At 44.0% G+C, this 127859-nt stretch overlaps 2 protein-coding genes across 3 annotated transcripts in view; both read right to left on the bottom strand.

Annotated features, from left to right (window-relative positions):
• Positions 1 to 17320: 17320 nt before the first annotated feature.
• Positions 17321 to 107035, bottom strand: ppp5c (protein phosphatase 5, catalytic subunit). Its single transcript, XM_072270145.1, has 13 exons — positions 106936 to 107035; positions 93935 to 94176; positions 67167 to 67314; positions 64769 to 64890; positions 58938 to 59003; positions 57637 to 57735; positions 55860 to 55965; positions 50123 to 50265; positions 34299 to 34386; positions 32673 to 32713; positions 30887 to 31065; positions 29418 to 29499; positions 17321 to 23031 (listed from the first exon to the last, which is right to left on the bottom strand). The coding sequence occupies exons 1-13, from the start codon at positions 107018 to 107020 to the stop codon at positions 22969 to 22971; spliced, it is 1464 nt and encodes a 487-aa protein (XP_072126246.1). The 5' UTR covers positions 107021 to 107035; the 3' UTR covers positions 17321 to 22968.
• Positions 107036 to 115012: 7977 nt separating this feature from the next.
• Positions 115013 to 127859, bottom strand: part of LOC140203949 (potassium channel subfamily K member 6-like) — a 39189-nt gene continuing 26342 nt past the window's right edge. The window contains exons 3-4 of one of the 2 annotated variants that reach the window (XR_011887459.1): positions 125728 to 127859; positions 115013 to 116847 (exon numbers count right to left, since the gene is read on the bottom strand). The exon at positions 125728 to 127859 is cut by the window's right edge and continues 3329 nt beyond it. The gene's annotated coding sequence lies outside the window, so the exon portion shown is untranslated. Of the gene's footprint in view, positions 116848 to 125263 lie in introns of those variants that run through there. The other variant, XM_072270144.1, reaches the window with a different exon arrangement.

The following is a 127859-nucleotide window of genomic DNA, read 5'->3' as shown; positions in this document are numbered from 1 at the left end:
AGCAACAGCTTCTTCCTCTCCACCATCAGATTTCTGAATGGTCCCTGAAACCACTCTTCTTCTAGTTATTTATTTATTTATTGTAACTTAGAGTAGCTTTTTTTATGTCTTGCTCTATGCTGCTGCCATTAAACCACACACTTCATGACATATGTCAGATTCAAATTCAGTTATTTCAACGTTCAAAGTATATTTATTACTAAAGAATGGACACTATATACAACCTTGAGATTTGTCTCCTTGCAGGTAGCCACAAAATAAAGAAACCCAATAGAACCCATTAAAAAAAAGACCGTCAAACACTCAACGTGCAGAGAAAAAAAAACAAAATGTGCAAACAATAAAAATAAGCAAATAACATTCAGAATTGAAGTTCCACGAAGTCAGTCCAGGCCACAGCCTCAGATCAGCGCAGAGATGAGTAGACCATGCTGAGCAGTGAGTTGAACAGCACCCATCCCTCTCCTCCCGCCCCAAAACCCTGACCTTTGCAATCGGGGCTTAAATTGGCCAAACAATGGGTCATCCCTTGCTCTGGGACCTGGGCCCTGCTGTTCCAATATGCTCTCAGACCCAGGACCTCCCCCTGGATTCGGCCATATCCAACCTTTCCAATCTGGTCCGGTGCTTAAATTTATTACCTGATATTGAAACACATTGTTTACATTAACAACCAACACAGCCTAACAATAGGGTGCAAAATGAACATAACAGTAAATTCTGATCAGAAAGGAAAATGTTTTGGCATGGATACCACAGTATACTTAGTGGCAGACGAACATTCTTCTGGTTGAGCAAACCCATGAGTTATAAACAGAACTAAATGAAGTTGCAGTTTATTAAAACATCAGAACCGGGGTCACATTACGAGATGCTCCTCACATCAGCATTACTGTCTGGCTTGGTGCAGATACTGTAATCAGAATATTCACAATATTCAGAATCTACAGTGAACTGTAGGAAAAAGGTCATCAGCTGCAGTCTACCATCACTGCAGGACTGGCAAGTGTCCAGGACAAAGAAGTGGGCAGGGAATAGCTTTGCAGGCATCCCCTCCCCTCACCCAACACACTACCTGTTACACCCATCGCTGCTCTGCACTGCAAACTCTTTGCATCACTTTTTATAAGCATTGTAAATACATCCTGGTATTTCTGCACATTTTATTCCATATCCATATTCCTGACTTTGTTTTTATGTAATTATTCATTTGTTATAATTGTTGAATGCTGTTTTTTGTTACATCGCACCCAAACCAGCACTCCACAGCAAAGTCATAATACACAAAGTTGATCCTTGATCCCTGTTTGGGCAATGTGTCTTATCGTTCTGAAGCCAGCGCATGGTGAGTTACACACAGTTCGTTAATGCATCAGTGAGCTGAGTCATCTCATAACCCGCCGGCTGATAAGAGAGACAACATCCTTGTGTCTGCACAATGTCCAGTGTTGTGCAATCCCGCAGTGGAATGCTGCCCGCACAGTTCGGAACGTGGAAACTGAAGTGAGGGATAGAAGGTGTCTCAAGCTGCTGTAGGGGAAAATAGAGAGGGCTAATAACTACGCCCAGTGGACACTGGATTCAAATAAAGTTACCACCAAGTGTACTTCTGTACATTCATGGTGTTCTGCTGCTGAAACCCATCCAAGTTCAGAGATGCTTTTCTGCACACCATTATTGTAATGCATGGTTATTTGAGTTACTGTCAGCTTGAACCAGTCTGGCCATCCTCCTATGACCTCTGCCATGAAGAGGACATTTTTGCCCACAGAACTGCCACTTACTGGCTATTTTTGCTTTTTGCACTATTCACTGTGAACTTGAGACTGTTGTGTGTGAAAATCCCCAGAGGTCAGCAGTTTCTGAGATACTCAAACCACCCCGTCCGCCACCAATAATCATTCCACAGTCAAAGTCACTTGGCTCACATTTCTTCCCCATTCTGATCTTCGGTCCTAACAATGGCACCTCTACATGCTTTTATGCATTGAGTTGCTGCCACATGATTGATTAGATATGTGCATTATCAAGCAGGCGTACAGATGTACCTAATAAAGCGGCCACTGAGTGTTGCAAATAGGGACGTGGGTTGTGCTAATGTGGTAACAGGGAATCACAGTCAGACACGACAAGTCGAGCTATGGAATGAGGCAGTAATGACACTCAAGTTCCAGGGACCTTTATGTTGGCACTTGAGGGCTCATTCCCAGCACATTCCCTCAGCCTGAAATGTCAACTGTTTACTCTTTTCCCATAGATTCTGCCTGGCCTGCTGAGTTCCTCCAGCATTTTGTGGGTGCTGCTTGGATTTCCGGCGTCTGCAGACTCTCGTGTTCACAATCCCTGCTGATTTGATTTAACAGTAATGTCATATTTACATATGACAAATAAAACTAATCATCACGATTAACGGGTCCCTTTTGGAATGGCAGGCGGTGACCAGTGGGGTACCGCAGGGGTCAGTGCTGGGACCACAGCTGTTTACAATATACATTAATGATTTATACTTATACTTTATTGTCGCCAAGCAATTGATACTAGAACGTACAATCATCACAGCGATATTTGATTCGGTACTTCCCGCTCCCTGGATTTAGATGAAGGGATTAGAAGTAACATTAGCAAATTTTCAGATGACACAAAGCTGGGTGGCAGTGTGAAATGTGAGGAGGATGTTATGAGAATGCAGGGCGACTTGGACAGGATGGGTGAGTGGGCGAGTGGGCAGATGCAGTTTAATGTGGATAAATGTGAGGTTATCCACTTCGGTGGTAAGAACGGGAAGGCAGGTTATTATCAAAATGGAGTCAAGTTAGGAAAAGGGGAAGTACAACGAGATCTAGGTGTTCTTGTACATCAGTCACTGAAAGCAAGCATGCAAGTACAGCAGGCAGTGAAGAAAGCTAATGGCATGTTGGCCTTCATATCAAGGGGAGTTGAGTATAGGAGCAAAGAGGTCCTTCTGCAGCTGTACAGGGCCCTGGTGAGACTACACCTGGAGTACTGTGTGCAGTTTTGGTCTCCAAATTTGAGGAAGGACATCCTTGCTATTGAGGGAGTGCAGCGTAGGTTCACAAGGTTAATTCCCGGGATGGCAGGACTGTCATATGTTGAAAGATTGGAGTGTCTGGGCTTGTATACTCTGGAATTTAGAAGGCTGAGAGGGGATCTGATTGAAACATATAAGATTATTAAGGGATTGGATACGCTGGAGGCAGGAAGCATGTTCCCGCTGATGGATGAGTCCAGAACCAGAGGCCACAGTTTAAGAATTAGGGGTAGGCCATCTAGAATGGAGTTGAGGAAAAACTTTTTCACCCAGAGAGTGGTGGATATGTGGAATGCTCTGTCTCAGAAGGCTGTGGAGGCCAAGTCCCTGGATGTTTTCAAGAAAGAGATGGACAGAGCTCTTAAAGATAGCAGAATCAAAGGTTATGGGGATAAGGCAGGAACTGGATACTGATAGTGGATGATCAGCCATGATCACAGTGAATGGCGGTGCTGGCTCAAAGGGCCGAATGGCCTACTCCTGCACCTATTGTCTATCGCATAATCTTCATAAATTATGAAAGCATGCACCCATTGTTGTACTAGAAAACTGGAATTACTTTTCGACCTGTATATAATCATCTTATTCTACAATCAGGACCTAATCTGTTGCTTAATTAAGTCTTTCTGTAACCACAACTGTGATCACGATGTATTTTTATTGGTAGTCTCATCAACTGAGAATGTAAAACCTGTACCATATTCATGCTCAGGTAGATCAGCTTGCTCTATATGGTAATCTCTTCTGAAAGAGGTTCATGCCGGGAGGGATGTTTGACAACCTCCATGCCACAACCATTTTAGTTTCTTTACTTTTTCCTAGCTCCTGGCACTTGGGTTGATGTTTTGTCCTCGATGCTCCAAGTCATTTTGATATTTCAACTTGGGAGGTCAGAGCATCCTAACACAGAAAATACTGTAAATTACCACAATAGATATTCCGTTTTTTTAAAGTAGTGCAAAAAGAGTGTGTGTTCATGCACTGCTCAGAAATCTGACGGCTCCTGAAATGTTAAGTGTGTACCTTCATGCTCCTACAACCCCTCCCTAGTGGTTCCTAAGGTTGTCATACCTGGGGGTGGTAGTGTGGATAAGCTCCCCCTACCTATAAGGTACTCCAAATGGCGTGCAACTCCAGCAGCTTCTGACAACCAAGTCCAACTCTTGGCCTTCACGTGTGACTTAGCTACTAGGCCTGACGGAACTGTTTCTACTGACAAGAGCAGGGGCAAAGGCAGACCACTGACACCTCAGAACCAGTTGTTTCAGGCAGGTGGGGCTCATCGGCCTTGGACAGCAGCCCGCCTAGAGAAGGAAAACTGATTTTAAACCTCTGCTGCCTTGCAGCTGTATCCACCCATGGGAAAGGCTTCTGGATTAAACCCTGAGGAAGCAATCCGGAGCCGGGGTCCCTAAGGCAACTTCACTCTGGCAACCTCTGCGACGACACTGGTGCCAACCTGTATCGGCGCTTGCTCTGCCCTTGGACTACACCAGTGACATGGAGAGAGGGAATCCACTGCATGGGTGACAGTCGGTTCTTCAAATCTTCCCACCCAGGAGAGGACACAGTCCACCAGAGGCGCAAACCCGTGATCTCCTGGGATCAACGGCTGCCTACTGATGGTAGTAATGAGATGAGAGCAAGTCCTGCATGGTGATATATGCTGCCTTTTTGAGGCACCACATTTTGAAGATGTTCTCAATGGTGGGGACACTAGTGCCTCTGGTAGAGCTGGCTGAGTTTACAACACTGCAGCTTTTTTCAATCCTCTACATTGGTGCCTCCATACCAAACTGGAGCCCTCAGTGACATATCCTAAAACTCCGATAGAAATATAGCCTTGTTTGTAATTGCATCAACGTGTTGGACCCAGGATAGCTCTTCAGAGAGGAGAACATACAGGAACTTGAAGCTGCTCACCTTTCACACAGCTGCCCCCTCAACAATGACTGGCGTGTGTTCCCTCTCCCCTTCCTGGTGTGCACAATCAGTTCCTGGGCCTTGCTGAAGTTGAGGGAATCAGCCAATCAGTTCATGGGGGTATAAAACTGCTCTATATCAATCGCAGGCAAAGGTAGTTTTTGTATTTACCTTGCACCTTTGTGACAAAGTTCCAGAAAGCTTGCATACCAGACTGATGTTGTCACCCATCACATGGTCACAGGCGCATTTGCTCTGTAAACAGTTGGGATATGTGTTATCAGAGGATCAGTCCTCTGGGTGTCTGGGTTCTCTCTCGACAGTTTTATACTCTACACATTACTTCACGACAGGAGATGTGTTTGAACAGAGATGTTTCCCATTGTAGATGTGGATCATGCCCCACACCTCCTCATTACCATTACCACTAAGAGCATACTCACCAACTGCATCTCAGTGTGGTACGGCAATTGTCCTGTATCGGACCGCAAAGCACTCTAGCGTGTGGTGAAAACTGCCCAGCAGATTATCAGCATCCAATTGCCCACCATTGAGAACATCTACCATAAACGCTGCCTGGGCAGGGCGAAAAGCATCATCAGGGATGCATCTCACCCTAACCATGGACTTTTTACTCTCCTCCCATCCGGTAGGCGCTACAGGAGCCTCCGCTCCCACACCAGCAGGCACAGGAAGAGCTTCTTCCCTGAGGCTGGGACACTGCTGAACCCCTCATCACAGCACTAAGCAGTACTGCATCCATATTGTACTGTCTCAGTACTTTTATATTTGTGTGCTGTAGCACTTTTTTTTACTCACAGTTATTTTGTAAATAGCACTGTCCTTTGCATTTCTGATCAGATGCTAACTGCATTTCATTGGCTTTGTATCTGTACTTGGCACAATGACAATAAAGTTGAATCTAATCTAATCTAATTAGACCACTGGGGAAACAGGTATAGGAGCCTGAAAACATATTCACTGATTTTAGCACAGCATCTTCCCTTCAGGCATCAGATTTCTGAACAGTTCATGAAATCATGAGCACTCTTTTGCACTAGTTACTTCATTTTTATTGTAATTTATAGTAAGCTTTTGTAGGCCTTGCACTGTAGTGTTACCACAAAACAGCAACTTTCATTACATACATCAGTGATAATAAACCCAATGCTGAAACACTGACAGACTCAAAATATTCTGAAGCTTTATCTCTCCTCTCCACTTCTCTTTTCCTACTCCCATTCTGGTCACCATCTAACCACTTCTCTTGTCTGCCCATCACCCCCCTCTGGTTCCCCCTTCTCCCATGGTCTACTGTCGTCTTTCTTCAGGCCTGTACCTCTTCCACCTGTCCCCTTCCGGCTTCTCACTTCATTCCCCTCACCCCGGTCTCACTGATCACCTGCCAGCCTCTACTACTCACTGTTCCCCCGCCACCTTATTCTGGCTTCCCTTCCAGTCCCGATGAAGGGACTCAGCCCGAAACATTGAGTTTACTCCCTTCCATAGATGCTGCCGAGCCTACTGAGTTTTTTGTGGGTCATTCAAGATTTCCAGCATCTGCAGAATCTCCTGTGTTTGACATAATTAGTGCACCTAATCAAGGAGCAACTAAACAGGTTCACAAGACTGTGTCTTATTTCCTTTAATGCCAGGTTTGTAGTCCGAGGGTGGGTCACAGCATATAGTTGCCACTCATTCATTGTAACCCTATCCAACATGGGGGGGAGGGGTGTCTTCACCACAGCATAACCCAATCCAATGATCAAACTGGATTTATTAAAAATAGGTATTCACATTTTAATATTCAAAGATTATTAAACATTATTCACTGTTCTCCATCTAAAGAATCTGAATGTGTTGTTTTTCTTGATGTGGAGAAAGCTTTTGATAGGGTGGAGTAGTTTTACTTATTTGAGGTTTTGGAGAGATTTAATTTTGCTACGAGATTTATTTCCTGGATCAAATTGATCTATCAAGCTCCTATGGCTGCGGTTATAACTATCAATCAAAAATCTCCTTACTTTAGACTATACAGAGGTACCCGGCAGGGCTGTCCTCTTAGCCCTTTATTATTTAACTTGGCTTTAGAACCCCTTGCTATTGCTCTTAGAGATTCCAATACTGTTCAGGGTATTACGAGAGGGGACAAAGTACACAAGGTTCATTGTATGCAGATGACCTGTGAGTTTATAATTCAGATCCTAGGAAATCTATTCCTTCTATGCTATCTATATTTTCTGAACTTAGTAGTTTTTCTGGATATAAATTAAATTTATATAAAAGTGACTTATTTCTCATTAATAATTGCTCGGATCAATATCATCAAGTACCTTTTAGTATTGCTAAAAATTACTTACCCTGGTATTAAAATTACTAAACATTTTAAGGACCTATATAATTTCCTTCCATTAATTGACTACACCCAACAAATGCTTTCTAAATGGTCACCTATGATGTTATCATTAATAGGTCAAATTAATGCTATTAAAATGATAGTTTTACCGAAATTCTTATATACATTTCAGGCTGTTCCTAACTTTGTTCCTAAAACGTTTTTTGATAGAATAGATTCTATAATCTTATCTTATATTTGGAATAATAAAAATCCTACATTGAGTAAACCTTTATCACAGAAATTAATAAGGGATGGTGGTATGGCTTTGCCAAATTTTAGAATGTATTATTGGGCAATTAATATTCGATATATTACTTTTTGGATTCATTACTCAGACATACATGAATGTCCTTCATGGTTGGATTTGAAGGAAAACTCGGTGAAGGGGTTCTCTTTGGCCTCTTTACTGGGAGCTCCTCTTCCCTTTTTGTTTTCTAAGATTAGTAGACAAGACTTTAATCCTATTATTAAACATACTTTAAGAATTTGGTTTCAGTTTCGAAGATTTTTTGAGTTAAATAATTTTATTCTTTCAAGTAATATCCATTTTAATTATTTTTTTAAACCATCAATTTTGGATAAGACCTTTTTAATTTGGAAAACCAAGGGAATAACAACTTATTCAGATTTATTTTTACGGGACTGTTTAATGTGTTTTTCTCAGTTAGTGGATAAATATGATTTACCTAATGTACATTTCCTTTGATATTTACAAATTAGGAATTTTTTATGTGGTTTGCTGCCAAATTACCCTTATGCTTATCCACCTAATATGACGGATGTTCTTTTTCAGCTTAAACCACTTCAAAAAGGGTTGATAGTTATAATTTATAAACAGATATTGCATTTACATAGAACATAGAATAGTACAGCACAGTACAGGCCCTTTGGCCCACAATGTTGTGCCAACCCTCAAACCCTGCCTCCCATATAAGCCCCCACCTTAGATTCCTCCATATACCTGTCCAGTAGTCTCTTAAACTTCACTAGTGTACCTGCCTCCACCACTGACTCAGGCAGTGCATTCCATGCACCAACCACTCTCTTAGTAAAAAACCTTCCTCTAATATCCCCCTTGAACTTCCCACACCTTACCTTAAAGCCATGTCCTCTTGTATTGAGCAGTGGTGCCCTGGGGAAGAGGCGCTGGCTATCCACTCTATCTATTCCTCTTATTATCTTGTACACCTCTATCATGTCTCCTCTCATCCTCCTTCTCTCCAAAGAGTAAAGCCCTAGCTCCCTTAATCTCTGATCATAATGCATACTTTCTAAACCAGGCAGCATCCTGGTAAATCTCCTCTGTACCCTTTCCAATGCTTCCACATCCTTCCTATAGTGAGGTGACCAGAACTGGACACAGTACTCCAAGTGTGGCCTAACCAGAGTTTTATAGAGCTGCATCATTACATCACGACTCTTAAACTCTATCCCTCGACTTATGAAAGCTAACACCCCATAAGCTTTCTTAACTACCCTATCCACCTGTGAGGCAACTTTCAGGGATCTGTGAACATGTACCCCGAAATCCCTCTGCTCCTCCACACTACCAAGTATCCTGCCATTTACTTTGTACTCTGCCTTGGAGTCTGTCCTTCCAAAGTGTACCACCTCACACTTCTCCGGGTTGAACTCCATCTGCCACTTCTCAGCCCACTTCTGCATCCTATCAATGTCTCTCTGCAATCTTTGACAATCCTCTACACTATCTGCAACACCACCAACCTTTGTGTCATCTGCAAACTTGCCAACCCACCCTTCTACCCCCACATCCAGGTCATTAATAAAAATCACGAAAAGTAGAGGTCCCAGAACAGATCCTTGTGGGACACCACTAGTCACAATCCTCCAATCTGAATCCCTCCACCACCACCCTCTGCCTTCTGCAGGCAAGCCAATTCTGAATCCACCTGGCCAAACTTCCCTGGATCCAATGCCTTCTAACTTTCTGAATAAGCCTACCGTGTGGAACCTTGTCAAATGCCTTACTAAAATCCATATAGATCACATCCACTGCACTACCCTCATCTATATGCCTGGTCACCTCCTCAAAGAACTCTATCAGGCTTGTTAGACACAATCTGCCCTTCATAAAGCCATGCTGACTGTCGCTGATCAGACCATGATTCTCTAAATGCCTATAGATCCTATCTCTACGAATCTTTTCCAACAGCTTTCCCACCACAGACGTAAGGCTCACTGGTCTATAATTACCCGGACTATCCCTACTACCTTTTTTGAACAAGGGAACAACATTCGCCTCCCTCCAATCCTCCGGTACCATTCCCGTAGACAACGAGGATATAAAGATCCTAGCCAGAGGCTCAGCAATCTCTTCTCTCACCTCGTGGAGCAGCCTGGGGAATATTCTGTCAGGCCCCGGGGACTTATCTGTCCTAATGTATTTTAACAACTCCAACACCTCCTCTCCCTTAATATCAACATGCTCCAGAACATCAACCTCATTCATATTGTCCTCACCATCATCAAGTTCCCTCTCATTGGTGAATACCGAAGAGAAGTATTCATTGAGGACCTCGCTCACTTCCACGGCCTCCAGGCACATCTTCCCACCTTTATCTCTAATCGGTCCTACCTTCACTCCTGTCATCCTTTTTTAATTCACATAATTGAAGAATGCCTTGGAGTTTTCCTTTACCCTACTTGCCAAGGCCTTCTCATGCCCCCTTCTTGCTCTTCTCAGCCCCTTCTTAAGCTCCTTTCTTGCTTCCCTATATTCCTCAATAGACCCATCTGATCCTTGCTTCCTAAACCTCATGTATGCTGCCTTCTTCCACCTGACTAGATTTTCCACCTCACTTGTCACCCATGGTTCCTTCACCCTACTATTCTTTATCTTCCTCACCGGGACAAATTTATCCCTTACATCCCGCAAGAGATCTCTAAACATCAACCACATGTCCATAGTACATTTCCCTGCAAAAACATCATCCCAATTCACACCCGCAAGTTCTAGCCTTATAGCCTCATAATTTGCCTTTCCCCAATTAAAAATTTTCCTGTCCTCTTTGATTCTATCCTTTTCCATGATAATTATAAAGGCCAGGGAGCCGTGGTCACTGTCCCCCAGATGCTCACCCACTGAGAGATCTGTGACCTGACCTGGTTCATTACCTAGTACTAGGTCTAGTATGGCATTCCCCCGGTTGGCTTGTCCACATACTGTGACAGGAATCCATCCTGGACACACTTAACAAATTCTGCCCCATCTAAACCCTTGGAACTAATCAGGTGCCAATCAATATTAGGGAAGTTAAAGTCACCCATGATAACAACCCTGTTATTTTTGCACCTTTCCAAAATCTGCCTCTCAATCTGCTCCTCCGTATCTCTGTTGCTACCAGGGGGCCTATAGAATACCCCGAGTAGAGTAACTGCTCCCTTCCTGTTCCTGACTTCCACCCATATTGACTCAAAACAGGATCCTGCTACATTACCCACTCTTTCTGTAGCTGTAACAGTATCCCTGACCAGTAATGCCACCCCTCCTCCCCTTTTTCCACCCTCACTATCCCTTTTAAAGCACTGAAATCCAGGAATATTGAGAATCCATTTCTGCCCTGGCGCCAGCCAAGTCTCCGTAATGGCCACTACATCATAATTCCATGTATGTATCCAAGCTCTCAGTTCATCACCTTTGTTCCTGATGCTTCTTGCATTGAGGTACACACATTTCAGCCCTTCTACCTCACTGTCTTTACACCGTTTATTCTGCTTCTCTTTCCTCAAAGTCTCTCTGTATGTTAGATCTGGCTTTACTCCATGCACTTCTTTCACTGCTCTATCGCTCTGAGTCCCATCCCCCTTGCAAATTAGTTTAAACGCTCCTGAACCATGCTAGCAAACCTACCTGCAAGGATATTGCTCCCCCTTGAATTCAGGTGCAACCCATCCAATCTGTACAGGTCCCACCTTCCCCAGAAGAGATCCCAATGATCTCAAAATCTAAATCCCTACTCCCTGCACCAACTCCTCAGCCACGCATTCAACTGCCATCTCCTCCAATTCTTTCCATCTCTGTCACGTAGCACTGGCAGCAATCCTGAGAACGCCACCCTTGAGGTCCTGTTCTTCAGCTTCCTGCCTAATTCCCGGAACTCACACTTCAGGACCTTATCCCTCTTCCTGCCTATGTCGTTGGTCCCAACATGTATCACGATTTCTGGTTGCTTTCCCTCTCGTACCAGGATGTCATGCACCCGGTCAGAGACATCCCGGACCCTGGCAACCGGGAGGCAACAAACCATGTGGGTGTCCTTCTCACATCCACAAAATCTCCTGTCTGCTCCCCTGACTATACAGTCTCCAATGACGACAGCTCTCCTCTTCTCCATCCCACCCTTCTGCACCACAGGGTCAGACTCAGTGCCGGAGGCCCTGCCACCGTGGCTCACACCTGGTCGGTCGTCCCCGCCGACAGTATCCAGGACGGTAAACTTATTATTCAGGGGAATGGCTACAGGGGTGCTCTGCACTACCTGTCTGCTCACCTTCGCTTTCCCCCCTCTGACTGTCAGCCAGCGACCTGCTTCCGACTACCTGTGACTACCTCCCTGTAGCTCTCATCTATGACTGCCTCATTCTCCCTTATGAGTCGAAGGCCATTCAGCTGCTGCTCCAGATTCCTTACACGGTCTTCCAGATCGCCCAGCCGTATGCACTTCTGGCAGATGTGACTCTGCGGGAGAGGGGCGTTCCCCCAAGACTGCCACATCTCATATGAGAGGCACATCACCATCTCAGGAGACATTGTAAAATCTAACTGCGAGCTAGCTTGTCCTCCGCCTCTCCTCGTCGAAGCCTCTTGAGTCAAAGCCTCAAGGCTCCACTCCTTCGCTGGCCCACTGACTACGAATGATATCTAACGATAAAATTAAACGTGCCTGGGAACTGGAAGATCAAGAGTCAGTTTCAAATAATCAATGGAGTAAAATTCTTCATTTGGTTAATAACTCATCTATTTGTGCCCATCATTCCTTGATACAGTTCAAAGTAGTGCATCGGGGCCATATGTCAAAGGATAAACTAGCATGTATTTTTTCCAATATCCATCCTATTTGTGACAGATCTAATAGTGAGGTGGCCACTTTAACTTGAATGTTTTGGTCTTGTATAAAGCTGGTCTGGAGAGATGTTTTTAAAATATTATCAAAAGTCCTGGATCTGGACCTACAACCTAATTTACTTACAGCAATATTTGGGATTACCCCATCAAAATCAGGAAATATTCCTATTTCTGTTCAATGTATGATAGCCTTTTCAACTTTATTGGCTAGGAGAGCCATTTTACTGAAGTGGAAGGATTCTAATCCACCTACGGTCTTTTATTGGCTCTCCTCCATTATATCCTGTTTAAGTTTAGAGAAAATAAGAAGTCAGACATTTGATACACACTTTAAATTTGAGCAAATCTTGTGACCTTTTATTCAATATTTTCATTTGATTTGATTTATTACTCTTCCAATTTTTTTTGAAGTTTTAGATTTGATCAGGAATTCTTTCTTTTTCTTTTCTAGTCATATCCTCAGAATGGAGTGCCCAGTCCCTTTTTTTTCGTATAGTGTAGTAGGGTTTTTCTTCTCATTTAAAATTTAAAGTTTTTTTTTCTTTCCTCTTCATGAACTGATAAGAGGAGAATTGCTGTTTTCATTTTTATTATATATTATACACCAGCTTAACACTATGTATGATTTTGATAATGTCTATTTTAATCTCTGTTTGTACAGTTATTGATACACATATTTGAGATAATTCTCCTCGTTTGTATTTATGTTCCTTTTAAATCAATAAAAAGATTATTAACGAAAGAAAGAACCCTGTCCGACATGGGGGGGGGTCTTCACCACACCACAACCCTGTCCGACATTGGGGGGGGGGGGAATCTTCACCATACCACAACCCTGTCCGACATTGGGGGGGGGGGGTCTTCACCACACCACAACCCTGTCCGACATGGGGGGGGGGGTCTTCACCACACCACAACCCTGTCCGACATGGGGGGGGGGTCTTCACCACACCACAACCCTGTCCGACATTGGGGGGGGGGGGGGGAATCTTCACCATACCACAACCCTGTCCAACATGGGGGGGGGGGCGGGGAGAGGTGGATCTTCACACCACAACCCTGTCTGACATGGGGGGCATCTTCACCACACCACAACCCTGTCCGACATGGGGGGGGGGGGAGGTGGATCTTCACACCACAACCCTGTCTGACATGGGGGGCATCTTCACCACACCACAACCCTGTCCGACATGGGGGGGGGGGGGTCATCTTCACCACACCACAACCCTGTCCGACATGGGGGGGGCGTGTCTTCACCACACCATAACTATCCAGGATGTGGCTCAACACCTTTCACACAATGTTAATTAGGCCTGAGGTACAAATGCTAACGTCACCAGTGACATGAATAGAAAGCCACCAGCTTGCCGTAGGGTTAATAGAAGGTAAAGAGGAGTGATTAAACAAAAACCTGACTCAGTGAGACCAAGGAACTGATTGTGCACTTCAGGAAGGGGAAGTCAGGAGAACATACTCCAGTTCTCATTGAGGGGACAGCAGTGGAAAGGGTGAGCACTTTCCCCTCTCCTTTCTTCATCTCTCTGACCACATGGGTTTGTAAGGTCTATTACAAACCCATGGACTCTTGTAGCTAACTGGACTAGACTTCCTCCCACCCCAGTACTTGCAAAAACACCATCCCCTTTCTCTCAATTCCTCTGTCTCTGCCACATCTGCTCTCAGGATGGGGCTTTTCATTCTAGAACGAAGGGCATGTCCTCCTTTTTCAAAGAAAGGGACTTCCCTTTCTCTACCATCGCTACCCTCAACCACATCTCTTCCATTTCACTCACATTTGCTCTTACCCCATCATCCCGCCACCCTATCAGGGATAGGGGTCCTCTTGTCCTCACCTACCACCCCACCAGCCTCTGCATCCAGCACACAATTCTCTGCAACTTCCACCATCTCCAGCGGGATCCTACCACCAAACATCTTTCCCCCACCACCCCAACTTCCTGCTTTCCACAGGAATCACCTCCTCTGTGGCACCCCTGTCCATTTGTCCCTCCCTACTGATCTCCCTCCTGGAACTTATCCTTGCAAGGAGAACAAGTGCTACACCTACCCCTACACTTCCTCCTCACTAATATTCAGGCCCCAAACAGTCCTTCCAGGTGAGGGGACACTTCTTCTGAGTCTGTTGGGGTCTATACTGTGTCTGGTGCTCCCAGTGTGGCCTCCTGTATATCAGTGACACCTAATGTAGATTGAAAGACAATTTCACTGAGCACCTACGCCCGTCAACTAGAAAAAGTGGGATCTCCCAGTGGCCACCCATTTTAATTCCACTTCCCATTCCCATATGTCCATCCGTGGCCTCCTCCACTGTCATGATGAGGCCACACTCATGCTGGAGGAACAGCACCATATATTTTTGGGTAGCCCCCAACCTGATGGCATGAACATCAATTTCTCAAACTTCTGGTAATGTACCCCGCCCCCTCACCACTTCCCATCTCCCTTTTCCTCTCTCACTTTATCTCCTTGCCTGCCCATTGCCTCTCCCTTTTTCTTTTCCATGGTCTTCTGTCCTCTTCTATCAGACTCACCCTTCTCCAGCCCTGTATCTTTTTCAGCAATCAACCCCAACTCTTACCACCCCTCCCCCTCAGTTTCAGCTATCACCTTGTGTTTCTCCCTCCCCTCTTCCTCCCCCCCCCACCTTATAAATGTACCCCTCATCTTTTTTTCCTCCAGGCCTGCTGAAGGGTTTCGGCCTGAAATGTCAACTGTGCTCCACCCCCCCCCCCCCCATTGATGCCTGGCCTGAGTTCCTCCAGCAATTTGTGTTGATTGGATTTCCAGCATCTGCAGATTTCCTCTTGTTAGCAGTTTTAATATCATGGGTGTCAACATTCTTGGCATCAGATGTCTCACAAGCAAGAAGCATGAGGGTTCGTGGGGCCAGAGCTCAAGCCTGGAGTTTGGGGGTCCGTCGTCAGGGGGCAATTTATCCTGAGCCCAATATATTGATGTAATTCAAGTTTAACCATCATTCAACTTTACGTGGTTACAGCCAAGTGAGGCAGCGTTATTCTGGAGCGAAGGTATTACAAAGAGAGCATGCCATGGCTGTACTTCATTATGAGCTTGAGGAGATTAGGCCGGTCAAAGACTCTAGCAAATTTCTAAAGATGTACTGTGGACAACATTCTAACTGATTGCATCACCATCTAATATCGGTGCACCAATGCAGAGGATCAGAGAGAGGTTGTAAACTCAGCCAGGTCCATCATGGGTACTAGCTTCAAACATGATGCCTCAAGTCCTTTGCAACTTTGATTTCTGAATTTGTTCCCCATTTAGAAAACAGATTCAGAATCAGGTTCAATACCACCAGGATACATTGACAGATTTGTTAAATTAGCAGCAGCAGTACAAAGCAATCCATGATCAATATAGAAAAAATAAATTAATCAAAGCATATGATTTAAATATTGGTAGAAGCAATTTGAGACAGAAAAGCTTTCACGCAGAATAAGGAAGGAATCTGGAACCTATTGTCCAAAAGAGCAGTAGAAGCAGGGACCGGGACTCAGTGCTGGGAGATGGGCTTAAGCTGGGTAACTGTGATCTGGCAGGAACACGATGGGCTGTAAAGGACACAGTTCTGATTTTAAAGTTGAAAAAGATTAGCTTTAATTCTCAAAGTACATTGAAACATACAATGAAATGCACCATCCACGTCAACAACTGACATAGCTGGAGGACGGGGACAGCTCGGAAGTATCACCAAAAAAAGCACGCCCACAACTTACTAACACAAACCTATGCGCCTTTGGACTATGGGAGGAACCCAGAGCATCCGGAGGAAACCCAGTCACAGGGTGAACACACAAATACCTCAGAGACAGCAGTAGGAATTGACCCTTGATCTTCTGATCTCTTGGGCTGTAAGGCATTACACTAAATGCTACGATAGGGTGGTTCACAGCTCTATAAAACCCTAGTTAGCCTATGCTTAGGTTATTACTCTCACTTCTGGTCGCCTCATAACATTAAGGACGAGCAAGCTTTAGAGAGGGTACAGAGATTTACCAGCATGCTACTGCGATTACAGGGCACATCTTATGAGGATCGGTTGAGTGAGTTAGGGCTTTTCTCTTTGGAGCAGAGATGATAGGTGACTTGGAGGAGTACAAGATGGTAAGTGGCATAACGAACAACCAGTGACTTTTTCTCAGGGAGGAGTGGCAAATACAACAGGGCATAATTTTAAAATGATTGGAAGAAAGAATAAGGGAGATGCCAGAGTTTTTACTTTATTTATTTAACACAGTAGTGGCTGCATGGAACACATTGCCACGGGTGGTGGTAGAGGCAGATACACAAGACACTCTTATAAGGGATATGGATTAAAGAAAACCAGAGGCCTATGTAATATTGACCTTGGAGCAGTCGGTACACCACCAGGGGAGGAAGGGTTTGCTCCAAACATAGGACCTTGAAGTTGAGTGTGGAGGGCTGCTTGTGGCACTCTGCTGTTCATGTTTTGCACAGTCAAGTGCAACTAACTGATGACTCCTGGTGTGGAGCACAACTTCTCTCCCGCTTCATGTCACAATCTCTACACTCTCTTCAACACCCTTTCAGCAGAACCATTTGGTGAAATGAGGCAACAAGCATTCTACTAGAAGCAGTGAATAACTGTAACATGAAACATTCTGCAGATGCTGGAAATCCACAGAAATGTTCAAAATGCTGGAGGAACTCAGCAGGTCAGGCAGCATCTATGGAGAGATTCAAACTAACAGTTGATACTTCAAACCAAGACCCTTCATCAGCAGTTAATGTGATCCAGCAGCAGTCCACTACATTTCCCTTCCACATCCCTCCCACCAAAGGTTTCACCAGCCACATGCTCCTTGCAATCTTTTTATTTAACATACTGTTGCCTGTTGGCAAATACAATCTTTAGGTAGTTGCAAGTCTTGAAACACCACAATGCACATTGTCATTAAATATAATTCAGAATTCTAACATTTGAATAAAATTTTATTTGACAGTGACATTATGATGGCAAACACATACAATTATAAAACTCTTGTGCCTAAACTGAGCACCAGGTCGTCAAGTCTTCCCCCACCCTTTGCCCAACTCTCCCTTCTATTTCAAAATCCTCGCTGGTTGAAACCTTTGATCTCCAAAGCCCAAGGTACTTTTACCTGTAAATCAAAATGGATTCCACAGCAAAGGAAGAACTCAATGCCACCATGCCATTGTGGAGGAACCCACGGGTGAACATGGCTGTGGGCTTGTGACACACAGATGAATCTTCACAGAAAATGAAAAGATGTCTGGGAAGAAACCTGTCACTTTTTCCATCCCCCTGCAACCTTGCAGGGCTTTCCAGAGGCTCCGTTTGATTGTCACACAAGCTTACTCTTGTACAGAAGTCCACAAGACACGGACACTATCCCTGGGAGATCAACTGTGTCTAGAAGGAACATTGACAGCAGGCAGGAAAAACTAGAGGGTTTTTATGTGATAAGTGAGTTAGGAGGCAACAAAAAGTAGGGAATATTGGATGTTAATTGAAGGTATTTTCACTCAAGGTCTTGGCCTCTTGCCCTCAACAGACGTACATCCCATTCCATACAAGATTAGGACTTTTCCCCATAGAAAAACCCAGGACAGTGTACTGTTCTCCAGTGAGATGAGATCCCATATTGCCACTTCTTCCAAGATTTAACATTTTTGAATACAAATCCTACCTCTACTCAGTTAGATGATAGTGAAGCTTGCCACATGCTCCAGTGTTACCAGTGGGAACTGAGCCTCCCAGTCGATGACACTGAACAAACAGCAACAGGCTACATATGAAGGGGCAATCACAAAACAACTCTTGTGCTGGTCACAGTACTCTTCATTTCTTTCCTAGAGGAACATCACTGTCTATCACCAAGCAAACAGGCAACACAAGCATCTCAACAACTGTCAAATTGCAGGAACCTTGAAAGATGCACACTAAGAAATTTTCATTTTAATAATGACTTTCTCAGCATTGGGAAGCTTCAAGGTGTGTCCAAGTAATGAGGAGCTGTTGAATAATACAAGAATCAAGATCCTGAAGCAGCATGAAAGGATAGAGGCTGTTGGGGGTGAAGTGATGAACACTGGATAGGACACCAGGAAGAACACTCAGTTCTTTAGGGGAACCAGTATGTTCAGCTGGCTGGCGGTTTAACTCTGCAACTAGGGAGCAGGATTTTAAAGGGATTGTAGTTAATGATTGCTGGCCTTAGCACAAGAGATTCTGCAGATGCTGGGAATCCAGAGCAACACACACAAAATGCTGGAGGACCTTGGCAGGTCAAGCAGCAATCTATGGAAAGGAATAAACAGTTGACGTTTTGGGCAGAGACCCTTCTTCAGGACTGGAAAGGAAGGGAAAGACACCAGAATAAAAAAGGTTAGGGGGAGAGGAAGGAGTACAGTGTAGAATTGATAGGTGAAGCCAGGCAGGTGGGAAAGGTAAAATGCTGGATAAGGAATCTGATAGGAGAGGAGAGTGGACCATGGGAGAAAGGGAAGGAGAAACACCAGGAGTAAGTGATAGGCAGGTGAGAAGAGGTAAGAGGCCGGAGTGGGGAATAGAGGAAGAGGGAAGAGGAGAGGAAAAGGAAAAAAGAAAAAGGGTCACTGGAAGGAGAAATCAATGTAAATTAGGGGACTGCTTTGTCAAGCACCTCTGCTTTATCTGCCCAAAGAGGCCAATCCCCCATTCTCATTCCAACATGTCGGTCCACGGTACCCTTGTTTGCCATGATGAGGCCTCTCTCAGGATGGGGAGTAATACCTCATTCAATCTAGCTATCCTCCAACGTGATGGCATGAACAATGATTTCTGAATTTCTTCCCCCCCCTCCTCCCCAACCTTCCCTCTTCTTCTATTCCCCACTCTGGCCTCTTACCTATTCTCCTCGCCTGCCTACTACATCCCTCTGCTGTCCGTCCTTCTCCCCCTTCTCTCACGAACCACTCTGCTCTCCTATCTGTTTCCTCTTCTCCAGCCCTTTACCTTTCCCACCTGGCTTCACCTATCAACTTCTAGCCTGTCCCCACCCCCCCAGCTTTTTATTCTGGTGCCTTCCCCAATCCTTTCCAGTCCTGATGAATGATCTCAGCTCCTCCAGCGTTTTGTAAGGATAGCCTGTTTGTTCAGAGATATGTGTGGCCCCCAAAACTAGCTTAACCACAGATCACAAAAGAGAAAATTAATCAGGGTCACACTAAGGCAGAACATAGAGAAGCCAAAGTACATATCTGTAGCCTCCTCTGAAAACATTCTTTACATTTTAATGACAGGATCCTTTCTACCAGTTGGTAGGTGGACACTAGAAATCTTCACAGTGTTGGAGAACCGGTTTGGGGTAGTGAAGGGAGCAGAAACATTTCTTTCGCAGCCTTTGATGTGTAGAGACTGGAAAACATATTAGCCACTTTGTGTGCAGCAAGCTATGAAAAGCAGCACTGTAACCAATGTTCCCCTGATTCTTTTCACAGCTGTGCAGACCAACCATTGCTCTGAGCAGGAAAAATGGCGTGGCACTTTAATAAAACATTAAGCGGTATAAAAGGTTCGAGCTGCATGGCAACAAAGGCCATGTACGGGCGCGTTTCAGTTACTGCCTGGCTATGCACTCACGCAGCTTAGAGGGAACAGTGGTTGTAAAAACCAAGCTATTTGTTTTTTAGTCTGAAAATGTAACAAAAGGACTGATGTTGGAAAATCTGAAATAAAATGAAAAAATATTGGATACACTCAACATCCACACAGAAAGGAACAATTCATCAGATCATTTGAGCTAACATATTAACCCTGTTTCTTTCTCCGCAGATGCTGCCCAACCCTGTTGAGTGTTTCCAGCATTTTTTCTGGTTTTATTATAGCTTTTTTGTGGCATTAGCTGATGGACAAATGTTGGCTCAGGAGACTGGGGGCAGCTCCTCTGTTCCTCCTCAAATTATAGCCCAGGGAATTGCCTACAGGCAGAGTGCAGACTAGACCTTTGTTTAACATCTCGTAAAACGCTGCAACACCAACAGTGCCAGACAGGGAATCTCAGGCTGAAGTTTGCTGGCTGTCTGTTGGGAATGGATGGATGGATTTGAACCTCCAACTTCCTGACCTGGAGGTAGAGTGGTACACAAACCATAAGTGTCACCATGACGTTGGAAAGGAAAGGCTTACAGAGTAAAACTGAGATCTGAACAGACATTTCTCCCGATTATAACTTATCAATTCTATACCAAAACCTGAGTTATTCTCAATCTAGGGGAATTAATCATGATAAGAACAATTAGTACAACTCCAAACAGAACAATCAGTGGGAGTGGCGAGAGTACTAACTTGGGGCCAGTGTTGGTACATTCTAAAGTCATGGAGCAGGTGGAACATTTTAGGCCACACGAAGCAGATTGTGTTGAAAAATGCAGCTCCTTTTACCACTGCCGAGTGAAGAAGAATGGATATGATATACAGTGCCCTGGTCTCTGCTCTGTAAATTTCTCCTTCCCTCACCCTCTGGTTAGCCATGCTTACCACACTCACCTACTCCTTCAGGTGAGTCTCGTCGTTACAATGGAAATGTTTGACTGAGCTCCTCAAGCCAGGGAAGAAAGTAATGGGGGGACCCAACAGTAAAGGAGTTTCCTGCTGGTTGGATTGGGGTTAAGAGGCTCCCTCCGCAATGGCAAAGCTGGACTGTACAGACCAGATGTTATGGAGTTGTAGATGCCAGGAAAAGTATCTGATTTGTATCTGTCTTCCTACCCTGGTCATTGGTTTTGATTTGAACCCATCGATTTAATCTCCTAATTCAGGCATGTGTGAGAAACTCTAATGAGCTTGTGGGCAGTATGCAAAGTAAAATTCTTTCATTGGAGATGGAAACAAAGCAATGACATGATACACAAAACCAGACTAAAGCAAATTAAGAACATGGACACATCTCTATGGACAGCGTGCATCAATGACAAGGGACCCACCACTGTAGACAGAGAAAGGATGCATCAGCATGAATGACCAAAGAACACTCTTAGCCACCCCATCTGTCCTTTCAGTTCAGTAACTAACATATTTTCCCACTGCCCTGGTACCTTCCTGCAAAAACACACTGCCCAAGCTAACCACTCAGAGTTTAACTGGCCACCATTATGTTACTTTCTGTGGGAGCTTGCTCTGCACAAATAGGCAAGTGTGTTTCCTGAAGTTGTGACTCCATGTTACAGTTTACTTTTCTGTCTAGGAAGCATTTTATAACTCCAAGGATGTGAAAGTTGCTATAGAAGCGCAAGATTGATTGATTGATTTATTTATTTAAAAAGGTCTGCCACCATGGAAGCTACCACAGCTCTTAATCTACAAGGGTGAGTCAGTGGTCAAAGTTACTTCCAGAACCTTCCCTCTCAATGATGGTTCTGTCAGCCCAGGGAACACAATGCTGAGACCCATCTTTCATTGCTTGCTCAAGATCAAAAGGTAATGAAACACCTAGATTAGATTTAATGTAATCTAATACTCCCACATTGGTGGATTTCAGGCTTTATCTCCAAGCACAAAAAACGTACTTCCCATGAATTTAGAGAAAACAGGTTGCCAATTATAGGTTAAGAGCTTTGGTATTCATCCATTCATCATTCAGAAGTGACAGGCGTAACCCTGCTTGCAATACACCAGCCAGACAAAAACCCTAACCAGATGAAACAAGTGAGCATGGAATCAGAAGGCAGTTGAGACATCAACAGCCAATGCTTGAAAGGTTCTGACTGGGATTTGCAGGCAGGAGTCTAGTGGCGCAGAGATAAATGGCTGAAGACAAGAGTTACAATCTGAAGTAGCAAACCATATACCACTGCCAACTAGATATTCCTGCCTATAAAACTACCAAGCATCACAATTTTAATTATATATATACTTTTGGATTTTGCTGATGAAACGTTTGTGATAGTTGAGTTTGGGGGAAGGTGAAGATCAGAACTGAGAAATAGAGTGGAAAACATAGTGGAGGGATTCAGTACCTCATGACTGTTCAAATAAAGCTGGCAATCAGATGACGAACCAGCCACACCTCTTTCCTCCTCTGGCAGTGAAGCAGAGGTCAAGATCAACCACTGGGCTGGTTGAGCAGAAGGGAGGCAGATGAAAGGTGTACGGCAGAAGGGAGGTGGATGAAAGGTGGTTGGCAACAACTAGGATATTAAATTGTTTTATTCAGCAGAGTCTGACTGGTGCAGTGATTCAGGATTTGATTTGAAACCAAACGCTGAAGGGCAAGGATGTATGTCTAAACACAGGCCGTGCATGAGCCATGTGTCTGACAGCTGACTTACACTCCATAACTTAGCACAGCATGGGGCAGGTCACATCATCAAGGGCTGTGGTGCTAGAAAGGTAGAAGACTTGGTTCAGAGATGGCAGATCTAGTGAGGAAGATTAAATTAAACCCTGATGCCATCCCTCCCCACCTGTGGGAGGGATTACTGTCCAAACCAGATGCTCCGATGCTACATCATTCCCAGCTGCAGTAGCGAATTTGCATATGCCATCGGTTTAACATTCGGGTGAGGCTGCAAAAGAAAACATGGGCGTTACCCAGTAAAAATCACTGCCACTCTTTATTGTAATCAGGACACACTGCATCGTCCTTGACTCAACCAGCCTTTTGCAGCGGTTGAAACCAAGGAACCTCCCAACTCTGGTCATAGAATTGGAAAAAGACCCTTCTGCTCATGTGACCATGCTTACCAAGACGTGTACATTCAAGCTAATCCCACTTGATCCATATCCCTCTAAATTCTTGTCATCTACATACCTGACAACATACTTCTAATGTGCAGTACTTGCCTCAACTACTTCCTAGGTAGCACAAAGACCAGAAGCACTGCAGATACTGGAAATCTAAGCAGCACACACAAAATGCTGGAGGAACTCAGCAGGCCAGAAGAAGGGTCTCAGCCCGAAATGTCGACTGTTACTATCTTAGACCATAAAATACAGGAGAAGTAGGCCACTCAGCCCATTGCGTCTGCTCCATCATTCAATCATGGGCTGATCCAATTCTCCAGTCATCCCTACTCCCCTGGCTTCTCCCCATACCCTTTGAAGCCCTGGCTAATCAAGAACCTATTCATCTCTGCCTTAAATGCACCCAATGGCTTGGCCTCCACAGCCACTCGTGGCAACAAATTCCACAGATTTACCACTCTCTGACTAAAGTAATTTCTCCGCATCTCAGTTTTAAAAGGACATCCTTCAATCCTGAAGTCGTGCCCTCTTGTCCTAGACTCCCTTACCATGGGAAATAACTTTGCCATAACTGATCTGTTCAGGCCTTTTAACATTCGGAATGTTTCTATGAGATCGCCCTCATTCTGCTGAACTGCAGGGAATACAGCCCAAGAGCTGCCAGACATTCCTCATACGGTCACCCTTTCATTCCTGGAATCATTCTCGTGAATCTTCTCTGAACCCTCTCCAATGTCAGTATATCCTATAAGGAGCACAAAGGGAGAGAACGCCCAAAACTGCACACGATACTCCAAGTGTGGTATCACAAGCGCCTTATAGAGCCTCAACATCACATCTCTGCTCTTATATTCCATACCTCTAGAAATGAAAGCCAACATTGCATTTGCCTTCTTCACCACCGACTCAACCTGGAGGTTAACCTTTAGGGTACCTTGTCCAAGGATTTATTCAAATACAACACTTTCAGTCCAGTATTTGTTGCTTTCTGTTTTAACTGCACCACACCTCTATTGCCCTGTAACTATGCCTCATCTCCTGCTTGTCCTATCATCTCTGTTGCACGTGTAAGGGGGTTTCGATTTTTATGTTACTGCGGAGGCTAATTAAAATGGCGTTTTTGTTATTGTTAATCTGGGGAGTGCGGCTTTGTTGTGCTTTAACGCTGAGAAAGTTTGCGCTAGCAGCTTATTGTGGTTTAGAGGGTGCTAAGAGGGTGCTATTAACCAATTGGGATAGTTGTTATGGTTTTGGTGTATTTGAAGATACTGTATGCGCGGGGTTTTGGGGGAGAAGGCGGGAGAGCGAGACAGAGGATGGACCAGGTGCTGTGAGTCCGCTAACGGGGTCGGACCCCGAGCGGGACGTTCGGCAAGGAGACGGAGACGGACTCGTGTGGAGCGTCTGGTCGACCACCGTTGTTGGTCCCAGGCGGCCGGTCGAGGTGGTCCGAGGGGTCACAGGGTGAAGAAGAAGGTCCTTGAGCTCCAACGGTTTTTGTGCACGAAAAGATTGAATTTTGATAAGTGTGGCGCCTTTTATTTTCCTTTTATATTTTATTCTCTTTTAATTATATAGTTCCAGTAATATCTATAAACTGTAAATCATTTAATTGCATCTGGTGTAAAGTCTGTTATTTGGGCGGGGTGGGGTACCTCACACAGCATCCACACAAACGAATTACCCAGTTTGGCGGGGCCGAGGCTGTTTCCCTAGACGACAGCGAGCCGAGCGACCCTGAGGGTGGCCAGGGGGGCTACATTGTGGGGGCTTTGTCCGGGATGCTTGAGTCTGTTGGTATGCTGTGTGGGTGCCCTGATTAAATCTGTAATGTGTGTCTCTGTGGGTTATTTGCTGTTGATTGCTGTATGCATTGTGGGTGCGGTCTTTGTTCGAGTTCAGACTAGCATTGACGAGTTAGAGGTGGCACTCGGGGCTGTCCATGCAGTTGGGAGAGAGAGGAAAGAGTGGTCTGATTTGGAGGTAGAGTCTGCGAATAAATGTTCTAGCTCTGGCAGGCTCCGCCTGGCACTGGGGATAGTGTCCACCCCAGGAGGGGCGGAGACGTGCGAGACGTGGGCGGAGCGGATCTCTCAGTTGTTAGATGAGTGGCAGTGCTTGGTTGAGGGAGAGCGACAGGGATTGGTTGAAAGTTTGAGTAGGCGGGCTGGTGACGGTGTGAGAGCTGTCAGGTTCACTTACACCGTAGTGACAGCTGTCAGTTATTTGAAAGAGGGGGGAAAGTTTTCAGTGGGTCTTCTCTGGCGAGGAGGGCGGCTAAATTGCTTGTAGTGCCAGGGGGATCATTTCAGGGGATCAGTTGTTCAGCTGATCAGAGAGGTGTCGGGAAACTTAGTGGAGGCCCAGTGGGGGTACGGCCTGCGGTCTCTGGGGAAACACGTTCCTAGCAATGTACCACTGAACTTCCGCAAGGAAAAGACCCTATTCCTGAAGGCTTGGAGGGGCCACGCCCCAGGGTGTCGCTATGGATAGAGAGAAGCGATGCTAATGCTATCCTCCACCCCGGCGCACAGATCAAGTTGTTGGACAGTTCGTTTTACAACCGGTGTCTGAAGCATTTACCCTTGACAACCGCAAGGGCACCGGAGACTTTGGGTACTAGTGGTAGTAGTTATCCAGAAGACAATGATTGGTTAATGACCCTGGAGTTCATGGAGGCATTTTCTGGGCACCCAGCGTGTCGAGTTGCTTCTGAGAACGTGTGTAGCAGCCTTGAGCTGGTACCGAATTTAAACGAGACCCAGCGGTGGTACGGCTTGGGGAAAGTAGCTGAGGGTGAGACCCTCTTAGTAGATGCTCCGAACCACCACGAGGGAGGGGAGTTGACCGCTGAAGACACCTCAGTGAGAGAGAGGTCGCGGCAACTGGACCCTGGCGGCATGGAAGATGAAGGCAGCGTGTGTGTGGATGATGTGACATGGTTTAATGTGCTGCATCTGAGGGGTGGATGTTGCCAGATCCTGAAGAGTGCGGCTGTTGAGCCGAAGATGGCCTTTATTAGTTCCCTAGGATTCTTCCGATCCGAAAAGATGCCCAAGGGCATATCCGGAGCCCCTGCATCCTTCCCGCGGGGCATGAGGAAAACCGTGGGGGAAGTGAAGGTGTGTGGAGTTTTGACGTATGTGGATGACCGCCTGGAGCTTGGATTCGCCTTGGGGGACTATGAGGCGAGACGAGTGGCTGAGCCCGGGCGACCGAAGCGAACTGTCAAATGTGGAGGAGTTTTTGGCCGGAGGAGTTTGGTGCAATGTGAGGAAAATGACCCGACATACCAGTTGAACTTCCTGGTGTTGGGACAGACGGTGGTGGACCAGGGGATGGAAACCCAGGTCGTCAATCTGAATGAGACACAGGGAAGAGAGGGGATTTGCACCGCACTGCGGTCATATACTGACGAATTAATCCAGCGAGAAGAAACAATGACCCACCTTCGAAGGCATCAGCAGAAACTCAAGACGTCCATTCAGAACAGATTGGAAGATTTACAAGTTGGGGAAGATCAAGGAAGTGTTCTGACTAAGGTCAACAGAAAACCGAGAGCCCAGGGAGGGGAGTTTGACTACACTCCCGAGGAGGTAAAGAAATGGAGGACCGATCTCGGAAAAGGGAGGCGGACGCTTGAAAGCAACCTGAAGATGACTATCGCGAGTTTAAATGAAGTGGAAAAACTGAAAGTTGACCTGGAAGACGCCCTCAGGAAGAAACAACCGGAGGCTGAACATCCTTTAACTGCTGCTTTTCAAGTCAGGGTGGAAGAAGCTGGTGGGGTAACTGCGTCCCAGATTGAGATGGCCAGGAACCCTGAGTCAGAACTGCTGAGGCTGTGGCGAGAGTTGAAGGAGTCCCCGAAGAAGCTGACGTCTCGACTGCAGGAGGCTGAAGGGGTAGCCCCAGCTAAATGTTTCAGTTTGGAGAAATTCAAACAGCAGCTACCGATTGAAGGAATGAGGAAGAATACGGATTCGAAGGATGATGTGCTGCACATGTGGAACATGCCGCCTTTCGCTAACTTCCCCGTGATTGAGGAAGAGACCTTTGGCCCTTCTCCCACTGAGTCAGGTGTAGTGGGGAGGGCTAGCTGTGGGCAGTCTGAGTTACGGCAGGATCAGGAAGATGGAGAGGCGGGGCCCCGGCCACGGGACAGGGGGCTCCGAGCTGTAGTGGTGGCCTGAGTGAGAGAGGAGTTGGCAAGCAGGCCCGAGGTATCCCTAGTAGTGTCTGAGCCTTGTGGGTTTAGGTGAGGGGGTACGGAGGTCTCAGAGGGTTAAGAAGCTCCCAGATAGGTTGGCCTATTTAGTGCCCGTGGGACGGGAGTAAGGTCCACTGTTTGGGGAGCACTGTCACTGTGTGTATCTGTGTATGTGTGTGTTGTGTGTCTGTAGGACTGGGTGGCGAGTTATTTAGAAGTCATGAGGACATGACTTTATTTGGTGGGGGGAGAGTGTAAGGGGGTTTCGATTTTTATGTTACTGCGGAGGCTAATTAAAATGGCGTTTTTGTTATTGTTAATCTGGGGAATGCGGCTTTGTTGTGCTTTAACGCTGAGAAAGTTTGCGCTAGCAGTTTATTGTGGTTTAGAGGGTGATAAGAGGGTGCTATTAACCAATTGGGATAGTTGTTATGGTTTTGGTGTATTTGAAGATACTGTATGCGCGGGGTTTTGGGGGAGAAGGCGGGAGAGCGAGACAGAGGATGGACGAGGTGCTGTGAGTCCGCTAATGGGGTCGGACCCCGAGCGGGACGTTCGGCGAGGAGACGGAGACGGACTCGTGTGGAGCGTCTGGTCGACCACCGTTGTTGGTCCCAGGCGGCTGGTCGAGGTGGTCCGAGGGGTCACAGGGTGAAGAAGAAGGTCCTTGAGCTCCAACAGTTTTTGTGCACGAAGAGATTGAACTTTGATAAGTGTGGCGCCTTTTATTTTCCTTTATATTTTATTCTCTTTTAATTATATAGTTCCAGTAATATCTATAAACTGTAAATCATTTAATTGCATCTGGTGTAAAGTCTGTTATTTGGGCGGGGTGGGGTACCTCACACAGCATCCACACAAACGAATTACCCAGTTTGGCGGGGCTGAGGTTGTTTCCCTAGACCACAGCGAGCCGAGCGACCCTGAGGGTGGCCAGGGGGGCTACACACGCTATCTTTGATTTATTTCTGTTTTCCTCTTCCTCAGCCCTATCACTTCGGTTCCCAACCCCCTGCCAAATTAGTTTAAATCCCCACTAACAGCTCTATTAAACCTGCCTGCTAGGATATTGAACCCCTTCGGGTTCAGGTGTAACCCATCCTTTTCGTACAGGTCATACCTCCCCCAGGAGAGGCCCCAATGATCCAGGAATCTAAAGCCCTGCACCAGAATCTCACACACGCATTAATATGCCTGATCATATTATTCTTGTGCTCGTTAGCACGTGGCACAGGCAGCAACCCTGAGATTACTACTTTTGCTGTCCGGTTTTCAGCTTCCTACCCAACTCCCTTAATTCTTTCTCAGAACCTCCTCCTTTTTTTCTACCCATGTCATTGGTACCAACGTGTACCAAGACTTCTGGCTGTTCACCCCTAGATTTTCCATAGATGCTGCCCAACCTGCTGAGTTCCTCCAGGATTTTGTGTGTGTTATTTCCTCTGGTAGCTGGTTCCATCACCCACTGTGTAAAATCAGGTTTTCATTAAACTTTTCACCTTTAACCTTAAATTTATGTACTCTAGTTTTTGATCGCCCAACCTTGGAAACAAGACAATTTATCTTTGCCCCACGATTCTTCTATGCTGCAAGTAGTAAAGATTCAGATTGTCTAACCACCCCCCTATAACCCAGAGCCTCAAGTCTTGGCAGCATCTTTGTGCATCTTTGCACTTTTTCCAGTGTAATCAAATAGTTTGTACAAGTGGGTGAACAAAACCAAACACAAACACCAATTTCCTGCACTGTACAACATAATCTCCCAACTTCCATAGTAAATGAAGTGTGCCAAATGCCTTCCATCCCGTGGTAAATCAAAACCCAAGCTTGGTGTCACTGAGTCTCAATGCCTTACAGCTCCTTTCCACGATACCTTCCACTTTTCCTCCCGCCTTGAACACTTCCTCATCACCATTCCTTTCCTTATCTCCATGTTCACACCCCTTCCCCTCCACCCCCCCCAACACCCCACCGTTCATTTTGGATGACTTAACTCACCACAGTTTTAAATTGATGAAAGGATGGTTTTAGATCCGAGCCCCTGAGGTGAATGTATGCCCCTTGGTTTCCCATTTGATCACTGGAACAGAAAGAGCATTTGTTAAACAATATACCAAACACAGGTTCAGACAGCTAGCGTGCTGTGGCGCACACTGTGCACCGATGGCCTAACGAGTGCAACGAAACTGCTATCGTCACCACGGCAGGTCTGGGAAAGGGAGATGTGCCACTGTGCTCAGTCTATCTTGAGCAGGAGGCAAAGTCGATATACATGTACCTTGGATATTTCAAGTTTAAGTTTGTTATCAATCAGATACTTCACTCTGCGCGTTCCCCAAAACACATCTTGATGTTGTTTATTTATTATTTATAGCACGGTTAGCAGACCCTTTTCTCCACCCTCCCAGCCCAGTGAGATCCTGCCACCCAATTACATGCATATGACTAATTAACTTAATAATTACTTGCATCTTTGGGAGAAAACCAGAGCACCCAAAGGAAACCACGTGGTCACAGGGAGAACATACAAACTCTTTACAAACAGGGGTGGAACTGAACTTGGGTCACTGGTGCTGTAATAACATTACACTAACCACTGAGCTCTCATTCATTCTCCAATTAAGTTTATTTCCTTTTGAAAGCTGCGACTGAATATGCTTGTATAACTTGATGACAGTTCACACAGTAAAACTAATCTTTGATCTGCAATCTGGATCTTTTATCCCTCTACTTTCTTCCTTATCTATGCCTTCAGTTTATTGACCCACAAGTAAAAACAGTCCCATCTTGTTTACAGTACCAAAAAAAAAAATGGAATCATTCCACACTAGGAAACCTTCCTTTTCGTGAAATTTGTACGGCAAAATAGGAGATTATACTGGACTGTTGGATTAGTTCTGCATTTCACAAGGCTAGAACTGGTAACAGGATATCACACTGAGTGAAAACAGAAAATGCAAGAACTGTTCCACAGACCAGGCCATATTGATTAACATTTCATGCTGACAATGGCAGCGTTTGCAGAGGAGATTTACCAGGATGCTGCCTGGATTAGACAGCATGTTTTATAAGGATAGGTTGAGCAACATGGACTTTTCTCTTTGGACTGAAGGTGATTTGATAGAGGCACAGATCGAGTGGACATCATCCAGATATAGGGTGGAAATGGCTTATACAACGAGACACAATTTTGAGGTGAGAGCAGATGTCAGAGTCGGTGTGTGGGTTGAACTGCCAGGAGTAGTGGTAAAGGCAGGTACATTAGACATAGGCACATGGATGAAAGAAATGGAGGGTTACGTGGGAGGGAAGGGTCCGATTGATCTTAGATCAAGTTACAGGTCAGCAGACCATTGTGGGCCGAAGGGCTTGGACTGTTCTATATGCTTGTTGTTTTTTAAAAATACTGAAGGCCATCTCCTGCAAACTCCCTGGAGGTGATCAATGCAAGAGACAGGAACACTCACCAATAGTTTGGCGCAGAGAACACAGTGATACATTTGCCATTATGCGTAACCTCGTAACCCTCTGGCTTCACCTCGTGGCTCCTGATTATGTAATCCAGCTTGTTCTCCTCCAGGAATCGCTTGGTGACATCTGGCCCAAACTGGCAGCTGACACCACGCTTGCTGACCGATCGCCCATTCTGGTAAAAGACAAGAAGAACATACACGTACTCATTCTGGGCATTGGACAGCATCCACCACAATACACAGGAGTCACTTATTTTCAGTCTGAACATGGAACAACTTTTTCATATAACAGATGGAGACACACTGATTAGAAAACTGCTTGATATGACAGGCCACACCTCCTGGGATCTGTGGCAGCACAGTAGTGTAGTGATTAACATTGCACTTTACAGCATCAATCAGGGTTAACTTCCTGTGACTGTAAGGAGTTTGTACATTCTCCCCACGGTGATGTGGGTTTCCTTTGGAAGCTCCAGTTTCCTCCCACATTCCAAAGACTTACAGGGTTAGAGTTAGCAAGCAGTGGATATTCTATGTAGGCACCAGAAGTGTAGCAACACTTTCAGGCTGCCTCGGATGCAAACATTATTTCACTTCACATTTTGATGTAATTGTGACAAATAAATCTAATCTCTATCTGAGCTCATAATTTAACACTGGTGAGTAGGCAAGATTGGAGACCATAAGTCTAGACATGTGACAATGAGGTGTGTGAACCAATAGTATTTCATGGTAATCATCTTGTCGCGGTTTGGAGGCTTGCATGCCTTATGACCCGGAGAGCTATGTTGGCTGGAGTCAGGGCTTTATGCTTTAGCTCTTGGTAGGGTCACTCATGGCAAACAGGTTAAAGGGTAGGGGACAGACTAAGAGTGGTCCTCTGGGTTCAGGGGTTCACCTCAGGACCAACAACCCCAACTGGTCAAACAAAACTGTTACAGAAACAACAATGAAGAATCCTTCTACATCTGAGTGTGACAGTATTCCTGAGTCTCAACCTTGCACTGACAGTAGTGAAAACTAAGAGGAAGCAACTGGCATGATGAAGGAAGCCCTGAACGCTGCCAGAGATGGAGGATCTTCATTGTGGTCCTTAGTGCCAGCGGCGTAATGGGCAGTAAGTAGCAGTGTTAAAAGTACGTTGGAGGAGTTTCTCAGACATCCAATTGGAAGGGTGTATTCCTCAATACAAAACTCAGTCCCATTGACCAGGTGACATTATTTGACCCCTGTTTGGATACAAATGAAGGTACTGCAGTGGATCATGGAATTTCATGGAAGGAATGGGTTGGGGAGGGAAAAGCTCTTAATATACCCAGTTCTAAAGGGGTCACTCAAGGAGCCTGGATCAGGACTGGGCTTGGTTCGAAATCCCCATTGATTAAACTGCAGGCCTGTACCCAGGCAACAAGTCACTATTTTAAAAGTACAAATTTTAAAATTAAATTTCATTACCTGCACACATTTCAGAAGTATTTTTTTGAAAATACATTTACTGAAGTGATGTGGGGCTTGCAGATTGAGCGGTATTTGATTGTCCCTTTCCTTGAGAAAGTAGTGGCAAGTCTCCTTCAACTACTGCTTAGATTTTGGATCTAACCATGGAGTGTGACAGCATCATGCAAGCCACTAAACAGTAAAGCACATCATGATATTGTACGGACATCAATCATGAATTATTTAGGGTCCCGGTTACATGGGAGACAGGAGACATTTCTAATTTCCCCTCACTGATGTTACTCAGATTTGAGCGCAACATGTACAGGCTTTGGTCCCTTACCTGAGGCTGTGGATCTGACCAGAGCAAGTCACACATTGGACCTGTTACAAAACAAATTAAACCATGAGAACTGGTTTAAAAAAAAGGAAACAGAAATCTGAGTTGAGAAAGGGAAGGTGTGGCTGGACAGGTAGAGAAAACTGTACTAAATATGGCAGGGAGAAACAATAAGACTGATCAGTTGATGTTTCTTTGCATGTTTAAAGAATAAAATTCAAAAGTCAAAGTTAGAAATAAATTATCAAAGTACATACATTTCACCATATACAACCCTGAAATTAGTTTTGCTTGTGAGCATATCCAATAAATCCAATCACCATAATAGAATCAATGAAAGATCACACCAACAGGGTGTGTAACCAGTATGCAAAAGACAACAAATGGTGCAAATACTAAAAGGAAATTAATAAATAATAAGCAATAAATGTCAAGAACGCAAGATTAAGAGTCATTAAAAGTGAGTCCATAGGTTGCAGGAACATGTCAATCATGGGGTTAGTGAAGTTGAGTGAAGTATCCACTTTGGTTCAAGAGCCTGATGGTTGAGAGGTAATTACTATTTCTGAACCTGGTGGTTCACAATAAGAAATAAGAATCCCTCTTATAGGGAAATCTAGACATCTCTTTAGTGGCTGATGGAAAGCCAGATTCACTGAGTGACTGGAATGGATTACATACTATTACTTAATTTGCAGGTGTACAGATATTCAAGCTACAAATTCTGCCCATTTGGTATAGGGTTTAAAGTTTCTTCAGAATAGTACAGCTGAAGTTTTAACATTCTTGTTCCCTGTCAAGTTGTACATCTGTGTTTGCTGATCTTTATCACGCCTGCAGTAACAGTAACATTTTACCTTTATTTCCAACCCCCCCCCATAGCTTCAACTCTCCAGCTCTCTCTCAGCTCCCTCAGGAAGTGCACTTACCTTGATCAGATCTAAACTCTATTTGATGCTTCCTAATGGTAGTGCCTCCTACTGACGAGGTTCTTGAAGGACATTCTCAGCTGATGAATTTCCTCCTGAAACCTCACTGCATTTCCGTCCTTTAAAATTATCATTAAAGCTAACCTCTCAGTCATCCCTCCTTGTATCTAATTACATGGTGGTCTCAGAAAATATTTTCTGACATTTAACTAGAGAAATGGAGGTCACCTTGGGACACCTCACTTTCTTTAATTTCATGCCATAAGCAGTTATATTTATTTCACTGATTCACTTCAAGAGGAATTGAGGCCTCCTATTAACTTCACCTCACATTGGCCGTATCGCTTTACAGCTGTAAGATAGGGGTTCAATTTCTGCCATTGTCTGTAAGGAGTTTGCACATTCTCCCTGTGACTGTGTGTGTTTTCTCTGGGTGCTCCTGTTTCATCCCATATTCCAAACACATCTGGGCTAGGGTTAGCAAGTTGTGGGCATGTTATTTTGACACTTGCAGGCTGCTTAGCACAATCCTCGTTGATTCGATTTGATGCAAACAATGTATTTTAGTGTACTCTTCAATGTATGTGTGATAAATTAAGCTAATCTTTTAATCAATGCCCTGTTCTTTTGGCCAAGGCATATGCTACAGACATCTTTAGGTATCACAGTCACAGTGAGAGCACCAGTTAGAATGTCATACCTGAATCTGGAGGTTGCCGATTTCGATCAATCTTCTTGATATCTTCGAGGGTGATACCATCTTCACTGAAGAGTCCTCCATGCATTATCTATATGGAAGATGATGTTGAATCCATCAGGAACTTGCTATCATTCAGATAACACTATTATTTAAACTAGGCTTTGATCCTTCCTGACACAGCATCACAATAGGAAAACATTGCAAACTAAGTACTCAACAACAAATAAAAAGATGAACACAAGAGATTCTGCAGATGCTGAAAATCCAGAGCAACATACAGAAAATGCTGGAGCAACTCAGCAGGTTAGGCAGCATTCACAGTGAGGAATAAACAGTCGACATTTAGGGCCAAGACCCTTCTTCAGAGCCACTGAAATTCATATTACTGCAAGGTTGTAAAAGGTGGTCTTACTTCCAATACCCTCCTTGCATTAACCAGAGCTCATTTAGGATACACAGCAGACTCAGATCATTCGGCCCATTCAAGCTGTTCTGGCATTTACGCTCCATTCCAAGGTCCTGTCTTTCCTCATCAGTGCAGCCTTCTTTTCCTTTCTTCTTCATACAGTTCCCTTAAATGCAGCTGCAACCATTCCTTGTGGTAGATTCTCGAGTAAAAGCCATTTCTACTGAAGTCTCGTTAGATTTCTTGGTGACAGCTTCTGTCACTGTTCTTCTCCGCAAAAGAATTCTTTCTGTATCTATTCTTCTAAAACCTTCCATAATTTGAAAAACTCCTATAAGATCACCCGTCATTTTTTCCCCTCAAGAAATGAGAGACGTAGTCTGTTTATCACATTTTTTTGGACCGTTCTTGTGAGGTTTCACCGCACTCTCTCCACTGACTGTTTTCTTTAGACGCCCTCCCCCGATTACGGCAAGGTTTCACCCAAGAACTGTCCCCATACTGAAGGGGCAACATTATCATTGTGCTAACCACTCCACTCTTTACAACGCTGGTTGCAAGATCCACGTTCAATTCCTCCCACTGTCTGTAAGAAGTTTGTACATTCTGCCCATGACTGAGAGTTTCCTGTTTACTCTGGTTTCTTCCCACAAGTTAGGGTTAGGGTTAGTAAGTTATGGACGTGCAATGGTAGCCTGAGACACTTGTAGGCTGCCTCCAGCACGATTCTCACTGATTTGTATTGGTGCAAATGACACACTTCCCCATATGTTTTGATGTGCTACTGATAAATAAACCTCAACACCAACTCCATAGCAAAGAAAGCCCAGCAGCGTCTCTACTTTCTGCGAAGGCTGAGAAAAGTCCATCTCCCAACCCCCATCTTCACCACATTCTACAGAGGTTGTATGGACAGCATCCTGAGCAGCTGCATCACTGCCTGGTTCGGAAATTGCACCATCTTGGATCGCAAGACCCTGTAGCGGATAGTGAGGTCAGCTGAGAAGATCATCGGGGTCTCTCTTCCCACCATCACAGATATTTACACCACACGCTGCATCCGCAAAGCAAACAGCATTATGAAGGACCCCATGCACCCCTCATACAAACTCTTCTCCCTCCTACCATCTAGAAAAAGGCACCGAAGCATTCGGGCTCTCATGACCAGACCGTGCAACAGTTTCTTCCCCCAAACCATTAGACACCTCAATACTCAGAGCTTGGCTTGACACCAACCTACTATACCCTCTACTGTGCCTGTCTTGTTTATTATTTATTGTAGTGCTTGCACTGTTTTGTGCACTTTATGTAGTCCTGGATAGGTCTGTAGTCTAGTGTAGTTTTTGTATTGTTTCATGTAGCACCATGATCCTGGAAAACGTTGTCTCATTTTTACTATGTTCTGTACCAGCAGTTATGGTTGAAATGACAATAAAAAGTGAGTTGACTTGACTTGACTTGACTAATCTTTAAAGTATGCAAGTTGGAAATATGGCAAAGAGATTCTCATGTGGCAGATGTCTCTTGCCACACAGCAGCTGACAAATCCTGCCCACTGGTCTCCCAAACACTTGTTGGTCTGTACAGGTTGTAGTTAAGTCAAAAGCCTGGGAGGACCTACATGTCATATGGTTTTCCAAGTGTGGTCAAACCAGATGTCATACAGGTTAGGACAAATCCTTACTTTTCAGTGTTAACCTTCTAGAAATAAATTACAATGCTTGGTTTGCCTTTTGTTTTACAATGATAAGAATGACCTCACTAGTCTATGGCATACCTTTTAATGATACTAAACTCTATTCCTCTCATGCATTCAGAAGTTAATCACTCACTTACTAAATGGCCTCCCTATTCTATTAACCAATGGAATGTTTTCATTAATTTCTTATTCCACAGGTTTAATGTGTTCTTGTGTTCAGCCTCAAGCAGTCTATCATAACCATAAAAAATTCCTGAGGAGGCAAGCACTTTAAAAAATTGCTGTTCTGTGTATTATTAATTCCTGTATTATATGTAATTGGTGATTGATTATGCAAATAAATTTGAGCATCCACAAGGTTGCAAACTGGTCAATTTGAATATCCAATTGATCAATTTCTGCAGAAAAATTACATTTTTGTTCAAACTTCAGGACAGTTTTGTGACAGGGACCAGCCTTTTCCCCTTAAGGTGTGATTGAGAAATGAGTGTAAGTTTTCAGGGTTCAGTTCATTGTTGACAACAGTTACACGGAGGGTCCGCCAAGATGGCTAACCCCTGACTTTGTTAAAAAGGAGAATATGGGCGATCAGTCCTAGAACCTAGCAAATCTAATATCCAAGCCAAGGATTGTGCTAGCTGCTGAAATACAAATTTTCTCCTGTGGTGTATGCCAACATTTTGGTCATCGATTGCAGCAACAGAGGAGAATGCCTTGGCTATGGGTGGGTCTTGCGAGTGATGGCACTTGGAATGACTGCTGCTCAAACTAAACTCGCCAACCTGACATGGAATCAGTCTGTTTCATTTCACACTATGTACATAATACATTTAAGGTAGCAGAAACCAGTAGCACTTAGTCAAATGTGCAGTCTCCTGGACTAAACTCTCCCTATGTCAATCAGTGCCAAAGTTTGTCTGATAAGTCTAAGGAGAGAAGGCTGAGGGAATAATCTCCAAGGAAACAGACAGAACTGGAGGAAGTTTTGGGGTTTAAACAGTTGAAGGGTGGGAAAGGGTGCTTCACAACTGTGATGTGCAAGTGGTTAGAAATTCAAAGGTTTGGAGATCTAAAGCAGGCAGAGATGGGAGTAAATGAGGTCATGGAGGAATTTGAAGAAGAGGATCAAAAGAAGAATTTTAAGAAAATCAAAATTTAGAAATGACCAGACCAGACGCATAAACAAGTAGACACAAGGGTGAATGGTACCCTGTGCTAGCTGGGCTACAGGCACCAGGTCATGCTCTCTTCTCATTACTGCCATCGGGCAGGAGCTTCAAGTACCACATCACCAACTTCAGGAACAGTAATTATCAGCAACAGTTGGGTGTATAAATGGAGGACAGGAGGATGAATACAGGGCCCTGGTGGTGGACTTTGTCAAATGATGCAAGCTGAATTATTTGCAGCTCAACATCAGTAAGACAAAGGAAATGGTGAAGGACTTCAGAAAGACTAAGCCTGCACTGCTCCCTGTTACTATTAATGGTGAGGACCTACAAGTACCTGGGGGTGCACCTGGATGACAGACTTGAGCGCAGCACCAACAGATACTGTGTACAAGAAGGGCTAGTCACCTCTACTTCCTCAGGAGACTGAGGTCCTTTGGAGTATGCAGGTCTCTCCCTCACATGTTCTACCAGACTGTTGTCACCAGTACAATCTTCTATGGGATGGCATGCTGGAGCAATGTCATCAACATGGGTGATGCCAACCGGCTTAATAAACTGATTAGAAAGGCCGGATCTGTTACAGGAGTCACACTGGACACACTGGAGGCTGTGGTAGAAAAAAAAAGAACCCTACAAAAAAATCCTGGCAATTCTGGGCAATGTTTCCCACCCTCTGCATGCCATCTTGGTTGAACAGAGGAGCACTTTCATGATGACCCCCCCCCCCCCACCCGTTCAAGGTAACTTAATTTTTTATTCTTTCTTAATTCTCTTCTAATATTTGTATATCTGTGCACTTGTAATGCTATCGTGACATCGTAATTTCCTTGTGGATCAATAAAGTCTCTCTCTCTATCACATTGTCTGTCCCCCTCTCGTTTCTCATCAATGCTATTGTATTTATTTTTTTGTACATGCCTGCAAGAATTTGGATCTCAAGGTAGTATATGTACTTTGATAACGAATTTACTTTGAACTTTGGTAGTAGAGGGCAGCTACTTACATTGGGAAAGGTGAGTAATGATCAGAAGGACTTGAGTTGGCACCACAACTTTTAAAATCAAAAACATATTTGCAAACAATACTAAACCCGCTGGATAGATCATAGAATGAGGAAGTGGGAGTGAAGAGTTCAAGGTGGATTAAAAAATATAAGAACACATTGATGGTATCCAGCCGCCCTAATACCATTTCTCCACGACCTGTCTTTGAGATTGAAGTGTATACTCGACACAAAATAACAAAGTATTGTGGCTGTTACAACATTGGCCAGACAGTTTGCTGTCACGGATACTCCTGAAAATACAATTACTTTATTCTGAGTACACATATTTTACTGTGTGCGTAGAGCACACGCATCAAAGTGACCATGAACCGATATAACTGTAAATGCAGTTCGTGGAATGGGGACTGCATGATGATTTATAGCCTTCTGAAACCTATCCTACCATGCAGCATCCACCTGACTAAGCATGCCTGGACAAGATTGAAACCTTCAGCTTACACTGTGGGCAACATTTTTGTTTTAAATTATTGGGATATTGCCCTGTCAACCCTTCAAGCCGCGCCACCCAGCATCCCATTTAACCCTAGCCTAATCACAGGACAGTTTACAATGACCAATTAACCTATCAATTGGTATGCCCATCCTTGGACTGTGGCAGAAAACCAAAGCACCCATGGGGTCACGGGAGAACATACAAACTCCTTACAGGTAGCAGCGGGAATTGAACCCAGTTCGCTGGGACTGTAAAGCGTTGTGCCAACTACTGTTCCGACCCAATCTTATTGACAAACTGAAATAACAAATATAGGCGATTTTTAAAAAATAGTGCTTGATAGGGAAATTTCATGGTGATTATTATAATCAGCAGACCAAAATCCACAAGGTGTACCCAAAAGTATTAAGGAAGCAAACTCTTGTCCAGTGTCATACTTCAGAATTAGTAAAATATTATCCAATAATAAATGTCACCCTAGAATCCTTCGTTTGCATCTTTATCTTTTCTGGAATTTCTTGGAACTAAAAATAGTCCAAAAAAAAAAAAAAAAAAAGAAAAAAGATAGAATACGAAGGTAGGCCAGGCAATAACATTAAAGAGGATACCAAATATTTCCTCGGAGAGAGTATATATCATAAAAGAGGTGAGAGTAGATATTCAGACCGCTGGAAAATTATGCTGGAGAGGTAATAATGGGGACAAGAAAATGGCAGATGAACCGAATACGAAATTTGCATTAGTCTTCACTGAAGACACGAGCAGCATGCCAGAGGTTCAAGACTGTCAGAAGGCAGATGTGTGAAGCTTGAGAGGTGGTACTTGAGAAATTGAAAGGTCTGAAGGTGGATAAGTCACCTGGTTCAGATGGTCTACACCTCAGGGTTCTGAAAGAGATGGCTGAAAAGATTGTGGAGGTATTAGTAATGATCTTTCAAGAATCCATTGATTCTGGCATGGCTCTGGAGGAATGGAAAATTGCAAATATCACTCCACTCTTCAAGAAAGGAGAAAGGCAGAAGAAAGGAAATTATAGGTCAGTTAGTCTGACCTCAGTGGTTGGGAAGACACTGGAATCTATTGATAAAGATGTGGTTTCGGGGTACTTGGAGGCACATGATAAAATAGTCCGTAGTCAGCACAGTTTCCTTAAGGGAAAATCTTGCCTAATAAACCTGTTCGAATTTTTTAAAGAAACAACAAGTAGAATAGACAAAGAAGAATCAGTTGATGTTGTGTACTTGGTTTTTCAGAAGGCATGTGACAAGATGCCACGTGAGGCTGCTTAACAAGTCAAGAGTCCATGGAATACAGGAAAGATACTAGCGCGGACAAACCCATTGACTGATTGGCAGAAGGCAGAGTGGAAATAAAGGGAGCCTTTTCTGGTTGACTGGCGGTGAATAGTGGTGTTCCACAGTGGAGTGTTGGGACCAATTCTTTTTACATTATATGTCAAAGGCTTAGATGATGGAATTGATGGTTTTGTGGCCAAGTTTGCAGATGATACAAAGATAGATGAAGAGGCAGACAGTTTTGAGGAAGCAGAGAGGCTACAGAAGGACCGACCTATTAGGAGAATAGACAAAGAGCAGATAGAATAGAGTGTCTGGAAGTGTATGGTCATGCACTATGATAGAAGTAGTAAAAGGGTACACTATTTTGTAAACGGACAGAAAGTTTAAAAACCTGAGGTGGAGACTTGGGAGTCCTCGTGCAGGTTGAGTCAGTGTTGAGGAATGCAAATGCAATGGTCAGGTTCATTTTGAGAGGACTAGAATATAAAAGCAAGGCTGTAATGTTGAGGTTTTATAAAAGACTGGTGAAACCTCACTTGGAGTAGTGTGCGCAGTTTTGTGCCCCCTTATCTGTGAAAGGACATGCTGACATTGGAGACGATTCAAAGGAGGCTCAGGAAAATGATTCTGGGATTGAAAGGCCTGTCTTATGAGGAGTGTTTGATAGCTCCAGGCCTCGACTCACTGGAATTCAGAATGAGGGGTGACCACATTGAAACCCAACGAACATTTAAAAGGCTTTGATAGTGTGGATGTGGAGAGGATGTTTCCTATGGTTGGGGGGGGGGGGCGCGGGGAGGGAGTCTAAGATATGAAGACACAGCCTTGGAATGGAGGAGCGTCCTTTTAGAACGAAAATTAGGAGAAATTTCTTTGGCCAGAGAGTGGTGAATCTGTGGAATTAGTGGTGAATCAGGCAGCTGTGGAGGCCAAGTCATTGGGTACACAGTGGGATGCAAAAGTTTGGGCACCCTGGTCAAAATTTCTGTTACTGTGATTAGCTGAGTAAAAGATGAACTGATTTCCAAAAGGCATAAAGTTAAAGATGACACATTTCTTTAATATTTTAAGCAAGATTACTTTTTATTTCCATCTTTTACAGTTTCAAAATAAAAAGGAAAAGGGCCCAAACTTTTGCATGCCACTGTATTTAAGACAGAAGTTGATAGATTCATGATTAGTCAGGTTATGAAGGGATATGGAGAGAAAGCAAGAGGGTGGGACTGAGAGGGAGGGAAAATGGATCAGCCATGATGATATGGTGGAGCAGACTCAATGGACCAAATGGCCTAATTTTGCTCCCACATCTTATGGTCTGGTCTTGGCATGGCATATGACACCAGTCCCTAGCTGTGCAAAAGGAAGCTATGCTCTTGAAAGACCTTTCTCGCCTGGGCTAGTCTGCACACTGACTGTAAACTATTCCTGCCCTACATGTTATCTTAATCCTCAGCTTGCTACAACTTTCACACCACACCTATGCACACAATTTGTCTCAGCTCCAGTATCCCTGATTCCACTCCCCTCCCACCTTAAAACACACACGACCTTCCACCCCAGTTCCCTGCAGTTGTTGGAAAGCCTGTTAAAGTTCATAGTTCAGCTTCACCCATGAAAATTCACTTGGACTAGGGGTCAGCAAGGCCCCAGACTGCAAAAGTAATAGATCCCAAAATGATGGGCATCAAGAAGAATGACCAGAAACTCCACAACAGTGCAAAGTCTAAGCTGACATTCCCAGAGCAAAACTGAATGGACTTGCACCAGTGATGTTACTTTTGGAAGATGATACAGCCCTGTCCACTTTCTTCAGCAAAGATCCCATGACATCCTCAAGGGGCGGTGCCCCAAGCAGGCAGTATCCAACAGTCATCATCGGACATGCTCTCCTCATTCAGAGGGAGCGCAGGAATTGGAGATTCCCTTGGGAACACGAGATTTCTCCCATGTCCCAAGATGCACTGACAGCGTAAGCAGCTACTGAAAACTGTCCCTAGTATGGAGAAAAGCAGGAGAATTTGGGGATGGAGGCAGTTGGTGGATACACAAAAAAAAAGAGCTGATCAAAAGAAATGTCTTACGAGGATAGATTGAGCAAGCCTGGGCTTTTCCTTTTGCAGTAAAGAATGATGAGAGGTAATGATAGAGGTGTACAAGATAAGAGGCATAGAATCAGAATCAGGTTTAATACCACCGGTGTACGTGGTGAAATTTGTTAACTTTGCAGCAGCGGTATAATGCAATTCAGGTCAGGTCACTCGTCTGAGTGCTACTAGTACCATGTAACCCAGTACTACCTGTCGCATGGTCGGGTGGTCGGCAACTAAACCAGTTCCCCCACCAGGCTTGCCTGGTGAGGAGGGTGGCTAGACATCCTGCAGCACGACCTGTCAAAGGGCAGATGAACCCTCTCGTAGGGTCAACGGCCATCCAGCAAACACGTGGCGTGAAGCGCGGAAAGGGCATCCCTTGCATCGAAGCTTGGTCTGGCCATTCACTGCAACAGAACTTCTCCCAGCCATCTTGGACCCCACTATGCCGCTGGATTCGGGAGGGGATGTCGAGAGGGTGGGTCTGGACCTGTGCAATCCCTTATTTACCTAAAATCCATTCATGCACACGCTGTTCCTTTCTGAGGAGTGGCGTCAACCCCACTAATTGACTGAAAGGAATCACCATCATCCTATGGGATGGATAGCCAGAGAGATAATGCAATACACAAGCGAGAGAGAAGCTATGAAATAGTTATATTATATCATTGCAAAAAAAGAAAGTAGTGATGTAGTATCCCTGGGTTCAATGTCCATTTAGTAATCAGATGACAGAGAGGAAGAAGCCGTTCTCGAATTGCTGAGTGTGCGCCTTTAGGCTTCTGTACCTCCTTCCTGATGATAGCAATGAGAAGAGGGCATGTCCTCAGTGATGGGAGCCCTTCATGATGGATGCCACCTTTTTTGAGGCATCACGCTGGGTATTGCAAAGGTTTGTGCCCATTACAGAGCTCACAAATTTTACAATTCTCTGCAGCTTACTTCAATCCTGTGCAGTAGCATCCCCCCCCCCCCCCCCCAAACAGTGACGGAGCCAGTTAGAATGCTCTCCATGGTACGTCTGTAGAAATCTTCCAGTGTTTTTGGGGACATACCAAATCTCCTCAAACACAAATATAGCCGCTGTTTTGCCTTCTGTATAGCTGTATCGATATGTTGGGCCCAGGTTAGGTCCTCAGAGATACTGACATGCAGGAACTTGAAATTGCACAGTCTTTCTACTTTGGATCCCTCTCTGAGTACAGGCCTGTGTTCCCTCATCTTGCCCTTTCTGAAGTCCACAGTAGGTTCTTTGGTCTTACTGATGCTGAGTGCAAGGTTGTTGCTGCGACACTACTCAACCAGCTGATATATCTTGCTCCTGTACACCCTCCCATCACCATCTGAAATTTTACCAACAGTGGTTGCATCATCAGCAAATTTATAGATAGCATTTGAGCTGTGCCTAGTGTGACAAAAGAACCAGTTATCAGAAGATTGATGCCGATAAGAGGACAATGGGGGAAACATTCAAAATGCTAATAAGAGAGAGACAAGAGAGATTACCGAAAGGAGACACAGTTCCGAGTATCGTCAGAGACCGGGTTGCTTTGAACTGTTTGAAGTTTGCTGGACAGGTGATACTCCAGCAGGGGGATAAAAGGAACAGGTTCGCTAAGGCAACACATGACACCCTGGAAGCGGTGTGCCTGCACAAGTTGGTGGGAGTTTTGGAGGTCTGGTCGCGGGACCAGCCATAGACGCACAGGGTGGAAAGGTGCAGTCGGGCGGGAACCCGGTGTGTGTGTCCGCCCTTGCCTGGGCACCGGGTTCACCGCAGAAGAACAATCGTATCTGGAGCGGAGGGGTCACAGTCGGTGACCTCAGAAGACATTACAAAGGGCTCGCCCGAAAGCTAACTGCGAGGAATATCGAAGGTCTGTTTGGAATCCGATTTGCATATTCATTCGTTCTCTCTCCCTCTCCCCCCAATGGCACCACGGCGATTACTGCGAACTGAACTAAACTGAACTCTGTGTCACTTGTGACTGATCATTTTACCCCTAGACTGCAATAGAGCTTGATTGATCCTATTATCCTAGTTCTGTGTACATGTGTGTTTATTCATTGCTAACCTGTTGCATTTATATCCTTACTATTAGAGTACTGTGTTACTTATTTCTTTAATAAAACTTTCTTAGTTCCAGTAATCCAGACTCCAGCTAAGTGGTCCATTTCTGCTGGTTTGGCAACCCAGTTACAGGGTACGTAACATAAGTGGCGTTCTCGTCCGGGATTTTGAATGCTAAATTTGAGACGGGGTAAATTGATTGGGTTAAAATTCCCGAAAGAAAGAAAAGGCAAACAGCAGAAATGGAGATTGAGGAATTTCTAAAGGCGCCGACCTTGGAGGCATTAGAGGATGCCAGGAAAGCGGAATTGGCAGCTGTGGCCAAACGGTTGAATCTTGTTAAGGGAAGTTGACAATGAGGAGAGAGGAGATACACAGAGCTATCGTAGAGCATTATGTGTCTAAAGGTGTGTTTCCCCAAGGGGAGCTGGAGGTGATATCTATTGGAAAACCTGTTGGAGACGCAGTACAGGTGCAGCTTGAAAAATTGAGACTCGAGCACGAGTTCCGGGTACAGCAGCTAGAAACGAAGAGAAACAGTTAGAATGACAACGAGAAGAGAGAGAGAGACAGTTAGAGCGGCAAGAGAGAGAGAGGCAGTTGGAGCGAGGAGAGAGAGACAAACAGTTGGAGCGAGAAGAGAAACAGAGGGAAAGGGAATTTGAGCTGGAGAGGTTAAAGATAAGGGCAGAGCAGGGGCCCATGCCGAACCAAGGTGGAGGGTTCAGGGCGACCCAGGAAGTTAGGCTGCTTCCCCCGTTTGACGATACCGATGTGGATCGGTACTTATGACAGACTGCTACAACTGATCCTGATTGAGCAGTTTAAAGGTTGTGTCCCTGACAGTATGAGACCCTACCTAGATGAGAAAGAGGCAGACACTTTAGCCGCAACTGCTAAGTTAGCGGATGAGTACGCGTTGACACATAAAACGAAGTTTGCCCCGAGTAAAGGCTACCAGAAGGGTAGTCAGGACGGCGGGGAGAGTCCGCCAGGGAAGTCAGTAAGTAAGCCGGGGACTAGTGAGAAGGATAAGGTAGACCGGGAGCAGTTTGGTAGGAAGTCTCCTGGGGTCGTCTGTTATAATTGTGGGAAAGTTGGACACTTTGCGTCCAGGTGCTTTGCCCCAAAGGAGGAGACAGGAAAGGGAAAGGCGGCGGTTCCGACTGGCTGTATTGAGCTGGTAAGCAAACCGCTAGGAGAGAAGAGGGCTAGCAAAGTTCAGGAAGGGTGCGAGAGGTTTATCTCGGCCGGATTGGTGTCGGTGAAGGAGGGGTTAAACCCAGTTCCAGGTACGGATCTGGAGAGACACGGGAGCATGTCAGTCATTGATATTAAAGAGTGTGTTAGACTTTAGTTCAGAGACCGAGACTGGGAAAGTCAGGGTCATAAAAGGCATTGGGAAAGGGACTGAGGCAGTACCTCTGCACCAGATACACCTAAAAAGCGACTTGGTCTCTGGACCAGTCACGATCAGGGTGAGGCCCGAACTACCGATGAAAGGCGTGGAAGTCTTACTCGGTAATGACCTCGCCAGCAGGGAGGTGTACCCAGCAGTGAGGTTGACAAGTCAGCCTGCCAGCATTGAGGCCCCGCCCGTGGACTCACAGGTTCATCCCGTTTGCGCAGTGACTCGGTGTGTGTCCAGAAAGGCTGCCGAAGTAAATTTAGCTGAGACGTTTCTACCAGCCTTGTACTGGGGGAGGTAGAAAGTGAAAAGAAGGAGCGTAGTGAAACAGGAGGAAGTGAGGGAGCTGAGGCAGACTTAGCATTAGCAAGGAAGGACTTTGTACAGACACAGGAGCGAGACGAGGAGCTAATGGTTTTGGCGGAGACAGCTCTCTCTGAAGCAGAATTAAAAAGGGAGACAGTAGGCTATTGTGTGGAGGAGGGAGTGCTAAGGAAGAAAGGGAGACCAGGTACCGTGCCCGCAGATGAAGAATGGGGGATGGTGCCAAAAATTTATGGGGATGAGATTCTTAACCTGGCCCACAAGATACCCCTCGGTGGACATTTTGGGGGGAGAAAAACAGTCGGCGGAATCATAAAAGAGTTTTACTGGCGGCACAGGAGGAAGGATGTTATTGACTATTGCAGACATGAGTTAACACAGTTGGAGGATATTAACATGTTAAAAGCTCACCACGATCAGAAAACAAATCTAGCTGGTGATATCATGAAAATCAATGAGGCTAGGGTGCCACCTAATAAGGGGAAAACCCATTTTGAAAAGGTAAGTGTGGTGCTGACCAGATGGGAGAACTCTATTGTGTTGACCAACTTTGCTGATGAGTTCTCTCCCTTAATCCCCGAACAAAGCGACCCGCTAAGAGATCTAATTAAATGGCAAGCACACGTAGGTCCAGATGTCCCGAGGCGATGCAAAGAGCTGGGACATGGAGTTGTTGTCACATCAGGTCAGCCTAGTGAGCAACACCCCTATAGAATGATTAATTCAGTGACAAACGGGCTAAAGAACACAGAAGTGTATATTGGCGATGTAGTGGTCTGGAGTGACATGTGGGAGGAGCACATTATGGCGGTAGAAGAGCTGTTTAAATGGCTGTCCGAAGCCAACCTGACAGTGAACCTTGCAAAAAGTGAATTCGGCCACGCGAAGGTCACTTATCTGGGATTTGTGGTACGACAGGGGCAGCTGGCTCCGATGCAGGCTAAGGTGCGAGCTATCTCGGAGGTCCCCACCCCAACAGACAAGAGAGCCCTGAGAAGGTTCTTGGGGATGTTGGGGTAATATAGGAAGTTTTGCAAAAACTTTGCGGATATTACCCTCCCTCTCACTAAGCTTTTGCCAAAGAATGCGAAGTTTGTGTGGAACGACCTTTGTCAACAAGCCTTCGAGAGTCTGAAGGTGATTCTGTGTCACCATCCTGTGCTAAGTGCGCCTGATTTTTCAAAACCTTCTCCCTTGCAACAGATGCTAGCGACAAAGCTGCCAGGGCAGTGCTGTTGCAGACAGACAAAGAGGGGGTTGAGCACCCAGTCACTTACTTTTCGAAGAAATTTAATATCCATCACAGAAATTATTCCACTGTGGAGAAAGTTACTGGTCATCATACTAGCATTACAACATTTTGAGGTTTATATCTGCCCGGCACGGAAACCGCTGGTAATTTACACTGACCACAACCCATTAGTGTTTTTGGCCACTATGAAAGATAAAAACAAAAGATTGCTAAGTTGGAGTCTGGTGCTACAGGAATTTGATATAAAAATTACACATATAAAAGGAACGGAAAATGTGATTGCTGACTGTCTGTCAGGTGTTGACAACTTAAAATTCTCTGTATTAGCCAAATAGCTGATGAACATGTATATTTGTGTGTATCTAATAATGTATTCATACCTATGATTTTTACCCCGGTAAAAATCCTTTGAAGGGTAGGGGTGTGACAAAAGAACCAGTTATCAGAAGATTGATGCCGATAAGAGGACAATGGGGGAACATTCAAAATGTTAATAAGAGAGAGACGAGAGAGATTACCGAAAGGAGAAACAGTTCCGAGTACTGTCAGAGACCGGTTGCTTTGAACTGTTTGAAGTTTGATGGACAGGTGATACTCCAGCAGGGGGATAAAAGGAACAGGTTCGCTAAGGCAACACACGACACCCTGGAAGCGGTGTGCCTGCACAAGTTGGTGGGAGTTTTGGAGGTCTGGTCGCGGGACCAGCCATAGACGCACAGGGTGGAAAGATACGGTCGGGCGGGAATCCGGTGTGTGTGTCCGCCCTTGCCTGGGTGCCGGGTTCACCGCAGAAGAACGATCGTATCTGGAACGGAGGGGTCACAGTCGGTGACCTCAGAAGACATTACAAAGGGCTCGCCCGAAAGCTAACTGCGAGGAATATCGAAGGTCTGTTTGGAATCCGATTTGCATATTCATTCGTTCTCTCTCTCTCTCTCTCTCCCAACGGCACAACGTCGATTACTGCGAACTGAACTAAACTGAACTCTGTGTCACTTGTGACTGATCATTTTACCCCTAGACTGCGATAGAGCTTGATTGATCCTATTATCCTAGTTCTGTGTACATGTGTATTTATTCATTGCTAACCTGTTGCATTTATATCCTTACTATTAGAGTACTGTGTTACTTATTTCTTTAATAAAACTTTCTTAGTTCTAGTAATCCAGACTCCAACTAAGTGGTCCATTTCTGCTGGTTTGGCAACCCAGTTACAGGGTACGTAACACTAGGCATACTTTATTGGGTATAGAGAGCAGTGGGCTAAGCACACATCCCTGAGGTGTTCTAATGTTGATTTTCAGTGAGGTGGAGATGTTATTTCTAATCAGCAAAGATTTTGATCCTCTAGTTAGGAAGTTGAGGCTCCAGTTGCAGAGGGAGGTTGCACAGAACAAGTGGACAGACAGTATCATCTCTCCACCCCCACCCAAGCAGAAATGGTTATGATTGGAGGAAAGTATGAGAGTGGGAGAATGCCAGAGGGAGCCTGTTGTACACAGATTTTCTGTTGTATCACAGTAGAAGTCAATAGCACTTGCACCACTACCATCAGGCAGCAGGTCCCACACCACCAGGTTCAGGAAGAATAGTACTCTCGCTACTTACACCAGGATGGAGGTCCCACACCACCGAGTACAGGAGCCTTGGGTCCCACACCACCGAGTACAGGAGCCTTGAGTCCCACACCACCAGGTTCAGGAGGTTGTGCAACTCCTATCTGGCAGGAAGTTCCACATCACCAGGTTCAGTAACAATAGCAGTCTCACTACTATCATGGGGAAGGAGGTACTGGCACCTTAAGTTCCACACCACCAGGTTCAGGAAGGGCAATTACCCTTCAACCATCAGGCTGCTGAACCAACATGGATAATTACTCACCTCAACACCGAACTGCTTTCCCAAACTGTGGACTCACTTTCAAGGACCCGACAACTGCTGTTCTGTTTTTTTAAATTTACATTTTCATTTTATTTATTAGTTGCACGATTTGTCTTCTTTTGCACATTGGTTATTTGTATGTTTTTGTTACGTAGAGTTTTTCATTGATTCTATTGTATTTCTTTATTTTCCTGTGAATCCCTGCAAGAAATTGAATCACAATGTAGCATATTGTGACATGGATAATAACTTTACCCTGAACTCGAATATGAAAAGACTGTAGAAATGGGGGGGAGTGGGGGTGGTTTAGATTCTAAACGCTGGATTTCTATGATCTGTCACTGAGAAATAGCACTTGTGAATCCAGCTGGGAACACACAACCAGTACAAGAAAATTGTGTCAAAAAATGCTCAGCGAATCAGGCAGCTTTTGTGGTGAGAGAAGCATATTTAATATGTCAGGTTAAAGACCTCGTTAAGTTTTTCCTCTTCATAGACTCTGAATGGCCTGCTGAGCAATTACAAGCTATTAATTTAGATTTTCAGCAACAGCACTTTGTTTCTGTAGAAAGTCACTGAGACAATAACACAAGAGATTCTGCACAGGTTGGAACCTAGAGCAACACACACAAAATGCTAGAGGAACTCAGCAGGTCAGGCTGCATTTTGTTCGAATTGCTGTCAGACAGTAACAAAGTTGGGCAGCAGACCACTGTGTACTCACCAAAACTTTACTGTTGATGCACTGTGCCAGAGGGAGCCACTGGAACACCTCACTGAAGAGCTCAAACATCTGCGACGTATACTTGGCCTTCACCTCACCTTCAAAGCCATACATTTGGTTCATGTTGTCTGTTTCATGGTTACCTGTGGCAACAAAAGTACAAACCTCATTAGCACAGGTTAAATATACAAAACAAGCACCGGCAACCTCTGCTCAACTAGGAAAGTCCAGAGGGATAGTACCAGAATTTATCTACTGTCACTGGACGTTCCATCAATTCTCCTGGTGTTCCGAGCTATTTGGTATTAATCTTGTGGTTAGATTGCAGACAAGAGAAATATTTTTAGCCTGACTGTAGTCATGTTTTTTTGTGGGAGACAGGGGTGTGGCAGGAGTGGGCTGTGACAAACACAGGACCCCTGCTACAGGACCTGACCTAGTAAGACACTTGCACTCAGGGTTACTTATCACCATCAGTGGGTTGCAAACTGACTGTTGGCTTTAATCCCTGACATGAAACACAAGTGCACAGTTGTAGCAAGAAAATTTAGGGTGTTGTAAGGCCATGGAGAGCCACCCATTCTTTATACAGATATGTTATTATTCACGGGGATGAGTTAAGACATGAACAAAGATTACTTAGCTTAACATTCCACCCAAGGCAATATGGAAAGCAGCAAATATGCCACATGTTGGTTGACAGGTTCCTCTCTGTCACTAGTTATCTCATCTTCCCTTTGCTTATTTCCCACACTCACTCTCTCTCAAAAAAAAAACAGCTTGGGGGCTGGAACACAGAAACAAAAATAATGGAAATGAAGCTCATTAATTCTTCTAACTTGTGCCAACTGATTAACTCATCATGCCAACACTTGCTGAGATATATTGGTTCATGTTTTTTACTTATCATTCACGCCAACAAATCCTTTCATGTCCTACAAGTTTAATTGAGCTTCACGCAATCTGCAGATCTTCAATTTTGCTCCTCTGTTCATCCTTGGAATTTCAATCACTACCAGTGCCAAGGAAACAAGATCTGAAACTCTCACCTGATAACTCCTCTCCCTCCTCCTTCAAGGTTGTCTAAAAGTATGGTTCTTTGATCAAAGTTTTAGTCACCCAGTCATTAAAAAATCTCCTTACTTGATTTTGTTTGTGGTGAAAAGTATAAATTCTCATATTTGTTCAATAACAGAACTACGTCATCCTACTGCAAAACAGTGTATCAGTTAGTCCATCACTTTAGAACATCAGTAATTACCAATCAGGGATCAATGCCAGTTGCTGTCTGTAAGGAGTTTGTACTTTGTCCCTGTGATCGCCTGGTTTACCTTCAGTTTCCTCCCAAATTCTGAAAGATGTACAGCTGAGCGTTAGCAATTTGTGCACACACTATGTATGAAGTATGGTGACACTTGCAGGCTGCCCCCAGCACATCCTCAATGCAAGCAATGCATCTTACTGTTTCTAGATACATTTGATAAATAAAACTCATCTTAATCTCCAACTCTCAACTTTAGCTGCACCTGTCTATCTTTTGTAGTTTTCTGTTTTCACTCAACTATTGCTGATGCCCTTTCCCTGGCCATGCAAGAAATGAATCCACAATGGGTTCAATTTCCAAGTAAAAATGTTTGGATCTGCAAGAGCCCCTTTGACATCTCTCAACCTGGCAAATCCAGCTACTGAATACAAGTGGTGTTAAAACAGGGCAAATACAGTGGGTCCATTTCATTAAAATACTTCAACATGGTGATGTTTGAGAGTTGATGTGCATGTTCACTCCTAATTTTAGAAATACAATTTTCATTTTAACATTACAAATTTTCCACAGCTTACAAGTGTTCCTTGGAGCACAGAAGGATGACAGATTTTATGGAGGTATACAATATTATGAGGGGTATAGATGGGATAAAGCGTGCTTGCAATTACCCTCTGAGGTTGGGTGGGACTACAAGAGCTCATGGGTCAAGAATGAAAGGTGAAGTGCTTAAGGGGAACATAAAGGAAAACTTTCTCACTCAGAGGGTGGTGAGAATGTGAAAGTGGTGGATACAGGTTAGATGCCAACACTTCTGAGAAATTTAGATATACACATGGATGGGAGGGGTATGAAGAGCTACATTCCAGGTTAAGGGTGATGGGAGTAGGAAGCATAATACTAGATGGGCCAAAAGGCCTGTTTCTGTGCTCTATGACTTAGACTACGTCCACACTACGCCGGATAATTTTGAAAACGCCGGTTTCAAAAAAAACGACAGGCGTTCACACTAAGCATTTTTCAAAATATCTCTGTCCACATTAGACGGATATTTGGGCGAATCTCCTCCTACTGGGCACGCGCAGGACACACACAGAAAACAAGCGAAGAGGAAATGATATACTTCATGCGCATTTGTCCAGTTACAGAGTAGAAAAACTTTAAAGGAATTGCTCTTGGCTTTCGCACAGAAAGACTTAAAGCTTCAAAAAAACAAATACTGGAGCGTATGGAGGCAACCGACAGGGAGTTCACGGACAGTATAACCCAGCTGACGACGAACACTGAAAAACTGACTAACTCTGTTACATTAATAAAGCACCTTGTTAAATGTATAAAACGTCTGCATCAGCGTTATCTTGTATTTCCATACAATGTTACATTAGGCTGTTACACATCTATTGTCAGAGAAATACTTGCATAAATAGGTAAACCACCTTCATACAAGCAAGGACAGAAAACAGGGCGAAGTGAGTATACTTATTTATTCAGTAAGCTATGGGTCAACTGGCTTCAGTCTCGTCCGTCTGTTCTGAAATTGTTAGGTGGTGGCATTCAAGAAAACAACGAACATTTGTTCCGGCACGTCATGACAGCGCTTTCAAATAGTCAAAAAAGCTCACTTTACAATTTACCTCTCACGCCGTTCACACTGACTGCGCGTTATAACAGCCGTACGGCAGTGCTTGCGCAGTACCAAGCAGAAGCAGAAAAAAGCATTGTTGTTGTGGTGTTGTCATCACAGCATTTTAAAATCTCTCCGGTTACCCCGTACACACTACGCCGGATATTAAGCGTTTTCAGATTCATTCACTCTGGAGAGTGTTTTCGAAAATCTCCGTTTTCGGGGGCTGAAAACACCGGCTCAGTGTGGACGGGAGGGCAAAATGAAGAGAAAAAGCTTCGTTTTCAAAATTATCCAGCGTAGTGTGGACGTACCCTAAGTGATATTCAATTAAACAGGTCTGATAGTGGGCGCATGTCATTGTTGTTCTTATCACTGCTGCTAGTTCCTTAACGAGTGGAGACTGTACTATCAACAAACCATGGCCCAGGGCAGAGATAACGGATAAACTCGAGACAGCGGGTGATCTGTTCCATTCCACATCAAACACACCTATTGCAGATGTTCTGATGATTCTAAAAATTTAGAGATACAGCACAGAAACAGGCCATTCCAGTCCACAAGCCCAGTTCCAGTTCCACCCATTTAACCTGTTAACCTATACATCTTTGGAATGTGACAGGAAACCTACAGGTGATGGGGAAAACATAGAAACTCCTTACATACAGGAATGGGAACTGAACTCAGCTCCGTCGCACTGTAACAGCATTATGCTAACCTCTGCACTACTGTGCTGTTTCTTTTTGATCTCCAGTAATAATGCGCTCACTTTAAGTATGATGCTCTCCTGAAGTGCTGTTTACTGGTGGGCCCTCAGGTGGCTTAGTGGTTGATCTGCGATCCACGTGTTCTAGTGCAGTGTGGGCACGAGTAAGTGATTTGGTTGTTCAATGTCTCCTTTCGCCTCTGCAGCTCTGCAGGACAGCAGAGGTCGCTTTCATGTAATGCAGCTCACTCGTGAACCATTTCCTCCGGTGTTATCTATTGTTATGCTCTTTTTTTAAAAGATAAAAAACGTACCATTGGCTGATTGGTCCCACCTATTTTCATTCATGGTTGCATTGATTTGACATAACTGCTCTGAAAATGAAGGGCCATTTCGGACACCCCAGAAACATCATCCGCTGTGCTGCAGATCTGGAGACACATGGCTTGATTGCTTAAGGCAGCAGATTTCCTTGCTTCAAGACAGAAACACAGCAAATTCATAGCCACCATGATATTCCATTCCAGGCTTACTCACTGAATTCAAATTCCCCAGATGCCAACAGGGGAACAGAACTATCCCCATATCTCCTGCAACAGACAATGTACTACAGATCCCTATGGAATTAACCCGTTCTCTGCAGTGCTTAAACCAGATCATTCCACTGGTTGGAGCTAGCTGGGATGTCAATAGATTTCCGAAAGGACAAGAAACCATGAACCAACCCATGAACATGGTCAAAATAACTGCTGTTGCCGGTAATAGCTGGAGCCAGAACGCATGTATTCTTACAACTCAAGTATTCCTTTTATTTTACATGTGCACAAGGAGAACAACATGGGCCCGTCACCCTTGCTGTTCTCCAATCTGAACAGAAAACTGCTATTTTTGTACAGAATTGGCATATTAGTTAAGGATATTGTTTACTGTAAATTGTAGTGTTTGAACCCCTTACTCTCAAGGTCAATTGCCATTGATAATAGAACTGTTAAAGTCATTGAAACTTCAAGCAGAAAGCCGATGACACTTTTGAAGTTAGTCAAAATCAATAAAGCCTTGTAAACAAGGTGGGAGAGCAGAAACCCAATTGGATGAGAACTAACTAATTAGGAGGGATGGACTACGGGGGTATAAAATACTACCGGACTAGACATGCCCAGGCATCATTCCTGATGAAGATGGTAATTTATCATTGAAATCAATACCTATACCTGGCTGGAAGCCTGAAAAGAGGTTATTCATCATATACGCCTAAAAAGCATCTGATTCTATTTCAATAAAGCCTTACTTGTTGAGTATGGTTCCATCTGTCTCCAACACACTCTATTATACGAAGGGATGCTTTGTTTAGTCCTGAGAAGGCTCTGAGCCCAAATTGTCAACTGTTCAATCTTTTCCTGCCTGACCCGACCTGCTAAGTTGCTTCAGCATTGTGTGTGTGTTGCTTTGGAAGTCTCATTTCATTGAGGACACACTGCCTCAGCAGGAATGTCTCCAGCAGTCTCACTTGACTAGAACTGCCCCAGGCAATCTTTCCCTTACTGCAACTTCCACACTACCCCAGTAGTTTTGCACTGCATATTTAATTTTTAAAAAAACACAAATTTCTTATTATAACCCAACAGATTTTATGTACTGCACCACCACCACGAAACAATAAATTTCATGACCTACGTCAGTGATAATGCAACCGATTCTGAAAAACTGATTGGATTGGTATGGACCTCTACCCCGGGAACAAAGGGGGCAGTCATTAAAGTTTATACTCAAAAAGAAAAAGGCCATTTGGCTCCTCATTTTATCATGGCGCATGGAAACTAGCTTTGTGAATGCTAATTGCTGCATTCCTTAATTGTAACCGTAACCATCAGTGGCAGCAGAACATTTTTGAGGTCGTGAAAGGCAGTAAATAGATCCCCACAAAATGCTGGGGGAGCTCAGTAAGTCAGGCAGTACATATGGAAAGGTATAAAGAGTTGACATTTCAGACCGAGACTGTTCATTAGGACTTGAACTGCCTGACCTGCTGAGCTCCTCCAGCCGTTGGCTAGCTTTTCTGGATTCCCAGCATCTGCAGAATCTCTTGTGCAAATCAAGGCCAAATTATTCTTTCAAATAAAGCACAGGACAAGAAATCAAATCTTACCTCGGAGAACATGGAAGTGGTTTGGATAGAGCAACTTGAATCCAAAGAGGACTAATATAACCTCCACCGAGAAAGAGCCTCTGTCTACAAAATCACCATTAAATAACTGCAGCTGTGAGTTAAGGATTTTGCAGTGGAATAGCAATGAGGAACAAAAACTATCATTACCACATCTGGCCTCCCATGTAGCACTGCAAGCGGTTGTGAATACCACTGCTTAGTTTGATAAACGCTTAGTCTGTGCTATCACAATTTATCCCCACCTCTCCCACCCACCATCAATCTCTGCCCTATCCTACCCTCACCGATACAATCTGAAGGGCTGCACAGAGACCTTTGCTTCTAGACTGAGGGGAGTGTCAGTCACCGAGATTAGTCACGGTCAAGTGTTTATTCTCCTCCATAGATGTTGTCTGACTCGCTGAGGTCCTCCAGCATTTTGTGCATGTGGAGATTCATGTTGCTCGGGCTGTGCGCATAAACTCATGTGATTGTGCTGATGTTAATCCACCTACTTGCTAATCCGGATCAGTATCCTTGAAATGTTTCCCAGTATAACAGCAGACAACGTTGATGGAAGAGCAAGCCATGGTACGATAGGGAGCAATTTCCTGGGCATTGGTACTGCAAGTTCGAAGCATACACACAGCAACAACAATGGGGAACACAAAAATCCTTTCATAAATCTGCACCTGGTGGGTGCATTCGCAATCCCTGACATCTTTTGGGCTCAAATCACACTTGAGACAGACATGTGCTGGTGTTGCTATCACTTGGATAAGCTTAAAGTGGCAGCCTCTGCTTGCTCTGATATTCTGTTAATTGAGTTATAGGGAAAGATTGAACAGGTTAGGAGTTACCTTAAATCTGTTAATATTGCATTATTATTTTGTGCTGTATGTGACGTACGTACTGTGCATTGCATCTTGGTCCTAGAGGAACTTTGCTCTGCTTAGCTATATGCATGTGTACAATTGAACGATACTAAACTTGAACTTTATTCCCTGGATGAAGGATAGATCTTAGAGGTATACAAAATTATGAGGGATAAGATGGGATGAGTGCTTGCAGGCTTTTTCCCCCATCTGGCTGAGTGATACAAGAACTAGAGCTGACAGGTTATGGGTAAAAGGTGAAATATTTAAGAGGAATCCGTGGGGGATCTTCTTCGTTCAAAAAGGTGGTGTGAGTGTGGAACGAACTGCCAGATGAGGCTTTGGACAGCAGGCACTGGTAGATGGGATTAGACAGGAGACCAAGCTGGCATGGACAATATGACTCTGATTCTACAATTCTACATTCTGATTTTCTTTTGCTACCCTGACATACATATGTAAAGGAATCTGTCTGGATGGGAAAGCTTTCCACTGGTGTCAGTAAGAAATCCATAGCAACATCTCTCTTGCTCGATGATTTTCCTTAGAACATGCCTCTGACCAAACCCATTCCTGATCTCCATCACTGCAAGACAGTGTTGAATTTTTGTTTGATGATACTTCCATAAAGTGCCTTGGGAGGTTTCAGGTGGTTATTGCTGCTGTTACTAGGTGCTCCTATGTGATTAGATCGAACAACACCTGTCCTTTTGGATGGGTTTCCATGATCCTATGACATTGGTGAAGAGGAGTAGGGAAGTCTTCCACCGTTCCAACCAATTTTACGTCCAAAATATAGTCTAATTGATGAACCACTTAATGCCCATCTGTGAGATCTTGCAACTTAGCTGATATTTTTTGCATGGGCTACACTTCAAAGCGTGGTTTCAAGAGTAGGATACATAAGGATTAGAGTCCGACGGCAAACCATTGAGTTCAAATATATTCAACAGGTCGTAGTATTGCCCATGAATATCCCCGCAAATGGTAATGAACTCTTTCTGAAAGACAAATGGACAGCTAAGTAACAACACGTAATTGATTAAATACAGATAGCAGTAACTACTGTACGTCAAATACTATATTCTCAGTAAAGCAGCAATGAGTGTAACAAATAAGGATGCCGAGCCCCCCGAAGGAAGTGGCTGGGACAGGCACAATATTAATATTTAAGAGGTGTTTTGGTGAGTACATGATTAGGAGAGGTTTAGAGGGGTGTGGGCCAAATGGATGAGTTAGGCTGAAGGACTTGTTTCAAAACTGCTTCACCCTAATACGTATTGTAGCAGTTAGCACAATGTTACTACAGCTCGGGTTCAATTCCACAACTGTCTATACGTTCTTCCCATAACTGAAAGGGTTTCCTCCCACATTCCAAAGATTTATGGGTTACTAGGTTAGTTGGTCACATAGGGCAGCTTGAGCTCATTGGGCAGAAGGGCCTGTTACTGTGCGGTATCTCTAAATCAAAAATAAATAGAATTCTGGATATTAAAGGAATATGGGAGCAATGCAGGAAAATGTCGCTGAGGTAGAAGAACAGCAGGTTCAACAGATCGAATGGTCTAATCCTGTTGTTTTGTAACCTGAGCACCAAGTAATGGAGGAAGGCTGAGTACAGGGGGCCCACATTCACTGGTGTTTCCAAGAATGAAAGATGACTGAATGAGGGGCTCCAGTATTTTATTTTTAAAATCACAAAGGGTGCTGTGTCTGTAGAATGCACTGCCAGAGGAAATGGCTGAAGAAAGTACAATAACAAAGGATAAGATTAGCTTTATTTGGCACGTGTACTATAGAAACATATAGTGAAATGTATTGTTTGCATAAAGGATGTGCTGGGGGCAGCCCTCAAGTCTAGGAAATTAATCTGATCACCTCTATGGCAGAAATATTATCAACATACCCTAGCATTTCTAAGTGCATAAAGTTCTGCTCCAATTGTCAAAACCAAACCTACAACATGGAACAGACAAAGGAAAAACAGTCTGCTCAAGGTTTTATGTACAAAAGGTTTTTCTTATTAAAATAATTAGAGATTAAAATAATTAGAGTGGGAAGCAAAATATTCAAAACCAAAAGATCAGGAAATCATCATTTAGCTCTTCTTATCTGTGCTGTGAAAAGACGGTCCAATTAGACCCACAATGACTTTGGCAGAAACACTGCTAACTCTGAATGACAGTGCTATCACAGTACATACCTCGCCCACCGTGATCTCAACCAGACTGGGCAGTTTCGACAGCACCTCCTTCACCTGGACCAGTATCTGAAAGAAAATCCAAAATGTTAACCCAACTGTGTGGAAAGTGGTACTATGAACCTTGATGGAGACATGGAAAGAAACAGGCTCTTCAGCCCACTAAACAGATGCTGGCCATTATCCATTAATCCTAATTTATTCTTCCCATGTATCCACCAACTCCTACCAGGTTCTACCACTCAACTACACCTTGTGCACAATTTGGAGAGGCTAACTGATCTGCCAAACCACATATCTTTGGGATGTGGAAGGAAATCAGAGGACCTGGGGGAACCCACATACATAATCACAGGGATATTATGTGAACGCTAAACAGACAATGTCCAACATTAGATTCTCTGGTTTGGTGAGAGAATGTCTGTACTAGCTGGGCCACCATACAATCCAAAGGAGTTGAGTTAGCGCTAAAAGTGGGAAATGGCATCAGACCGCAAATTATATTTCCTTCCATCAGTACAAATTCAATTTCTTGAAGGCAAGAGCTTGTAAACTTGGAAGCTTGTGGGGGGTGTAAGAGGAATGGGTTAGATTGGTCATGCAATAGGCAAATATAGACTGGTACAATATCGTGAGACAAAGGGCCGGTTCTATAAGCTTCCAGCCAGGTACACGCGTCAATTATAACCAACGCTTTGATGACAAACTCTGCTATCTTCTTCCCTGACAAAGATGGTCGGTTATAATCGATACCTGTACCAGGCTTGAAGCCCGGGAAGACAGTTTATTCATTATATATGCCGGAAAAGCACTAGATCCTTTCTCGGCCTATTCCATGTTCTGAAGAGATTTTATACAGCAATGCTTAATCTCCAGATTCTGGTTGTAATACACATCAAATACGAGGGGCAGAAGGAACGAAGGGACAGAATTCACTTAACAGAACTCTCTTGGGTGGACTTCCCTTTCCGACATGTCAGTCCAGAACCTACTCTACTGCCACAATGAGGCCATTCTCAGGATAAAGGAGCAACACCTTATTTCGTCTGGGTAGCCTCCAAACTGAAGGCATGAACACAAGTTTTTTTAACTTCTGGAAATCTCTCTCTCTCTCTCCCTCCATTCCCCATTCTGGCTTCCCATTTACTCCTCTTCTGTTCACCTGCCCTTCACTTCCCCCTGCTGCTCCTCCTTCTTCCCTTTCTCCCATGGTCAACTCTTCTCTCCTTTCAGATCCTCTCACTTTTTCACCCATCACCTCCCAACTTCTCATTTCATCACCCCTCCCCCACCCATCCGCCTTCCCCCTCACCTGGTCTCACCTATCACCTGCAAATTGTACTTCAGCTCACTTCTCCACATTCTTATTCTGGCTTCCTCCCCCTTTCCTTCCAGTCCTGATAAAGGGTCTCGGCCTGATATATCAACTGTTTATTCCTGACCTGATGAGTTCCTCCAGTTTTTGTACATGTTGCTCGGGATTTCCAACATCTGCAGATTCTCTTATGTTTATCTTGTAAAGGCATGAAATACTGCAAGCAGCAGGCTCAGACTTGGTGCCAGTATACGGAAGGGGTGCTTATTAAGGGTTGCTGAGATGCTAATAAGGTCTGACACAGGAACAAATACAAGGCAAACCAAATGCGCTTCTACTGTTTGTTTCCTTCAGGTACAACAAAAAACAGCCCAATGGAACTGCTATCCTGCCATTCCTGGCAATTTACATATTTTCATTAAATTAACCTTACACTAACGCAATGAATGAAAAAATGTTTTATAAAACTGGCTTACATCACATGATTCATTGCTATGCGGCAGTACATTACAATACATAATAAACTGAATTACAGTAAATCGATATCAAAAAATTAAATAAGTAGTGAGGTAGTGCTCATGGGTTCAATGTCCATTCAGAAATCTGATGGCACAGGGGAAGAAGTTGCTCCCGAATCGTTGAGACTATCTCCTAACCTTTAAAAGGAAATTGGAAATGGATAAACTCTTCTGCCACTGAGTGATGGTTAGTATTTTAAACACCAAGTTGAACAAGGAGTTGGTAACAATGAGTATGAAGAAAGGGGAGGGCCGAGTTACTGGAACCTTGGGTTTGCAAGTCTGCTAGGGAAGTCGAAGGCCCAAGGTGCACAAACCTGAATCTACTAGAGGCTCAGAGGCTGAAGACAGCCTGTCTCGGGATTCGAGAACTGTTTGTGCATGCGTGGGTGGAGGTGGGTGGTAGGAGGGAGGAGGGAGGGGCTTGTTTTGCTTTGTGTTGCTCTGCTGAGTATTGTGGGTACGCTACAGTGGTGCTAGAAAGTTTATGAACCCTATAGAATTTTCTCCATTTCTGCATAAATATGACCTAAACTGTGATCAGTTCTTTACGCAAGTTCTAAAACTAGATGAAGAGAACCCTATTAAATAAGTAACACAAAAACATTATACTTGTTCATTTACTTATTGAGAAAAATGATCCAATATGAAAGTATTTGTTGGAAAAAGTATGTGAACCTCTAGGATTATCAGTTCACTTAAAGGGGAAATTAGGTGTTTCAATCAATGGGATGACAATCAGGTGTGAGTTATAAAGAATATAAACCTAGGTCTTCACCATCAAAGTCGGATCTTCACCACATACATTTTTGGAAGTGTGCCATGCCTCGATCAAAGGAGATTTCTGAGGACCCCCCCCCCCCATAAAAAGTTGTTGATGCTCACCATGCTGGAAAAGGATACAAACCCATTTCTAATGGGCTCCACCAATCCACAGTCAGGCAGATGGCATACAAATGGAGGAAATTTGTGGTTGACTAACAAAAATCACTCCAAGAGCAAGGCATGTAATATTCCAGGTCACAAAGAACCCCAGGGAAATCTAAGAATTTAGCTGATTGTCATCACATTGATTGAAACACCTAATTTCCCCTTTAAATTAACTGATAATCCTAGAGGTTCACATACTTTTTCCAATAAATCTAAGGAGCTACAGACCTCTTTTGCAATGGCTAATGTCAGTGTTCATGAGTCTACCATCAGGCAAACACTGAACAATGGCGTGCTTGGCAGGATTGCAAGGAGAAAGCCACTGCTCTCCAAGAAGAATATTGCTGCCTGTTTAAAGTTTGCCATTGAAGGCTATTGGAAGAATGCTCTGTGAACAGATAAATCCAAAATAGAACTTTTTTTTGGACAAAATAGAACACAAGTTTGTCAAAAAACAAACATTACATTCCAGCAGAAGAACCTCATCCCATCTGTGAAATATGGTGGTGGCAGTGTCATGGTCTGGGCCTGCTTTGCTGCCTCAGGACCAGGGCGATCTGTCATCCTTGATGGAATTATGAATTCTGAGTTGTACCAGCAAATTCTACAGGAAAATGTCAGGGTATCCATCTGTGAACTGAAGCTCAGAGAAGGTGGGTCATGCAGCAAGACAATGACCCTAAGTACACAAGTCAGTCTACCAAAGAATGGCTAAAGCAGAAGAAATTTCATGTTTTGGATTGGCCAAGTCAAAGTCTTGACCTTAATCCTATAGTAATATCATGGAAGTACCTGAATTTCATGCAAAGAAGCCCACTAACATCCCAGAGTTGAAGCAGTTTTGTAAGGAGGAATGGCCTAAAATTCCTCCAAGCCAATGTGCAGAACTGATTAACCGTTATCAGAAATGTTTGAAGTTACTGCTGTACAAGGGAGATCACACCAGTTACTAAAAACAAAGGATCACATACATTTTTCAAACACATGTAATATTGGATTATTTTTCTCAATAAATAAATAAACAAGTATAATGTTTTTGTATCTACTTAACTGGAATCTCTATCTAGTTTTAGGATGTGTGAAGATCCGATCACATTTTAGGTCATATTTATGCAAAAACAGAGAAAATTCTACAGGGTTCACAACCTTTCTAGCACCACTGTACGCTAGCGTTGAAATGTGTGACAATATTTGCGGGCTGCCCTCAATCCAGCTCTGTTGTGTTGGTTGTGACAACAAATGATACATTTCACTGTTACCATGTGCATGTAATGGGGGGGGTGAGGAGAGAGAAGAAGGGGGTTTGTTGTTCTGCTGAACATGAGGGCACGATATGTTGCTGCTGAGATGTGTGGCAACACCTGCGCTGCCCCAGCACATCCTTAGGGTGTGTTGGTTATCAAAACAAACGATGCACTTCACTGTGTTTTGACGTACATGTAATAAATGAATCTGAACATGAGCAATAATAATCCTAGTAGATAGCTCGCTGTTATATTTTTGCATCAATTTAATAACACACGCTTTAAACAAACTAACAAAAAATGGTTTAACCATGAAAACATGGTTAAACTATTTGACAACTTCATGTGCTTTATAGCAGTGCAAGAGAAACGATGTTTCTATGATATTACCATTCCAGTTAATATGTTATTTGTGGCAACTAGGCATTGGCCGTGCTGATAGCTCCTTGCTACAATACACCCCAGCAGTCTCTGCAAAGGACTTGCAGGAAGAGTTCACAAACATCAGGGTTAACATATTCTCCATCACCCAAGGCGACAGAGATAACCACATTCAGCAGTATTTATTTATGCTTTTTATTACACCACAAGACATAGGAATTAGGCTATTTGATCCATCGATTCCATTATGGCTGATTTATTATCCCTTTCAACTCCATTCTCCTGCCCTCACCCCATAATATTTGACAACCTTACTAATCAAGAGCCTATCAAATTCTGTATTAGTTATTCCCAATGACTTGCCCTCCACAGCCATCAGAGGCAATGAATTCCACAGACTCACCACTCTCTGGCTTAAGAGATGTCTCCTCATCCCTGTTCTAAAGGGATGTCCTTTTATTCTGAGGCTGTACCCTCTAGTCCTAGACTCCTCCACTCTAGGAAACATCCCTCCAGGTCCACTCTATCTAGGCCTTTCAATATTCAATAGGTTTCAATCAGATTAGTCTTCCCAACCTGTTCTATCTAATTTTCCTACATGGCTAATTTTCCATTTCATCACCGCTCGTAATTATCTAGTCTCCCTTCAAATATGTGAACACTATTCTCCACAACTACTCCTCATGGAAGCAAGTTCTGGAAGCTCACTCTGGACAGAGTTCCTTGAGAATTCCTTACTGGGTTTATTTATCTTCTCACACATTCACGCTCCTTGTCAGTCATTTGCAGACTAGGAAATGTCTTCTCTATATGCAACCTATGAAACCCTTAATGATTCCATAAACCCCTTCACAAGAGAGAAGTCATCAATCTTCTCCAATTATTACACCTTCCTTATTCTGGCACCTTCCCAGTTAGACCAAGCAAGATCATCTCACCCACTTTCATTCTGGGGAGCAAGCATGCAGTCATGCATAAACTCAAAAGATTCTGCAGATGCTGGAAATCCAGAGCAATACAGGATTCAGCAGATTAGGCAGCATCTATGGAAATGAATGAACTGTGAACGTTTTGAGACATGACACTTCATTGGTCCGCAACATCAACTGCTTCTTCCCATCCATAACCTGCTGAATTTTGTTAACCTTCAAGGAAGAATGGTGAGGTAGCCTTAGGGAGTCGATGCCCTGTGGGGTTATTGCAGAGCCGTGCAAGGCAGCGAGAGGACAGATAAAATTGCAGATGAGACTTACACGGGGATAGATAGAAACCAGAAACATCTAAGAGTTTATGTCAAGCAAGGGGAAAAAAAAAAATCAGCGAGGGAAAAAAATGACAAGTTTACCTTAGGATAACTTGGCATTTCTGCAGATATTTATGCCAGAACAAACTCGCACAAGTCTTTGGTATTGTTTCCTATTGGGGTGGATGACAATAGTTCCTCACCTGATAAGCACACTTCCTGTGCAATTTCTTCTGGTCTTTAAACCACTGCATTAAGTCCTTCATGAACTGTAATGTGACCTTGCCGTCTTCAAGTTTCGGACCAGTGTAATCACCTTCGATTGCTAAACAGAAAAAAAAGAACCTAGGAGAATGAGAGATTGCAACACATATCAAGTTAACACAAATGTTGGATTTAGGGTGGGGTGGGTTGGTGTTGGTAGAGGAAGGAGAGGGGAGTTCATGGAAAAAGAGAAACTATCAGTACTAGGATAGTGGGAGACATCTCATTCATTTTGTTTAAACCTTGAAATAGATTACCAAGAAGAAAAGGCTGGGGGCACTTTTTATTTTCTTTCGAGATACAGCATGATAGAGCATAGGCCCTCCCAGTCTAACTAGCTCTCTAGAATGAAAAGGGGTGAGGTGATCTTGCTCAGTCTAATTGGAAAGGTGCCAGAATAAAGGTGATGTAATAATTGGAGAAGATTGATGAGGCTGAGCTCTTCTCCCTCATGAAGGGATTCATCAAACAAAATGCTAGAGAAGCTCAGCTGCTAGGGCAGCACATATGGAGGGAAATGGACAGTCGACGTTTCAGGGAGCCTTTTAAACTGGATTGGACATTCCTCCACAGACGCTGCCTGATTTGCTACGTGGGGCGCGTAGCCAAGTGGTTAAGGCATTGGACTAGCGATCTGAAGGTCGTGAGTCCCAGCCCCAGCCGAGGCAGCATGCTGTGTCCTTGAGCAAGGCACTTAACCACACAATGCTCCAGTCCACCCAGCTGAAAATGGGTACTGGCAAAATGCTGGGGGTTAACCTCGCGATAGAGTGGCGTCCCATCTGGGGGGGGGGGGGGGGGGGAGTCTCATACTCTTAGTCGCTTCACGCCACGGAAACCAGCAAAAGTACTGGCCTGATGAGCCTACAAGGCTCGGAACAGACTTTAACTTTTTAACAATTAAACTACAAACGCATACATCTTTGGAATCTGGAAGGAAAGCGGAGCACCTGGAGGAAACCCACAGTCATGAGGAGAAAACGCAAGCTCCTTACAGATAGCAATGGATTTGAACTGCTGTTGCTGGCGCTGAGTTGCTGACAGGTGTGACACGTCCTTTTTGTACAGGTCATACCTTCCCCAGAAGAGATCCTAAAGATCCAGAAACCTGAAACCCTGTCCCTTGCATTAGCCACACATTCACCTGCCAAATCATCCTTCCCCTCATTGCAATGTATCACAGGCAGCAATCGTAAGATCATCACCCTGGTAGTCCTGCTTCTTAGCTTTCTGCCTATATTCCTATATTCTCTCTTTGGGACCTGCTCCCTTTTCCTACCTGTTGCTGGTACCAATACAGATCATGACTTCCAGCTGTCCACCCTCTCCCTTCAGAATGCTGCGGACATGATCCCAGACATCTTACCCTGGCACCTGGGAGGCAACTTGCAACCCAGGGGCCTCTTTCACATTCATGGAATCTGCTTTCTGCTCCTCTAATTATGGAATACCCTATCACTACTGCACTCTTCTTCTCCCCACTTGTCTTCTAAGCCACAGAGCCAGACTCAATGCCAGAGACTTGGTCACTGCAGCTTCCCTCAGATGTTTGGTCACCAGAAATTGACTGACATTTACATTAAAGGCCAGGCGTACAGGTTTAGCTAATACACTGGCCACTGAGTACAGAGCAATAATTCCACTTCACCATCTGTCCCTTGTACCAGTTCCCCCTAAAATAAATATTCATTTGAACTGTATAACTATTAGAAAATGAAAGTACACATCAAGGAAAGGTTTCTATTCAGAGTATGCTAGTGTCTGCAATAGGAAAGAAATCTCTGTTCATTCCTGATTTTAATCAGGAGTTCACGGGTTTAATTCTTGCCCCGTGTCACTTCTTTTACCTGGAGCTGGTGTAGGAAGTAACTTGGGTTATGTGAGACAATGGGAATGGTCTCTCAATGTTTCCCACCCTTATCTCCTGTAGCCACAAAAGCTGACTGTATGCTGGGGCAACACAAAATGCCGGAGAACTCAGCAGGTCAGGCAGTATCTGTGGAGGGAAGCTAACAGTTGAAGTTCTGGGCTGAGACACCTCCCTTGTATATACACACCCTAACCTAGCAAGAGTCAACACCTTCAGGAAACAAATAAAGCAGAGACAGCAGGATTAAAAATAGTGAAACAGTTTGTGACTTGTTTTTCCTAGAAACAGCCCTGCAGTTGATATGACTGCAATGTTTAGAAGGAGTTAATAAACACTCATAAATACTGTCACGGGGAGGATAGGGAAAAGGACCAAATGTTGCATTAACTGGTTCCGAGAACTGAGTGTAAAAGAGTCCTAAACATGGAAATCTTGATATTTGAGGCCAACCATTTTTGGATACTTACTCATGCTCTCTATATCCAGAGAGTCCACCACTGATCTCTTCAGCTCATCGTTCGCTATTGCACGTTCAAACGCTTTCTGTTTAACTATTTTATTACATTCTTGGTATTTCATTTTTGCATCCTTGTCGTTTGGTTTTACTTTGACCACCTGCAACAGTACAGAGACACATTATGAAGAGAGACGCAGAAAATGAGCCTTTACAGACTGGAGGTTTACTTTGCAAAGTTGTATCTATTGTTTTACTTGGGTCAGTGGTGCTTATGGTTTTAGTCCACAATTGCCCAGAATCAAAAGTAGCACACAGCTGCCATCTAGAGGCTGAAGTCTGCTTACCTTGCATACTCCGGAGTAGAGTAACCAGAGTTCACTAACAAATGCGCGGTTAAAGTGTGTATCTATTTGACAGATGCTTTAAAAATAGCAGGGGGGAACTGGTTGGATAGTCAGAAAGAAACTAATTCTGGTAGAGGTAGCGATGCAGAATTGACAAGCAAGGATACACCTAAGACTGGACACATGATCCTGGATTTGCTGGAAACCTTAAACACACAAAATGCTAGAGGAACTCAGCAAGTCAGGCAGCATTTAAGGAATAACGAGTCGAAGTTTCGAGCTCAGACCCTTCAATAAGGTTGTTTATCATTGCCGCATTTATTGAGGTACAGTAAAATATTTGCTCCATGTGCCACACATACAGATCATACAATACAAGGAATGCCATGGTGTAATCTATACAACTTTCTAGTCTTCTGGCAACACCACCTGAATATTTGGAAGTTCATCACTGAAGATTCTGCAGTTCCCTTCCTTACTTCCCGCAGGGTCTATCCCATGTGGACTAGGTGATTTGTCCACAAATTACAGGTCACCTTTCAAGCACCACTCCTAATTTATTAATAGTCCATCCATGAATTCAATTACAGATCATCCTAGATGAAGAACATCTGACCTAAAACAGCACAACACACTAAAGTGCTTCCAGAATGATATTAAATTCAATAGAGCCACATACCTTCCTAAAAATGACAATGACAATTCCATCTCTATTTTCAATTATTCTCAATATTTCTCAAGGCTTTTGACAAGGTCCCACACAGGAGATTAGTGTGCAAACTTAAAGCACATGGTATTGGGGGTAAGGTATTGATGTGGATGGAGAATTGGTTAGCAGACAGGAAGCAAAGAGTGGGAATAAACGGGACCTTTTCAGACTGGCAGGCGGTGACTAGTGGGGTACCGCAAGGCTCAGTGCTGGGACCCCAGTTGTTTGCAATATATATTAATGACTTGGATGAGGGAATTAAATGCAGCATCTCCAAGTTTGCGGATGACACGAAACTGGGTAGCAGTGTTAGCTGTGAGGAGGATGCTAACAGGATGCAAAGTGACTTGGATAGGTTGGGTGAGTGGGCAAATTCATGGCAGATGCAATTTAATGTGGATAAATGTGAAGTTATCCACTTTGGTAGCAAAAATAGGAAAACAGATTATTATCTGAATGGTGGCCGATTAGGAAAATGGGAGGTGCAACGAGACCTGGGTGTCATTATACACCAGTCATTGAAAGTGCGCATGCAGGTACAGCAGGCGGTGAAAAAGGCGAATGGTATGCTGGCATTTATAGCGAGAGGATTTGAGTACTGGAGCAGGGAGGTACTACTGCAGTTGTACAAGGCCTTGGTGAGACCACACCTGGAGTATTGTGTGCAGTTTTGGTCCCCTAATCTGAGGAAAGACATCCTTGCCATAGAGGGAGTACAAAGAAGGTTCACCAGATTGATTCCTGGGATGGCAGGACTTTCATATGAAGAAAGACTGGATGAAGTGGGCTTGTACTCGTTGGAATTTAGAAGATTGAGAGGGGATCTGATTGAAACGTATAAAATCCTAAAGGGATTGGACAGGCTAGATGCAGGAAGATTGTTCCCGATGTTGGGGAAGTCCAGAACAAGGGGTCACAGTTTGAGGATAGAGGGGAAGCCTTTTAGGACCGAGATTAGGAAAAACTTCTTCACACAGAGAGTGGTGAATCTGTGGAATTCTCTGCCACAGGAAGCAGTTGAGGCCAGTTCATTGGCTATATTTAAGAGGGAGTTAGATATGGTCCTTGTGGCTACAGGGGTCAGGGGGTATGGAGGGAGGGCTGGGGCGAGGTTCTGAGTTGGATGATCAGCCATGATCATAATAAATGGCAGTGCAGGCTCGAAGGGCCGAATGGCCTACTCCTGCACCTATTTTCTATGTTGCTATGATTTATGACTTTTTTTTTGTAAATGCACAATTTGTTTTTTTTCTTTCTTTCCCAAGAAGCTTGTCAATCATCCAGCATTACTGAGGCCAAGGTACTAAACACTGTACCAACAGACACACCCAGTACAAGGTACATACAAGATAACAAGCACATACAAGGCAACAATAAAATAGTAACACAAAAAATATACTGTCCAAGATCCTGAGTCCATAAATGTTGCAGGAGTCTGCAGTCAAAACACAATATGGCTTGTCTTCTGCCAAGCAGACATGGGGGAAGGTGGCAGGGAGCAAACCTGACTTTAGTATGGACACCACACCACCCCCAGTGCTCTATGGAGTGCATCAACTCCAATACCTCTCATATGCACATTGGCTGTTTGTCCATCTGTGTAGTTGCCATTGATTCTATTGTGCTTGTATGCACTGTGAATGTCTGCGAGAAAATGAATCTCAGTAGTATATGCACTGTCACAATAAATTACTTTTGAACTTATATTTTTATATATTTTCCAACTTATGGACAAAATTGACATCTAGTTGTCAGTAAAAATGGAACCGACTCATTACCCGGGGATGGCCCGTACATCTTTCACTGAGACCCCACCAGAATCCTACCCATGTAAAGTACTTAGTAATTAGGTAACTTCCTTTTTAGACTTTTCCAACTACACTTCTGCCCTTGGAGAATTTCTAGAGTTCTTTTTCCTACCAACCTTGCTCTCTCTCTATTCATTTCTTTTAAACTTCCCCTCTGAACCTTTGGTAGACAGCCTGATTCTCTCTCTTCATTTATTTTTAACTTCCCCTCTGAACCTCTAGTAGACAGCCTGATTCTCTCTCTCCATTTATTTTAAATTTCCCCTCTGAACCTCTGGTAGACAGCCTGATTCTCACTTACATTAAGTCAGACTCTTTGCTGCATTCACTGAGCAATGCATCTTCTCACAGCTCCTATTGGTTAGGAAGTAGGAGGTACCAAAGCCTGAAGCCCCACAAGTTTCAGAAACAGCTCCTTCCCTTCAATCATTCATATATACACCTTCTCATGGCTCCTGTTGGGAGGTTAGGAGGTAGGAAGTAGGAGGTACCAAAGCCTGAAGCCCCACGAGTTTCAAAAACAGCTCCTTCCCTTCAATTAAAAAAAAAAAAAAAATATATATATATATATATATATATATATATATACACATACACACACACACACACCTTCTTATAGATATACAAGATTAAGTTGATATACATCTTCCTGCATATCTAACTTACAGAATGACTAGTGAATCTTTTCAGGACCAATTCCTGGGATGTTGCCAATGCTAGTATATCCTTTCTTAAATAGGACGACCAAAACCATACAGAGTACTCCAAATTACAGCTTCACCAACATAGCTCTATATGTAAGCTCCAACCTCCTAACTATGAAGACCAATATGCCAACTGCCTTCTACATTACTTGCTGCAGCCACAATTACTACTTCATATTTTTGTGTAACACTTAGATCTCTTTGTAATCCACTATTTTGCAGTTTCTCTTCATTTAAACAACTGCCTGCTTTTTATTTTCTCTTACCAAACTGCAGGACATCAGACACTTCTACATTAAATGTCAGGTTTACCCAATCCTCTTGCAAATTCAAATATCTTCAATGTTGCATGCCCTTTCAACAATTCTCACATCAATGAGGAACCGTGGAACACCTTACGCTCTGACCCCCCCACCTCAAATTATTGATCTGGAGGCCTCTGTCAGTCAGGGTTGCGTCCTAGCTGTCTAGATACACAGGCCAGGGCAGTACAATATGGAGAGCAAGCTGTTGTCCACGTACCAAAATCCCACTCTCCACGCATCTGATGAACCCAATGGAATGACAGAGACTGACACAGGAGCATCACAGGAGTTGCCTGTCAGTGTTGAACACAATGTAGGGCTGCCAGAGAGACTGCAGCTCTGAATTTTTCCCTCAGAGTTTACCCTCAATGAGTGCGTATAGCTGCAAGGCAGGAGGTTTGAGATCAGAGTTTTCCTTCTCCTACATGAAATGCCAACGACAGCTGATGAACCCCATCTGCCCAAAGCGACTGGTCTTTCGGTGCCAGTAGCCCGCCTTCGCCCCTTCTCCTGTCAGTAGAAACAGTTCCACTGGGCTTAGTAGCTAAGCCACACGTGAAGACCAGGAGCTGACTCAACTTGTTCATATGTAATAATTACTACGTTTGGTTAATTATTGTCATGTGTATCAAGGTACAGAAAAAAATTGTTTTGCATGCCATTTTAAAAACATAAATACAGTACTGTGCGGAAGACTTAGACTCCCTAGCTATACGTGTGCCTAAGACTTTTGCACAGTACCATACACTGATATAGTACAAAGGAAAATCAGTAATATGGTGCAGAATATAGTGCTATTATGGACTTCAACAATGGAGGTTAAGCTAACTGGCCAATAGTTTCTTGATTTTTGTATGCTTCCCTTTGTGAGGAGAGAGCACCACATTCTTGTGTTTCCAACCCAAGAACGACATTCTGAAAAACTTCAGCTTATTTCTTATTTCTGCAGCTACTTCCTCAGACTCTTGGATGCAGGCCATCAAGCCTTGGTGACAATCTATGCTTAGTTACATTTCCATTGGTCTATTTTCCCAATCCAACCAACCTAAATAATGCTTCCTTTGTACTTTGGCAATTGCCCTCATTTAAGTTCAGGACACCGGTTTTGGAATTATACCAGGCTGTGATGATTACTCCCTAGATTCAAATATACCAAATCCTTATCAATCCCACACCATCACACATTTTTAAAATTCATTTTACTTAAAGATACAGCAGGGTAACAGGTCCTGACAGCCCACAAGCCCACACCATCCATAAGACATTGGAACAGAATTAAGCCATTTGGCCCATTGAGTCTGCTCCACCATTCCATCATGGCTGATCCATTTCCCCCTCAACCCCATTCTCCTGCCATCTCCTCATAACCTTGCACACCTTGACTAATCAGGAACCTATCAACCTCCACCTTAAATACACTCAATAACCTGGCCTCCATAACCACCTGTGGCAATAAATTCCACAGATTCACCACCCCCATCTAAAGAAATTCTTCCTCATCTCTGTCCTAAATGAACATCCCTCTATTTTGAGGAACATCCTCTTGACATCTACTCTATTCATCATACGATGGGTTTCATTGAGATAGCCACTCATTCTTCTAAATTCCAGCAAGCAAAGACCCAGAGCCATCCGTTGCTCCTCATACGATAACCATTTCATTCCTGCAATCATCCTCATGAATCTCCTCTGAACCTTCTCCAATGTCAGCATTTCCTTTTTTAAACAAGGGGTCCGAAACTGCTTACCACATAGGTTTGGGCAGATCGTGCTGAACTGACATCATGTTCTGATAAAAGACCCCATCCTGGACTACTATGGGAACTTCAGTTTGAGAGTCTCCTCAGCAACGACCACAACATCTGGCACTGGCTGAAGGAGGATATTACATCCAGAGCTACAATCTCAGTGATCCTCTTCTCTCTGACCACGAACATGCCATAAGCCAGAGAAATCCAGGTCTCTGGTGTTTAAAAAAGGCAGACTCATAGACAAATTCCACTTCTTGGACGGTATTGCTATCCCATCCATTTCTGAGAAACCAGTCAAGACTCTGGGGAAGGTCTTTGACTGCAGCCGCGATGCGGCTGCCATCCTGAAGACCACCAAGGAGTAAGAAGCCTGGTTGACCAATGTGGACGTCAAGCCTACCTGGCAAGTTTAAGGCCTGGATCTATCAGCATGGTATCCTCTCCAGAATCCCCTGGCCCATGCTGGTATATGAGGTAGCCGTGTCAACAGTTGAGGCTATTAAAAGAAAGACCAATGGCTACCTTCAAAGATGGCTGGGTCTCCCACATAGCCTGAGCAGCACTGCCCTATAGGGGAAGAGAAATAAATTACAGTTTTCCTGCAGCACTCTGAACGAGGAGTTCCTTGTTTCCCATACAAGAGAGTTGCTGCTGTACAGAGACTCCTGTGACCCCAAAGTCCTGTCAGAAGGCACTAAGGTGCGGACAAGTAGGAAGTGGAAGGTCAAGGGTGCAGTGGAGATGGCTGAGTCACGCCTGAGGCATAGGGATCTGGTCAGGAGGACTGGGCAGCTTCCCTTCAACTTGCTTCGACAGGGCTCAGGGCAGGGACAGAAGCAAACTGGTCCAGGAAGAGGTGCGAGCAGCTGTTGAGGAAGTACGTACTACCAGGATGGTAGGAATAGGGCAGCAGAGAGTTTGGTCATCAATCACAAACAAGAGAAAATCTGCAGATGCTGGAAATCCGAGCAACCACACAAAATACTGGAGAAGCTCAGCAGGTCAAGCAGCACCTATGGAAAAGAGTACAGGTGAGGTTTCAGGCTGAGACCCTCATCAGACTGTACTCAATTCCATAGATGCTGCCTAGCCTGCTGAGTTCCTCCAGCTTTGTGTGTGTTGCTTGAATATTGAAAGGTCTAGATATTGTGGATGCAGAGGAGATGTTTCCAATGGTGGGAAAGTCTAGAACCAGAGGGCACAGCCTCAGAATAGAGGGATGTCCATTTGGAACAGAGATGAGGAGCAATTTCTTTAGCGAGAGGATGGGAATCTGTGGAATTTGAAGCTAAGGTTGAATTTGAAGCTCAGGACGTCAAAGGTTACAGGGTGAAGGCAGGAGAATGGGGGTGAGAGGAAAAATAAGTCAGCCAAGATAGAATGGCAGAGCATGCTTGATGGGCTGAATGGCCTGCCCGTCTTATGGTCTAACCTGGAATATTGAGTTTCAAGTGCTAGATAATTCTGCATTACAGATGTACAATACCTATTAAATCAAACATATTTATTTCTATTTATGCCAAAATATCTAGCTTCAAATATTGAGGCAAGGAGCTTTAACTTTTACAATGTTAACTTGTATAATTTTGCTTATATTTTCTTCTCCAAAGTTCAAAATAAAATTATCAAAGTACATGCATGTTACCACACACCCTGAGATTCTTTTTCCTGTGTATCCTACTCCATCCTGTCACAGTGGAATTTAATTTGATTGAACTTGAATTAATTTGGAGGTTCATACTGACTGAAACAAGATCAGAAACTCAGCCGCAGTGTCACAGGCAGTCCCTGCACTGGACTTCAAGGTCCCATGTTCTCTTTTTTACTTAGAGGTACAGCACAGCACCAAGTCCTTCTGGCCCAAAGAGCCCACAGAGCCCAATAACCCCCACCGTGACCAATTAACCTGCTAACTGTACATCTTCGTAATGTTGAAGAAAACCAGAATACCTAAAGGAAACCCATACAGTCACTGGGAGAATGCATAAACTCCCTACAGACAGTGGTAGAATTAAACCCTGATGCTGTAATAACATTACACTACCTTTGCCCATTCACCTCTACCCCATTTGTGACACCAGTCTCATTTCCCATCATTTGAGCCACACCTCTAATTTGTCTAAAGGGCAGTATGGTAGCATAGTAGTTAGCACAAAACTTTACAATACAGGCGACCCGGGTTCGATTCCCATCACTGCATGTGACCGTGTGGGTTTCCTCGAGGTGCTCCTTTCTCCCAGTCCAAAGACGCACTGGTTGGTAGGTTAATTGGTCACTGTAAATTGTCATGTCATTTAGCTGGGGTTGAATCGGGGGATTGCTGGGCAGTGCAAGTTGAAGGCCGAAGGGCTAATTCTGGGCTGTATCTCAATAAAAATAAAGCACCACCTATACCCAAACGTGTGCAATTGGCCAGGACACAAGCCTCAACATGATGAAGTCCACCTGAAGAGAACAGCTCTCTCTTTCCCCCAGTGCTGGTATCAGAGCCCCATGAACTGAAACTCCTTCCTCCCATAGCAAACTTTAAACCTCACTTTATCTAATCTTATTTAACAGCTGTAAATCATGGTTCGAGTACTACTTTGGAGATTATCACTTTTGTGGCTCTGCTTTTCAATCCTGCCCATAATCACTTGGCAAAGTCTTTTGTGTTAGTGTCAACATGGACCATGATAACAGGACCCCATTCCCTCCCACTCAAAGCTCCTTTCCAACCCAGAAAAGTCTTCAACACTGACACCATACAGGCCTTGAGACCATCTCTGCTGTAGAGAAGAGAGTCTGTTCCCTCAATTATCCCCTATAACAATTATATTAGTCTGCTTCTACCTGACATTTGTGTTGGGCACGTGGCCAAGTGGTTAAGGCATTCGTCTAGTGATCTGAAGATCGCAAGTTCAAACCTCAGCTGTGGCAGCATGTTTGTGTCCTTCAGCAAGGCACTCAACCACACATTGCTCTAGTGTCTGTGTGAGGAGTGGCGCCCCACACAGACTTCCAATCTGCACCTTGTAAGGCATGAAAATGCCTGAAGCAGGCCTCTTAAGGTCTGAGTCGACGTTCACTCCCCTCCCCCCCACCTGCAAGAAGTTGGTATGTTCTCAATGTGACCACAAGGATTTTCTCTTAGTGCTTGCTTTCCTCACACATTCCAGATGTAGAGATAAGGGTTAATGAGTTGTGGGTATACTATGTTCTTTTCTGAGGCTGTACCCCCTGGTCCCGGACACTATAGGAAATATACTCTCCACAACCACTTGAACGAAGCCTTTCAATATATGATGGTTTCAACAAGATCGCCCCTCATGCTTCTAAACTCCAGTGAGTTCAGGCCCAAAGACATCTAATGCTCCTCATACATTGACCTTTCATCCCCAAAATCATTCTCCTAAACCTCCTCTGGATCTTCAAAAATAAGCATCCATCATTAAGGACCCTCAAGACCCATCAATAACAACATGGAATTAAAGTAGGTTTGATGGTTGGCACAGATTTGGTGTGACAAAGGGCCTATTGCTCCACTGTGTCTCTCTATGACCCTATAAAGTTGAAGTGGTTAGGGAAAGTACCAGGTTGAACACCATCAGATTGAACATCATTGACACATGCTGTGAAATTTGCGTGTTTTGTGGTAGCAACACAGTGCAAAACATACAATATAAATTGCAATAAGAAATATATAGAAATATAAAGTAGTGGGGGAAAAAAACAGCACAAATTAATGGGTAGATTGTTCAGAAATCCATTGGTGGAGCTGACAAAAAATGCTGAATGTTTCTTCAGGCTCCTGTACCTCCTCTCTGATGGTAGTAATGAGGGATGGTGGGGGCTCTTCGTGATGGACGCCACCTTTTGAAGACATCCTCCATGGTGAGGAGGCTAGAATCCGTGATGGAGCCGACTGAGTCTACAACAGCCACCAAAATAAAACATACGTAAACCCAAATTGTATTTTTAACAACTGACTGTGTGTGGAAATGATTCTATTAAGCTTCCACGGGAACCTCATCACTATTGCAAGCCTGCTATAAATACCCTGACATTTCTGTCTAAGCACCTGACAATAAGCGGCGAAAAATGTCAAAACTTCAGCCAGCGTTTGTAGAATTTGTTGTTGAAAGGCATCACACCAAACACAAAACAAGCTACAAGAACCTCAGACAACCATCAGTCAAAATTAAATTGTCTGTACTTGCATATTCCTTTTCTCATTCAATTGACTCACAGTGCGATAACAGGACTGTCTTACTGCTAGGCCTCCTGTGCTTCGAAGGAGAGAGGTCTGTGTGTACAGACGAGAAGACATCTTCTTTGGACACTGTGACTTTATGTCACAGCACTTTTTAAATACCAACCATAGCCTATCCTACAAATCACTTCTCTCCCTCCCTCTACCCTATGTTTGTGTTCAGTAATTCAAGTGCCAAGCATTTTTCTTGTTAACTAATCAGGTCCCTGCAATGATTCAGTTGTCCGTCATGGTGCACAACTAGCCTGGAAATAATTACCCTGGGCTGCTGGAACTCTGAAAAAGGGTGTAAGGGTGAGGGAGGTGAGCTTGGCTGTGATAGTGCCCCCAGTTGAATAGCATTCCTACACTAAACTAACAGGACCCCATCAGACACAGGAGCAGAACTGGGCCATTTGGTCCATTCAGCCTGCTCCGTAATTCCATCATGGCTAATGTATTATCCTCCTCAATTCCATTAGCTCTGTAACTTTGGGATGACCTGACTACTCAGGAACCTATCAACCTATACTTTAATATACTCAATGATGACTTCCATGGCTGCCTGTGACAATCAATTCCTTAGACTCACCAGCCGCTGGCTACAGAACTTCCTCATCTCTGTTCTAAATGGATGCCCTTCTATTCTGAGGCTGTGCCCTCGAGTCCTAGACTCGCTCACTATAGGAAACATCGTATCCACAACCACTCCACCTCAGCCTTTCATATTCAGTAGGTTTCAATGAGATCCCCCTCACTCTTAAATCCCTGCGAGTACAGGCTGTGACGAAAAACCAGGTTATCAGAAGATTCATGCTAATGAAGGAGAGATAAGTGAGACAATGGAGAAACATTCAAAAGGCGATAGCCCAGCAGGGGGATAAAAAGAACAGGTTCGCTAAGGCACGACACACACCATGAGATCACGAGATAACGAGACCCTGGAAGAGCAGTGTGCCCCCACAAGTTGGTGGGCATTTGGAGGTCTGATCACGGGAACCGACCATAGATGCACAGGGTGAAAAGGGTACCATCGGTGGGAACCTGGTGTGTGTGTCCGCCCTTGCCTGGGTGCCAGGTTCACTGCGGAAGAACGGTCGTATCCAGAACGGAGGGATCACAGTCGGCGACCACAGAAGACATAAAAGGGTCCGCCCGAAACCACCTGTGAACATCAAAGGTCTGCTGAATCAAATTTGCATTCTCTCTCTTTCCCCAATGGCACAACAGCAATTACTGCGAACTGTACTAAACTGAACTGAACTCTGCATCACTTGAGACTGATCATTTTACCCCTAGGCTGCAATAGAGCTTGGTTGATTCCTATTACCCTAGTTCTGTGTACGTGTGTCTTTTATCATTGCTAACCTGTTGCATTTATATCCTTACGATTAGAGTACTATGTTACTTATTTCTTTAATAAAACTTTATTAGCTTCCAGTAATCCAGACTCCAACACGTGGTCTATTTCAGCTGGGTTGGCAACCCAGTTACGGGGTACGTAACAAGGCCTCGAATCATCAAATGCTCTACATATGTTAACTCTTATTCCCGGAATCATTCTCGTGCACCTCCTTTGAACTCTCAGCAAGGTCAGCACATTTGTTCAAAGATAATGGGCTTAAAATTGTTCACAATACTCCAAGTGTGCTCTGGCCAATGCCTTATAAAGCTTCAGCATTAAATCCTTGCTCTTAATATTCTAGTCCTCTCAAAATGAATGCTAACATTGCATTTGCCTTCCTTATAATCAACTCAACCTGCAAGTTAACCTTTCAGGGATCCTATACAAGCACTCCAAGTCCTTTGCACCTCAGGTACTTGAATTTTTCTCCAGTTAGAAAATTGTCTATGCTTTTACTCCTTCTACCAAAGTGTATGACAATACACTTCCCAATACTGTATTCCATCTGCCACTTCTCCTAATCAAAGTCCTTCTGAAGCTCCTCTGCTTCCTCACTACTACCTGCCCTTCCACTTATTTTAATATCGTCCACAAACTTGGCCATTGCCACAGCCATCAATTCTGTTACCCAAATCATTGACATACAATGTAAAAAGGTCCCAACACCAACCCCAATCATTCAAAAATACAACATTTCTTTCCACTGTTATGCTCACGAGACACAGCTTCATCCCCATTGAAACCAAATGACCAGTCAAAACTAACCAGCCTCATGAACTGCCCTGAGGACATAAAGTGTTGGATGGCACAAAACTTCTTGCAGCTGAATGAAGGCAAGTCTGAAGTTGTCCTATTTGGCCCCCTGACTCCATCAAGGTGATTATCAACAGTTTTGGTAACTTGTCCACCCTTGTCAAACCCCATGTTAAATCCTTGGTGTGATATTTGATTCCACCTTTAAGTTTGACAAGTTAATGCAGTAGTAAAAGCCAGTTTTTCCAGCTTTGTACTATTGCCCAAATCAAGCCGTTTCTCTCTTTCAAAGATCTTGAGAAAGTCATCCACGCCCTTATATCCTCCCGCTTGGACTACTGCAACTCCCTGTATACTGGGATTAGTCCCTGTCCCACCTGCAACTGGTCCAGAACGCCGCAACCAGGCTCCTGACAGGTGCCCAGAAGAGGGATCATATACTCCTATTCTGGCCTCCCTCCGCTGGCTGCAAGTACGGTTCAGAATTGATTTTAAGATTCTGCTGTTCGTTTATAAAGCCCTAAATGGGCTGCCCCCCCGCCCCATATCACAGATCTTCTAACCCCTTATTCTACTTCCAAGTCCCTCAGGTCAGCTGACTTGGGGCTCCTGGCTGCCCCGCGATCTAAATTTAAGCTCAGGGGTGACCGTGCCTTTGCTATTGTAGCCCCTAGACTGTGGAACAGCATTCCCCTCCCTATCAGATCTGCCCCCATTCCATCGACTCTTTTAAATCCAGGCTCAAAACTTACCTTTATTCACTAGCGGTTGAATCCTCCTGATGTGGCTGATTTTTGGCTTGTGCTTAGGCCCTTGTGTTGTTTCTTTTGTGCCTGTAAGCTGTTTGCCTTGTTGGTTATGTCTGTGTTTCTTGTATTTATGATTTTAGGTATCTACTCTGATCTGTACAGCACTTTGGTCAATGTGGGTTGTTTTTAAAATGTGCTATACAAATAAATTTGACTTGACTTGACTGTGGAACACCACTAGTTACCGGCACACAATAAGACTCCCTTTATTCCCACTCTGCCTCCTGCCAATCAGCCAACGCTCTATCCGTGGAGTATCTTTCCTGTTATACCATGGGTTCTTATCTTGTTAAGCAGCCTTATACGCAGCACCTTGTCAAAGGTCTTCTGAAAAAAAAACAAATAAGCAATATCCACTGACTCCTTTGTCTATCCTGCCTGTTATTTCCACAAAGAATTCCAACAAACAGATTTGTCAGGCAAGATTTTCCCTTAAGGAAACCATGCTGACTTTGGCTTATTTTATCATATGCCTCCAACTACTCTGAAACCTCATCCTTAATAATGAACTCCAACATCTTTTCCCAATCACTGAAGTCAGACTAACTGGCTTATAATTTCCTCTCTTCTGCCTCTCTCCCTTCTTGAAGAGTGGAGTGATATTTGCAATTTTTCAGTCCTGCAGAACCATTCCATAATCCAGCAATTCTTTAATGATCATTACTAATGCCTCCACAATCTCTTCAGCTACCTTCTTCAGAACCCTCGTGTGTAGGCAATCTCATCCAGGTGACTTATCTACCTTCAGAAATTTTAGCTTCTCATTGGTAATAGCAACTACAGTCACATTTGCCATTTCACACTCTCAAGTTTCTGTTAGCGTCTTCCATAGTGAAGACTGACACAAAATACTAAAATACTCAAGTTCATCCGCAATTTTTGTCCCCCAGTACTAAACTTCCAGCATCATTTTCCAGTAGACCAATATCCATTCTTGCATCTTTTATTCTTTAAATATCTTTAAAAAAACTTTTACTATCATTTTATTTATTTGGCTTACTTTCCTTCATATTTCATCTTTTCACTCCTTATGGCTTTTTATACTTTATACTTTTTAACTGCCTTCTGCTGCTTTTTAAAAGCTACCCAATTATTCTAACTTCCCACTAATTTTTGCTACATTATATGCCCCCTCTTTTGCTTTTATGCTTTTCTGACTTCCCTTCCCAGTCACGGTTGCTTCATCCTCCCTTTAAAATAAGCCTTCATATTTGGTATATATATATTCTGTGCCTTCCAAGTTGCTCCCAGAAACACCAGTCACTGCTGTTCTGCCATCATCCCTGATAGTGACCCCTTCCAATCAGCTTCGGCCAGCTCCTCTCTCATGGCTCAGTAATTCCTTTTACTTCACTGTAATATGGATACATCAGACTTTATCTTCTCCCTTTCAAAGTGCAGGGTGAATTCCATCATATGATAACTGCCTCGTAAGGATTCCTTTACCTTAAGCTCCCTAATCAAATTAGGTACACACCAACCAAAAAAGAATCATTGTTATCAAAATAAAACAAAGCATTTCCCAGGGTGACTCTGAACCCATTATGGTTTCGTCTAGCTTTAAACCCGCTCTGATTTATTGTGCAAGATGAAAATAGGGTATCAAATCAGAGATAAACAAATTATACTTTGGCACACCTAAGTATGGATGATTTGATATTGTACACTCCATCGGTAAAGCTAAAGCAATTAATTCAAATAGAAACATAGAAAATAGGTGCAGGAGTAGGCCATTCGGCCCTTCGAGCCTGCACCGCCATTTATTATGATCATGGCTGATCATCCAACTCAGAACCCCGCCCCAGCCTTCCCTCCATACCCCCTGATCCCCGTAGCCACAAGGACCATATCTAACTCCCTCTTAAATATAGCCAATGTACTGGCCTCAACTGCTTCCTGTGGCAAAGAATTCCACAGATTCACCACTCTCTGAGTGAAGAAGTTTTTCCTAATCTTGGTCCTAAAAGGCTTCCCCTTTATCCTCAAACTGTGACCCCTTGTTCTGGACTTCCCCAACATCGGGAACAATCTTCCTGCATCTAGCCTGTCCAATCCCTTTAGGATTTTATACGTTTCAATCAGATCCCCCCTCAATCTTCCAAACTCCAACGAGTACAAGCCCAGTTCATCCAGTCTTTCTTCATATGAAAGTCCTGCTATCCCAGGAATCAATCTGGTGAACCCTCTTTGTACTCCCTCTATGGCAAGGATGTCTTTCCTCAGATTAGGGGACCAAAACTGCACACAATACTCCAGCTGTGGTCTCACCAAGGCCTTGTACAACTGCAGTAGTACCTCCCTGCTCCTGTACTCAAATCCTCTCGCTATAAATGCCAGCATACCATTCACCTTTTTCACCGCCTGCTGTACCTGCATGCCCACTTTCAATGACTGGTGTATAATGACACTCAGGTCTCGTTGCACCTCCCCTTTTCCTAATCGGCCACCATTCAGATAATAATCTGTTTTCCTATTTTTGCTACCAAAGTGGATAACTTCACATTTATCCACATTAAATTGCATCTGCCATGAATTTGCCCACTCACCCAACCTATCCAAGTCACTTTGCATCCTCTTAGCATCCTCCTCACAGCTAACACTGCCACCCAGCTGCGTCTCATCCGCAAACTTGGAGATGCTGCATTTAATTCCCTCATCCAAGTCATTAATATATATTGTAAACAACTGGGGTCTCAGCACTGAGCCTTGCGGTACCCCACTAGTCACCGCCTGCCATTCTGAAAAGGTCCCGTTTATTCCCACTCTTTGTTTCCTGTCTGCTAACCAATTCTCCATCCACATCAATACCTTACCCCCAATACCATGTGCTTTAAGTTTGCACACTAATCTCCTGTGTGGGACCTTGTCAAAAGCCTTTTGAAAATCCAAATATACCACATCCACTGGTTCTCCCCTATCCACTCTACTAGTTACATTCTCAAAAAATTCAATGAGATTCGTCAGACATGACTTTCCCTTCACAAATCCATGTTGACTTTGTCCAATGATTTCACCGCTTTCCAAATGTGCTGTTATCACATCTTTGATAACTGACTCCAGCAGTTTCCCTACCACCGACGTTAGGATAATCGGTCTATAGTTCCCCGGTTTCTCTCTCCCTCCTTTTTTAAAAAGTGGGGTTACATTAGCCACCCTCCAATCCTCAGGAACTAGTCCAGAATCTAACAAGTTTTGAAAAATTATCACTAATGCATCCACTATTTCTTGGGCTACTTCCTTAAGCACTCTAGGATGCAGACCATCTGGCCCTGGGGATTTATCTGCCTTCAATCCCTTCAATTTACCTAACACCACTTCCCTACTAACAAGTATTTCGCTCAGTTCCTCCATCTCACTGGACCCTCTATCCCCTACTATTTCTGGAAGATTATTTATGTCCTCCTTAGTGAAGACAGAACCAAAGTAATTATTCAATTGGTCTGCCATGTCCTTGCTCCCCATAATCAGTTCACCTGTTTCTGTCTGTAGGGGACCTACATTTGCCTTTACCAGTCTTTTCCTTTTTACATACCTATAAAAGCTTTTACAGTCCGTTTTTATGTTGCCTGCCAGTTTTCTCTCATAATCTTTTTTCCCCTTCCTAATTAAGCCCTTTGTCCTCCTCTGCTGAACTCTGAATTTCTCCCAGTCCTCAGGTGAGCCACTTTCTCTGGCTAATTTGTATGCTGCTTCTTTGGAATTGATACTATCCCTAATTTCTCTTGTCAGCCACGGGTGCACTACCTTCCTTGATTTATTCTTTTGCCAAACTGGGATGAACAATTGTTGTAGTTCATCCATGCAACCTTTAAATGCTCGCCATTGCATAGCCACCATCAATCCTTTAAGTGTCATTTGCCAGTCTATCTTAGCTAATTCACGTCTCATACCTTCAAAGTTACCCCTCTTTAAGTTCAGAACCTTTGTTTCTGAATTAACTATGTCACTCTCCATCTTAATGAAGAATTCCACCATATTATGGTCACTCTTACCCAATAGTAGAACTATTTTCTAAAAAAACAAACATGAACTTTGGACTAGATAAGTGCAGAACATTAAACACAAGGAAAGGTACAACAGAGCTAGTAGAATATAAGTGAGTTTGGCAGAACACAATATAACTGATGGATACATATGAAATATTTAAATATCTGGGATATCAACAAGCAAAGAAAATAGATCATACTGCGATAAAGGGAAAACTTTTGACAGAATTTACTTCAAGGCTTAAGAATATCCAACAGAGCACAATAGTAAAAATATAACAAAGGCAATAAACACTTCTGATGTACCCATATTAATGTACTCCTTAGGAATAATATCTTGGTCCAAAACCAATCTGGAAAATTTGCAAAGAAAAACAAGAACTGAAATGACAAATTTTAGAAAACACTATGTACACTCAAACTCACTTAGATTTACATTACCTAGGACAGAAGGAAAAGGAATAACAGAGAAAAAAAATAATTTACACAAATCAGATAAAACTTGAGGGAGGATATACTTTCATCAACAAAAACAGGAATCAGCATGGGATGTAACTATATGCAATTCTGATAAGTACACACCACAAAACCTAAATGATAGAACATAGAGAAAAGAAGAATTTAATCATTACAGAAGAAAAAGTTAACCAATGGAAGAGCATGACCCTCCATGGGAGACATCCCCATGATCTGAGCAGAGTAGATGTGGACAAGGAAGCATCGAATGCCTGGCTCAGAGCTGGATACCTCTTCCCAGAAACAGAGGGGCTCCTTGCAGCAATACAGGACCAAGAGGTTAAAAAAAACAAAATTACATTCAAGGACCAAGAAATTCAGGATAGTAACTGCAGAAAATACCAAGAGAAACCAGAAAAAAATACAGCACATTTCAGGGTCCTACAGCAGTTTAACTCAATCTGATTACTAACACAGGCACAATCAAGAAGCAAACATCTTTCACCAAAATCTTGCTTTAAAATACAAACTCACAAAATAAACCATACCTTACCATAAATATAAGCCTGATCCAGTTTTAGAGTCATAGTCCTGCAAATTATATTACAACCAATCCATTATTACAGATAGGATAATCCATAATAACCATCTGGATATAATATTACAGGATAAAGAAACAAGAACAACTTATTTAATAGATATAGCACATACTGAAATCAAATTGTGAAAAACACCAGAAATATGTTGAATTAGGAGAGGAAATTGAGACTATGGAACATGAACAGGGTATACATTGTCCCAATGGTAAAATCTACAACTAGTATCATCCCAAAGTCACTACACAATAGTATTAAACCAATTACACCAACAGCAATATTTATCCAAATCTCCAGAAGGCCACAAGAATAGTCTGAAAGTTCCTAGCAATTGAAAAATAAGTGCACTTAGCTATGCCTGTACCTCAGGTTTTACCAGCCTGAGCTGAGAAACAAAAATAACTTATTTATAGAGCATTCTTCATACAATGTAGTTCAATGTGATTTACAATGGGATAACGTGCAAACATGAAAATAAAATAAACTATAATTAAAAACAAAAGACTAAAGTGCTACTTAAAAGCAAGCTAAATCAAGGTTTTGAGCTGGTGTTTAAAAGTGTCAGAGTCTGCATTTCTTATTGCTTCAGGTATTAAGTTCCAGTTTAGGAGCGTAGTTCAAAAAAGCCGACCTGCCAATTATCTTTGACTGAAGCAAACCAACTTTCTTTCTGCACTACTTATTCATTTAATTTTTTATACATACATTTTAATAGTAATTTTTAATATATATTTTTTAATGTTTTGCTCTGTTCTGATGAACAATCACCCCTCCCCATCAAAGCAACTCTTTGCCAAATTATTAACTCCCTCTCTCTGAATTTCACAAATTTATAATCTGACCTCACAAGGAGCCATGTTTAAATACTAATGGCAGAACTCCTGGTAGGGAGTATTTATGGCTAATTGCATACACAAGAGAAAAAAAAAACTCATCTTGGAAAAAAAAGTTTTGAAGTTGAAACAAACCTCTGAAAACACACAATTGATTGCAGAAAGTAAAATGATTTCAAGGAAACAGTAGAATTTAGAATACCATGATAGCCTAGAGGTTAGTGCAATACTTCACAGTGAACAGAATTCAATTCCCGTGATCTGTTAGGAGTTCGTATGTTTTTCCCACGACTGCGTGGAATTCCTCTGGGTGCTGCAGTTTCCTCCCACATTCCAAAAGTGTCTGGGTTAGGATCAGTAAGTTGTGGGCACGCTGTGTTGGCATTAACAGCATGGCGACGCTTGCATGCTACTCCAGCACTTCCTCAGACTGTGTTAGTCGCTGATGAAAATTACGTCCTTCACTGCAAGTTTCAATGTGTGTTTGACAAATAAAGCTAAATTTTTAAAATCGTAAACACGAGGAATTCTGCAGATGCTGGAAATTCAAGCAACATACATCAAAGTTGCTGGTGAGCGCAGCAGGCCAGGCAGCATCTCTAGGAAGAGGTACAGTTGACGTTTCGGGCCGAGACCCTTCATCAGGACTAACTGAAGAGCTAGTAAGAGATTTGAAAGTGGGGGGGGGGGGGGTCCAATAATATGTCCAACATATTATTCTCCGTAACTCCCCCCACCCCCGCTTTCCGCAGGGATCGCTCCCTACGCAACTCCCTTGTCCATTCGTCCCCCCCATCCCTCCCCACTGATCTCCCTCCTGGCACTTATCCTTGTAAGCGGAACAAGTGCTACACATACCCTTACACTTCCTCCCTTACCATCATTCAGGGCCCCAGACAGTCCTTCCAGATGAGGCGACACTTCACCTGTGAGTCGGCTGGGGTGACATACTGCGTCCGGTGCTCCCGATGTGGCCTTCTATATATTGGCGAGACCCGACGCAGACTGGGAGATCGCTTTGCTGAACACCTACGCTCTGTCCGCCAGAGAAAGCAGGATCTCCCAGTGGCCACACATTTTAATTCCATTCCCATTCTGACATGTCTATCCACCGCCTCCTCTACTGTAAAGATGAAGCCACACTCAGGTTGGAGGAACAACACCTTATATTCCGTCTGGGTAGCCTCCAACCTGATGGCATGAACACTGACTTCTCTAACTTCTGCTAATGCCCCACCTCCCACTTGTACCCCATCCGTTATTTATTTGTATACACACACACACTTTCTCTCTCTCCTTTTTCTCCCTCTAACTATATCCCTTGCCCATCCTCTGGGTTTTTCCCCCCCTCCCCCTTTTCCTTCTCCCTGGGCCTCCTGTCCCGTGATCCTCTCATATCCCTTTTGCCAATCACCTGTCCAGCTCTTGGCTCCATCCCTCCCCCTCCTGTCTTCTCCTATCATTTTGGATCTCCCCCTCCCACTTTCAAATCTCTTACTAGCTCTTCCTTCAGTTAGTCCTGACGAAGGGTCTCGGCCCGAAACGTCAACTGTACCTCTTCCTAGAGATGCTGCCTGGCCTGCTGCGCTCACCAGCAACTATGATGGGTGTTGCTAATCTTTAAAATGACAGAATCCAGATTCCTACTTTTTACAGAGAGTGGTGGAAACTCAATTATTTTGCAGAGTAACTGCACATTATGTAATTACTCTGCAGAACCAAGAACCAAAGCTGTTCTAACAGATCCTTGTGTTGCTTGGTGGAGATTCTTAGCTGGAGATTATTGTTGCTGCATTGTCACCAATTTTGAGAGATCACACTCTACAAAATTTCCATACCATGAATAATGTCCGATTTTAGGAACAGTATAAAATACTTTTGCACATCACTGATAGTGTTAGTGAAACAAGCAATTTGCAGTGAAAATGAGCTTACATAGCAACTCTACTAGACTCTAAAATGACTGGTTTCCCCATCCCACAGCAGCCAACACTGCGAAAATGAGCATCACAACACATCTGGATGAAGCTTTTTCTGAGATTACGTACGCATAATTTTAAATGTAAGATTGGTTGATTTCTGGTAAAGAAACATAGTAAAGTTAACAGGGCAAAAAACTGTTCTATACCAAATGTAGAGTATTGTGTACAGTTCCTGCACTTACCTACAAGAAAGATAGAGAGAATTTACAAGGCTGTAGCCAAGACTCAAGGACACAAGTTGTAGGGAAAGAAAGAATAGGGGTATATACCTTGGAGCATAGGAGACTGAGTGATATTTGATAGAGGTATACAAAATTATGAGGGTCATAGAGATGGTAACTGCATTTTTCCAGTGAGGTTGGGTGGGACTAAAACTAGAAGTCATAGATTAAAGGTGAAAGGTGAAATGCTTAAGGGGAACATGAGGGAGATCTTCTTCATGAGAGCATGTGAAAAAGCTTTTCTTTAACTCTGTTCTGAATTGTCTACCCCTTATTCTTAAACTGTGGCCTTAAGTTTCCTGCCTCTAGCTTGTCCAATCCCCTAATAATCTTATATGTTTTAATCAGATCCCCTCTCATCCTTCTAAATTCCAGTGCATACAACCCCAGTCGCTCCAATCTTTCAACATATGACAGTCCCGCCATCCCAGGAATTAACCTCGTGAACCTACGCTGCACTCCCTCAATAGCTAGAAAGTCCTTCCTCAAATTTGGAGACCAAAACTGTACACAATATTCCAGATGTGGTCTCACAACACCCAAAGATGTGCATCGTCAGTTCAGCCTACGCAATAATCCAAATCAAAAGTGAGGAGATTTACCAGGATGTTACCTGGATTAGACAGCATGTCCTATGAAGAGAGGATAAGCGAGCTAGGGCTTTTCTCTTTGAAGCAAAGGAGGATGAGAGGTGACTTGAAAGAGATGTACAAGAGACTTTTCCCAGTGAAAATGGCTATTAAAAGAGCATAGTTTTAAGGTACACACATCAAAGTTGCTGGTGAATGCAGCAGGCCAGGTTTTAAGTTTTAAGTTTTAAGGTGATTAGTCAAAAGTACTGGGAGGTGGTGGATGCAAGGAAGGCCGTTCTACAGATGGTGGTAGAGGCTGATACATTAGACAGACATATGGGTGATATTTTTGCTGCGCTACCAAAAATATCACCCTTCACTCCAATAACCGACAGTCCAGATTTTCAGCCTGGCATACTGGATCCTGGATTTACACTTTGGGTTTCTAAGAGTATTTTCCATCTAGGAGACTTATTTGATGAAGGAACGATGATGTCTTTTAGTCAAATAATTCAGAAATTCAACATACCCAGCAAGGACCTTTTTCGTTTCTTTCAGAGTAGAGATTATATACAGAAAAAAACAAACGTCCTGACAAAGGGTCTCAGCCCGAAACATCAATTGTACCTCTACCTATAGATGTTGCCTGGCCTGCTGCGTTCACCAGCATTTTTTATGTGTTGCTTGAACTTCCAGCATCTGCAGATTTCCTCATGTTTGCATCATTAACTGATTTCTATAGTTCTGACATAGAAAAGAGGGTCCTGTTCTAAAGGTGAAGTCTCCATCAGTACTTTTTACAGCATCCTGAGGGAATGTTCTTGTGCAGAGGCTGAGCAGTTGGGAGGGAGAGCTGGGAGTAGAAATTACAGCTGAAACATGGGAAGACATCTGTGATAATTCAAAGAAAATTTCAGTTTGTAATAGAACTAAAGCATTGCAACTCAAAATTCTGCATAGAGCTCATCTGACTCCAGATCGTCTCTCGAAATTTAAGACAGGGGTTTCTCCAATGTGCTCTAAATATAAAGGAAATACTGGAACTCTCACCCATTGTTTTTGGACTTGTTCCAAACTTCAGGCATACTGGAGTGGTATTTTGGGTGAAATGGAAAAGATTCTGAAGATGGAGCTTGAACTGGACCCAGTGTCTTTTCTCTTAGGCTTACCCAGCACTCGTATTATTAATGCACATCAGAAAAAACTTTTTAATATCCTGACTTTGTGTGCAAGGAAGAACATTTTACTTTGTTGGATATGTGATAAGGCCCCTGGACTTTCCGGCTGGCATAAATTAATCATGGAATACATTCCTTTGGACTTTTTAAACATGTATGGTACACTCAAAAACAAATAGTTTTCATAAAACATGGCAACCTTTTCTACAATATGTAGATGTAGTTGTTTCAAATATTTTTATTGTGAAGCAACATCAGCATAACCACAACCGACAATGTCCTAAAGTACAATGCTTCTTTTCTTTCTTACAACATAATGAAAATCAAATGAATGTATGTATAGTAAACAAGCAAAAAGCAAAGGAAACCCTACCTCCCCGTCTCCTTCCCCCTTTCAGCCCTACCCTCCCCTCACCTCTCCTGTATGTGCTGTTTAGGTCCTACCGCCCGCCCCCACCCCCAGTTCAGCTGTCAGTCTCTTCTAAATACAACGGTAATGGGTTGCCAGATTTTTTCAAATTCCTTGAGTCTGTCCTTGATAACAAATTTGCCTCCGAGGACTTGCATTTCTCACACACTGGGGACACCTCTGGGAATACTTTATGAACCCTTACCTTTGAGTAATGTAGTCTATGTAGGATTTTAAATTGCATTAAACAATGCCTGGCATTGATGGAACAGGAGTTAACATACTCCAAAGCCTCATTCCATATAACCTCCTCTATCCCTGTATATAATATGTAGATGTAAACCTGTCTGCTATACTAATAAGGGCTTTTGTATAGGATGTGGTGGTGATGTCTACACTTTAATGGAAATGTTCTGATAGCTGATATCTGTGAGGGGAAGAAATGTAAATGTACCTGGAAATTGACAGTTTTGTTATGCTGAGCAAAAAAGGCATATGGATAACAGTAAGATGGAGAGTTATGTAGGATAGATTGATCATGGAGGTGGTTAAAAGATCGGCACAACAGTGGGTCAAGGGACACGTACTGCTCTACGCTCTAAATTACTCAATGTCTTCCTCCCCCTTCCCCTTTCCACAGTCATTGCTCTCTTCACAACTCCCTTGTCCTCTCAACCTCTCCATCGATTCTCCTGTAAAAGAGCAGTGTTGTAGCTGGCCTTACCCCTTCTCACTCACCACCCTTCAGTATACCCTTTTCAGTCCTTCTGGGTGATGGAGCACTTTAGATGTCCATCCATCAGCGTCATTTATTGCATCTGGTGCTCCTGGTGCAGCCTGGCCTACATCAGAGAGACGTGACACTGACTGCTAGAAATCACTTGTGCTCGTCTGCTGTATTCCCACACTGACACTTCTGCCCATGGGCTCCTCCACTGCCAGACTGAGGCCAGGTGCAGGGCAAAGGAAAACCTCACCCCATTTGGAAGTCTGCCTGACAGTATGAACATTGATTTCTCTAACTTCCAGTAACTACCCCTTTCTTCCTCCTCCTTTATTCCTGTCATCCCTTCACCCTCTCATTCCCCTCCCTCACCTTCGCAGCCTGCCCATCACCTACACCTTTCTCCCTGTTCCCAACCTCCTTCCCTTAATTCAGTGATGTGCTGTTGTCTCCCATCAAATTCCTTCTTTTCCAGCCCTTTGTCTTTTCCACCATCACCTCCCAGCTTCCCTCCACTTCACCAATCACTCATGGCCCATGCTATTTCCCTCCACAACATGGTAGCATAGCAGTTAACACAACGCTATTACAGCATGAGGAGATCCACAGTTTGTGTTCAATTCTGGCACAGTAAAGAGTTGGTACATTCTCCCCATGAACACGAGTTCCTTTCCACAGTCCAAAGACATACACTGCAGAGTAGAGATGGCAAATTGTCCTGTGATTAGGCTAGTGTTAAATAGGTGGGTTTGCAAATTGTTGCCCCAGGAGGGCCTGTTCCCCTGTTCCACTCTGCATCTCCAAATAAAAGAAACCTTTTATTCTGGTTTCTGCCCTCTTTATTCCCATCCCTGATGAAAGGCTGGGCCCACATGTTGACTGTTCCACCTCACTCCATAGATGCAGCCTGCCCCACTGAATTCCTCACCACCTTGTGTGTTTCACAACTAATGGCATGCCTTCAGCTCTGGAATTCCCTTCCCCTTTGCAAATTGTCTCCAACCTTTACTTCCAGTAAGATGGCAGCGCATTCGGACGCAGCGGCCCCTTGGGGGGCCAACCAAAAGTGTTCCTTTCTTTGTTAAATGTTTTTTTTTATATAAATGATTGCAAGACCATACTGGACTCCACGAACTTCGGGTAAAACAGGTCTATCGCATCAGTGAACTGCTTGTTGTTCTTTGCAGCTGGCTGGCAGACTGGACTGGGATCGGAGAAGCTGACCTGGGTGCAGAGCACGTTGTTGCCTGCTACTCGACAGCATCGGAGTTGGTGCATAAAAGCAGTGTAGAGTGTAACCGTGACTGTCTTGGATGTTTCTCTTGCGATCGCAAGACCCTGTTGGACACTGATAATGTAAGATGTATTAGGACTAGGTCTCAAGCCGCAGGCTTGCGTGCTGCTGCAGTCCAGATAAGGAGATGCCGGAGGCAGTGTCGCATGGCATCCATGCTCGGCTAGCAGCTGGCCTCCCCCACTGGTGCTGGCCAGTCTGATCAGTGGAATAACAGGCTGGATTGATGGGAACTGTACCATAAATTCCCTCCCTCAATATTTTGAATTTGCTGTGTATGCTTTACACCTTTGGCCCCAGAGGAATGCTGTCTCGTTCAGCCGTATCCAAGTATGGTTGAATGATTAGGAAACTTGATTTAATTTGATTACTGAAGCCCAATCCTGTGGGCTAAGCTTTGATCATCTGCCCTACTCTTCTTGCCTCGCTCTGTAGAAACTTGGGATATTTTTCCTATGTTTAGCATACTGCACAAATGCAGTTTGCTGTTGTTTTGTCTGTCTGGTTGTTTTGTTGTGTTCAATAAAATGCAGGAATCTGCATGCAAATGATCCCTATGTTTCAAAAGATAATTTTCATGGCATTGCAGGGCACCATGGTAGCATAGCAGTTAGAGTGATACAATTACAGCTCAGGGTGTTGGGAGTTTGGAGTTCAATTCTGGCACTGCATGCAAGGAAACACAAAAAACCTACAGCGCAATACAGGCCCTTCGGCCCACAATGCTGTGTCGAACAAGTACTTACTTTAGAAATTACCTAGGGTTACCCAGAGCCCTTCATTTTTTTTTTTTTTTTTTTTTTTTTTTTTTTTTTTTTTAAAAAGCTCCTTGTACCTATCCAGGTGTCTCTTAAAAGACCCTATCATATCCTCCTCCACCACCACGCACTCACTACTCTGTAAAAAAAACTTACCCCTCACATCTCCTCTGTACCTACTTCCAAGCACCTGAACTGCCCTCTCGTGGTAGCCATTTCAGCCCTGGGAAAAAGCCTGTCTATCCTCACAATCAATGCCTCTCATCATTTTGTACACCTCTATCAGGTCACCTCTCATACTCCGCCACTCCAAGGAGAAAAGGCTGAGCTCATTCAACCTATTCTCATAAAGCATGCTCCCCAATCCAGGCAACATCCTTGTAAATCTCCTCTGCACCCTTTCCATGGTTTCCACATCCTTCCTGTAGTGAGGTGACCTGAATTGAGCACAGTACTCCAAGTGGGGTCTGACCAGGGTCCTATATAGCAGCAACATCACCTCTCGGCTCTTAAACTCAATCTCATGATTGATGAAGGCCAATGCACCGTATGCCTCCTTAACCACAGAGTCAACCTGCGTAGCAGCTTTGCGTGTCCTATGGACTCTGACCCCAAGATCCCTCTGATCCTCCACACTGCCAAGAGTCTTACCATTAGTACTATATTCTGCCATATTTGACCTACCAAAATGAACCACCTCACACTTATCTGGGTTGAAGGAGTTTGTATGTTCCCCCTGGGACAGCGTAGGTTTCTTCAGTGCACTTTGGTTCCCTCTCACAGACCAAAGACGTGCTGATTAGTAGTTAATTTGCCATTTAAAATTTTCCTATGATTAGGCTAGGGTTAAATAGGTGGGTTGCTGGGTAACACGGTTTCCTGGGTTGGAAGGGCCTGTTCTGTATTGTATCGTTAAGCAGACAGACATAACTAAATAAACTTCCACTCACCGTTTCATAATCTTTCAGTGCAGCCTTAAATTTGCCCAGTGCCATGTTGGCTGTTGCTCGCCTATAATACCCTTTAATGTATTTCTTATCCAGCTCCACCGCTTTGGTGGCATCTGACAAGGCATAGCCATAACATTCAGTCCGTAAGTATGCCAAACTACGATTCCCATAATAAATGGCATTCTCAGAGTTCAACTCGATGGCCTGGGTGTAATACTTAATGGCATTGTCGTAATCTTTATCTAGAGGAAAAAAAGAAAGATAGATCATTAGAAACTGGCAATAAACAATAACTGGAATACTCAGCTACAACACACAATACATACGAATACAAGAAAATAGCAGGAGGTGACTGCCTGGCCCCTCAGAATGATTATATATAACCTCAACTATTTGTCTACACCAGACCCCATAGCCCTCAATGCCTGGATCTTTCCACAAGAAACAGGAGTGCAATTAGGCTATTCGGTCCATTGAATCCACTCCACTATTCCGTCATGGCTGATTTACTGTCCCCTCTCAACTCCATTCTCTCTACTTTCTCACCACCCTTACTAATCAAGATTCTATCAACCTCAGCTTTAAATACCAATGACTTAAGCTCCACAATCACCCCTGGCAATAAATTCCTCCTCACCTCTGTTCTAAAGGGACATTTTTATATTCTGAGACTGTACCCCTGGTACTAGACTCCCCCACTATAGGAAACACCTTCTCCACATCCACTACTAGGTCCTTCAATATCTGATATATTTCAATGCGATCCCCCGATTCTTCTAAACACCAAAGCCAAACACTCCCCATACATCAATGGTGCCGTTTAATGTCAGAGGATGTATATAGTATACAAACTGAAATTCATACTCTTTACAGATCCCAGGATCAATCTTCTGGCCCTCTCCAATTCCAGCACATCCTTTCTTAGAAAAAGGGCAGTCTGACCAAAGCCTGAAAGCCTTATCATTACATACTTGTTTTGTATTCTAATCCTCTTAAGATAAAGGTTAACTTTGCATTTACCTTCTTTACCACTGATTCAGCCTCCAAATAATTCAAATTTTAGGGAACTCTGCACAAGGTTTTCCAAGTCCATTTAGATCTCTGTTTTCTGAAGTTTCCACCCGTTTAGAAAATAATCTATGCTTTTATACCTTCTACCAAAGTGCATGACTACATAAAAACTTCCAAATATTTATTTTCCTCCACTCTAAATGATTCTGCCTGCAAACTCATTGGGGTAGAGAATTCCAGAGATTCATCACTATCCAAGAAGAAATTTCCTTATCCCTCGATTTTAAATAATTGATCCCTTATCATGTAACCATCTCCCCTCATTTGATATCCTCCCCACTAGAAGTATCATGAAGACACTGGCATGTATCCAGTCATGTACTCTTAGGGTTTTGTATGATTACTCCTCATTCTTCCAAACTCCAAAAACATGATCCAACTTGTTTAGCCACTCTAGACACGCAAATCTGCACATTTTAGAAATTAGCCAAGTGAATCTCTTTTGGATTACCTCCAATGCAACTCTATCCTTTAAGAAAGGGGACCAAAACTGTGCACAATACTCCAGGTGTGGCGTCACCTGTATAAACCCACTTCTAATCTCCAGCTTCTTTTCAACAAAGGCTAATATATCATCTTCACTTCTAACTCATTGTTGCATAGAAAACATAGAAAATAGGTGGAGTAGGCCATTCGGCCCTTTGAGCTTGCACCGCCGTTTATTATGATCATGGCTGATCATCCAACTCAGAACCCTGCACCAGCCTTCCCTCCATACCCTCTGATCCCCCTAGCCACAAGGGCCATATCTAACTCCCTCTTAAATATAGCCAATGAACTGGCCTCAACTGTTTCCTGTGGCAGAGAATTCCACAGACTCACCACTCTCTGTGTGAAGAAGTTTTTCCTAATCTCAGTCCTAAAAGGCTTCCCCTCTATCCTCAAACCGTGACCCCTCGTTCTGGACTTCCCCAACATCAGGAACAATCTTCCTGCATCTAGCCTGTCCAATCCCTTTAGGATTTTATACATTTCAATCAGATCCCCCCTCAATCTTCTAAATTCCAACGAGTACAAGCCCAGTTCATCCAGTCTTTCTTCATATGAAAGTCCTGCCATCCCAGGAATCAATCTGGTGAACCTTCTTTGTACTCCCTCTATGGCAAGGATGTCTTTCCTCAGATCAGGGGACCAAAATTGCACACAATACTCCAGCTGTGGTCTCACCAAGGCCTTGTATAACTGCAGTAGTACCTCCCTGCTCCTGTACTCGAATCCTCTTGCTATAAATGCCAGCATACCATTCGCCTTTTTCACCACCTGCTGTACCTGCATGCCCACTTTCAATGACTGGTGTATAATGACACCCAGGTCTCGTTGCACCTCCCCTTTTCCTAATCGGCCACCATTCAGATAATAATCTGTTTTCCTATTTTTGCCACCAAAGTGGATAACTTCACATTTATCCACATTAAATTGCATCTGCCATGAATTTGCCCACTCACCCAACCTATCCAAGTCACCCTGCATCCTCTTAGCATCCTCCTCACAGATAACACTGCCGCCCAGCTTCGTGTCATCTGCAACTGCCACTATTTTATGATTCATACAAGATTCCTTTACACTTTAATCACTTGTAATTCTTTTCCATATAGATAGCAATCTGCCTTTTGATTCCTCTTACCAAACTGCATGACACATCCCACATCAAAATCCACTTTCACCCACTTCATCTAGATCTACTATAAAGTCACTCTATGCTCACTATAATTTGCCCTTTAAGCCAGTTTTGTGTCATCAACTTGAACACCTTGCATTTCGTCACCTCTCAAGGTCACAAGAACAGAACTGATCCGATCCCTGGGATACTCCATGACTTCAATCCTTTCAACCTGGAGAAGACCATTTATTCCAATTTTAGGCTTCTGGTTTTCAATTGGTAACACTTCCCAATTCAAGCTGACACTTCCTCCAAATTTGTGAACAATATGTTTTAGTAACTGCATAACATGGTACTTTAATTAAATTTCTACAGATGAACCGTGACAGCATTCTGACTGGTTGTATCACCATCTGGCGGCAGTATGGTCGCACAAGTCAAGCATGTCTCCTATTGGTGGGTCTTCAGGTGGTGACAGGACACACACAGATGGAGATCACCTGGGTGTGGCTTTGCTTAACGTGGGGAAGCTGATGCACAGGCAGCCCTCTCATTGCTCTTGACAGATCAGTGCCAGGGACCAGTGGCATGGAGTGCATGATGACTGGGGACTCTTCACTGCCACAGTCTTCCTCCACCTTCACTGCCACTGTGATGTGTCTACCAGCTCTACTGTTGAAGTCTGTCTGGAACCTCCCCTTTGACCTCTGCCATGGGTGACCCTACCAGCCAAGTGCCAGATGGCTAAACTCCTGACAGCACCACTCATGGGGTCTCAGCAACTCACAAGCCTCTCCACCACGACATGGTGATGATCGAATACATGGGACTGGAAAAATCTGCAGAGGATTGTACACTCAGCCAGCTCCATCATGGGACCAGCCTCCCCACCAGAGAAGATGTCTTCAAAAAGAGATGTCACAAGGCGGCAGCATCCATCGTTAACTACCTCACCACCCAAGTCATGCCATCTTCTCATTACTGCCAGCAGGGAGGTGATAAGGGAGCCTGCTGTGTACATACATCTATTGATGCTTCTGGACACATCTTCAGTGATGTTGCTGGAACCATCGGGTGTTTCGGGTCTTTCAACATCATACAACCTCCTCCAGGTGACCCAGCCGGGGCTGATCAGACCCCAGCTTGTGTCCAGATGGCTAGCTACTTATGACTCCATGGCTCCCCTCTTTTGAGCCACAGCCATCTTGAGGCCCTCCCTGCCGCATCGGTGGTACTGCAGATGGCTTTCCTCTTCCTCTCTCCCTCGATGCCCAAAATGCTGAAGGCTCTAACTAAAGAACGGGCTGCGAATCCTCTACAACCAACCTCCACTGGGAGACACCTCGCTCTCCATCCAGCCTGCTGACAGTTGCTGACCAGTTCTGCGTACTTGGAGAGCTTCCTGAAGACACATACTCAACATTTTAGGAACAGCCTCTTCCCCTCCGCCATTAGATTTATGAATTGTCCATTAACACCACCTTACTATTTTGTGCTCTTCTTGTACTACTTTTTAAAATATACAATGTTTCTGATACATTTACTGCAACTGTAAAGGAACTGACTGCCATCATTAAGGAGGTGGTACAGGAGCCTGAAGGCCCACACTAAACGTTTTAGGAACAGCATCTTCCCCTCTGCCATCAGATTTCTCAGTGGATATTGAACCCAGGAACACTAGCTCATTACTTTTTCCTCTTTTTGCCATACATTTTTTCTCCATTTCACAGTCAACACATCTTACACAATTTGAAAGGTTCAACAAAATAGTGAATGGTGTAATCCCAATCTTCAGTGTGATATCCTGTGCCCAGTATTCAATTACTTCTCATCTTTTCATCAAGGCTCTTACTCTTAACTTACACTTCGAACATTCCTGGTTGCCCATACACCCGCTCAAGCTCGGTCTCCTCTGCCACAAGTACCCAAACTCAAACCCACTCCCAAGTGGTGTCTGTGTGTTCAAATTGCTGGCCACAAACAGAAGGATCTCTGTGGATACTGGAAATCCACAGTAACATAATTTCACAGTATATCTCAATGCACTTGTACTGTTCAATGCCGCAACCCACCCGTTTAATCCAAGTCTTAATTACATGACAATTTACAATGATCAATTAACATACGAACCTATACGCCTTTGGAATGTGGAAGGAAACCAGGGCACCCAGAGGAAACCCACACTCTTAGAGGAAGAATGTACGAACTCCTTACATGTGGCATCGAAATCAAACTCTAAACTCTAACCCCTGAGCTGCAATAGCATTGCACTAACTTCTACAATGGCGCCTTTAATAGCCTGTTTCAGTGTTGTCAATTCTTTGTAATGGCTGCACTCAAAATAACCTTTTTTTGGGATCCCTCTTGTCAAAAACTTTGTTACTTTTACCTTGTTATTAACCTCCCTACAGCCCAGCAGTGACTGATGGAAGGCCATTCCCTCACTCACCTACAGCCCAGCAATCACTGATGGAAGGCCATTTGTTACTGACGCACCCCCCCCCCCAACAGCCCAGCAATAAAGGCCATTCCCTCACTTCCCTACAGCCCAGCAATCACAGATGGAAGACTAAAGCCTGTGGCTCAATCTTGAATAAAATAACTCTGTCATTAAGAACCACTGAGTAATCTTGTTATGCCAGTTTTTCCTTTCCTGCTAAATGGTTGACTTTATCAAATGAAGAGAAATGTAGGGATAATAGTAAAACTGGAATCAGAATCAATCAGAGAGAAGGGTGAAGAGGCTGTTTCTTGGCTCTGATGTAACAGGGCTTCTTTGATAACAGAAGCAGAGGTCCCAATCCTAGATCTCTCAGAAAAATGGATTTCCAAATTCCCCATCACACTCATCAGGAGAGAATTCTACTGCTGAGGAAGTGGCAAGAACATGAAAGTTATCAGGTTTCAGAAATGACCCATTTTAAATTGCCACACTAGTAGTTTAAAGGTGTGTCTCTGTTAGTCAAAGCCTTTATGACAGTCACTTAGCACACAAAAAAAGCTCTATGTCCCATTGTTACCGAGCTGACATTCAACCATACAAATGTTTTAAAAATCTCACAACTACTAACACATTTGGGTAAGTACACTTGGTGATGGAACTAGTTTAGTGTGCATTGGTTAGAATGGATGAGATGGGCCATAAGGCCTGTTTCTGTCCTGGATTAACCTACGGGTCCATTCTCACCAATTACCCACAGACTTTATCATACAACTGCACACTAACTCCTGCTTTGGTGCTGGATTAACCAGCGAGTCCATTCTCACCAATTACCCACAGATTTTACCATTCCACGCACACCGACTCCTGTTTCTGTCCTGGATTAACCTACAGGTCCATTCTCATCAATTATCCACAGACTTTACCATCCAACTGCACACCGACTCCTGTTTGGGTCGTGGGAGGAAACTGGAACACCAGGGGAAATCCGACACAGTCACAGGGAGAACATGCAAACTCCACACCGAAAGCACTCGAATTCAACACTGAACTGAGTTCTCTGGTGCTGTGAGACCATTATCACTCTGTCACCATTGCCATGATTACCACAGTGGCTATAAGATCTGATTGCAATAATGGTGGCAACAAAGCTATTGTGACAGGCCATGAAAAGCCACTAGATTCACCATTTCACTTTAGGGGAGATCTGCTGCCTGCACCCTGCACCCAGCACCCAGGTGGCATTCAGTGAGATTATGGAACAACACTGCAGTCAACGGGAAGCAGTTGTGGCTGTTCGTGGGCAAGGACTGAAGGGAAGAGTTCCTGGGGATGGTCTACACCCAACCATCAGCAACTATTTCATTTCCGTTATTGGGTTCTTGATTAGTAAAGGTGCCAAAGGTTATGGGGAGAAGGCAGGAGAATGGGATTGAGAGGGATAATAAAACAGGCATGATGTAATGCGGAGCTGGTTTGATGGGTCAAATTCTGCTTTTATGGTTCACAGTCTTTTTATTCATTCCTTGTTGCCATCCACAATGAATGCTCACTGATGACTGCCCGTTCACAACTTCTCAGGAAGTACAGTCCAGCAAGTATTGAGCTGATTCACTTCAGATAAATGCCAGGTAAAGTCTCTTAGTGAGGATGGTCACTGGACAGTAACATTGCCAAACTCTCCACTGTATGGGCAGCACAGTAAAGTAACAGTCAGCACATCTCAATTTGGCGCCAGTGATCACCGATTGGGGTTCAATTCCCACCACTGCCTGTAAGGAGTTTGTTCATTCTTCCCATGACCAGGTGGGTTTCCTCAGGGTGCTCTGGTTTCTTCCCACATTCCAAAGACATACAGTTCGGGTTAGGGAGTTGTGGGGATGCTTCACTAGCTCTGGTAGCCCCTAGCACAACACTCACTGATGTGACGCCAATGACACGTTTCAAAGTACATGTAACAAATAGAGCTAGGTTTTATGAGCAGACTGAGGCTGCAGTTGCAACGAAGAATAAACTCTACAAGTCAGGAGAAAGCAGCTCGCTACAAACAACTCATTCTCCACTCTAAACATGCCTTCACTCCACCACCACAGTATATCCTATAGTGAAGGTACAATCTACACTTCCCAAACCGCTGATTTCTATCACCAAAATAGACAAGGGCAGGAAGAGTGGAGGAACATCACCATCTGCAGGTTCCTCTCCAAATAACAAACCATCCTGACTTGGGAAAAAATGGAAACCTGCCAAATCTACAGTTCTGTGCAAAAGTCTCAGGCACAGGAACATAGCGAGGATGCCTCTGACTTTTGCACCATACTGCTACCACAAAAAAATACAAACTTTGTGACACATGAATGATGATAAACCTGATTCTGATGTGGGTGTCCATTGTGGGCAGAGAATGGGAAGGAAATCTTGGTTGATAAAAGGGGACAGGCGAGGGGAGGAAGCAGGAACCACCAGAGACATTCTGTAAAGATCAATAAACCAATTGTTTGGAATCAAGTGACCTTGCCTGGTGTCTCAGGGTTGGGTGTGTCTACACCTGTGCCAACACCCTCCCCCACCACCCTTGGCACTCTTTCTCTGTTGCCTATCCCACACCCCTCCCTTGGCGCTCCACCCTCACCATTTCCAACATCCTTTGCTCCCACCAGATTTACAAACTCACTCTGCTCTACGTTGACACATACACTACTTTGAAAATGTCTGAGGTGCCCAAGCTAAAAACATGTGCCCAAGACTTTTCCAAAGTACTGTATTCCTGCAGCCTTCTCCAAAGTACTGCGGGAGTGCAGCAGCTCAAAAAGGTGACTCACTACCATCTTGCCATGGCAAATCCCAGATTCAAATCGCTCTTCATAAAAACTACTTAGACTGTAAGACATAGCAGCAGAATTTGGCCCATTAAGTCATCGCAGCCATTCCTTCATGGGTGATTGGGGTTTGAGGGAAAATCATTCTCCTGCTTTCTCTCTCTTTGCACTTGAATAGCTCGTTCTGATAGTATCCTTAACATCAATATCGCATTTCTTGTACCTTTGTCTTTCACAAAACCACACTGTTCTTTACCTATTTCAGCTTGTATCTTACTTTTAAGAACTTTGATGAAAAGAGCTAGAAGTATCTTTAATGAGTCAATTCACTAACTCATGGTCCAATGTAATTCACATTCTATTGCTCCAGGTGTCTTAGGAAGAGTGATAAATACTGATTTTTTTGATAAAGTGAAGGACAATAAGTTATTCGAAATATTACAGGAAACTCTAGATCTAGATTCGAAAGACCTCCGCCTAATCAAAAATCTGTACTGGGAACAAACTGCCACTGTAAGAACAAATGGAGAAGTGAGTCAGTTTACGAAAATCAAGAGCGGCGTTAGACAAGGCTGTGTTTTCTCCCCTGATTTGTTTAATGTGTACAGTGAAACAATATTACAAAAAATAAGAGACATCTCGGGAATCAAAGTTGGCAGTGAAAACATCAATAGTTTCAAATATGCAGATGACACTGTGTTAACTGCAAGTACGGAGGAAGAACTACAAAACTTAATTGATATAATTGTTGAAGAAAGTGCAAAAATGGGTCTATCTATCAATCGCAAAAAGACAATGTATGGTGATATCCAAAAAGAAGGAGAATCCTATCTGCAGGCTGAGAATAAACAGGGAAGACATAAAACAAGTACAGAACCTTTGCTACTTAGGAAGCTGGGTGACATCAGATGGCAGGTGCGACATGGACATCAAAAGAAGAATAGGGATGGCAAAAGACACATTTACGAGAATGAAGAGTATACTGACCAATACTAAACTAGGCATGACAACCCACCTCAGAGTACTGAAATGTTACGTTTATCCAGTTATGTTACATGGATCAGAATGTTGGACAATATCTAGCAACATGAGGAAACGAATTGAAGTAGCAGAGATGTGGTTTTTGAGGAGGATGCAAAGAATATCATGGACAAAACAGATATCTCATAGTCATACTTTATTGATCCCAGGGGAAATTGGTTTTCATTACAGTTGTAACATAAATAATAAATAGTAATAAAACCATAGTTAAATAGTAATATGTAAATTATGCCAGGAAATAAGTCCAGGGCCAGCCTATTGACTCAGGGTGTCTGACCCTCCAAGGAAGGAGTTGTAAAGTTTGATGGCCACTGGCAGGAATGACTTCCTATGACGCTCTGTGCTGCATCTCGGTGGAATGAGTCTCTGGCTGAATGTACTCCTGTGCCCACCCAGTACATTATGTAGTGGATGGGAGACATTGACCAAGATGGCATGCAACTTAGACAGCATCCTCTTTTCAGACACCACTGTCAGAGAGTCCAGTTCCATCCCCACAACATCACTGACCTTATGAATGAATTTGTTGATTCTGTTGGTGTCTGCTACCCTGAGCCTGCTGTCCCAGCACACAACAGCAAACATGATCGCACTGGCCACCACAGACTCGTAGAACATCCTCAGCATCGTCCGGCAGATGTTAAAGGACTTAGTCTCCTCAGGAAATAGAGACTGCTCTGACCCTTCTTGTAGGCAGCCTCAGTGTTCCTAGTCCAGTCCAGTTTATTGTCAATTCGTATCCTCAGGTATTTGTAATCCTCCACCATGTCCACACTGACCCCCTGGATGGAAACGGGTCACCGGTACCTTAGCTCTCCTCAGGTCTACCACCAGCTCCTTAGTCTTTTTCACATTAAGCTGCAGATAATTCTGCTCACACCATGTGACAAAGTTTCCTACCATAGCCCCGTACTCAGCCTCATCTCCCTTGCTGATGCATCCAACCATGGCAGAGTCATCAGAAAACTTCTGAAGATGACAAGACTCTGTGCAGTAGTTGAAGTCCGAGGTGTAAATGGTGAAGAGAAAGGGAGACAAGACAGTCCCCTGAGAAGCCCCAGTGCTGCTGATCACTCTGTCGGACACACAGTGTTGCAAGCACACGTACTGTGGTCTGCCAGTCAGGTAATCAAGAATCCATGACACCAGGGAAGCATCCACCTGCATCGCTGTCAGCTTCTCCCCCAGCAGAGCAGGGCGGATGGTGTTGAACGCACTGGAGAAGTCAAAAAACATGACCCTCACAGTGCTCGCTGGCTTGTCCAGGTGGGCGTAGCCACAGTTCAGCAGGTAGACGATGGCATCCTCAACTCTTAGTCAGGGCTGGTAGGTGAACTGGAGGGAATCTAAGTGTGGCCTGACCATAGGCCGGAGCAGCTCCAGAACAAGTCTCTCCACGGTCTTCATGATGTGGGAGGTCAATGCCACCGGTCTGTAGTCATTGAGGCTGCTGGGGCGCGGCGTCTTCAGCACAGGGACGAGGCAGGACGTCTTTCACAGCACAGGAACCCTCTGGAGACTCAGGCTCAGGTTGGAGACATGGCGGAGTACTCCACATAGCTTAGGGGCACAGGCTTTGAGCACCCTGTTACTGACACCATCCGGGCCTGCAGCCTTGCTTGGGTTGAGACATTGCAGCTGTCTTCCCACCTGTTCAGCTGTGAAGCCCACCGTGGTGGTTTCGAGTGGGGAAGGGGTATAGTCATGAGAGCAGGGTGGGGGACTGTGAGGAGGGGTAGGAGGAGAGAGTGAAATATGTGCTGGTTGGGGGCCGACAACAGATGGCTCATGTGGGGGATGGGCAGGGGCCGCAGTGTCAAATCTGTTAAAGAAAAGGTTAAGTTCATTGGCCCTGCCTACACTGCCTTCAGCTACTCTGTTGCTAATTTGCCAGAACAAAGTGATGGTCCTCATCCCCCTCCAGACCTCTCTCATGTTGTTCTGCTGGAGTTTCCACTCAAGCTTCCTCCTGTACCTGTCTTTAGCCTCCCTGATCCTGGCTTTCAGGTCCCTCTGTATTGCCCTCAACTCCTCCCTATTTCCATCTCTAAACGCCCTCTTTTTAGCGTTCAGGATGTCCTTAACGTCCATGGCTTGTTATTTGAATAACAAAGGACAGTTCTTGTCGGAACATTGCAGTCCACACAGAAGTTGATGTAATCAGTGATGCACTCTGTGAGCCCATCAATATCCTCTCTATGAAACCACCACGGTGGGCTTCACAGCTGAACAGGTGAGAAGACTGCTGAAACGTCTCAATGCAAGCAAGGCTCCAGCTATGTGGAGTACTTCGCCATGTATTCAACCCAAGCCTGAGTGCCTCTCATGAGGATGTCATGAACAGAGCAAGCACAAAAAGAGAAATAATGTATGAGATCATGAAAAGGCAACGTAATTTCATTGGACATGTGATTAGAAAAGAGTTAGAATGCACAGTATTTATGGGAAAGATTGAAGGGAAGAAAGCAAAAGCAAGGCAAAGACAAATAATGGAGGCAGCAGCCAGAGAACTGGAAATGAATACCAATGAATTGATCCACTTGACCCGAAACAGGAGTGTGTGGGCCATGGCAGTGAAAGCTCAAACTGGGCAGGGCACTTGATGATGATGCTTTCTCTCTGAAACCTTTAATGATCTGACTAATCAACATCTGCTGAAGAGTCATCTCAGGCAGCGCAAGTACGCGACTGGTGGAGCAGAGACCTCAAAATTGCAGTGAGTTGGATACAATCGCCATCTGCAGTGCTGTATGCATGGAGTCTGCAGGCACTCCCTGGCCATGACGATTTCCATCAGCTGCTCTGGTTTCCTCAAACACTCCAAAGACATCCACACAGCTAGATTTATGCACCCCTTTACATTAGACCTGGTGTGTGGTAGAGTGGTTGGTGGGTATGTGAGAAAGATGAAGAAAATTTGTGGGAAGCAAATGTGAACTAGCATACAATCGACAGGCCGAGCGTCACTGACATGAAAAGCAAACATGGAAATGGAGCCACAAGTCACAATCTCAAACATTATGAACGAAATCTAACTCCCTCACTATGAAGAAACAGAAATACTCCATTCAGCCTATTCCCATTATTTGGAAGCTCGGGGTGGCCAGATGCCCACTACTGGGCAAACACCCTCACTCACTGTTACTAACATCCCACTACTGGGCAGACACTCCCACACCGTTACTAATATCCCACTACTGGGCAAACACCCTCACTCACTGTTACTAATATCCCACTACTGGGCAAACATCCTCACTCACTGTTACTAACATCCCACTACTGGGCAGACACCCTCACTCACTGTTACTAATATCCCACTATCGGGCAAACACCCTCACACCGTTACTAATATCCCACTACTGGGCAGACACCCTCACTCACTGTTACTAATATCCCACCATCAGTAAGAGAATCTCACTGACCGTTACTAATACTCCACTACTGGGCAGTCTAAACCGCCGTTACTAACATCCCACTATCAGCCAGGCCGTCTAATAACTGTGACTGATACCCCATTATCGGGCAGAGGACCTCACTCACCATTACTAATACCCCACTATCAGGCAGACAGCCTCATTTACTGTTACTAATACCCCACTGTCAGGCAGACAGTCCCCCTCCGTTACTAATACCCCACAGTCGGGCAGATACCGTCACTCACCATTGCTAATGCCCCACTATCGGGCAGAGTCTGACTCACCGTTACTACACCCCACTACCGGGCAGACAGTCACAATCCCCGTATCTAACCCCCTCTATCTGTCAGACAATCACAATCACCGTTATCAACACCCCGCTATCTGTCAGACAGTCTCCATCGCTGTTAGAAGCGGCTCAGTATCTTGCAGCCACGCTCCTTCACTACTACTGCAGGCTGACTATTTAGCACACCCGGTCTCCCCGGCTCCCCTTGAAGCCGCACGAGGGCCCACGGCTGGGCCGAAGGGCCCGTCCCCCGGCTCCGTCTCATCCAGAGGCGGTACGCCGAGCCCAGCGCAGGCAAACCGCGGGCTCTATTCAAATCGCCTACCTTTGAAATACTGGTTGGCCCTGGCCTTCACCTCCTCGGCGTGTTCCTGCGCCTCCCCCCTTGCCCCGTCCGCGCCCTCCGCCATTTTCTGCACGCTGCCGTAAACCGCACTCTATCCGCTGCCCCTGGCAACCGGTCGCAAAAAGCGACCCGCGCGCCCCCAGCCGGACGTCGCGAGGCTATTTCAGTCAACGGAGTCCCTGTCGTGACGTCACTGGAAGCATCTCGGTGGCGTGGCCCATGCGAATCACTCTGTCTCCGGGTCTGCGAGATGTACCCATGGCCCCATGCAATGCCAGATATATCATCACTGCACCGTGTAATATAAAATATTATCACTGCACAGTGCAATATAAAATATATCATCACTGAACCGTGCAGTATAAAATATATCATCACTGCACCACGCAGTATAAAATATATCATCACTGCACCACACAATATATAATATATCATCACTGCACCTCGCAATGTAAAATATATCATCACTGCACCGTGCAATATAAAATATATCATCACTGCACCACACAGTATAAAATATATCATCACTGCACCACGCAGTATAAAATATATCATCACTGCACCTCGCAATGTAAAATATATCATCACTGCACCGTGCAATATAAAATATATCATCTCCGCACCGTGCAATATAAAATATATCATCACTGCACCGTGCAATATAAAATATATCATCACTGCACCACACAGTATAAAATATATCATCTCCGCACCGCGCAATATAAAATATATCATCACTGCACCGCGCAATATAAAATATATCATCACTGCACCACACAGTATAAAATATATCATCACTGCACCGTGCAATATAAAATATATCATCACTGCACCGTACAATGCAAAATGCATCCTCACAGTCCATTTCAATGCGAGATATCTGTGCACATAGCACCATGGAATGCAAGATATACTATTTACAGAAACTACCTCAGAAAAATGGAGAAGGCTACCTTAGTAAATATATCTAAGCCAAAGTTTTTGCATAGTAGGGGTTTAAGGGTTATGGGGAGAAGGCAGGTGGGTGGAGATCAGTCCATGGCCAGATCAGCCATGATCTTATTGAATGGAGGAGCAGGCTCCATGGGCCAGATGGCCGACTCATGCTCCTGCTTCTTATGTCCTACACATGATCTTCCCAATCATGCCTGGATGTACAAGATTCAAATATCAGGAGCTGCAGAAGGCTGAAACCCCACACCACCAGGTTCAAGAACAGCTTCAACCATTGAGTTCTTGAACCCTAATCTCTATCCCGGCATTATGACCCCTTTGCACAATAATGAACTACAATGCACTACAAAGAGTTGATTCATGTATTTTTTTCTTTTTGAATGCTGTCTCCGTTGCACCCATGGCAGACATCCCACCTCTCCCGGAAGTTCCGGGAGTCTCCCACATATTGATGGCAGCTCCCTGACGCCTGGAAATTATATACAATATCCCAGAAATAGATTATTTTGAGAGGGAGAGCGAGCATCCTGATTGGTCTCTCTTCGTGCTAAGAGTGGTCCCCAACCACCGGGCCATGAGAAAACAATATGATTTGGCGATATGAAACGATGTGATTCAGCTGCACCTTTCCTCATTCCCTGTCACTCACTGTTGAATTTTAATGCACGCAAGGTCATCAGTGACCCAAGTCATGCAAAGGAATGGGTCCGTGACCCATTTGTGAATGTTCCCAGTGAATCATCCATGTCAACGCAGGAAAAAGATCAGCTCCTCGAGCTTGCAAATGACGGCGGGCTGAAAAGTATGTTTGACATAACATCTCTGCCAGCATTCTGGATCAAAGTCAAGGCTAAATATCCTGAGATAGCTACGAAAGCACTGAAAACGTTGCTTCCATTTCCAACATATCTCTGTGAAGCGGAGTTTTCTGCAATGAAAACTAAATTGCGGAATAGACTGGACATAAGGAACCCCGTTCGAGTATCACTGTCTCCCATCACCCCTTGATAGAACTGTGTTGTTGCAGGGAAACAAGCCCAGGTCTCCCACTGATTCAGCGATATTGGTGTGTTGCAATGATTTTACATGTTCATATGGGAAAAATATGTGCTGTGTGTTTAATATACAAACATTACTTAAAATGTTATGATGCGATTGACTTATCACCTATATTCCGGTTGTGATTAACACCCCACCCCCAGTCGGCCGGTCCGCAAGAATGTTGTCAATATTAAACCAGTCTGCGATGCAAAAATGTTGGGGACCCCTGCTAAGTAGACCTATCATTTTTCTGTGGGCGGGCTTTACAGTCGACCTCAAAAATAATGACAGTGTTGCTCGCTGCACTGTTTGCAACAGAGACTTTTCTATTGCCCATGGTGGGTTAAAATGTAAAAGACATGATGAGGTGGGTTTAACAAGTGTCATTCGTTCATTAGCATAGCTAACGTTATTTAAACTATCTGGCTGGCTGCCAAGGAGCTACGCTATTGATGTCCTACGTGATGAGGCCAAACTCCCTGTAGACTTGCTTAAAGTTGTAATACAGTAAACATGATAATATAATATAAGTACATATTTTAATGTCATATTTTCCGCATATACCCAACTTGGTTTACAGATTAGACAAAATCACTAAACAAAATATTACATACACCCTTGGAGGTTGACCATTGGGAGAGGGGTGATATGGGGTTGCGGAGGGGGGGGGCGGGGGTGCTACCTCCCTGAAATGAGTTTTTGCAGGGTGCGATGTCTGCTGTGGATATGACAATAAATCCAACTTTTGATCTTGCAGATATACCCCAATGTCAAATCCAATGCAGAATATATCTCTGCCATCCAAAGCAGTGAAATGCTTTTCAAAATAGATTACAAATTCCAAAAGAGTGTGGGTTATACCTTCGTCCCTCATCTAGTGTAAAATCCCCTGCCCTCCCCCCCCACCACCACCCCCCCGCCATGCAGTGCAAGGCTATATTCCCATTGCTCAATGTAAGAGGAGGTATGCACCCACCAGCAGAGCTGTGCCAAATACAGCCTGGCTGTCCTGTACGTCCTACACTATTCCATCTGCTGCTAAATGCATGAGCAGATCAAGTGGGGTACATTTCCACAGAGGCAGGTACCATGGAGAGCACTGTATCACCGTCTGGTATGTGGGTAGGATTGGGAAAATGCTGCAGAACGTCGCGAACTCAGTCAGCTCCGTCACTGGCACTGGTCTCCTCAGCGCCCAGGGCAGCTCCGTCATTACGGACCCCCGCCACTCAGGACGTGTCCTCTTCTCATTGCTACCATTAAGAAGAAGGTACAGGAGCTTGGGGACCCACACTCAGTAGCTTCTTCCCCTCCGCCATCAGATTCCTGAACAGTCTACCACACTTTTTTGTTCTCTTTTTGCATAACTTATTAAATTTAAAGTATATATATATATATATAATTTGACAGGAAGCCTGTGTGGGAGAGTTTTTAAAGTGGAAAAGCCGTTGCCTTGGGGCAGTTCCACTCCCTGGACCTTGGACGCCTGGGTCTAGTGGGACCAGCAGACATCACAAATGGGTCTTCCAATGCCGCAGTGAAATACCATGACATCTTCCATGCCTTGTCATGCCCTTCACTCTCCACGAAGTATTGCAGAGCCGCCTCCCTGGCCACTGAGTCCTACTGTAGATCTCATCCCCCCCAGTGTGCTGGAGCTTACTTCACAGGCTAGGGCAGGCATGTCCCTATCCCACCGGGGCACGAGACCCGCCAGCTACTCTCACCTCGCTTAGCCTGCCTGTCGAGGCTATCACATGCAAAACAACTGCTTGGAGCCACAAACGACACACACAAGATGCTGGAGGAACTCAGCAGGCCAGGCAGCATCTGTGGAAAGGAGTCAACAGTCGACATTTCGGGCCGAGACCCTTGGTCAGGACTGCAGGTGGAGTCACAGGTCCAGTGGAGACCCAAGGTGACATTCAGCATGTTAGTTGGTGCCCTCAAATTCTTCATAGTTCCTGACTTGTTGAAGGAGTGAAGTTGTTTTGTTTTCAGTCAGCTGTTTCTGGCATCTCCAAGCCTGAATGTTTGTAACGGCAGCAAGCAAAATAGTTCTGAATTGTCCAGCTGCTTATTTCTTACCAGTTATCAGTGACAAAAATCCCTGCTTTTTGAACATAAACATATGCAATTGACACCATTTAAACACCATTTGCTCTAACCACAGTGTCATTTTTAACGGCTGGCAACAGCTTCCTGCCCCAGTTGAGAAGCATAGTCTCCCATATAAATGAAGAGAAACCCGGTTACTTTTCTCAATTTGTTTTTGATCATTAAGAGTTGTCGCAAATGAGCATCTGCCCTGATTGTGTGTGTGTGTGTGTGTGTGTCTGTGTGTGTGTCTGTGTGAGTGCATGTGTTTCTGTGTGTGTGTCTGTGTGAGTGCATGTGTTTCTGTGTGTGTGTCTGTGTGTATGTGCATGTGTGTGAGTGTGTGTGTGTATGTCTTTGTAAGTGTGAGTGTGTGTCTGTCTGAGTGTGTCTTTGTGTGTGTGTCTGTCTGTGTGAGTGTGTGTCTGTGTGAGTGCCTGTGTGTGTGTGTTTGTGTGAGTGAGTGTGTGTGTCTCTGTGTGTCTTTGTGTGTGTGTGTGAGTGTGTGTGTCTGTGTGAGTGTGTCTTTGTGTGTCTGTGTCTGTGTGTGAGTATATGTGCGTCTGTGTGAGTGTGAGTGTTTGAGTGTGTATCTGTGTGAGTGTCTGTGTGTGAGTGTGTGTGTCTGTGTGAGTGTCTGTGTCTGTGTGTCAGTGTGTGTGTCTGTGTGTGTGAGTGTCTGTGTCTGTATTTGTGTCTGTGTGAGTGCCTGTGACTGTGTGTGTGCATGTGTCTGTGTGAGTGTGAGTGTAAGTGTGTGTGTGTGTGTCTGTGTGAGTGTGAATGTGTGTGTCTGTGTGAGTGTCTGTGTCTGTGTGAGTGTGAGTGTGTGACTGTCTGTGTGAGTGTCTGTGTGAGTGTGAGTGTGTGAGTGTCTGTCTATGTGAGTGTGAGTGTGAGTGTGTGTGTGCTTGCATTTACCCTATCTCTACCCCTCATAATTCTGAACACTCTTGCAAATACCCCTTCAGTCTTCATAGATTCCATGGAATGAAGTCCTGACCTATTCAAACTTTCCATATAACTCAGGTCCTCCAGATCTGGGAACATCCTTGTAAATTTTCTCTGTACCCTTTCAGCCATAGAAACTACAGCACAGAAACAGGCCTTTTGGCCCTTCTTCTGCTTTATTTACATCTTTCCCATAGGCAGCTGACCACCTCTTGTTCATCTTCCTTTTATTTCAGATCTGGTTCTCCTACTGCTAGAGCCTGTGATCTACATTCTGCCAGTGTGAATTCAGGCTGACTGGGGTATCTGGAGCTTTGCAGTCTCTGAGACCATGATCGACTCCATCTCTCGCCCACTGAAGTGCCGAGGAAGATCGAACTCATCGCGGTGGGTGCAGAGGGTGAGTGAGTGTTCAGCACCGTCTACTAGCCTCTTGCTTGTTGCTGCCAGAGGAGGGTGCCTGAGGGAGATGCTCTCGCTTGCTGACCTCAAGGGAAGGTCCTCGCTTTCGAGTGAGCTCTTTCTCCCTTGATGCTGTCGGTGGTTGGTGCTGGAGAGAGGTTCGTTCGACGTGGATTGCAGATTTGGACTCTAACTGAGGTTCATGACGTGTTCTACTTCTGGTTGCACTTTTTTGTTACTAATTCTGGGAGATTTTTGAATCGGGGACCGCTGAGCTGAACTGTGCTGCACGAAAGTCTTTTGATTTTGTCTTTTATAATCTGTGTTTTTGCTGCTGTTTGCGCAGATTTTTTTGGCACGGGGGGCACAGTTGGGTTTGATGTTTTACTTTGGATGGGTTTCCCCGTTTGCCTTTATTTTGTGACTGTCTGTGGGAAAGATGAATTCCAGAGTTGTATACTGCATCCATACTCAGATACTGAATGTACTTTGAACTTTGAATTGGGAATAATATCAGGCATGGATTGGGAGCTGTTAACAGAAAACAAAGAGAAGGAATAAATGGGTTTTGTTGGTGGGATTTGAGTAGTGGGGTTCTGCTGGGATTTGTGCTTGGGTCCCCACTGTAACTGGCTAAAACTGAGCAACATGGAAGCTGTATCTGGGAAATAAAAAAGTCTTTACTCACACAGCAAAAATCCAAAAGAGAGAGAGAGTCTTAGAGAATCTCACTCTCCTGACACAATGTTTGAAACTTCTTCAACACAAAGATAACCATAAATGATTCCTGAAGGTTCAATCACTATAATCACCAACTTAACTTTAACATTTTTAATATGGTCGGGTGGCAAGATTTTGCCGGTGACCAATGATGATGGGTTGCAGATAGCTCCCAAAACTACTAGATACTCCAGCAGATTTACTTCTTCTGAACTGTGATTGCCGTAGTCTGCGGCCTGTCATTCCTCTTTTAAGGGTGGTACTTTTGAACCGACTAAATGATTTGGTGCTTTTGCAGTTTGCTGGGGAATTCAGCAAACTAGACTCACAAGAGTGCAGGTATGGCTGGAGTGGCCATCACTAGGGGTGGATGTTGCATCGAGGGCTGATAGCCATGACAAACCCATGGTCGGCTCCATTTCTCTGTGTCAACTGAAGCACTGAATAAGATTAATGCTGTGCTTTGTCACTTCAAATCATTAAACTAGTTCAAAGGAAGGCTCAGGAGTCTGAGATGTTAGTCTAACTTTGGGTTAACTTTAAGCGAGGCACATATATATCATGTGTGGTGACTTATGGGATTCACTTATTTTACATACAAATCTTAATGAGTTATTTAAATGAACAAGGACACTCAATCAATCAATATACTGTATATGCAAGATTACTCAAACATCACTTACATATTAAATACATCCTGCTTAAACCAATTCAATACAGAACACATCTCAATTCTATACACAGTATATTATATAATACAACTATTATATACAGACATCCACAGCCTAGTAGATTTTAAATTGTCCCATTCAGGCCTAAAGATTTAATTGGTGTGGAGGATTTCCTGCTCTCGTGGGATAGCATCTTTCCTGACAAGGGGGATCACTCTGCTTGGCAGGTGAAACAAGGCTGTGCGACAATCTCAGTATCAGGGCTGGGCCTGCCATGGTGGTGATTCTGAAAGTGGTTCTCACAGCTCTGGATACCTTGTTTCTCCTTCGTTTTTCTTCTTCTGCTTTGTGCATCTTGAACGTGTGAAGGTGCATTTAATTCACTGGAGTATTCTCTTATTAATCCCTCTATTGCTCCCTTCACAATCTAATCTCTCCTCCTTGGATTCCACATGATCTGATGAATCCTCTGTTTTTGTATCTCCATTGACTCCTTTCTTTTTGACCTTCCATTCTTCCAGCTGGGCTTTGGTCTTTGTATCTACTTTTACAAGCAGATTTTTGTCTCCCATTTGAAGTTCGTGCAATAACTTTAATGCACACAGAGTAGATTCTGGTTCTTTGTACTCACCAAAGTCAAAGACTTGCCACTTTCCTAAAGCTCCTTGAGCTCTCCCCCAGCTTGGAACAAGACTCGTTTCTCAAACAAGACACGTTTCTCAAGCAACACACACAAAATGCTGGAGGAACTCAGGGGGCCAGGCAGCATCTATGGAAAAGAGTACAGTCAATGTTTCGGACCGAGGCACTTCAGCAGGTGGATGGATCTCCAATCAAATTGTAGTTGTCTCAGCCAATCATGATCCTACAACACTGGTCCTCTCATTTTACCACATTCTAGCTCAATGTGACTTGTTGGTTGCTATATTTCACTGTTACAAATGTCATTCCCACATGAGTTATCTTTTCTCCAGTATACGTTCTTAGCTGGAAATCTGCAGGCTTCGGTTTACTATCTTTGAAATGCCACTTAAACTCATTTTGTGGAATGACTGAAACGGCTGAACCAGTATCCAGTTCCATTTTAAATAACTTCCCATCCATTTCTGGTGTAAGCCATGTTGCTTGTCTATTGTTAGTTTTCACAATATGAGTCTCAAGGCTACACAACCCAGTGCCATCCTCATCATTATCAGATTTCTTTTCAACGGCATGCAGATTAGTGCCCTTTTTAAAACTGCAATTTGACATTTTAGCTTTTTCTCTTCCCTGAGCAGTCCATTTATTTTAATCTGTCCACCATGCTCTTCTATGTGTCCTACTTTGTGGCATTTTCTGTAAGTTTCACCTTCAGATCTGCATTTGTTTGGTGTATTGTATGTGAGCCCCTGCCACACCAGTAACACAATTTGTTCAGACTGGCTGGTTTCTGTTTGGATGCTGCCATTTTGTTCACACTCACTTTCATTCCCGACTGCAATTCAATTGCGTCTTTGTCTGTGGTTTCCATTGAAACAGCCATTTCAACTACTCTTTCAAATGTGAGTTGTTCTTTTGTTAGGAGCCATTTTCGAATGCTTTCTTATAAGATTCCACAAACAAAACTCAGTGCATCATTAAGCCCATTACTAAACTGATAATGCTCAGACAATCTCTTCAAGTCAGTCACATATGTGGAAATGCACTTATCTTCCTTTTGATTCTACTAATGAAAGCTAAAGAATTCTGGAATCAACACTGGCTTTAGTTCTAAAGTCATAGTCATAGTCATACTTTATTGATCCCGGGGGAAATTGGTTTTCGTTACAGTTGCTCCATAAATAATAAATAGTAATAGAACCATACATAGTTAAATAGTAATATGTAAATTATGCCAGTAAATTATGAAATAAGTCCAGGACCAGCCTATTGGCTCAGGATGTCTGACCCTCCAAGGGAGGAGTTGTGAAGTTTGATGGCCACAGGCAGGAATGACTTCCTATGACGCTCAGTGCTGCATCTCGGTGGAATGAGCCTGCATTACTTTGCCAATATCAGGAAAGCTTATTTCTGCTGGTTTGGTTGGAGCAGTCAAACTTTGAAGCAAACTGTATGCCTTTAAACCCAATGAACTCAGCAAAATTGGTATTCATTTTTCATTGGCTACTTCATTTGCTTCAAAACAGTGTTGAATTAGCTCAGCATACATACTCCAGTTATCTTGTGTGTCAATTTTTCTGATTAGCCAGCCATCTCTGCTTTATTGTTAATGATTATTATCACCTGGTACTCACACCCTTTATGAACCTATGCATTCTTCCATTTTCTGACTCAAAAAAAATTCAATCCTGTCTTCCCTTCCAAAGAACATGTGCTGAGTTGTTTTTTGTAAACTCGACTGTCTCTGCATGTGCTGGGCTGTGCTTTTCACTCAGTGTTGCTTTTGCTGCGTTTTTTTGAGTTCAAATGTCTCGCTGTGCTTCAACAGGTCAATAGCCCTCGCAGATTCGATTTAGAAATACCTCATTGGCAATGTTATGGTTTGTACTTCAAAACATTCAACTAATTCAAGGGAAGAAACAGGAGTCCAGGAACACAGGTCTAACTTTGGGTTTACTTCAAGCGAGGTGACCATGCATCACATGGTGGCGTGATGACGTCTGCAACTCATGATTATAATCATAATTAATTATTTAAATGAACAAGATGCTGAATCAACCAATATATATACAAGATTACTCAAACACTAAATACATGACAATTAAAATCATAATGAAAGAGAACAGAGTCTCCTTCTTTTCTAGATACTACCATGAGGAGGGGAGGGGTGCAGGAGTCCTGGGCCCGAGCCGCCATGTTCAGGAGCAGTTGTTGCCCCACAGGCCTCAGGCTCCTCGACCCAACTGGCTTCATTCGCCTCAACACTGAATGGGTGCTGCAGCTGTGGACTCTGCAGCTCACGGTCTGCGCGTTTTCGTTTACTTTTTGTGTGATTTGTCCTCTTTTGAAAACTGTATATAACTGGCGATCTCGTACGTTTCTTCAGTAAATTCTGCTGTGTTTGTTTTGTGAGTGCCTGCAAGAAGATGAATCTGAAGGTTGTATATGATGTACATACTTTGATAATAAATTTGAACTTTGAAATTAGCATAATTACAAATTTACAATGGTAGCACATCCCAACTAGCAGAAGCCCTTTGAATATTCAATACTGGGGGTGGTTTTGAAATCTCGGAGTGCAAACTGCAGGTACCCAATACATCACCTTATATGTTGAAGGATAGTTCCATAAATAAACAACTAACCAAGTTAAGCGATGAAACAGATCTGTCCTGAACTGTGGCCGTAGTGCCAGGGATACACCAGTGATCACCGCTGGACTGTGGCCGTAGTGCCAGGGATACACCAGTGATCACCGCTGGACTGTGGCCGTAGTGCCAGGGATACACCAGTGATCACCGCTGGACTGTGGCCGTAGTGCCAGGGATACACCAGTGATCACCGCTGGACTGTGGCCGTAGTGCCAGGGATACACCAGTGATCACCGCTGGACTGTGGCCGTAGTGCCAGGGATACACCAGTGATCACCGCTGGACTGTGGCCGTAGTGCCAGGGATACACCAGTGATCACCGCTGAACTGTGGCCGTAGTGCCAGGGGTACACCAGTGATCACCGCTGGACTGTGGCCGTAGTGCCAGGGATACACCAGTGATCACCGCTGAACTGTGGCCGTAGTGCCAGGGATACACCAGTGAGCACCACTGCCACTGTTGTGGATGTGGCTGCAACTCATTCCTATCACCTTTGTAGCTTTGTAACTCCAAAACATAAAAGTGATTTGAAAGGAAAGTAAGGGAGCCAGGCGATAAATACATGTACTTCATTATTTTTCACTTTAAACAAGATGTGTACATATGATATGGTGGTGTGATGACATATGCCATTGATGTACTTCATACATATAACCATAACTGATTATTTAAACAAAGAATGCTTAATCAAACAATAGATTTACAATGTTACTCAAATATTACTGAAATATGAAATACACAACATTCTCCCCGTGACTGCATGGCTTCCTCACACATTCCAAAGACATACAGTTAGGGTTAGGGGATGGTGGGCATGCTATGCTGGAGCCAGAAGCATGGTGACACTTACAGACTGCCACCAGCACAATCCTCACTGATTCGATGCAAATGACACATTTCACTGTATGTTTCGATATTTGGATGTACAGGTGAAAATGGGGTCATGATAAAGGGTCTCAGCCTGAAACATTGGCCCTTGATTCCTTGCTGTTGATGCTGCCGGCTCTGCTGAATCCCTCCACCTTTTTGTGTGTGTTACTACTTTCCAGCATCTGTAGAGATCTCTTATCTTTAGCAATGTGCGAATAGCAGGAACATTCATCAATGTCTTCCCCTATGTATTTTCATTGGGACAGAATCAGAATGCCTCACACCCAATTTCGTTAGTCATAGTTGGAAGTTAAATTGTACAAGTCCTATTTTCTAAAGGCTGATTCTCATTTTAGTCCATTCATAACTGTGCTATCCATAACGTCACAATTCCAGAATCATCCCTAACAGTTGAATCCAAACACAATCAATGCCATAACTCCAGACTCTTCCCTACTAGTCCCATCCATTCAAATCAATGATTTGACCAGGGATAACAGAAACAATATTCTAAAATTCGCTGATGTCATGAAACTAAGCGGTATGTGAATGATGAAGAAATGCTGAGAGGCTTTGAGAGGATAAGAGGTAGCTGAGAGAGTGTGCATGAAGCATTGCACACAAAAGAGAGTGTGGTTTAACATTTTTCAGAAACAGAATAGAAATGTTGAATAATGTGTAAGTTTCGGAAATGTTGTTGCTTATAGGTGTGCCGACACATTTGTCATTCAAGGCTAACAAACAGATGTAAAAGGATAAGGTTCGTATTTATTCCAGGAGGCTTTATATAAAACGATAACACCATATTATCATAATTACATAATGCCTTGGTTAAATCACACCTGGACTATTGAGCATCACTGCCCTGCAATCTGTCTTTCCAAAGAGCTCCCTTTTCAAAAGCGCTGTAGGTCTATTAAAATAAAACTTCATGCCATCCTAAAAGTTCCTTCCCCCAGGCAGATAATGTGATCAAACATTCTAGTTAGCCACCCTCTCTATCTATTACCCCAGTCACTGCACTGCAAACACTTAAAACCACATTTACAATGCAGTTTACATTGTAAAAACATACATTTTATTCCATTTCCACACTGTAACATCTAATTTTACTTCTTATAATTGTGGAATGTTGTTATTGTTGCATGTTGCGCCAACACAGGAACAAAACAGGAAAGGTATGGCCACATTAGTGGGATTGTATTACAGACCACCCAATAGTCAACGAGACTTGGAAGAGCAAATCTGCAGAGAGATAGCAGGCAACTGCAGGAAACATAAAGTTGTGGTGGTAGGGGATTTTAATTTTCCATACATTGATTGGGACTCCCATACTGTTAGGGGTCTAGATGGTTTAGAGTTTGTAAAATGTGTTCAGAAAAGTTGTCTAAATCAGTATATAGAGGGACCAACTAGAGGGGATGCAATATTGGATCTCCTGTTAGGAAACGAATTAGGGGAAGTGACAGAAGACTGTGTAGGGGAGCACTTTGGTTCCAGTGATCATAACACCATTAGTTTCAATTTGATCATGGACAAGGATAGATCTGGTCCTAGGGTTGAGGTTCTGAACTGGAAGAAGGCCAAATTTGAAGAAATGAGAAAGGATCTAAAAAGCGTAGATTGGGACGGGTTGTTATCTGGCAAAGATGTGATTGGTAGGTGGGAAGCCTTCAAAGGGGAAATTTTGAGAGTGCAGAGTTTGTATGTTCCTGTCAGGATTAAAGGCAAATTGAATAGGAATAAGGAACCTTGGTTCTCAAGGGATATTGCAACTCTGATAAAGAAGAAGAGGGAGTTGTATGAAATGTATAGGAAACAGGGGGTAAATCAGGTGCTTGAGGAGTATAAGAAGTGCAAGAAAATACTTAAGAAAGAAATCAGGAGGGCGAAAAGAAGACATGAGGTTGCCTTGGCAGTCAAAGTGAAGGATAATCCAAAGAGCTTTTGCAAGTATATTAAGAGCAAAAGGATTGTAAGGGACAAAATTGGTCCTCTTGAAGATCAGAGTGGTCGGCTTTGTGCGGAACCAAAGGAAATGGGGGAGATCTTAAATAAGTTTTTTGCGTCTGTATTTACTAAGGAAGCTGGCATGAAATCTATGGAATTGAGGGAATCAAGTAGTGAGACTATGGAAACTGTACAGATTGGAGATGAGGAGGTGCTTGCTGTCTTGAGGAAAATTAAAGTGGATAAATCCCCGGGACCTGACAGAGTGTTCCCTCGGACCTTGAAGGAGACTAGTGTTGAAATTGCGGGGGCTCTGGCAAAAATATTTAAAATGTCGCTGTCTACGGGTGAAGTGCCGGAGGATTGTAGAGTGGCTCATGTTGTTCCGTTGTTTAAAAAAGGATCGAAAAGTAATCCGGGAAATTATAGGCTGGTGAGTTTAACGTCAGTAGTAGGTAAGTTATTGGAGGGAGTACTAAGAGACAGAATCTACAAGCATTTGGATAGACAGGGGCTTATTAGGGAGAGTCAATATGGCTTTGTGCGTGGTAGGTCATGTTTGACCAATCTGTTGGAGTTTTTCGAGGAGGTTACCAGGAAAGTGGATGAAGGGAAGGCAGTGGATATTGTCTACATGGACTTCAGTAAGGTCTTTGACAAGGTCCCGCATGGGAGGTTAGTTAGGAAAATTCAGTCGCTAGGTATACATGGAGAGGTGGTAAATCGGATTAGACATTGGCTCGATGGAAGAAGCCAGAGAGTGGTGGTAGAGAATTGCTTCTCTGAGTGGAGGCCTGTGACTAGTGGTGTGCCACAGGGATCAGTGCTGGGTCCATTGTTATTTGTCATCTATATCAATGATCTGGATGATAATGTGGTAAATTGGATCAGCAAGTTTGCTGATGATACAAAGACTGGAGGTGTAGTAGACAGTGAGGAAGGCTTTCAGAGCCTGCAGAGGGACTTGGACCAGCTGGAAAAATGGGCTGAAAAATGGCAGATGGAGTTTAATACTGACAAGTGTGAGGTATTGCACGTTGGAAGGACAAACCAAGGTAGAACATACAGGGTTAATGGTAAGGCACTGAGGAGTGCAGTGGAACAGAGGGATCTGGGAATACAGATACAAAATTCCCTAAAAGTGGTGTCACAGGTAGATAGGGTCGTAAAGAGAGCTTTTGGTACATTGGCCTTTATTAATCTAAGTATTGAGTATAAGAGCTGGAATGTTATGATGAGGTTGTATAAGGCATTGGTGAGGCCGAATCTGCAGTATTGTGTTCAGTTTTGGTCACCAAATTACAGGAAGGATATAAATAAGGTTGAAAGAGTGCAGAGAAGGTTTACAAGGATGTTGCCGGGACTTGAGAAACTCAGTTACAGAGAAAGGTTGAATAGGTTAGGACTTTATTCCCTGGAGCGTAGAAGAATGAGGGGAGATTTGATAGAGGTATATAAAATTATGATGCGTATAGATAGAGTGAATGCAAGCAGGCTTTTTCCACTGAGGCAAGGGGAGAAAAAAACCAGAGGACATGGGTTAAAGGTGAGGGGAGAAAAGTTTAAAGGGAACATTAGGGGGGCTTCTTCACACAGAGAGTGGTGGGAGTATGGAATGAGCTGCCAGACGAGGTGGTAAATGCGGGTTCTTTTTTAACATTTAAGAATAAATTGGACAGATACATGGATGAGAGGTGTATGCAGGGATATGGTCCGTGTGCAGGTCAGTGGGACTAGGCAGAAAATGGTTCGGCACAGCCAAGAAGGGCCAAAGGGCCTGTTTCTGTGCTGTAGTTTCTATGGTTCTATGGTTAACACACCACGACAAATTCTTAATACTTGTAAATGTTTATGGTGAATAAAGTTAATCCTTGACTACAAGTTTGACCTCCTAACCTAAAGAAAGGTAAAACCTGCTGTAAAGGGCCTGAAAGAACAGCAGGTCTGACACACGAAGGATGTTTTGTAGGCTGCGGGTGTTGCTCTGGAACAGGTTGCAGGAGTGGCTGACCACAACAATGACATTCCATCAGACAGAAGGTACAGAAACCTTAGGAGCCCACCAACAGGTTCAGGAACAGTTATCAAACTTCAACCATCAAGCTTCTGAACCAGCACAGATAACTTCACTCACCACAACACTTAATTGATTCCACAACCTATGGACCCACTTTTAAGGATTCCACAACTCATGTTCTCAGTATTTTTTATTTACTTTTTTAACTATTTGCACTGTTTGTCTTCATTTGCACATTGGTTGTTTGGGTCTTTATTGTCCTGTAAATGCCCGCAAAAGATGACTCTCAAGGTAGCTTTCGGTGACATATTCTCTATGCACTTTGACGTACCTCTGGTGCTCCTCCCCCTTCCCTTTCTGCCATGATCTTCTGTCCTCTCCTATCAGATTCTTCCTTCTCCAGCCTGTTATCTCTTTCACCAATCGACTTCCCAGCCATTTACTTCACTCCTCCCCCTCTCCCAGTTTCACCCATCACCTAAAAGTGTTGGAGGAACTCAGCAGGCCAGGCAGCATCTATGGAAAAGAGTAAACAATCAACGTCTTGGGCTGAGACATCGACCTTACTCTTTTCCATAGATGCTGCCTGGCCTGCTGAGTTCCTCCAAGATTTTGTGTGCATTGTTTATGTACTTTGATATTACATTTACTTTGGACTCACACCAAGTCTGGGAACGGCCACTATCTCATCAGACAATGACTTGGCATCAAGAGAGCACATCCGGTGGACATCGCTTATCACCAGTCCCCCCTCACTAGCATAGGGGCACGGTGGTACGAGGCCTGAGGAGACACCACACATTAAGAAGTAGAGATTAGCTTCATTTGGCAATCGTACAGTGGAATGCCGTTTGTGTCAACGACCAACACAGTTCAAGGACGTGCTCTCCTGTGCTTTGTTCTCTGCACTGTATTTTCTCTGAATCACTATATTCTGTAGACTCTAGGTATTTTTCTTTTTTTTCTCTTGATGTACAAAAGTCTGAAATTATCTTCCTGGATAGCAGGCAAACAAGATATTTTCTATCTAAGTATATATGACAATAATTAACCAATTACACTGTCTCTCTTTTTCCATTCCCCATTCTCTTCTCTTCCCCTCACCTGCCCAGCACTTCTCTCTGGTTGCCTCCTCATTTCCTTTCTTCCATGGCCCTCTATCTTCTCCTATCGGATATTTCTTTCTTCAGTCCTTTCCCTCTTCTACTTATACCCTCCCAGCTTGTTACTTCAACACCCCAACCACATCCACCCACCTTCCATCCTCACCTATCACCTGCCGGCTGGAACACCTTCCCTTCCCCCATCCTTTCCAGTCATGATGAAGGGTCTCAGCTCAATATGTCAACTGTTTAGCCCTCTCCACTGATGCTGCCCGATCTGATGAGTTCCTCCACAATTTGTGTGTATTCTGGATTTGCAGCATCTGCAGAATCTATTCAGGATTGAATCACAAAGGGACGAATGGAGAAGGGAGTCCCAGGCGGAGCTCTCCCTTCTCAGAAACCCTGAGACCTACATTTCTCTGCTTTAGAAGATACTCCGAGGTACTACCTTTGCCCCAGTGATGAGCAGATTGGTTGTCTCAGGTCATTGATTACCTCTTAGTCAGCAGATCAATCAGCAACCACATCAGCTTGTTGGCAGAGAAAGTGAAGGAGGTGAACTGGATGGGGGTGGCTCTGCTGCCTGCATCAGAGAGGCATCGGTGTGTGCAGTCTAACAGCGAGTGGCTTTTCTTGTGATTGCAAGACCCTGTTTGTTATTGGTAATGTGGAATGCTACAAGTCTAATTCACAGGCAGACGGCATGGGAGCCTCAGCCGTAGTGAAGAGCATGGCGTCAGCTCTTTGCAGTTGCCTACCAGAGAGGTGTTACAGTTGGTGTGCTCCATTGGTGCCAGTGTGCTGGAGTCAGTGCTGCTCTCCGGTGCTCCAGCAGCAGTGTTCGACCGCAGACTGCTGCAGCATTCATGAACCCGGGGATTTGGACTATATTTTTGTGACTGTATTTTACTGCTGTCTTATAGTATGCGCCATGTGTGTCTGGTGCTATGTATGACTGTTGGTACACTCTGGCCCTGGAATAACCCTGTTTCGTTTGGCTGTATTCATGGGTATTCATGCCTGGTTGAATGACAATTAAACTTGAACACAGCTATTACTACATTTCTGTTTGTGAGAGCTTGCTGTGCAAATCACCAGCATTGTAGCAGGACAATATTGACTGCAGAGAGCTCTGGAACACCCAGAGGCTGCAACAGGGAACACCGGGCCTCATACAGAATCACAGCACAGAAACAGATTCTGATTGTTATTCATCACACATACATTGAAACACACAGTAAAATGTAATGTTTGCATTAACAACCAACACAATGCAAGGATGTACTGCGTCAGCCCGCAAGTGTCACCACATACCTGGTGCAAACATAGCATACTCACTATCTTTACTTTTATTAACTTACTTAGTGGAGTTGCCCCCTTCAAGTCACACTGCCCCAACAAACCCACAAACTCAATTAGCCCTGACCTAATCACGGAACAATTTACAATCCAATTCGCCTGCCTGGTATGTCTTTGGTTTGTGGGAGGAAACCAGGGTGCCTGGGGAAAACCCATACCTTCCGTGGGAAGGATGCACAGAAGCTCCTTACAGAACGGTGACAATTTCCGAAACGCCCCAAGTTGTAATAGGGTTGTACTAACGCTACACTACCTGGCAGCCTACGGCACCGTGTTCAACAGAACAACACAGCAATAACAACAAAACAACAACCTTTACTCCCTCCCATCACCCAACCAATCTCTCTCACACACACACACACACACAGACAGGCCTCTGATTCCCCCCAATTACACACACAGACAGGCCTCTAACTCGCCCCAGTTACACACACACAGGCCTCTAACTCCCCCCAATTACACACACACAGGTCTCTAACTCCCCCCAATTACACACACAGACAGGCCTCTGATTCCCCCCAATTACACACACAGACAGGCCTCTGATTCCCCCCAATTACACACACAGACAGGCCTCTGATTCCCCCCAATTACACACACAGACAGGCCTCTGATTCTCCCCAATTACACACACAGACAGACCTCTGATTCCCCCCAATTACACAGACAGACAGGCCTCTGATTCCCCCCAATTACACACACAGGCAGGCCTCTGATTCCCCCCAATCACACAGACAGACAGGCCTCTGATTCCCCCCAATTGCACAGACAGGCCTCTGATTCCCCCCAATTACACAGACAGACAGGCCTCTGATTCCCCCCAATTACACACACAGACAGGCTTCTGATTCCCCCCAATCACACAGACAGACAGGCCTCTGATTCCCCCCAATTGCACAGACAGGCCTTTGATTCCCCCCAATTACACAGACAGACAGGCCTCTGATTCCCCCCAATTACACACACACACACACGCCTCTGACTCCAAGAGAGGCCAGCTCAGAACCTTCCTCTGTGAAGTTTCGACTTGGTAGTACTGTAAAAGTAATGCAGAGCAACCTTGTTTAACAATACTTGACACCAAGCTACTGGAGAGGTGCAAATGACATTAGTTGGTAGAGTCAGCTGCCGAAAATAACTTGTTACTCACAGCGTGAGGTTACTCCGGCACTGGGAAGATACATTTTAAACAAAACAGCATCTGGGCTCCTTCAGTGAAACAGTCCTTCTGATTCCCCCAAAATTAGCTTTTTTATCCCCCATTTGTCACATCTCCATCAAAACCTTCTTAGAGGTCATGATGAGGCTTGTGAGTTCCTGATGCCGTCTGGAGTTTAGCTACCTGGTACTTCGCTCCTGGTAGAGTCACCCATGGCAGTAAGGTCGAGGAGGAGGATCCGGACGAAGAACAATCCAACCAAAATCTCAATGGTGGAGCTGGCCGAAGATGATGACATATCACGACGGCAGTGAAAGCGGAGGAAGTCTACAGCAGTGAAGTCATCTTGTATTCCATGTTACTGGACCCCGACCCCGATTTGTCAAAGACTGTGCGGTGGCTGCCCTCGTATCAGACCTCCTCCATTAACAGAATTCACTCAACACCTTAGGAGAACATCGGACGTGAGTCGAGTGACCGCACTATGTCAAAACAGACAGTGAAATGCGTTGTCTGAGGATTGTGCTGGGGGAGTCCCACAAGTGTCACCACGCTTCAGCCGGGAACATAGCACACCCACAACTCACCAACCCTAACCCAAGCATCTTTGGAATGAGGAGGATACTGCAGCACCCAGGTAGCCATGGGGAAATCATACAGATGGTGACGGGAATTCAATCACAATCAGTGATCTCTAGTGTTGTCAAGTGATTGCACTAACTGCTATGCTACTGTGCCATCTCAACATTACCTTTCAGGATACAAAAATTGTTTTATTTAATTTTTTTACAACCAATAAAATGTGTTTTGAAGCGATCACTGTTGAAACAGGACATAAGGCACCTGATTTGTGCAGAGCAACATCCCATTCAATACAATAGAAGTTATTAAGTGACCTTCTCTTAAAGGAACTCAGCAGGCCAGGCAGCACCTTTGGAGAAGAGTTAACAGTCGACATTTCAAGCCAAGACCCTTCATCAGGACAGGAAAAAAGACTTCTCATCTCTTATTCTTTTCCATAGATGCTGCCTGGCCTGCTGAGTTCTTCCAGCATTTTGTGCATATTACTTGGACTTCCAGCATCTGCAGTTTTCCTCTTGTTTGCGATTCTCTTAAAGGTACGTTGATCAAGGATAAACATTCACCAGGGCATGACATGCTCTCTCAGTTCTGCACTGGGAGCATGACTCAGGATTTTTGGGCTTGTGTCCCTGTTTATAGAGTACTACTACACAAAAACAGGCACTCCGGCCCACTCAGTGTATGCCAAACTATTATTCTGCCTAGTCCCATTGACCTCAAACCAGACCATAGCCTTCCACACCCCTCTCAACCATGTACTTATCCAAACTCCTCTTAAACATTGCAATCGAACCCGCATCCACCACTTCTGCTAACAACTTATTCCATACTTTCAGAAGTTTCTCACCCTCGGGGTCCCTTTAAACATTTCACTTTTAACCCTTAACCCATGACCTCTAGTTCTAGTCTTACTCAACCTCAGTGGAAAAGCCTACTTACTTTTAGCCTGTCTACAACATGCCTCACATAATTTTATATACCTCTATCAAATTTCCCCACCATTGAGGATGTCTTCAAAAAGCGGTGCCTCAAGATGGCAGCATATATCATCGAGGGCCCCCAGCATCCAGGACGTGCCCTCTTCTCATTGCTACCATCAGAGGGCAGGAACACACAATGTTTTAGGAACAGCTTCTTACCCTCTGCCATCAGATTTCTGAATGCACAATGAACCTCACTACCTTTTGCACTCTATTTGCACTACTTATGTATTTTTATTGATATTTATTATAATTTACAGTGTGTTATTTTATTGCACTGTACCACTGCTGTAAAGCAAATTTCACACAGCGTGTGTCAGTGATAAGAAACCTGATTCCCATTTTGAAATCTCTCTTCATCATCTGACACTCCAGGGAATAAAGTCCTAAAAACTATTCAACCTTTCCCTGTGATCCAGGGCCTCAAGTCTCAGCAACAACCTTGTCAATTTTGTCTGTACTGTTCCAATTTTATAGTGCTGGGCAGCCTGCAGTTAGTGTGGGACCTCCTGATTCACAAGTCACAGCTGAGGTAGATGTTCCAGAGGATGCCCTGGAATCTCTGAAGGGAAGAGAGTGAAACAAAGTAAAGGGTTGGTATTAATGAAGGTGCCTTCATCAAAGACAGACATCTCTCTGGTGATGCCTTCCCTGATGAGGCAAGATTGCCAGCTATGGTTAAACAAATAAGCCTGACCTGCTGTCTCCCACCAGATCCCATTGACCAGCAGTTACTGACTCTCTCAATGTGGA

The sequence above is a fragment of the Mobula birostris genome, chromosome 10 (assembly GCF_030028105.1).
Source record: "Mobula birostris isolate sMobBir1 chromosome 10, sMobBir1.hap1, whole genome shotgun sequence".
Taxonomy (NCBI): Eukaryota; Metazoa; Chordata; class Chondrichthyes; order Myliobatiformes; family Myliobatidae; genus Mobula; species Mobula birostris.
This window is presented reverse-complemented; position numbering and strand designations above follow the sequence as displayed.

Excerpts from the sequence above, each read along its gene's own strand:
- ppp5c (XM_072270145.1), bottom strand. The coding sequence starts at position 107,020 with ATGGCGGAGGGCGCGGACGGGGCAAGGGGGGAGGCGCAGGAACACGCC. Across the intron at positions 59,004-64,768 it reads ACAGGAAGTGTGCTTATCAG|ATACTGGTCCAGGTGAAGGA; the intron begins GTGAGGAACTAT and ends ATTTTCTTTCAG. Across the intron at positions 50,266-55,859 it reads CCACTTCCATGTTCTCCGAG|GTAACCATGAAACAGACAAC; the intron begins GTAAGATTTGAT and ends TTGTTGCCACAG.